The 122,426-nt window shown below is 45.4% G+C and overlaps 6 protein-coding genes across 11 annotated transcripts; 4 read left to right on the top strand and 2 right to left on the bottom strand.

The window, feature by feature from the left end:
• The first annotated feature begins 2,149 nt into the window (after positions 1-2,149).
• Positions 2,150-6,404, top strand: LOC100923048 (cytochrome c1, heme protein, mitochondrial). Its single transcript, XM_031947397.1, has 7 exons — positions 2,150-2,333; positions 4,135-4,331; positions 4,535-4,661; positions 4,891-5,048; positions 5,176-5,336; positions 5,819-5,919; positions 6,081-6,404. The coding sequence occupies exons 1-7, from the start codon at positions 2,220-2,222 to the stop codon at positions 6,183-6,185; spliced, it is 963 nt and encodes a 320-aa protein (XP_031803257.1). The 5' UTR covers positions 2,150-2,219; the 3' UTR covers positions 6,186-6,404.
• A 3,168-nt stretch (positions 6,405-9,572) lies between these two features.
• Positions 9,573-12,955, bottom strand: SHARPIN (SHANK associated RH domain interactor). The gene is made up of 9 exons (XM_012541961.3): positions 12,639-12,955; positions 12,328-12,508; positions 12,045-12,161; positions 11,620-11,761; positions 11,431-11,521; positions 11,171-11,339; positions 10,946-11,061; positions 9,934-10,062; positions 9,573-9,808 (listed from the first exon to the last, which is right to left on the bottom strand). The coding sequence occupies exons 1-9, from the start codon at positions 12,843-12,845 to the stop codon at positions 9,722-9,724; spliced, it is 1,239 nt and encodes a 412-aa protein (XP_012397415.3). The 5' UTR covers positions 12,846-12,955; the 3' UTR covers positions 9,573-9,721.
• A 10,644-nt stretch (positions 12,956-23,599) lies between these two features.
• MAF1 (MAF1 homolog, negative regulator of RNA polymerase III) lies at positions 23,600-32,232 on the top strand. Of its 3 annotated transcripts, none has more exons than XM_003760526.3 (8): positions 23,600-23,938; positions 25,027-25,173; positions 28,887-29,015; positions 29,153-29,318; positions 29,548-29,669; positions 30,976-31,095; positions 31,218-31,355; positions 31,622-32,232. In XM_003760526.3, the coding sequence occupies exons 2-8, from the start codon at positions 25,091-25,093 to the stop codon at positions 31,641-31,643; spliced, it is 780 nt and encodes a 259-aa protein (XP_003760574.1). In that variant the 5' UTR covers positions 23,600-23,938; positions 25,027-25,090; the 3' UTR covers positions 31,644-32,232. The 3 variants fall into 3 exon arrangements, with proteins under 3 accessions (XP_003760574.1, XP_023352411.1, XP_023352412.1); XM_023496643.2 differs by lacking the exon at positions 23,600-23,938 and adding an exon at positions 24,066-24,237; XM_023496644.2 differs by lacking the exon at positions 23,600-23,938 and adding an exon at positions 24,539-24,646.
• A 127-nt stretch (positions 32,233-32,359) lies between these two features.
• On the top strand, positions 32,360-92,184 carry WDR97 (WD repeat domain 97). 3 transcript variants are annotated; one of them, XM_031947394.1, is made up of 27 exons: positions 32,360-32,503; positions 33,409-33,604; positions 33,937-34,067; positions 34,320-34,942; positions 35,176-35,297; positions 35,630-36,380; positions 36,604-36,746; positions 37,679-37,921; positions 38,056-38,146; positions 38,313-38,445; positions 38,663-38,784; positions 39,737-39,800; positions 40,165-40,320; positions 41,307-41,375; positions 43,946-44,062; positions 44,192-44,290; positions 75,240-75,374; positions 76,734-76,877; positions 77,302-77,556; positions 78,513-78,635; positions 78,886-79,083; positions 79,760-79,881; positions 82,630-82,792; positions 83,857-83,901; positions 87,395-88,494; positions 91,681-91,751; positions 91,935-92,184. In XM_031947394.1, exons 2-27 carry the CDS (start codon positions 33,472-33,474, stop codon positions 92,135-92,137), a joined length of 5,556 nt encoding a protein of 1,851 aa, XP_031803254.1. In that variant the 5' UTR covers positions 32,360-32,503; positions 33,409-33,471; the 3' UTR covers positions 92,138-92,184. The 3 variants fall into 3 exon arrangements, with proteins under 3 accessions (XP_031803254.1, XP_031803255.1, XP_031803256.1); XM_031947395.1 differs by lacking the exons at positions 32,360-32,503; positions 78,513-78,635 and having other exon boundaries at positions 32,510-33,604; XM_031947396.1 differs by lacking the exons at positions 32,360-32,503; positions 33,409-33,604; positions 33,937-34,067 and having other exon boundaries at positions 34,570-34,707.
• Positions 92,185-108,796: 16,612 nt separating this feature from the next.
• On the top strand, positions 108,797-114,205 carry HGH1 (HGH1 homolog). The gene is made up of 6 exons (XM_031947393.1): positions 108,797-109,419; positions 109,611-109,711; positions 109,801-109,899; positions 110,370-110,461; positions 110,562-110,684; positions 113,223-114,205. Exons 1-6 carry the CDS (start codon positions 108,824-108,826, stop codon positions 113,367-113,369), a joined length of 1,158 nt encoding a protein of 385 aa, XP_031803253.1. The 5' UTR covers positions 108,797-108,823; the 3' UTR covers positions 113,370-114,205.
• A 488-nt stretch (positions 114,206-114,693) lies between these two features.
• On the bottom strand, positions 114,694-122,188 carry LOC100922017 (testis-specific serine/threonine-protein kinase 5-like). Of its 2 annotated transcripts, none has more exons than XM_003760527.3 (8): positions 121,318-122,188; positions 119,537-119,644; positions 119,063-119,265; positions 117,737-117,792; positions 116,998-117,130; positions 116,250-116,365; positions 115,725-115,898; positions 114,694-115,501 (listed from the first exon to the last, which is right to left on the bottom strand). In XM_003760527.3, exons 1-8 carry the CDS (start codon positions 121,519-121,521, stop codon positions 115,071-115,073), a joined length of 1,425 nt encoding a protein of 474 aa, XP_003760575.1. In that variant the 5' UTR covers positions 121,522-122,188; the 3' UTR covers positions 114,694-115,070. The 2 variants fall into 2 exon arrangements, with proteins under 2 accessions (XP_003760575.1, XP_031803252.1); XM_031947392.1 differs by having other exon boundaries at positions 115,740-115,898.
• Positions 122,189-122,426: the final 238 nt, after the last annotated feature.

Raw genomic sequence — 122,426 nt, 5'->3', positions numbered from 1 at the left:
TTAATCTGTGAAGATATTTAAGTGTCAGAGGAATTCATATTTATTTAACAATAAAGGAAGGGAGGTGATGTGATCAGATCTTCACTTCAGGAAAATTACTTTGGCAACTATATGAAAGATGAATTATGTTGAGAAGAGGCTTACAATAGGACCAAGTGAGAAGTGATGAAGGTATGAACTATGGTAGTGACTGTGCCAGTGGAGACAGAGGATCATTGATTTAGACAAGGAAGGAACTCGGGAAACCATTTAGTTCAGTCCCCTCTTTTTATAGATGTGGGAACTGAGACCTAGGAAAGTTAAATGACTTATGATTATGATCACATAGATAACAAGCATCAAAAGCAAGTTTCTGCCTCCAAAATCAAAGCTCTTTGCACTTTGAGAGAAGTTGTAAAGAAAAAAGCGCAATAATATGAATGTTATGGAATATTATTGTTCTGTAAGAAATGACCAGCAGGATGAATACAGAAAGGCTTGGAGAGACTTCCATGAACTGATGCTGAGTGAAATGAGCAGAACCAAGAGATCATTATATACATCAACAACCATACTGTATGAAGATGTAATCTGATGGAAGTGGATTTCTTTGACAAAGAGACCTAATTCAGTTTCAATTGATCAATGATGGACAGAAGCAGCTACACCCAAAGAAAAAAAACTGGGAAATGAATGTAAACTATTTGCATTTTGTTTTTCTTCCCGGGTTATTTTTACCTTCTGAATCCAATTCTCCCTGTGCAACAAGAGAACTGTTTGGTTCTGCACACATACATTGTATCTAGGATATACTATGACATATTTATATATAGGACTGCTTGCCATCTAGTGGAGGGGGTGGAGGGTGGGAGGGAAAAATCGGAACAGAAGTGAGTGCAAGGGATAATGTTGTAAAAAAAAAAATTACCCTGGCATGGGTTCTGTCAATAAAAAGTTATTATAATAAAAAAAAAAGAAAAAAAAAAGAAAACTGAGAGAGGAGAAAGTTCCAAGAGGATCATCAGTCTTGAAAGAAGCAAAGAAGCAAACAAAAGGAAGTCACTGGACTTAGAAATCAAAATGTAGCTTCTTAGTAAGCTCAAATAAAAGGGATCTGAGAAAAAGCCATTAGGTGGGACTTAGCAAATAGTAGAACAACTTTTGAGAGGGCAATTTCAGTAGAATGGTAGTTGGAAGCCAAAGAACAAAGGCTTAAAGTAGAAAAACACCAGACTTGTAGTCAACTAACTTGAGTTTGAATTTCTATCTGCCACCTGTGGAAAAAATTGCAGAACTGTGCTGGGTTCCAATTTTCTCACTGTTAAAATTAGCAGGGGTAGACCAACTTAGATCTGTGGCTCAATAATCTGTGGTTCTACAGTAAGGAAGCAGAAGCAGCTAGTATAGACTGTTCCTTCTAGGAAGTTTGCAGTAAATGGCAATAAAGAGAGCTCTATGTAAAAAAAAAAAAAAACCACAATATTTGGAAACTGATTCGGCATTTGGGATGAAGAAAAGTGAGGAATCACAGACTGCAGCAAGGTTTCAAACACAGGTGGCGCCCTTAACCGTAACAAAGGTGTAACATGTTGTTTGAGATATTCATGAGAAATCCAATTAATAGTAGGCAAATAGTGATGTGAGGCTGGCGCTCTGGAGGGACGGGAGATGAACAGATCTGGAAAACCGTCACAGAGATTGTGATGGGACTCAGGAACTGATGAGATCACCAGGTAAGGGTGTGATTCTATATTTTCTGCCTGCCTGAGAAAGGCAGCCACTATCACGTTCCCCTACTCTAAGGAGAGGATGCCTGTTTCTATGACAACAGAAAAGAGTCCATTAACTATCGCTATTTCCTTGCAAAGGGAACCAGGAGCGATGCTCCCTCCTGCATCTCCCCCTGGCGGTGGAGGAAGTTCGAGGTTCCATTGACTTGCAAAAGGTTTGAGGGCTTCTTCCTTGCGCAGGCGCACTTCTTCAGGACACTGCTTTTCCCCCGTCCCCGCCCGCTACCTTCAAGCTCTGTGACTTTGGGGTTGGGCAGTCCGGCCCCGGCCCTCCTCCCTGAAGCCCCGGCCCTCCTCCCTGAAGCCCCGGCCCTCCTCCCTGAAGCCCCGCCCCGTTGCGGCGGCCCTATCAGGGCGGCGCAGTTCTCGCGAGGCTTCCCTTCCTTGGCCGGAGCCGCGTGGGCTCACGGGACAGCAGTGGCGGCGGCGGCGGCGTTGAGGAGGCCCGACATGGCGGCGGCCGGGGCTGTGGGACGCTTCTCTGTGCTGGGGCTTCCGCGCTCCCATGGCCGGGCCCTCTTGGGCGGCACTAGGCCCGGCAGTTTCGTGCTGCGGCTGCCTCGGGTGAGCGCGCATCGGCCCCTTCTCTTGTTCCCCCCCGGCGGGCGCCCAGCCCGGCAGACCCCGCGCGGCCCCGCGGCCGCCTGAAGGTCACGGCGCCGGGCGCGCGGCCCGGCCTGGCAGCGGCCCGGAAGGCGCGCGGCGCGGCTCCGGCGCGGCTCCGAGGGGCCCGCGCTGCAGCTCGGGCAGCGTGTCCCGGTCCCCGCCCTGCAGCCCGGGCGCTCCGGGCGCTCCGGGCGCTGTATCCCCGCTCTGTAGCCCGGCCCCTGACCGGGCATCCCCGCCCTGCGGCGTCCGCCCGTTCCTCTCCCCTGTGGGTGCTTCTAGTTCTGGGACCTGTCGGGGGCTGTCCCGCTCGCTTCCCGAGCCCCATCATCCCCCTCCCCGGGCTCGCCCCCCTGCCCCTTGGGGTCCCCACCTCGCTCGCTCCCTCCTCCCAGGGGTCCCTTCCCTGCCTCAGCCTCACCTTAAATGCCCCTCCCCCCGAGGTCACTAGAAGAGCCGAGCTCGAGGGCAACCCCGCTTTTTGCACGCGTGACCCCCCATGACCTTTCTGCCCCCTGAGTCAGTGTGACCCCGCGTTGGCTTCCTCTGCGGCCCCGGGGATCCTCGGCTCGCGCTCACCTCTCCAGGGCCCTTTAGCCTTGGTTCGGAGCCTGAGGTGACCTTGGCTCCGGACTGTGGACTAGGGAGCGGCGCCGACTCCAAGCGCAGGCCTTGTAACTGCCTGCAGCCCTGAAGAGCACCTCTCTGGGACTGGGGGCCCTGCCCGGGGGTCCCTGTGTGAGTCTTGCTTCTAACCTGGACCCCGGGCTGGGGAAGTGTGCTGCTTGTGCCCTGTGCTTCCCTGGTCCACAGCGGGGGTCGTGGAGATCCTGAGGGCCCGTTGTGGTGGCTGGAGGTGGGGGGACTGGAAAGGAGGGGCGGTGCTTCTGTGGCTGCTGGTGTAGGGTGAAGGGATGTGTGGCAGCAGGGGAAGGGGTCCGACCACCAGTGCGACCGCTGGAGGCTTCTCACCCAGCGAGGCCTGGACTGACCCTTTAAAAAGGAGACACATCCCCTTCCTCAAACCTGGCTGGGACGCCCCCCCTCTCCCCCCAAGTCTGCTCTCCATATAGCTGTACTCTGCCCAGCACCCCTCCCCACTTGTGGTGTCCCTGCATGACCTCAGCTTGTGCTGATCTACCTTTGACCTTGAGCTTTATACCCAGGAGACCTACTGGATCCCTTCCTTTGTTTCCTTTTGTCTCTAAACCTCCTTTTAAAATTCATTCCCGACTAAGGGTGAGGGATGAAAGGGACTAGAAAGGAGCCTTAGGCCTTGTTGAGGAGGATAGTTGTCCCCTCCCCCCCAGGCAGGATAGGTAAAATAAGTCTTGGGTTTGTAAAGTACCTCAGTCATATAGGAATGAATGGTGTAGGATTTAGAGCTGGAAAAAGCAATTTAAGGGATCATCTTTTACTGGTAAGAAAGCTTGAGCACCAGAGCAGTTAATGAATGGCCTTGCTTAGTATATAGTCATAATGAATCAATAGCAAAGTCTAGATTAGAACTTAGACCTGGTTTTTTCCCCCACTGTTCCCTTGGGAGACAGGGTTGGGAGGAGGGCAGCAGTCCATCTGGTTGTACATAAATACGTGTTCTTTGGGGTGTCAGCTTTGAGCTAAGCAGGGCAGGGGAGGTGGGCTGTAAAGCAATTGGAACCTTGTGGACTTACAGAATGGGAAAGCAACTCTAGGCACTGAGCTGATAGAACCCTGAATGAGGGTGCCATGAGCTCTGAGCTGAGTGAGTACTTTGCAGGCTGCCACAATGTCATCATTCTCAAACCTCTCGAGGGGCCGAAAGGTGGTGCTCTCAGCTTTGGGCATGCTGGCAGCGGGAGGTGCAGGGCTTGCTGTGGCCCTGCACACTGCTGTAGGTGCCAGTGACTTGGAACTACACCCACCCAGCTACCCCTGGTCACACCGAGGCCTCCTCTCCTCCTTGGACCATGGCAGGTAGGGCTGGCATTTTGTTATCCTAAACCCGTGGAATTCAAATTAGGGGGTAGAACTCTGATAGGGGAGATGGTAGAATGGGGGACAAAGTGAGCTGGCTACTCTAGAGGAGTGTGTACATTTGGGGTGGAGGGTCACTTTGAGCCTTCCCTGAGTTCTCGTGTGTGAACCTTCCCTGAGTTCTCGTGTCTCTTTTGCTCCAGTATTCGCCGGGGCTTCCAGGTCTATAAGCAGGTGTGCTCTTCCTGCCACAGCATGGATTACCTGGCTTATCGCCATTTGGTGGGTGTGTGCTACACTGAATCAGAAGCCAAGGCTCTGGCAGAGGAGGTAAGGAAGATGTGACTATCAGAGCAGAGGTCTGGATCCTGAAAGACTGAGGTTGATCTACAGCATAGAAAAGGACTGGGGGCTCTTTGAAGGGGGGTGTATAGGAGATAGGGTCTGTGCCCGAGCTATCACCAAGGAGACTGAGAATTTGGAAAAGGAGAGTTGAGTGACTGGGGATACTCTGTACTTGAATAGCTCGGTGACTTAGAGACTGATGTCTGGGTTCTAGATAGAGGTTCAGGATGGTCCTAATGAAGAAGGAGAGATGTTCAAGAGGCCAGGGAAGCTTTCTGACTATTTCCCCAAGCCCTACCCCAACCCTGAGGCTGCTCGGGCTGCCAACAATGGGGCACTACCTCCCGACCTCAGCTACATCATCCGAGCCAGGTACTGCAACCCCTTTTTACTAGACACTGGGAGCTGAACTAGGTCCTAAACTTAAAAGGACCCCAGTGGGTGAGACCTGGGTGTGGGATTGGGAAGCTGTAATACTTATTACTATGTCCTGGACCAGGCACGGCGGTGAGGATTATGTCTTTTCCCTACTCACCGGGTACTGTGACCCACCTGCTGGAGTCTCCCTTCGAGAGGGCCTTCACTTCAATGCCTACTTCCCTGGCCAGGCCATTGCCATGGCTCCCCCTATCTACAATGAGATCCTCGAGTATGATGATGGTGAGCTCAAACCACCTTCCTCCATGTCTTCTTTTCTTTTCCCCTATTTACTATATCCATCTCCCAATGCCTTACTCCTTCCCATTCCCTAGAGTCCTGTCCCTCTTATCCCATACCTTGTTCCCTTTATTAGTTACTAGCTGTATGATCCTAGGAGATTCCCTTACCCTTCTGAGTTTATTTCCTCATGCATAAAACATGAAGGGGTTCAGCTATGGATTCCAAGGCCTCTTTTAGCTTTGAACTCCATGATCTTTCCCCCTTTCTCTCTATTTCTGTTATCAGGATTGAAATGGAAACTTGGGATATTTGCAAGAGGCTTTGCCTGACTAAAGTCCTGTTAGCCCATTATCTTACCATGGCAACCTATCCTCATAGTCCTAATGCTCTGAGCCCAGTCCCTTCAGCGGTCCGAGCTCTCTAGTAGCAAACCCTGTTAGTAGTGCTTTGCTTTCATCATGTCACTATTCTGGTCCCCACAGGTACACCAGCCACTATGTCACAGGTAGCAAAGGACGTGTGTACCTTTTTGCGTTGGGCTGCTGAACCAGAACATGATCATCGCAAACTCATGGGGCTCAAGGTGATAAAGGCCTGGGAGAAACTGGGGTGGGAGGATGTTTGGGGGGAAGGGAGGCAAGGAGAGGAAGAAAGGGAATGGTGGGGTGTTGGCAAGAAGCCCTCAGCCTGTTGACGGAGGCAAGGGGACTCCCTTCCTGAGCTCTTTGAGGTCTCTTTCCCCAGATGCTGCTAATGTTCAGCTTGCTGATCCCCCTTACCTACGCCATGAAGAGGCACAAGTGGTCAGTGCTGAAGAGTCGGAAGCTGGCATATCGACCCCCTAAGTGATCATGTGGACATCTTTCCCCAGTTTGGGTTTGATTCACCTCAGCCCTACCTGGCACATCCCAACCCACAGAAATGGTCAGCCTGGAAGTCAGATCCAGCTCAGTCTGATCACTCCTTGGATGGGCAAGGGTGGGGGTAGGGTGGAAGAACTGGCTTTGCCCCACCAGCACTGCCAGTCCCCTCCTCCTCTACCAGAAATAAATTAAGTTTCTCAATGTGGCTGTTTGAATGACTGAATAAGGACCAGCTCAAAATGGTTAGCTTGAAGTTAGGCTCATCAAAGGTCTGGGTGTTATTAGATTTTAAGTGCTCTCAAGAACGAGAAATAGGATATGCCTATACTCCTCTAAAAGCAGTTTAGATAGTTGTAAATTAGGGTTTGGGCAGGAGCTAATCTTTTCCCCCTTTAGTAGTAAGGACTTGATGCAAAGAAAGGGATCAAATAGGACCAGTCTCTACACTTTAGAATTGTTCATTTGCTCAAGGTCACACTGCTGGAAAGCATCAGAAGTAGGAATCAAGACTGCCTTGGAGAAGGGAACCCTCAATTCCTCCTTTCTTTCTACTTTCCTTGAGGATGATACTTAGTAGGAATGTGGAAGGACAGGACTTAAAGGTTGATGCTTCCTATAATTTGAACAAAAAGATGCCCTCATTGAGTTTTAGGTTTGGGTACCCTAGGATTGGGGAATTTTTGCCTGTCCTTCATCCCCCTGTGGACAGTGTTAGAAGTGGTACAAAAATTTATGCATATGCATACATCCACAATCTAGGAGTATTGCCATCTTCTAAACTATCCCAGACAAGGCAAGAAGAATAAGTGCCCTCTCTTGGAGAAGTAGGGAGACCATGGAATTCCTTCTTGTCTAGTGCAGTTATCATTATCATTGGTTCCTTTAATTCTTCCCCTTAAGATCTGAAAGGAAATTGTATTTTAATAAGTGGGATTTTTATTAGCAACTAATGATATTTCTATTCTCTTAGATGCTGAGGCTCACATCCTGTCATTTTCAATTCCATTCTCAATCACTCCAGGCTTTCTTCTCCCATTATTTCAAGGTCCTGTCAACTGTACCACCAGTGTCTCAGATCTGAATCTTCCTAACACCACTTCCCTGGTTTCAGTCATCTGCTTCCTTTAATCTTCCTTTCCTTATTCTCTGTTCTTATATCAGTTCTACTCAGAAATCTTTAGTGGTTCTCCACTGAATAAAAGCACAAATAATGGGAAATAGCATGCAAACCCTTCCAAAACTGGGTTCTAGTCTACTTTTTCAGCTTTAATCTTGCTATTATTGTTTAAATACTATGTTCAAGGTAAACTGTGATAACAAATATTTCTAATCTGTTCTTGCTTTCTTCTGCCCCAAATGCCTGGAATAGACTTTTTTGAGGGAGATAATTTTCTCTCAAGTTTTTCATAGAACATCTTTGAATGAGTGTTGTATTCCCTTAATGCTGTGTCATGAGATTCTTGAACACAGCAGTGCAGTGCCTTGTATACAGGTATGGTTGAGGAAGGCATGAAATCTCAGTTTCTAAATCCTTGTCTCCCCCACTGATCCTCAGTGCTTTTTTAGTGATATAAAAGAACCTCCACACACCTTTCTCAGTCTTTTTGACTCCTCTTAGCTTTTTTTATTTCCATGGTTATCCCTTTTTATTAAGGCCAGTCCTGCTATCCTCACTCTTCTCCTCTAGAACTTTATTCCACTATCCCATCCCCTCTATCTGTCTTCATTTCTCTTTTCCTTGGCTCCTGCAAACACATTTTCCTAAACCTAAAAAACATATTGAACACTTATTTCGCCTCCATTTTCAAAGCTAAACTTGAAAATAACTGGCAAAACACTTGACAAAATTTTATTCACACAACTACCCTGGGAGGTAGGTGCTGTTTTTAGCTCCATTTTCTAGATGAAACAAAAGATTTGATCTTCCTGACTCCAAAGCCAGCAGTCTAGTTCATTCAAGTGCCCCTGAGGAAATGCCTGATGATAACCCGTTGTTTCCTTAACATTTCTATTCTTCAATGTCTGTCTTGGCTTTCATCACAAATTTCTGCCAAAATTGCTCTGAGCTTGCTAACAACTTTGAATCATTCCAAAAACCTCTGTTTAGACCTTATTCTCCTTGGCTTCTCTACACCATTTTATAATACAGCCATGTTCTCCTACGTTGTCTATTGTTTCTTCTATGACATTTCTTAAAAGTGGCCATTCCCCAGGTATCTTTCCATGATCCTTTTCTCTACACTCTACATTTAGCAATTTTAATTATTTCCATCTGAATGATAACGCCAGATTGTAGAGTGGGTGGAGGGCAGGAATTGAAATCAAGAGGACCCTAGTTTAGATCCATCTTCAGTGACATAAGGCAAGTCACAACCCTATTTACTTCAGTTTCCTCATCTATAAAATGAGCCAGAAAAGGAAATGGCAAACCACTCCACTATCTTTGGCAAGAAAAACCTAAATGGGATCAGTGATGTTAAGTCATGACTATAAATGTCATTAATACTCCAAGCTATATTTCTAGTTCTAAACTTTCTTTTGGGTTCCAGCCAGAGTATCCTACCTTGAATGTCTCACCAGAATCTCAAATTCAACATCCCCAAAATGGGTTTATTTTTTCCGACTACAAAAAAAAAAGTATTCCTCCAATCTCCTGTCACCTTGGTTATCTTTTTTTCTTCATCCCTTGGTATCTAACCAGTTGCTTAGTCCTGTCAGTTCCTCAGTACCTCACACCCATGACTGAGTCCTGTTGCCTCCACATTGGCATGGGTTCCTGTTAATAACTATCTAGATCATTCAGTAACTTTTAAGTAGATCTGATTCTAAAACCATGCTACCCACTGAATCTTAAGAACTCATTACATCAGTCCTGCAAGTTCCAGTAGCTGTCTACAAATTTCCTGAAAAAAGCTAAAATTTTATATATTTGCTTCCCTGGCATTATTCTAACCAAACAATTCTCATACACAAACTACACATTCCCACCTTGGGGCTTTTGCTATCCCATAGACATCCCTGCATAGTGGATTTTTACCCATCCTATTTTAAAGCCCAAGTGTCTATTCCAGGAAACCTTATCCACTGGCCTCCCCTCCAAAAAAAAGTTACTTCTGACCCTTCTGACTTCATAGAACACCTTAGTTTTCATCTCTAATGAAGTCAGGTAATGTCTATTATGGTTCTCTCTTTTTACTTCCTGAATTCTCTGAAGAGCAAGGATTCTATGTAGACATGTGGAGATGATAATGACCACAGGACTCTGCCCAGCAGGTGTTTTTAATGCTGCTGAGCTGAAGCAATAGCTTCCTAGCACATCTCAGGTGAGATCTCAATCATAGGGGTCTTACGTCGATAATGGATATAAAAATGCTTTTACAGTCTTCTCCAAATATGATAGGTTATTTTTATTATTACAGTCCAATTTTCATCTTGTCCATCCAGGTTTAAGTGGGTTTAAGTTACTGTCAGACTTTACTCTCCTATAAATTAGTTCTAGTCCATTGGTTTGATCTTATTGGGTCAGGAGAATTCGTTCAACATGTGAAAGGAGGTATCTGGAGACCAGATGCTGGGGGGAATGGCCATGTCCTCTCCCCGCCTTGTAATCTGCGGAGGAAACAAGTGGAGGTTAGTTCTGGTCCTTCGCACAGTGCACTGCCTATAAAACATTTCATGTTTGCTGAACCCATGAATTAATGATTAATCCTTAGCACTTTCACCATCCTTTTTACCTTTGGGAGCTGTTGAGCAGGAGCCTCTGGCTGAGGGCTTTGGAAAGCTGGTTGTTCAGTGCTGCACATCTCACAGCCTGGTCGCCCAGGAACATTGATAAAGGTGCAAGAAGGGCAAGACCAGCCAATCTAGGAGAAGGACAAATAAGTACAAGGATCAACCATTCAACCATCCACAAGTCCTCGAGAGTTACTATGAAGGTACTTTATAGCAGCCCCACCTCCCATGGGTGGACCCATGGGTCCAGAATTCTGGACTAGAATATGAGTCAAGATTCTGGATTTTAAACTGGCAAGGGATGACAGTAGAAACAAATAAATTGTTTGGTCACATTGGACTTTGTGACTCCATTTGGGTTTTCTTGGCAAAGACAGTGAGTGATTTCCTTCTCCAGCTCATTTCACCAATAAGGAAACGGGAAAACAGGCTTAAGTGACTAGTAAGTGTCTGAGGCTGAATATGAATTCATGAAGATAATTCCTGATTCCAAGCCCAGTACTCTAACCACTTTGCCACTTAGCTGCCCTGGAATCAGGAAGACACCTTCAAATCCAACTTCAGATATTTAATTATCTCTGTAGCCTGGGCAAGTCCCTTAACCACTGTCTCCTTCAGTTGGCGCATCTAAAAATTGGAAATCCCAGTAGTATCAACTTCCCAGGGTAAATTGTAAGAATAAAATGACAACTTGGAAAGTGCTTTATAAACCTTGAAAGCACTATATAAACACTTTCTTATAGTCTGCTCTTCTGTACAATGAATCAGGAGATGAAACTAGATAATGCCTAAGTAAGGAACTTGTCAGCTGTCAGTTTGTATGGAGCACATAGTGGGTACTTAATAGAGTGACTAAATCGATGTTCATTGTGGCATCATACCCTGAGAGGTATGTGAGGATGAGGTAAAGATAAGGCAGAACAGAGATCAGTTAACCCCTTCAACATATGGGCAAACTGACTTCCTTAGATTTGAGCCCAGTCCCATTCTTCACCCACCCTTCACAATACTCACTTGCAGAGATCCAGAAGGGTTGGGGGCTGGACGGGAGGCTGGAGGAAGCCCTGGTTGCTGGGAGAGGAGGGAGCCAATCTCTCCATTTGACTTCTTGCCAACATCCAGTCCCCGGGCTGTGTAGTTGTGAGAGGGTTATGAGGCAGGAAAGTGTGCTCCATCCCCCACTGGCCTCCCCCTTCAGACCACTCGCCCCTACCCCTGACTACTAATGCTGTCACTGACCTGGAGGACGAGCACCGTGAGGCCCAGGGGGCCCAGAAAGGAGATAGAGGAAGGCAGGGTCTCCGTCTCTCTGCACCCCGTAGGACGCCAGGCTCCTTTCGGGCACACACAAACATCGGCCTATCACCCATCGTTGCACGCGGGGTGGAAAACCATATTCTTTGAACACCTATGGTTCCGAACAGCCCAAGTCATGAGGTCTCTTATTCTCCCTTTTCCTTTCCCCCAAGCCTCCTAAGTCCTACCACTGCCACTCTCACCTGTTCTTGTAGGGCTGCTATCGTACTGTGAGGATGAACCCGGAGGGAGATGTGGGCTGATGATGCTGCATCCTCCACTGTGACCTGCACCCTGGACCAACAGATGAACCGATGGATGGGCATGTGCCCCGGATCTCTGGGAAGTCTGACAATGATTCCCCACTAAGGCCAAAGGAAGAAGGCGCTCACCTGACAGGACCTGGAGGGAAGCAGCTCTCCTGGAGCAGGATGTTGAGAGGCACTTGCTTCTGTGCAAGGGCAGCTGCTGCTTGAGCTGCTCCCTGCTCATCACCCCCACAGATGGCCTGGGTCAGCCTGTTGGTCAGTGCCTCTGCCAGGAGCATCAAGAGAGAAGAGTGGTCAGCGGAGCCCAGCCCAGCCCCTTGCCGCATCTTACCCACCTTTCCTCGGTCTTCAGCCACTTGCTCTCTCCTTAACCTCATCCTCCCCTTTTGGACCCACACATCAAACCAGAATGATACTTTCTATTTGCATACGCCATTCTACGTTCTATTCCCAATAAACTAGGAGGCGTTCTTGCTTTACTAGCATCTATTCTAATTCTCCTAATCATCCCCCAAGTCTGTGGAAGCAAGAACCAGCTCCAAGCTCACCTTTCTCAGAAAAATCCTGGGGGTTCCACAGGGTCTCGGCTTCAGAAGCTGGAGGGGGTGTGGAGACAGTAGGAGGCAGAATGCCTGGGGCAGGGGCTGCAGCAGGGCTGGCAGCAGCTGAGAGAGACAAGCAATTGTCATCCAACTGACCCTGCCCTTAACCCCGGGACCCGTCTGAAGGTATCTGCTCCCCAGGCACTTCCCCGTTTCCTCGCCTTGGCGGTCCTGCCCCTGACCTCCAGAAACTGCGATGCTTTCCCAGGGTCTCGCCTTCTCAACAGACCTGTGCCCCCAAGGTCCCGGGCTTTCTCCAGCACTGCACTCCAGCGCTGGGCATCTTGAGGGTCGCGGAAGCACAGCGTCAGAACACCCGGCCCGGGCCCTTCCTGGGGCGGCTGTAGCTCCAACTCACGAGGGCCACGGCTGGTGCAAGCCACGGATTCCAGAGACCACTGAAAGCCCTCCTGGAAGGCCAACCACGGCAAGACGGGACTCAGGTCAGTGCCCTCCCCCGACTCCGGGCTCCTCCTCGCTCAGCTACTTCTCCCCAGCGCCCCCAGTCCTCTCTCTCTCCTGGCCCCGAGTTGCGCTCACCCCGGGAGGGCTCCCTGAGCCCTGGAGCACCAGGCGGAAGTGCCCCGGCCTTGAGGCCTCGGCGCTCAGCTGCAGCCGCCACAGTCCATCGGGACCGGGACCCGGCCCCGGCCCAGACTCGGGTCCCAGGCCCCGCACTTCCACCAGCACCGCCGTCTCTTCTAGCGATGCGCCCACCTCCTCGCCCCCGCCTGCAGGCGGCGCCATCGCCGCGGTCGGCGCCGGGGAGAGGTCCGGCTCCGTGCCGCGCGCCGGCCTAGGAGAGGGGGCGAAGGAAGGAGCGGTCAAAGCCACGGGCAGGGTCAGGACTGTACCAAGCCTGAGGCGGCGGGGGGGGGAAGCAGGGAGGATCCTACCACTGATCCGCAGGGGTGGGAGCTGGAGGACTCTACCAATTACGCTGATGGGGGGGCAGGGCAGGCTGTACCATTGAAAGGAGGCCTGAGACGCGAAGGACTGGGGGCCCGGGGCTGGGCGTGGATTCTGAGAGAGAGGGTGCAACTTTGCTGCCTCTAAATTTCCTAATGCTTGTGTGAAATGCTAACAACAACAACAACAACAACAAAATAAAGGCAATTTGTCTAGCGTCACCGAACTACGTATCTAAATCAGAATTTGCACTCAGGGCTTCTTGTTGCCTGATTCGGAAGCTCTATTCGTAGTGTCCCCTATGCCTAGTGGATCCCCGCCTCCCGACTCTGACCCTCACTCGTACGGCCTCGGGACTCGGTTATCTGCAGGCTAACTTCCGTCCCAGTTGTTTCTGGAATGTTCAGAAAACGACAAAGGAGTGCCCCGCCCCCGCCCCTCCTCCCTGGACGGCTCCTGCAAAGTGGGAGGAGGTCTTCCTGCTGACCCAGGATTCTGACCTAGGCCGTGGGCTGCTTCCTAGTTTTATCGTAGATGTGGACAAAGACAGGGATGGTCTCCTCATCAAATTTTCAGATGACCTAAAGCTGGGAGGAAAACTCACTTCGGGATTCAGGACTATCTTGGCGGGCTAGAGCACTGGCTAACTCTGTTAAGAATGCAATTCAGTAGGGCTAAATGTAAAGGTTCACAGCAAGGTTCAGAAATGAACATCACCAGTACGGAATTAGGGGAGGCCTACATTCATATGAATTGGCACTCAAGTATGGGGGCCTAGAAGGCGAATTTGGTCTTGGACTGCACTAAGGAAGGTATGGAGCCTCCAGAATTAAAGAGGTGAGACGCCTTTTGTACTCTGACCTACTCAGAGTCACTACAGCTGTAGTCTTGTATTCCGTTCTTGTGCTATTGCTTAAAAAGGATTTTTCTAAACTGGAATGTCTAAAGGAGAGACAACCAATGAGACCAAGAATCTTGAGTTCATGTAATATGAAGACAGATGATTGAAGAAATTAGGTTTGTACAGTGCCTGGCACATCAACAAGTGCTGAAGTCAATGATGCTTCTTGATCAGTTGATTGCTGATTGACTGATATATAGGCTGGAGACGAGAAGACTCAGCTAGGAGAAAGAGGGCAGAACTGGGAACAAAAGTTAAACAATTAGTTAAGTTAAATAAGTTAAGTAAAAGTTAAACAATTTGTTTGCCACTTGCATGTTATAGTACCTATTTTTCCACATATCTTCGACTAGATGGCTGCTGAAGTCCCAACGCTCAAATTCTAAAATTCTTTGACTTGCCTGAGGTCATGTAGATATTCCACTCTAAGATGGAGTTTTTTTAAATCGCCAGGCCTTTCAAAAATAATAATTTTTAAAAATGCTAAAGAAAGACACTGTAGGCCTGGGAGAGAAGATCCCAAAGTGACTCTTGACCACAAATCTTCTAGTGTTTTAGCCGTGAGGTCAGCAACTTCATCTATTTGGTAATTATAAGAAAATGGAAAGGCATGTTGTACCTTTGAACCAAAATGCTGTGTGCAATCTTTAAGCATACCTGCAGAAAACCTCACATAAGACTGACACCCACAAACACATACATTTTATATTTGTACATGTACATAGATGCACATACACATGTGTGTGAGCAAATAATCTTTTTCACACTACATATGAAAGTGATTCCATTGTCTTCAACAGCAGATTTCCCCTTCTAGCCTCCCTACTCTCTTACTTTTTTTCCATCTTTTCCTTTCTACTAGCTGCTACTGGACTGCCTACAAACATGCCCATGTCTCCCACATCCTCAAACAATTCTCACTTGATTCTGGGCGTCCTTTCTAGTGATTATTTCCTATCTCTCCAAGCTTGTAGGGCTAAATTGCACTGCTCTAGGCTTCTCCCTGACTGCTCCTTCTTAGCCTTCTTTGCTGCATCTTCAGCCGTGTCATTCCTGTTAACCATGGGTGGTTCATGGAAATTAAGTGCATGTCCATCAGTTGGGGGATGGCTGAATAAGTGATAGTATATGAAAGTTATAGAATAGTATTGTTCTATAAGAAACGATCAGTAGACTGATTTCAGCAAGGCCTGGAGAGACTTACACAAACTGATGCTGAGTGAAATGAGCCGAATCAGGAGAATATTGTACACAGTTGTGTGTGATGATCAGCTGTGAAAGACTTGACTCTTTTCAACTATGAGGTGATTTAAGGCAATTTCTATAGTCTTGCAATGGAAAGTGCCATTTGCATCTAGAGAGAGAGCTATGAACCTGAATGTGAATCAAAGCATAGTATTTTCACCTTTTGTTGTTGTTGATTTGCCTGCTTGATTTTTTTTCTTGTATTTTTTCCTTTTGATTTTTTTTTTTTTTTTTTTTTTGCACAGCATGATAAATAAGGAAATGGCTTTAGAAGAATTACATCTGTTTAATTTGTATTGCTTGCTGTCTTAAGGAGGGGAAAGGGGGAAGAGAAAAAAAGAAAAATTTTGAACACAAGGTTTTACAAAGATGAATGCTGAATACATCTTTGCATGTATTTGGAAAAATAAAATACTATTAAAAACAAGACAAAATAAAAAACATGGGTGTTCCATGGGTGACCATGCTTCTATATTATTTTTCTTGATCTCATCAAATCCCTTGGATTCAATTTTTTTTTCTGTGTTGATGATTCTTAGATGTAAATTCACTGACTTCTAGGTTGTCATCTCCAACTGCTGTCTCTCCGATTGCCATCATCAACTGGATGTCCCATAGACATCTTAAACTCAATTTGTCCAAAATTAAACTCATTCTTTTTTCCCCTCACTATAAGTTCCCTATTATTGGCTAGGGCAGGGTTTCTTAAACTTTTTCCACTTGCAATCTCATTTCACTCAAAAAAATTTTACACTACCCCACATATATAGGTATATAAAAAATAGTTATACAAAGCAAACATCTACTAATAATAAATTATAATTTTGCAAACCCCTCCCTTCCATTCAGTTACACTACCCCATATGACATTACAACTCACAATGTAAGTAGTTTTCATCTAGGGCACCAGTCATTATCCCTATTTTACAGATAAGAAAGCTGAGACAAAGAGAAAATAAGTGACTTGCCCAGGATCACACAAACTAGTAAGTGTCTGAGGCTGGATTTGTGTAATCAGTTTTTCCTGACTCCAGGTCTGGTACTTTTTCTACTCTTCCAGCTCAATAAACTGCACTGGCTCCCTATCACCTGCTCCATCAAATATAAACATCCTTAATAACCTTGTCTTCCTGCACATGCATCTGTCCAGTCTCCTTACATGTTATACCACTTTCCATCATGTGCCGTCGGATCTAGTGATACTGTTTTTTGAGCAAGATGACTCCATCTCCTAATTCAGGGTGTTTTCATTGCCAAGCTCCAATGGCAAGCTCTTATTTCCACTTCTTGGCTTCCACTTCTGGCTTCCATTAAGTTTTAGTCCTTCCTAACTCTAGTACCTTCACTGTTGGTTATTTCCAATTTAACTTATATACCATATATTTTGTTTGTCCATAGTTGTTTATATATGATCTCTCCTTGAGAGCAGGAAATTTTTAAAAAATCTTTCTATATATCACCAGTTCTTAGAGTAGACACTTAATAAATGTTTATTTGGCTAATCAACTGATTAGAATCCTCATCGTATAGGAGTCAAAACATGAGTATATTTATGAATTATTTAAGTTATTCATATCCCTAGATAGTTACTGGAAATGCTGAGGATGGTAAAAATTCGTATCTCATGTTTATATCAGGAGCAAGGTGGTATAACTCAAGCTTTGATCACTCTCTATTGGCTTCATCTAGATATAGCTAACCACCATGATACAAGTTTTTTCCACTGAAGTCATCCATGAGTGACCCTTCTTGCACAAGTCTGGGAGAATCTAGAGTACCTAGATCATAGGAAATAGGTCATTGAGAACCCCTAGAAAAGGTGTTTATAATAGCCAAAATTGCTTTACCAATAACAGATCATGCTCTGTGGGTGTGAAATATCACACACACACACACACACACACACACTCAAATTACTGGTTTTGCTGAACTATTATTTTTTCTTTTTTAATTGCTGGTTTAAAAGATGTCTCATTAAGGCAATATTCACATACACATGCACATAGATATGTATATGAATATATTTGTATGTGTTGAGCATATGTTGAGCTTTTGTATTATATACATATTTAGAAATGAACATTATATAAGAAACAAAGTAGTCAATAAAATGATTTTTAAAGAACAGCTTTTGTCAGAGTAACATTTTATTTTTTGAAAATAATTACTTATAGATCAGGAAAATGCTATAGCTTTAATTTAATCTAGATTATAGGAAACTATTTGATACAGTATCTCTTAATATTCTCTTATAGAAAATATGGAGAGATGTTTATTCATTGATAACACAATTAAATGGATTTGGCTCAAAGTAATTATTATTTTTTGTTAAGGCAGAGAAGGGAGCCAAGGGAAGTTGTCTCTTCCTTTGAAGGATATCGAGTGAGTGGCTTTTCCTGGCTCAGTGTCCAATCCAATTTGACCCATCACCTGGGGCAGGACAGGCATATCCCTTAGCAAGCTGCTAAGGTGTTGGGTGTAGGCTACTCCATTACACTATTTAATAATATATATAATACATGTGAAATGAAGACAAGGCAGCTCAGGATGGTGGGGTGATGGTGGAGGTAGTGGAACAACACAAGGAAGAGCACTTGATCAGGGAAAGCTTCATGTAGAAAATGGTGATTGAACTGAGTCTTAAAGAAAACCAGCAATTCCAACAATAAAGAGGGACTGAATTCTAAACATTGCTATTGGCTAACCAGTGCAAAGCATGAAGAATCAGGCCATGGAGCATCATGTGTCCTGAATATGGATCAGGCTAGGTCACAAGATGCGTTTGGGTTAGGGCAATGGGGATGGGAATTAATGTGTAAGAAGGAAGATTGAGAAGGGAAAAACTGATGAGGTTGTGAAGAGATTTAAATGTCAGAGAATTTTATATTCGATCCTAAGAGTAATAGAATCATTGAGCGTGGGTGTGATACCACATCTGTGTTTTAGGACAATCACTTTGAGTGTTATGTGGAAGATGAAGTGGAGTTGGGAAAGACATTTGAGCTAGAAAGACAACTAGCTACTGGAGTGCATAGAGCTTAGGTCTTGGAATCAGAAATACCCAATTCAAATTCAGCCTCTAATACTTAGTTGTGTAATCTTTGACAATTCATCTAACTATTGTCTATCTTTATCTGAAAAATGGGGATAAAAACAGCCTTTCCTTCCCAAGGTTTTTGTGAGGCTCAAATGAGATAATATTTGTAAAGTGCTGTATAAATGATAGGTATTATAATAATAATTAAAGATAGTCCCCCTCATTGGGAGGTCTTAAGAGGCTGTATGACCGTTTGTCAGCAATATTGTCGAAGGGACTGTTGATCAAGTACAGATCTCTCCCATGAGATCTTGTGAAAAGATCTGATCCCTTTCTTCATGAACTCCACAATATCACTGAGGGATGACACAAACCTAGACAATTATTATACAAAATTACTTTGCCTCTGCTTTTGACTTCCTTATTTCAGTCAATGACACTATCTTGTAGGCTTGTAGTTGCTCATATTGCCTCATGTAGGGAAGTAGTTGAAAATATGGAAATCATATAGAAAATATGGAAATCATCTTATAGAGAATTTTGATCACCAAGGTAAGGACTCAGTATTTTAACTTGTCAGTCAGTCATTCATGCCCTCCCATGGAGAACTTACCCATGGCAAGCATTCACAAGTTAGTCAGAAAAAGCAATACAAGGACTCTCTCGAGGTTTCTCTTAAGAACTTTAGAACTGATTGTAGGATAGGGAAGATACTGGCACAGGAACCCCAGAATGGTGTGCTCTCATCAGAGAAGGTGCTGTACTTTATGAACAAACCAGCATTGAATTAGCTCAGAAAAGATGGGAGATTTGCAAAGTTAGAGAGTCCGCCCCAAATGTTCCTAAGGACTATTTTTCCAACTTGTGGCAGAGCATTCCAAGCTTGTATTGGTCTGATCAGCCACAGTTGGACACTCTTGAACTCAACCCTACCATAATGATGTCATTTTGGTGCTTTTTGAGAATGAAGGACAGCAATGTTTTCCCAAATCACTGGGTGTAAATAAGAGAGAGGCTGAAACCACACTTCCCCATAGCCCATGGGAAAGGGATGAAGGAAAGGGATGTTCAGTCTTTTAGATTCATGTACTAGAAGCCAGGAAAGCAAGGTAGATGGTAAGAAAGATCAGTTTCCCAGCTCACCATCCCGAGAGAAGTTACAAGAACCAGTAGTCTCAGGAATTCTGGATCTTCTTTTCTCTGAGCTCACTCCTATTTCCCTAATGTAATTCCAGAAACTGAAGGCCAGTGGAAGGAAGCCACGAGGAAAATGGTATCCTTCAGCATACAGATTACCTTTCTCCCTTCCTAGCGTATGGCTTGTCCCCAAGGCCCCTATGTTGGCTTGTCCCCTCTCTTTCCTAGAAGCAATAAGGACAATCTCACTTCTGGGAGAGTATCTCACAGAGATTTCTCTGTTTGTCCGGTGGAAACCTCCGGAGTTCTAGAGTCTCCACAGAGATGAAAAGAGGAGAAATGCAAAAAGACTAATGACAGAAGTAGCTTGGGTGCAGGACTTAAGGGAAAACACATACATTTAATCTACTTGTCTGTAGAGCTATGAACTGGTCTAGCCCTGCTGGAAAGCAGTTTAGAACTATGAAAGTAAAACTTTGCATACCCTTCAGCCCCACAAAAGCACAACTAGCCTATATTCCAAAGATATTAAGGGGGGGAAAAAAGGAAAAAAGGAAAAAGACTCGTTATATTATCAACTGAGGGTGTACCATGCCTGAGGTGTCCACCAGGTGGTATTCTCTTCCAGTGACCAGCTAAGTGGACTTATTGGAGTTTCCCTTACATATGTCTGAGAAGTACAAGGTCAAGAAGGGTCTGATTAACTGAGCATTTTAAAGACCATATAGGCTGATTTTGGCATTGAAATGAATAGATATTATGCAAAGTTGATTGAGACCATTAAAAACAGGATACGTATGTCTACCATACTGTGTATCTCTGTCAAAATACCCCCACACTTACAGGACACAAATATTCAGCATGCTTAGGCCACATATTTAACACAGAAAAAAATTAAAGGAAAACAAATGGCTGAAGTTTCTACATAGAACCTGCTGTATAGCCGTCTTCCAAAATTCCTCCAAAATTCTATGACCTAGAAAGGTCATAGAAAGGGAATGAGAAGACTAGAAGTTGCAAGAATGGAGCCATCTTTCCTACTGTCTACATCATCAGCTACTTGCAAGAGCTGCCAGTCCCTGCTGCTTTGGATCTGCCTCTTATGTACTCATCTTTACCCTCTCACTTACTAACTGTGCTCTGAGTTATATTATTTTTCTAAGTCTTTTCTGTCTTAAAGTACTGTGGATTTGGGGAGCATTGGTTTACAGCCTTGGATCCTCCTCTCCTAGTCCTAGCCATTCATTTCTTATAGAAAAATAGTATTCCATCATAACATTCATATACCATAACTTATTCAGACATTCTCCAGTTGATGGGCATCCACTTAGTTTCCAGTTTCTGGCCACTATAAAAAGGGCTGCCACAAACATTTTTTCACAAGTGGGTCCCTTTCCCTCCTTTCTCTTTAGGATCCCTGTTTCTTTGGGATATAAACTCAGTAGAAATACTGCTGGATTAAAGAGTATGCACATTTCAATGGCCCTTTGGGCTTAGTTCCAAATTGCTCTCCAGAATAGTTGTAAGCTTTCACAATTCCATCAACAATGTATTAGTGTCCCAGTTTTCCCACATCCCCTCCAATATCTTTTCCCATCATTTTAGCCAATCTGAGAGGTGTGTATCGGTATATATATATATATTTATATATATATATATATATATTTTTAACATATATTGGATTACTTGGCATCTAGGGGAGATAAGGGGCGGGGAGGAAAATTTGGAACACAAAGTTTTCCAAGAATCAGTGTTGAAAAATTATCCATGCATGTTTTGAAAATAAAAAGCTTAAATTAAAAATTTTTTAAAAGGAATTTTTATTTTCCCCACTTTATCTTTCTCAGACTCATCATCATCAATCAGCACCAAGAACAACAAAATACCCCAGAGGGAAAATAATGATAATGCAAATAGATAACAAGAATTTACAGAGGTTAAGGGGTTTGAATTTTCTTTATTAGGCAATAGGTAGCTGCCTGAAATTTCTGAATTCAGGAAAGATCCATATATTTAAATATAAGGATGATACTTATATATATAAGAATATACATTCTTATATACTTAAGAATGTTCTCCCCAGAACAGAATACAAGGACTATAACACACACATTTTACAGATGGAGAAATTGAGGCTAAGAAAATTAGTTAGTGACAGATTAGGGGCTCAGATCTAGGTTTTTGGACTCAGGCTTCAGTGAACAGAAATTCCATATTATAATCAGAACTGGAATAAAAGAGGAATGAATGGGGGAAGATGACGGGTTTTGCAATATAAAGAAGCAGAAAGACCTCACTGCAAGAAATTTCTATTTTCTTAGTCAATAAGAGGTTCATGAGTGTTCAAGGACTAGCACCCCTAGTATGATCAGGGCTGTTCATCTGTAAAATAGGGAAAATAACATGCTGATGGCAAGGACTAGGGGAGGAAGAGCCAAGCCTGTAAAGTAATGCTCTCCAAATCTATAGCTCTTCAAGACAGATGGCAAAGATGAGCACAGGAGAGGCAGGTCCAAAGCAGCAGGGACTGGCAGCTATTGGAAGTAGCAGATGGTGTAGACAGAAGGAAAGATGGCTCCATTCTTGGCAGCTGGGCTAAACCAGGATGGCCATCAGGTCTCGAACCCATCTTCTTGACTTTTGTCTTGCCACTGCACTTCTATGACTTTGGAAAAGAGGTTGAGGCTGATGACTTCATGCAAATCTGTCTCATTTAAATCCTATGCATATATATGGTCAAAGTATCACCCTCTGAACTCAATGGTCCTCTTTGAAAAACAAAAGACAAACAACAAGCATTTATTAAGTGCTGCGCTTAGAAAAAGGGGCAAAAGTTAGTCCCTGTTTCAATGAGTTTATAATCTGATGAGGGAGACAACACACAAACATATATAAAGCAACATATATATGTATATACATATATATATAAAATAAAAAGTAATTATTAGAAAGAAGGTACTAGAATTAAGAGGGACTGGGAAAGGCTTCCTGCAGAAGGTGAGATTTTAATTGGGACTTAAAGGAAGAACATAGTAAGAAAAAGGAGGAGGGAGAACGTCCCAGGGAAAGGGAACAAAGAAAACGCTGGGTGGCAAGAGATGGAGTGTTTGGCTTGTCAAACAGCCCGGGGCCCGGTGTCACTGGATTGAAGAGGAGATTTCAGGAAGTAAGGCGTAAAGGAGATTGGAGACAGGAGAGGACGAGGTTATAAAGATTTCGGATGCTATGGGACCAGATGTCTGAAAGGCAGAAAGGAGCTTGCAGCTCAGAAGAGAGGCTGATTAGGCAGACTTGAGAATAATCAGCATAGGCACGGTAATCCAATTCTGAGTGAAGAATGAGGCAAGGTTCGTTTCTGACAAGAGGGAAATGTGGCACATCTCAGAGAAAAGCTGTGGACACCTGCTGCGGGGAGCGTGGTTGGAGTCCACCGGAGAGGAACACAGAGACCGATTGACTCGCAGCCGCGGAGCTCCGGCGGAGATCGGCATATAAATTCGGGGCGGCCCAGCTAGCTTGGGTGACCAAGTAGGGCTATAGGTTTCGCACTAGAAAGAACTTAGGGCCCCTCACTTTATAGGTGAGGGACCTCCTCCAGCTCAGTCCGGCAGCAGAGGCGTAAGAGTGGAAGGAGTTAATGACAGGGATGGTTCTGGTTTGGCCACAGAGTAGCGAGGACAAGGGTAAGGGGACGAGAGAGTCTGATGAGAGGTCCGGATGAAGCCAGAGCCGTGCTCCTGGTCACCAGGACGCAGCCTCCCAACACCAGCGGGCCGACTCCAGGGTGGGGGGAGGGGACGGGAGGGGAGGGTCTTTCTGAAGGCCGGGATAAGAGAGCGGCGAGACTAACATCCGCGGCAGCCAATGGTCATTCTGTTCCCCCTCGCATTCTTTGTCTCCTAGCGTCCAAGCCGCAGGCGCGACCGGCCCACTCCTTCCAATCCCGCCCCTTTCTAGTCCTTCCCCATCCTCGGAGAGGAGTCTGTACTTAGAGCACAAGGAGAAGGGGGAGGAGGGTAGACAAGGGGAAAAAGAATGGCAAGCGGAACCACCAATGAAAAACAAGACAGGGTCTGAAGACGCTGCAGGGAAACTACACCAATAGGAAAGCTCCCTTATAAAATAGACTAATTAGTGAAGCGGGCACATAGGCTGTAAAAAATGACGAGCAGGAATAATAGCCAATAATTATGAAGGACGTGATGAGTGGCGGGGATCTGTACCAATGGGAACAGGTTAGTCAGTCTAGGGAGGAAAAGAAGAGCCCAATCATCAAAGCGAGATCCGTGGTGGGGGCGGGGCCGGGCCTAGCGGGCGCTTGTTGTTCTCGGGGTTGAGGGAGGCGGAGGCGGCTTCCTCTGTGTGTCTGTCTCGAGCAGTGTTACCATTGTCGGGCGCTGAAGGCAGCCGGAGCCGGGTCGGCGGTGGGGCCATGTCGCGGAGGTCGCCCGCGCAGGCGGGCGGGACCCGGAGGAAAAGGCTGTCGTTGCGAAGTTTTCCTCGGATACAACGCGGCCCGAGCGGAGGCCGCAGCGTCGTAGCCCCCAGGAACTGAGGAGCCTCTCGGACCCCTGGATTTCCTGGTGCCCCGCAGCCGGACGTCCCAGCCAGGTCGGTGTAGCCTACGCCTCGGTAGCTGTCCCTGAACTACAGCTCCCAGAAGCCCCCACCCCCTCCCTCTCGCTTTCCAGCGCCGCACGGCCTCCTGGGAGTTGTAGTTCCGGTAGGCGGGGCTTGACCTGGGGGTGTGCCCGGCCTGGGTTCCGGGAGGAGTGAGCTGGGAGCGGGCTCCAGTGAGGCTCTGGTTCCATTAGATGCTAGCGTATGGAGTCTCCTCCTCCCTCTGGGGAGTCGAAACCGGTACGGTGGAGATCTCCAAGTGCTTTAAGCAACCTGGCGTACCCATCCAGGTAAAGGAGACTCGGCTCTACTCACTGGGGGTGGGGGGCTGGAGGAGAGGAGTGGGGCGGAATGGAGGCGGGTTGGGTTGGTCGGTGACGGACTCCCTCGGGTGTGGCTTTGGGTTGCTCTTTCTCCTCCCCTTGAGCAGCAGGTGTCCAGGCCCTCAGGCCCTGGCTGCCCCTTGTGCTGGGCCTCTCGGACAGCTTCCTACGCGGGCCCCTCCCCCACGGTCTCCAGGCTGAGCCGCGTCCTAGGGTGATAGTCGTAGCTGTATGCACGTATCCGTACACACCGTATATGTGCACGTTCGTATCTATATATGCACATGCACACACACACAGAGCCAGGGAGGAATGGCTGTCAGATGGTGAAGCTTCAGGAGATTGCTTGGGAGAGAAAAAGACACTCTCCTCCAGGGTAAGGGGATCCTCCCTCTGTGACACTAGAGCCCTCCAGTAGGGGAGGAACTGGGGTTCTGGTGTCTTAAAGTTTAGAGAGGGGAAAGGAGGTATATTTGCCCCAGGTTGGCACTTGGTCCTCCTGCCTGCTGTTCTCTCCACAAGTTCTGGGCCAGGGCCAGGGTTCTGCTTGTTTACGGTTTCTCCACTTACGAGGCAGGGAGAGAGAAGTGCCAGACTGGGAGCAGGGATGAAAGACAAGAAATCCTTTTTTTTCTGGGACCTGAGGCTTTGTCATAGTAGGGGTAGGCAGTTGTGAAATTTTAACATGACCTTCCTTACTCCTTTCTTAAGCAAGACAACTCAGAACCATAGTGACATATCCCATTTTCCCAACAGGTACATCTTCTTTGCTGTCCTGACCCCAGGCCCTTGACTTCCCTGTCCCTGGTCCCTGCAGAAGATGAAGCTCTTAGAAAACTCCAGTTTTGAGGCGATCAACTCCCAATTAACTGTGGAGACAGGTGATGCTCACATCATTGGCAGGTGAGATCCTCAGGGTTCCTCTGCCCTAAGGGAAGGCACTTGATTTGAAAAGGGCCCTAAGGTTCCTTTCCCTGTAAAGGTAAAGGGAAGGCAGTGTGGTTAGTGACTCCACCCACCCGTTTCCTTCCTCTCTTTTACCACCCCCCTCCCTACCATTTCACTTACTTCAGCTTTTAAGTCTTGTTTGTAAGGCCAGGTACTTTTGACTCCCTAAAATATGTTAAAGGATTGAAGATTCTACAAGTATTAGCCTTAGAATCCAGTTAAGCTAAACATAGTGGAAGGGAATGGTGAATAGTATCAAAACAATAGGCTTTCTGGGAGCCACATGTTGACTTAGTTTTAAAATGTAGCATTGTCTCTCTTTTAGTATTTTTCTATTTTATGAAATATTTCCCAGTTACATTTTAATCTGATTTGGATTACATTTGGAAAAACTTCAAACTATCATGTATTTGACACCTCTGGTTTAGTAGAGTACTAGTCTTGGAATCTGAAGCAACTGGGTTCAAATCTAGTTTTTGACAATAGGTGATACACTCTAGGTGTTTTGGTTTTGTCATCCATCAAAGGAGGGCCTTGTACTAGATGGGCCCCAAAAATCTCTTCCAGCTCTACCTATGATCCCTTAAAACCCTATATTTGATTGACATCTATCCCCTGTGTATGTGTCCATGCAGTTATCTATCTTTTATATGTAACTAGCCTCCTTGTTTGTGTCCAGATTTATAACTTTTTCTCTATTACTGTTTATTCTCATTTTCTATCCTCTTGAATGTGCTCACGCCTTTCAGATTCCTCAGTTACATCAGCTCACAAAATGTTAGTGTTAGAAAGGTACCTTGGAGACCATTGAGTTCAACCTCACTCCTTTCTTCCTTTCCCTTCTGCTTCCCTCTATCTCTTCTCCCTCCCTTATCCTCTTGGCCCCTTCCTTCCCCTCCCCGAACTTTATAGCTTGAACAGTTGAGGAAGCTAAACTTCAATTCATCAAAGTTTTATTAAACCTTTTTTTTTTTTACACAACGTTTTTGCTAGGTGCCGAGGGAAGACATAAAATAGATAATTTAGTTAACTAACATTTGTCAAGTGCTAGGAATTAAAAGATAAAATCAGAATAGTCCAACAGAGAGTCTGTAGTCTGTGGAGAAAATAATGTGTCTAAATTAGTAAATATGAAGTAATTTGAATAGGACTTGGGGAATTAAAACCCAACTTAAAAGAGGAGGTAACATTTGAGTTTAAAGGAATCCAAGGAATAAGAAAGCTACCATTTTAATGGTAAGGGTTGGTTTGTTCAAGTACTTGAAGGCAGGAGGTAGAATGCCAACTTTCTGGAAAACTTGTAATCCATTTTGATTGGAATGTAGCATGAATGGGGAATAATGAGCTAGGAAGTTAATATGGTTAGGGAGCCCTTGAAGACTTTTGAAAAAGGGAATGATATGGTCAGGACAAAATAATCCTAGAAAGATTATTTTGACATTTCTTGGAGGATTAGATAGAGGAAAAATCAGAAGTAGAGAGATCAATTAGAAGGCTTTTAACAGTTCAGGCAAAAGGTAATGAGACCTAACTGTGGTAATGGCCCATGTAAGTGAAGAATACTGACTAGATGTTACGGAGGTAGATTTGGCCCCTGGTTGGTTGTAGGATAGGGAAAGATCAAAGATGATTCTGAGATTGCAAACTTGGGAGATGGTAGTATCCTTCACTGAGATAGGGAAGTTAGGGGAAAGTTTGGGGCATTCAGAGTTTGAGATGTTTATGGAATGTGAAAAAAGCTGTTCAGCAGATAATTCAGTGTTGCATTTGGAAGTGGAAGAAACAGATAAATTGGGGATATGTAGATTTTGGAGTTATCTGTCTGCTTATGATAATTGAACTCATGGAAACTGATAAGTCACTAAGGAAGAGAGTACAGAAAGAAAGGAATATCTGTGACTGCCTTGGAGGACACACTCATGGTTAAAGGATGGGAGACTGAAGATGAATAAGCAAAGATGTAGTCAGGTGGGAAATAAACCTTGAAAGATTGGAGAGGCCAAGGAAGGAAGGGAAAGATGGTCAACAGTGAGTTGCAGGAGGTCAAAGAAATAACCATCGCATTTGAAGTAGACAGCATAGCAATGAGAGAAAGGCAAGACAATAGTATGAGGAGATCGCAGAGTCAAGTTTAGGTTTTTAAGGATTGGTGGTGCTTGAGCATTTTTTTAGGTAGCAAATAAGAAACTTGTAGAGATAAGGAGATTGAAGACAAAAGGTAAGAAATGATTGGATTTTACTCCTGGAGGCCAGGTGAAGGACAGAAGCAGAAAGCTTTGCCTTGACAAACAGGGCCATTTCTTCTTCAGAGACTCAAAGTAGTAACAGAAAATGAAGATATATAATAGTAGTTTTGAGAGATGGAGAATTGATAGTAGTCTTAATTTTCTCAGTAAAAAAGTCAGTGAGGGGATTTGATGAGAGGAGGGAGATATAAAGTAGGAAATAAAAGGAAATTGAGAAGAGTTGCTCTAGAGAATGTGGTAAAAGGATCACCATGCAGTAGTGACCGGGTCCCACTTGAGACCATTCTCAGGTCCTTATCATTTGGCTTCCCAAGTTTTTTGGCTCTTCCTCTCTCCTTCCTCCAAAACATCCTTAGAATCTGAAGTAATTTTCTTTACACGTTAATATGTTCATGTTACTCCTATGTTCAAAAATCTTAATTGATGCCCTCAAATCAAAATCAGACTCTCCATCCTGTTCTATAGAACCCTTCATAACCTGCTTTCATTTTGCTTTTCCAGTCTTAATTTTATGTTATTCCTATGTATGCCATCTATACTCCCACAAAACTGAACTCTTTTCTAAACATACCCTATACCAGAGTCCTTTTTTATTTTGCCTTTATTCAGACAGTTTCCTCTGCTCCTCTTTTCCACTCTTTATCAGTGGAATTCCTGGCTCTTCTTTCCACCTCAACTCAAATGGCATCTCTGGTGGATCATAGATTTAGGGCTGCAAAGAAGATTAAAATCTATTGCTGGTATTTTGTTTTATAATTCCAGAAGGTGCTTTTATTATTGTAAATTGTAAAATACAAATATTGTATTGTAATATCATTTTTGTAAATTGTTATCTCCATTTGTGTTTTATCTTTCTGCTTGACTCAAGCTCCTGGAGGATAGGAACCAGTTTTGTATCTTTTTCATTGCCCAATTGTTCGTTGAATAAATGAATGGAGAATTTGGAGAATTGAATTTAGGGGAATGGGGGATACATCCTGGAAGAAGTGGAAGCCATTTGAATTGGGCTTTAAGAAAGGGATTAATAGGGATCACTCCAAGGAAAAATATGAACCAAAAGCAGGAAACTGATATTTGTATAGGACGCGGTGAGTTGTTCACAGGCTCACCATGTTAATTAGTAGCAGATTTCAGACCTGCTCTCGAATTAGGGGAAAATATTTTGGACTGGAGATTAGAAGGATTTGGGTTCAAACTCTGACAGTTACTAGTTGTATAACTAGTCCTGGTCAAGTCACTTAACTTCCCTGTACCTCAGTTTCCTTTTTGTCCCTATATGATCTATTTCTTAGGACTTTGGGAAGAAAAACTTTGCAAACTTCAAAACTCTAGAAATATGGGTGGTTATGATGTTTCCTGTCTTCTAGTCCTGTGCTCTTTACATTCTCCACCCTCATCTGTGGATCTAACCCTTCCCCTCAGGATCGAGAGTTACTCCTGTAAGATGGCAGGGGACGACAAGCACATGTTCAAGCAATTCTGCCAGGAGGGCCGGCCCCATGTACTAGAGGCACTGTCGCCCCCCCAGACCTCTGGCCTCAGCCCCAGCAGGTATGGTCTGTCCTGTAGGAAAGATGGGTTCTCCAAGTCCCAGGGGAAAGGTACCCAGGGATTCTGAATGTGGGGGGTAGCAGGTGGGAGATGTCACAAGTGGGGTAGGAAGGATAACAGGGCCATTTCCCTGGCAGGCTGAGCAAGAGCCAGGGAGGAGAAGAAGAAGGGCCACTGAGTGATAAGTGCAGCCGAAAGACCCTCTTCTATCTGATTGCCACTCTCAATGAGTCCTTCAGGCCTGATTATGACTTCAGTACTGCTAAGAGCCACGAGTTCAGCCGAGAGCCAAGCCTCAACTGGGTGAGAGAGGAGGCATGAGGGAATGGGGTAGAGTGGGGCTAGTCCTTTTCTTAGCTGGGGCAGAGCCTATGTGTTGGGGGAAGTTGTGACCTTAATGATGGGTAGACAGCTAGAACTGGCCCCTCTCTCACATTTTTGTCCTCTGGCCATGAGATGTCCTCTGGCCAGTTTATGTTGGGGATGAACAAAATATTCTTGTTATTATTCCTCCCTCTCCATGCCTGTCTAGGTGGTGAATTCAGTAAATTGCAGCCTGTTCTCTGCAGTTCGTGAGGACTTTACTGCCCTGAAGCCCCAGCTCTGGAATGCTGTGGATGAAGAGATTTGCCTGTCTGAATGTGATATCTACAGGTGGGGATCCAAGAGGGATTTGAAAGTCAATCAGAGTATGTACAGAGAACTGGTAGGGCAGTTTGTGCTCCTGGCTACACCTTAGAAGCCTTTGCTTACATCATAATTCAGGTCTGGCTCATTCTGTACTAGACCATCTTCTCTTTTTTATATGTTTGTGGTATCCTGGATCCTTTGACAGTCTGGTGAAGTCTGTGGACCTCTTCTAATGTTTTTGAATGTACAAAATAAAAATTCATGAGATTACAAAAGAAACCAATTATGTTGAAGTATAGTTATCAAAATATTTTTAAAAAACAAATACAAGTATCAAGTTAAGATCCCTTGTTCTGAATACTTGGCATCTTACCAACTTATCAACTCAGTATTTCCAAAATGGTACTAATAGTCTTTTTCTCAAAACCACCCTTCCTTTTTATAAGTTTTCTCTGTCTACCAAGGCCACTCTTGTCTTTCCAGTCATCTGGGTTCATCACCTCATAGTCATCGTCAATTTGTCCTTTTCCTTCATTTCTCATGTTCAATCAGTTGCCAACTCTTCCAATTTTCCTCCTCTTGTAACAATATCCAACCCCATATTTCTATTTATATAGTCCCCACTTCTGTCGTGATGGCTTAGGCCTTCATCTCTGATTATGGCAGTAGCTTTCTAATTGGTCTGCATGCATCCTGTTCTTCCCTCTCTACAATTACAGAGTTGATATTTTTAAGACACCAATCTGACTGTTCATTCCCTACCCAGGAAGACCCGGTGTTTTCCTGTTACCTCTCAGATAAAATAAAAACTGTTTAACGTTTTAAACTCTTCTTCATTAAGATCCCAGTCCATCTTTTCAGACTGGCTTCCCATCGCCCTCACAATGAGCCTTCTCTCTTCCATCTTCAGTTTGGGTGCCTTCCTATGGACTGACTGACACCCCCCTCCTTCCCATTCCCACCTCTTCTAGTCTCTAGGACAAGACTTTCTTCAGGGCTCAAATTTCAGGGGGCATTTGCTGTGCAAGCAGAGCCTTTGATTGTTGGGTAGTTTGTTGGTATTTTCATCACCTAGAAATGACTTGTATTTGTATTGAGTGTTTATTTAATGTTGTACATATTTCCCCAATAAGCTCTCTGACATCGTTTGTGTGCTCACTACCCAATATGCCTGGTTTGGAGCAGACACTTAATGAATTGAAGCCAGATGGTCTTCATTCTTCCCTCTTGTTTGGGGCTCTCTCAGCCCAAATAATATTCATGGGGAGTGGGAGGTGTTCAGGTACCCATGGGGCTCTCTAACCTTGTCCCACCCCACACACCCCCCCAGCTACAATCCTGACCTGGATTCTGACCCCTTTGGTGAAGATGGCAGCCTCTGGTCCTTCAACTACTTTTTCTACAACAAGCGACTCAAGCGCATTGTTTTCTTCAGCTGCCGATCGATCAGGTCTGCACCAGTATCCCTGCCCTCAGCTCTCCTGGGGCCACTTGGACTGTGTATGTATGGGGAAGGGGGTCTCAGGGCTGGAAGGGGCTCCTAAGGCCATGTCTCCCCTGCTCCTCCCACAGTGGCTCCACTTACACTCGATCAGAGGCTGGCCATGAATTGGACATGGACTTGGGAGAGGAGGAAGAGGAAGAGGAGGAAGAAAGAGGGGGTAGCAGCAGCGAGGGGGCAACAGAGGAGCCCAGCACCATGGAGGACAGGTTTGCCTTCAGGATTGGGGCCACTTTGCAATCCCTTTTCTCTTGCCCTGGCTCATCTGTGAGGGGGAGAAGTTCTCAATAACCTGACTTTTCTCTCCTCGGTTCCCATCCCTTGATACCTGTCCTCCTTGTCCCAGACATCAAGAGCTCACACCTGTCTTTGGTGATGCTGCTCCTATCTCAGCTTTTAGGGCTTTGACCAGCTCAATTCCTTCCTCCCCCCCTTGTTGGTCTCCTGCTAATGTCCTTATGTCCTCTCTTCTCAGGCTCCAGGTGATCTGCATGTGAGAGGTACAGGAACCACTCATCTTCACTGCTCTTGGGCAGGGACTTTTCCGTCTGCTCCACCCCCTTGGGCCCCCCAGTTGGCCATCCCTTTGCAACCAGCTGGGCTTAGCCCTCCTTGCACTTTGGCTCCAGACTGTGAGCAACTGACTCTCCCCGAACTTTTCCCACTCCTCCAGAACCAGCACCAGAGCCCCTGCCTTCTCCCTCATGCTGCCTAGCCCTGGACTCTTGGGGAAAGGATCGAGTCCCACTGACTGTCCTTGGAGGTGTCAGGGCAAGCTTTGACCTGCACCCTCTGGCTCCCAGATTGTATTTTTATATTTTGTACAGGGGCGCTAGCCCCTATTTGCCCCACCACACTCCACCCCACATCCCTGGGGACAGGTGGGGGGCTGTCCTCTGGGCCTGCTGATAGCTGGTCTGAACTCTGGGTGCAGCCTTCACCTAGTGGTGCCGGGGCAGGGCAGGACGGGACCCAGGCCCCAGGCCCCTCCTACCTCGGCCCAGCCCTGAGGGGCAGCCCAGTGTGCACTGAGGGGTCACTTTGCTGCAGCTCTGTGTTTGTCTCCAATAAAGTTTCTGTGACTAAGCTCTGAGTGCCTGGGCTGGGGGGAGAGGGGGATAAAACAGCTAGATGCAACTGGGATGGAGATGGCAAGGGAGAGGGATGAGACCACGAGCCAGCGGCAGAGGCCCAGCTCGATTGGCTGCAGTGTCCTTGGTGCCCGGCCGGAGGCTTCCTCACCAACTCGAGCACAAGTCTCACTTAGAGGGGGGAGGGGTCTTGCTCATCGGGTCTCCTAGCAGCCAGCCAAAGAAGGGTGGAACGGTAGGAGTGACCGGTACTGGACTCGCCGTAGGTGAATTCTAGTGGAATGGGATCAAGCCTAAAAACAAAGAGGCATTTGCTTAAGCAAGAGTATTGGTCCAGGGGAGTATATAAGCGGTTCGCCACTATAACGAAAAACGCTGTCTTGAGGAGTACGGGGTTACGGTCACATATGACCCCCGTCTGCCCCGGGATTGGATCCCGCTAAGGGAGGAGTTTGGGAGAAGGGTGGGGCTGCGCCGGGCGCAGGCCTGCGGTGGCGCTTTGGAGGGGCTCTGAGAGGGTATCGGAAAACGGAGTGGGGCCGGGCGGCGGGATTCGGCGCGGCAATACGGGGAATAGCTCGGCAGGGGAGTGACCTGTCGGGGGAAGAGACGCGCCGGATAAAATATAGTGGGTCTGAAAGGGGGTGGAGTGCTGTTAGGAGAGGAATTCTGGAAGGAATGAAGAGGGGCTCCCGAGGGAGGTAGTTTGGAAGACCATTTCAAGGTGGGACACTGCTGTGGGAGAGGCACTACCCGGGGACGTGTTTAAGGGTGTAGGGCCAGGTACCGGACTTAAGACCAGAAGCAGGGATGAGAAAGATGTGATGAGGAAAGATCGGGCCCGTTATGGAAAGTTTGCTTTTAGAGGAATCGGGGAGTGGGACACGCTACTCTGTGGAGTACTAACTGCCGAGAGATGTAATTAAGGAATCTGTTCTGGGGAGGGGCATTCCTATGGAGGGGGAGGGAGGAATACTGAGGTGGCGCTACCATGGAGACGAAGTAATGAGGGATTGACAACAAGCTAGAAAACACTAAGAGTGACTGAACCGTGGGATGCAGTTATGCGGAAGGGTGGGATCGGCTCTGTTACATGAAGGAGCATCAATAGGGGGGCACTGTCCCCTTAGGAATACAGAAGAGGGACTCTGCCCCCTCTGCACGTTGATAGGGCGAGAGGGAGCTGTACCTGGGGTAAGGAGAGGCAGCCCCCAACCCAGGTCCCAGAGCCGCAATGGAGCCGAAAAAGTCTAAGACAAACTTGGCGCAGAGTCAAAGGGACTACAAAACGGATAATCTCGAAATGGGGGAAGAGCCTCCGCAAATGTTGGAAATTGAAAGTCAGGGCACTGGCCCAGCCCAGTCAGGTGAGCCTCGAAATGTATACGAGTCCGAAAAAGATTTTAGAATGGGAAAGTACTAAGTTGCCTCCACCAGATTCCGCTCTCTAATCCTACCTTCCGGTACTTGGGAACCCCTCGCCCCAGCCTTTCCCGCCCTCTTCCCACTTACATACTCCTCACCCCGTCATTGTGTACTAATCTCGAGGCACTCCAGAATTGAGAGCAGAGGAAGCAGGCTCCCCGCTAATCCCAGGGCCCCAGCTTTTAGATTCCGGTGTGTCGTAGGGACGGGAGAATGGGGACAGGGAGGATCTTGGGTTACCCCTGCCATGGACTCTGGTATTCGTGTCCAAAAGCCGAGGACGTGACCACAACGACGACGGGCTCCTTCTCCTCGAACGAGCTGTGGTGGAGCATCTTGCCTTACTCCCGGGCCCGCCGACTCTGGCTCGTGTTGCGCTCCGGCTTGTACCGTTTAGTGGAAAAGGTAGGGAGCCGGCCCCCATCCTGCCTTCGCCAGGGTCCATCTGTGATGCCGCCTGGCGGTCCCCTCCCTGTGACTCCCCCGCGGGGCTTCCCCCTAGGTTCCCCTATTGGGGGATCTCCCCAGGACATCCTCCCTTGGGCGGTCCTTGCACTCCTTTTCCCAACACGATGCTCTCTCCCCGGGTTGGCCCCAACCCAAGCGCCCGGGGAGCCGGCGACGCTCCCCCCACCACAAGTCTCGCGGTCTCCCCAGATGAAGCGCGCCGAGTTGCGGGTGATGCACTTGACCCACGGCTTGGAGTCCCTGCGGCGCTTGGAGATTCCCGCAGGGCTGCTGGCGGTGGCGCTAGACGCGGAAAGCACGCGCCTGGTGCTCCTGGATAAGTCAGGCCAACTGCACCTGCACGCAGAAGATGGCTGGGCCCGTGGCCACGCCCAGGTGCCGATAGAACTGACAGGACTGGTGGCCCTCGTGGGTTTTCAGCACATGGGCCAGCGTCCAGGCCGCTTTATAGGTTGGGGCCCCGAAGGAATAGTGGTGCTGAGCAAAGACCTGGAACTGATGTCCCGCAACTTCTTGGAGCCGTCCCAGCTACCCACATGCTGTGGTTTGATGCCTGGAAAAGCGATGGTGGTCATTGGTGAGCAGGGAGGTGGACTGTCCTTGTGGGAATTTCGAGGTGGTGGCCGACGACTGGTGTTGGCAGCTACGCTCCCGACTCTCTCAAAACGAGGACGATCTTTCAGCCGCCTGGCTGTAGACGTGGCCCCCCGGGGGGTCTTCCCCCGTTGCTTCGCCGTCTGTGGGACTGACTTGCTCACCTACGACCTGGCTAACCGCAAGATCGTGGATGTGCGCCGGAAGCTGCACAAAACGTGAGAGCGGTGGGAGGGGCCGACTGAGAAGGAGAGGAGGGAAGGAAGGGGCTCCGAGATTCCCTGAGGACCGAGCAGGGCGAAGGGGCAGAGGACTGGCAGGCCGGGGCTCACCGGGAGGGCGGTGGAGGAAGCCGAAAGTCTGGGACGGAGCTCATACAGCCGCTTTGTGGCGCACACGGCGCGTTTTGCGGAGGCGTCTCAGACTAGCCCCCCCTCCGCTCCCTCCCTAGCCTGATCTCGGACTTGCTGTACTGTGAGATTCTAGATGTGGTGGTGACGGCCTCCCGAGACAGCACAGTGAAGGTGTGGGATCCCGACTGGCAGATCCGCAGCGTCTTCGTGGGCCACAGAGGTAAGGAAGGCACCGTCCCCAGACGTCGTGCCCCGGGCCCTTAGGATTCCTCCCTGCTAGGGAGCCGAGGCTGCTGGCGATCCCTTCCATTCGCCCCCGCATATCTGGCTCCACGCTGTTCTTGCCCCGGGCGCTGCCCTGGGACGCGGCGCCTTCCGCCGCCCTGCCGCTCACTCCGCGTCCGGGCTTTCCCTTTCTCCCCCCTCCCCCGTGCCGCGCAAGGCGCCCCCTTCCCAGAGGAGGCCCCGGGCTGCGTCTCCCGCCCCCCGCCGGCGAGGCTGCGTTCCCCGGTCCTGTGACGACGCCTGTCGCGTCCCGGCCCCGCCGTCCAGGTCCCGTGACAGCGTTGGCCTTGTTGCCCAACTCGATGCTGGTGCTGTCGGCGTCCCAGGACATGACTCTGCGCACCTGGAACTTGGAGACGGCGCAGCAAATGGGCGAGGTGTCCCTCCGCAGCCCTTGGGACGGGATACCCGGGAAGGAAGAGATCATCTCGTACCCCTCCCCTAGCAACTGCTTCGAGACGGTGTGCCGCCTGTGGCCTCCGGTGCGGCCGGGGGCGCCCCTGCTGGCCCAGGGCGCCACCTACCTGGAGCTGTGGATCGTGCGCCAGCTGCACCAGCCCCTGGCGACGCTCAACGCCGGCGTGCAGGGCCTGGAGCTGGCGCCGCCGCTGCCGCAGGCCGACCGGCACCTGCTGCCGCAGCGCGTGGTGAGCCGCTGCGCCGACGGCACGGTGCGCGTCTTCTCGGCCGTCTCCGGGCAGATGATCTCCACGCTGCTGCTGGAGCCCGGGGAGCTGGCGGCCGCCACGGCCTACTGCCTGCCGCGCGAGGTGCTGCTGGTGCTGAGCGCCGAGGGCGCCCTGCTGCGCGCCAACGCCACGCGCTGCCCCATGCTGGTGGTGCGGCGCCTGCCGCCGCCGCCGCCGCCGCGGGCGGCGCCCCAGCCCTGCTGCCTGCACCTGGTCAGCCACGTGGTGGACCAGCCCCGCGCCTACAACTGCTGGGAAGGCGTGCACAGCCGCGGCGGCGAGCTCCGCAGGAAGAGCTGGCACGGCACCAAGTGGGAAGACAACAACAGGTGCGCCGCGGCCGGGGCGGGGGGGGGGGGGGGGGGGGGGGGGGGGGGGGGGGGGGGGGGGGGGGGGGGGGGGGGGGGGGGCGGGAGGGGGGGGGGGGGGGGGGGGGGGGGGGGGGGGGGGGGGGGGGGGGCGGGGGGGGGGGGGGGGGGGGGGGGGGGGGGGGGGGGGGGGGGGGGGCGGGGCCGCGGCGGTGACGGGGGCCCGCCCTCCTCCGCCCCGCAGGTTCCTGCCGGTGCTGGGCTACACTGACGGCTCCATCGCGGTCCTGGACTGGGGCTCGCTCCGGACGCTGTCTCACATAAAGGCGCACAGCCCGGGCTCCACGACCAACATCGCTTCGTGTCAGCAGAACCTGGTGACGGCCGGTCAGCGAGCCCCCGCCCTCCGCTCCCGGCCAGCCTTCCGCTCCCTCCCCGACCAGCTCTGGCCCCTTCCTCCCCCCGCCGCCCACCGAACCCTCCGCCCCCTCCCTCCCTGACCTCGCCGCCCTCGCTCGGTTCTGGCGCCCCATGCACCGCTCCTTCGGCGCCCAGGCTCTTTCCCCGTGGCCCGGCCTCCCGCATCTCTCTGAAACAGCCATTTCTTTTCCCTTTAAATGTGTTGGTTTCTTTTTTAGTCACAGGGTCAGTCTGATCACCTAATGCCTTTGTCCGCAACCATTCCTTCAAAGAACTGGAAAAGAGAACTTTAAAGGGCAGCAAAATTAACCGGCATCCACGGAGCAAGTGTGACCTGATATGCTCTCCACCCAGAGGGTCTCACTTTTCTAGAGCAAGATGGGGGCTGATTGTCAGATTTCTCCTTTGGAGACAAGCTTGATGGTTATAATTGGATGGAACCCTCGGGTTCTGTCGTTTCCTCCCCCACGCATTTTGGCGTTGGATCCATTTTCCTGGTTCTGTTTGTTTCCCTTTGCATCAGAGCTTACGGGCCTTCCCATGCTCTGCCTTCTAAGAATGCAGTGACACTTCATTACCTTTGTGTTGGCTGAGCCGTTTTGTAATTGATGGGCATCTATTCCATGCCCCTTTTTTGAGAAAAGAGAGTCCTTCTATACACATTTATTTCCTGTATTAGACCTCTCTGTTTTTGATCTCCTTGGAGTCTGTGTTTAGTGGTGGGACCTTTGGATCAGCCTCACTTTCTTAGCATAATCCCAGATAAAAATGGCTACCCCAAACCCCAAGCTCCAAAAGCCTTCCTTGGCCCATAGCAAAACCTGCCAAGCCCTTCCTCCCGGAGCCCTGTCCCTCGGGCGAGCTCCCTCATGGCTCCTTCCCTTCCTCCTGGCGGCTAGGCACGGATAAGACTGTGAAGATGTGGCAGGTATTTCCCTACGCGGAAGACAGCCTGACCTTGCTGCGGACATTTTTCTGCTACCAGTCGACGGTGGCGGTTTGCCCCCTGGGCTGTCGGGTCACCGTGGCCTTTGAGGACCCCTGCAGTGCCACTTACACCCTGGTGCAGTACGGAACGGCGGAATGCGAGGAGGATCGCCACGACCATGGCCCCCAGGAGGACCCCACAGACCACATCACAGGTCGGCGCACCCCCATCCCTGCAGAGCTTTAGACCAGACTGGCTCTCCCGGTTCTCCTAGTGAGCTTCCTTCACCAGAGTGAGAAGGCCATCCCGGTTCTAGCCTCCCTTTCTTGTCTCTTCCCCAACTCCCAGGCTTGTGCTGTTGCCCTTACTTGAAGCTTTACGCCTCCTCAAGTCTGGATTGCACTTTAAGAATCTGGACGGAGGACAATAAATTGCTCAGGTACGTGGTCGGTGTAGAGTATCTGTAGCCGGAGCCCAGTGGACCTGTGGAGCCTGCAAACTGTCCTTGGGCCTCCCATTCCCTACCTGCAGAAGGAGGGGCTTAGAGGGGTGGTCTGGGGGAGAAAGAATGAAACTGTGTACTCTCCCTTGCCCTTATTCTCCAGGATAATGCATCTGAACATGCCTCCACAGGCCATCACCTTCTGCAATGACATGGGGGATCTGATCCTTGCCCTTGGCTCACAGCTGTGCTTGCTCTCCCACAAACTCTACCTGCCCACAATATATCTGGTCAAGGTACCTCCCGGCACTGGATCGGGATTCAGAGACTGTTGCTTGGAAAACCTGGCTCTACCTGGGTGATTCTGGACAAATTGGGCTGTGGCTCAGACTCCTGGTAACCCACGTATTACTCCCCCCACCAAAAGGGAGCCACGGAGACCTGTTGGAGGGGGCTTGTTTGGCAGGCTCCCAGATCTAGTATGAGGACTGTTCTCTCCTCCAAAACCTACAGGTGCTGTGTCGGAAACTGCCTCACCCTAAAGAGGACCAACCCTTGTCGATGTCAGATCTGGAGCTGCTGACTCCCGAAGAGTTGAAAAGGCTGAATGGATGGCAGGCTCTCCCTAGAGTCCGGTCAGAGCAAGCCCCTTCCCCTCCTCCCTCAATACCCAGCCTTCTTTTCTCTGTTCCCCCCTAACCTTTGACTTTGACAGACCCCATCATGGGAGCAGTCCTCAGACCCTAACAGCAGTTCACTGGCTTTGCCAGCTCCACAGACCTCCCCCTCACCCCCCCGCCCCCCCGACTCAGGGACCACAGCAATCCAAGGACTCCATAGTCATGTCGTACCATTAATCCCTGCAGACCTCTCACTTGTCATACTTGTAGCTTTAGATCCCCTGGCTGCCATGGATCCTAATACCCCCACATCCAACCCCGCCCCCCCCAGACCCTCCAGTTCATCAACTTGTCCCATCAATTTCTTCTTCCTCACTCTCTCAACTTCCAGACCACTCCCACCCCATTCTCTCAGTGCAGCTCTCTGCAGACCTGTCGTCACAGGCCCTGTGACAAAAGAAAAGTTCTGGTGTCTGAGCAGGACTCTTCTTGTAATATAGCTAACAAGTGGGCTAGTTTTAGGGAATCCACAGCCAGCTCCCTTTTTATAGGATCTGATTATTGGGATGCCCCTCTCCACCTTCTAGTTCTGCCTTCTATGGTCCAAGTCTAAACCTGGTATTTATTTCTTCAAGCAAGGTTGCACATATTCAATGCTTTGTATGCTATTGTTTATTGATTTAGTCCCCTGGCAACTCTTGAGATGCCTGAAGAAAACAGTTCTGTCATCCCTAAGCCTTCTCTTTAACATCCAATTCTTTCAGATTCTTGTATGGGTGGAGGGGATGGGATTCCTCCCTTCTCCCCAGAGGCTGCTCTGATCTCTCCCTCTTCCAAGGGTCCCAACCCTCCTTGCTCTTCCCTCCCTCTCTCCCTCCCTCTCCATGTGATTGTGCTTAGCAGTCCATGGGTGTCCCACAAAGGGCTGGGTCCCATGTTTTATTTTTGTTCTGTTTGTCATGTGCAGGATGAAGCACAGTGTAAAGCAGGAGTATATCGATGCAGAGAAGAAAGAACTGGAGATCAAGGAGGTGTGTAAGGGAGAGGAGGAACAGAAGAAGGGGATGGGAGTGGGGCTTCACCTCCCCGGCCTAACTCCCTACCTAGCAGCCTCCCAATCCATGTCTATTCCCTGGAAAGGTCTGTTTTTTCCCTTTCTTTGTCCTTGCATTTCTTCCCATTTCTGGCTATCGCCGTGTATGAGTCTGTCTTCATTTCTAGTTCTGTGATTCAAGAATGAATCTCCCTGGTTTTTTCCCTCTCTTTGCCTCTATGTCAGCACGCATCCTTATCCCTTTGCCTCCCCTGGGCATGCCATTGGGCAGTACTGGGTGAGGGCTGTCTTGGAGCTGCTGCTTGGAGAGCAGGTTGAGAGGTTTCTTTTAATTCTGTTAGGCCTGTGCCAAATTGGCCCTCAGGGATCAGGAGCTTCAGGACCTGGCCTTGGGACAGGTGGAGCCCTTGGCCCAAATCCTCATCACTCCCCAGCTTCGTCTGGAGGCCTTCCACAACTACCTACAGGTCATCTACGGCTCTCGGCTGGATAGTGTGGTGAGTACCCCTTCCTGCAGTTCAGAGATAGCTCTTGGGCCCACAGTTCCTACCCACGTTCTTCTCAGGCTCACATGTGGGCGCTCCAGTCTCAGCCTGAGTGTTCTTTCCAGCTCAAATTATCACTCACATTTCCCCCCAAGAAGCTAAGTTCCCTTTTTAGATCTTGGGGATTCCTTGGGCTGAAAAAGGCGAGAACAAATGAATCAAAGTTGTAACTGCAATTTTGTGAGAATGCCATGGGATTGGGCATGATTGCAGTGTGGGGTCTGGGTGGGGTGCCCAAAGGTAGAGGGAGAGATTTGGGCATGGAATCCACCTATAGGAGGTGGCTAGATGCTGGGGCTTGTGGCACAAAGCAGTCCCATTCTGGGGAGCCCTGATAGCAGGTCTGGTCAGCTTGCTTAGGACTGAAGGACACAGTTCTGAGCCCTCTCTGTTTTCCACATGGAAAATAGTATAAATAAGGAGCTGTACGAGGTGATAATAGTGGGACTGACAGAATATTACAGGTGGGTCTGTAACATACCCAAGTTCACATTTCTTTCCTTCTCAGATTTATTCCACCCATATATATACTCCTACTTTCAGCCCCTCCGCCCCCTTAGATTCTTCCCCCAACTCCTTCCAAGTTTAGATTTTTTCTCTCTCTAGATTCATGTTTTACCCTAAGATTTCCCTCCCCCACCCCAGGCTCACATTTCTCTCCCCTCTTCAATTCCAACTGAGTTCAAGTTTCTCTCCCCTGCCCCCCCAAATTAAATCCCATTTCTTCTTTCCCCAGGCTCAGTTTCCCTTGTTCCTGTCCCTGGGGCTCAGATTTCTTTCTCCCATCTTTCACCAGGCTTAGATTTCTCCCTGCCCCCTGTTTTATTTCTGTACAGGGTCACCAGCTAAATTCTTGAGCTTTCAAAAATCCTCCAAGTCCAAGCTAGAACTTTCAGCCTCTTGACTTCCCTTTATCTTTTCCTTTCCCAATGGCAAAGAGCAAAGAGGAAGATGAGGCACTACAAGAAGAAGCTTTAGGCTCCACGGACAGACGGCCTTTGACCTCGGTAAGAAAACCCTAGACTGTCCTGAGACACCCTCCCCCAGTCTTTCCCTAAGACTGTACTATCCCTTCTTGACCTTCACTATGATCTTGGACTTTGTCCCATCATCCCCTTGGGCCTTTACCCAATATTTCCCTAAACCTTCCCTCCCATTGCGTTTTGCATTTATCCCTCCCGCTAGTATCCTTGTGGGGATCCTAAATAACCTTGTGTGACTCTCTATTAAAATACTTTCAAGACTCTTGCTATCCTGAAACACTGCCTCCTCCCCCCACCTAGTATATCTATAGGAGATTCTCTCATTATACATGAAGGACACTAATCAATATCCCTTCTGGATCCCCTGCCCATCTCCCTTAATTCCCTCTTAGATGGTTTTTCATTATACCCCCAAGACTTAATCTCTCCAGATTCCCTCCCAAGAAAGTCTGAATAGGACTTTTCCCCAGTATGTCTTCCTCTCCTACTTCTGCAAAAGGACCATTCCCTATTGTTCCTCTGGGAGAACCCTACCCTATATGACTAGGTCTCTTCCCCACATCTCATCTATTTTCAGCATCCTCTCCTAATATCACTAGGGACCCTTCCCTAATACCCTTGTTAGTCCAGCTCCTCCCCGCTATTAATTGCAGAATACATACCTGGCATCTTTGTCCAACATTTCTCTAGGACTCTTTCTACAGTATACCTGTAGGATGCTTGCTCCAAAACTGAGTCCTCCACCCTTCCTCTTCTGCAATATGTCCTGGGACCTTCCTCCAATATCTGCCTTCTCCTAGTATTTTCCTCCTGCTTCTCATTTCCCAAGATCTTGTAGATAAGCTCTGGGAACCCGATCTTAATTTTCTTGGGTGAAGGAGAGAAGGACATACTCAGTGGCCTCCTGAAAGCTTTTCTCCCTACTGTTCATCTTGGGAGTTTTCCCTTGATATTTCTCCAGAACTCTTCTCAAATATCCTTTTAGGTACCTCCCTTTGTATATGTATATGTGTGGGTGTATCTGTGTGTCTCGCTGTTTCTACTCACTCTAACAATATCCAGAGAACCCTTTCCATATATCCCCCTATGACTAGTTCCATTATACTCCCAACATTTTCCTGGGACCTAACCTCCATTTTTCCTTGGACCTAACCTCCATCTTTCCTTGGAATGCTCTTCCAATATACCTAGGGCTTTCTCCTCCTATATCTGCAGAACACAACTGGGATCTTACCTCTCTCTAATAATCCTAAGAACCTTTTCACAATATTAGTTCTCCAATGTGCCCTACAGAAAATCATCTGCCACTTCTCCTTGGGGACCCTACCCCCAAATATTTTCTTTATATCTACCCAGAACACCCAAGAACCTTCTAGCCAGTTACCTATGCAAGACTGACGCTGTATCATTCTGGGACTCTACCCAACCCAATCTATTTGGAACTCCCTCCTAATGTTTCTTCCCACAGTCTCTGCTGCACTCGGCACCTTTCCCTAATATCCCCCCAAGATCTTCTCTAACATCCTTCTGTGACCGGTACCTAACATAACAAGAAAAATATTTATTCAACATTCTGGGTCTTTCTCTTAACATCTTTCCTAAGGACCTTTCCTCCCAATTTTTCTCTTGGGGCATTTCTCCACTATCCCTTCAAGATTACTCCTCAAATCTCTTTCTCAATATCCCTAACCTTAACCCTATCCCTGTGGACCCTGAATCCTTCCCCCAACATTCTCCTGTTCCTTTGGGGAAAAGTTCCCTTAGCAAAAATCTTTTTCTGATGATTCACTCATCAGTATCCCTTAAGGACCCTCTACTAATAGGCCTATTGGGACCACTCTTTCCTCAAACCCCTTTCCAGTATTTTTATGTGACCCACCTTACCTGAAATCCTTTCTGGGATCCTCCCTCATTATCTTCTGGGATCTTCTACCACTACATCTTGGGACCCTCTCTTTGTATTCCTTAGGTCTTTCCCCAAATATCTTTTCCCATTTCTTCTCTGCCCTTACCCCCAGGTACCATATATCCCTAGCATCCTCTCCTAATATTTTTGGGTAGCCCTTTCCCAATGTAGTGCAGGATATATACCCAGCACTTTTCTTGGACCTTCCTCCTCTCCCTAGGATGTGCCCTCAATATTCTTGCAAGATGGTTATGTAAAACTTCTCTGGGATTCTCCTTTAATATCTCTCCTGTACTCTTCTCCGATATTCCTCCTTTGCACTTTAAACTAATGTCCCCTAGCACCTGTGACTCTCTTCCTAACTCTTCCTAGGTTCTTCTTCCAGTACTTCTTCCCATTATTGGACTTCTCCAATATTCTAGAGCACCCTTTCCTAATGTCTCCTAATATCTTTGTGTGACTCTCCTGTAACAATCTTTAACGCCACCCCCCCCCCCCCCCCATATTTCTCTAGGTTCCTTTTTGGGAACCTTTTCTAATCTCCTCCATGGTCCCTTCAACAGTATCCTGCAGGACCTTCCCTCAGCATCCCCCTGGGGGGGACTTTCTGCCAACATCTTCCCAGGGGACCCTTCGCCAGCACCTCCCAGGAATCCTTTCCCACTATCCCTTTGGGACTCTTCCTCAGATAGTGTCCCAGAGCTCCTTATGTCAGAAGTGGGGAATGAGCTTAGACGTCATGTTCATGCAAGGAGCCACCTCTACGAAGAGTTCCACAGTGGAGAAGATTCTGAAGATGTCTCAAGTGAGGGTCATAAAGGATCAGGGATTTGGGACAAGGATCTGAGGTCCTGGTGGGAGAGGGCTCGGGTGGGCGGGGGAGGTCATCTTGCCTAAGGACTGTCCGCAAGCTTTCAGTGCCTGCCTTCTCTAGATCCCATTGAGCCAAAGGACTCTGCAGCCCTGTTCAGATTTCAGTGGCTTCTTCCCCTCCTCCAGAACTCTGCCTGGACTCCCTTCCACCATAAGCAAGGTGAGGAGTGAGTCCCTACAGAGGTGGGCAGAGACTTGGGGTCCAGAGATGCAGACACAGAATAAATCTAGAGATTTCTATCCAGAAATTATCCCCCAGCACTCCTCCCAACCCAACTACCATATGAAAAACAGGTGAAGGAGCCCCTTTTCCCCCGAAGAACAAGTTTGAGGATATGATTTCCCTCAGATTATCACCCCTCGCCCTCCAAAAGTGTCCCTTCAGGATGGCACACACTCACTTCCAGTGACTTCTGTAAAAGAAACCAGAAGTACCCTAAAGTCTTAGGACCCCACAGAGACACCCCTTTGTACCTTTCCTGTGTAGAATCAGTCAACCCTAGAGCTACCTTAGGCCAGGAAAAGTGGAGAGGGTCTTCTCCAAAATAATCCCCCAGGGAGATCCCCCCTTCTGCAGAAACTGCCTCCAAGAGATGTCCCAGAATCCCTTCCCCATCCTGGCCTAAACCTCTCTAGGAGAACCACCTCAAACTCTCCATCCCCAAAGTCCCCCAGGATCCTCTTCTCTGTCACCATGGGTGCTGACTCACTGCCTCCCCCCCTTTCTGGTCTCGTCCACCTGGGGGGCAGATTTTGGTGCTAACATTATCAAGGGTCGGGACACTGGAAGGAGAGGAAGTTGGTGACTTAGAGGGTGTAGTCGGAGCTTGTCTCCGGTGTCCACCAGACCTGAGATAGCCCAGCTTTCCCCAGCCCCGCCCTCTCCCCACAGATAGTCCTTGGTGTCTGGTTCCTCCTTCCTATTGTAAGGACCCTCCCCCTTTCTCTTTTCCTTAGGTGAGGAACCTCGGGTCCTAATTCGAAGGACTTTTCCAGGATTTGTCTCTTGTTGTTACTGTCCGCGCCAAGTGTTATCTCCTTAGAGTGTTCTGGGTGGGCCTGGGGTGGCCAGACATCACACGGTCATAGATTTGCTGTAGATACATTGGAAAGAAGCATTGAAATCAGCTTGGGTCACCACCTGTTTTTACAAATGAGGAAACTTGGGTGGAAAAGTGACCTGCTCAAAGTCACACAAGGAGCTGAAGCTAGTCATTTACTAGAAATTCCAGGTTCTCAACACCATCCAATCCCACTGCATTTGGGGTTAAATCATTAGATCAAAGGAGGCCCTGGGCTGAGAATCTGTCCACTGTGGCCCTATGAGCAAGAGCCCACCTTGGAAAAGAAGGTAGACCAATGGGGGAAGGGGTGGGAAGAATCATAGAATGTCAGAATTGTAAAGGACCTTAAGAAGGAATTTAGCCCAATTCCCTTTATTTTCCAAATAAGGGAACCAATGGCTAAGGGCAAACAGAAAGGGGGGCTGAAATTGGCCTTTGAGGGAAGGAACCCACAGGAAAAAATGACCCTCACTTTCAAGAAAGAATCACCACTAAGGAGATTGATGGAGAAACTTAAGCTACACTCAGATGAGAAACCCAGCCCTAACCCCACTAACTGGTAAATGGGTTTTGGGGACTGACCTGGACAAGTTAAAGGCAGAGTAGGGTGGTGGATTCAGTCCAAGTCAACATGGCAGCCAAAGAAAGGCTAAAACTCTTGTAGGCTAAAACTGTATTAGGAGGCGGAGGAAGGACTAATGTTTCTTGTATTCTGCTCCAGGCAGACTACCTGGAATAGTGTGCTTAATTGGGGGTATCACCTTTTTAGGAGTATGTGGATTGACTGCAAAATGTCTGGTGGAGGGTACTCCAGAACTCTGCCAAAGGAACCAAAAATAGCCAGAAAGAGAAAACTTTTAAGGAAGGATATGATGGTGAGCAGTCTTTGATGGACTGTCTTTTTAAAGAATGATTATTTTGCTTGACCTTATGAGGAGCAGTGGAATATGGCACAGAGGCAGATTTCAGCTCAAAGCACGGAAAAACTTCCTAATTACAGCTTCCAGAAAATGGACTTCTTAGGGCATTGAGTTCTCTGTCACTAAGGACATTTGAGAATACAGAAGGGAACGCTTGTAGGAAAGATTGTAGAGGGGTTTTTGTTTAATGTTTTTTGTTTTGTTTTGGTACTGACTGGATTAGCTGCCCTTGAAGATTCTGTGATAAGCTCTGGGGGCTCTGGGACGGGGAAAGCAAGGTGAGGACAGGCTGAAAGGTAGACAATGTTTGGGGCCCAGCAGGGAAAGGTTTTTTTGGTATGGAATTGACCTAAGGCAAAAGGCCAACCTGGCTGTCAGGTTCTGTTTGTGAGACGAGCCCTTGGATCTGATACACTGATGCTCCCTCGCTTTGCTGCTGAGCACTCTTCGCAGACTCTATTTTCTATTCTCCTCAGGATCCCCCTCTGCCCTGCTCTGGATGTGTCTTCCAGTAAAGGGTACAAGAGATGTGGTTAGACAAGTTTATTTAAAAAACAAAAGTCGTGGGATTTTGGTAGATCACAAGCTCAGCCAGTAAACACTCTATGAGAGCATGCTATGAATGAGAGTAGGTGGTCTACTGCTCCGATGGGAGGGGGTAAGGGATTGATGGGTCGTTCTGCTGGAGCAGTTTTGGAGGCTGTGTTTTAGGTAAAACACTGACAAAATGGAAACAGGGTCAAAGAAGAGTTTTGTGTTGTGAGAAACAGCAGCAGGCCAGCTATAAATGATTGTCCTCCCTCTCAGAGACCAGAAGGGACCACAAGATAACTTATGCCCAGAAGCAGTAAGATGGAAAGTGGGAGCCAAAGAGGTAAGCTGGTAAATGGGTTTCAATTTGAACCCTTCTTCCAAGTGGCAGCTGGGGGATATTTTCATTAGAACTCAAGACATTGCTAATTACCATTCATAAACGAAAAAGGTTGGCATGGTGAACTGACTCTGCATGAGAATTAGTCCATGGAGCTACCAAAAAAATTAGGAAGATTGAGGGTCTTGCTTACCATGTACTGAGAAGGTAAAAGGAATTTTCCATGACCAATGTCCAAAATGCACCATTTATTTCTGCAAAGTGATCTCCCTCAGATGTTTTTCTGCTTCCTGGCTTACCTCTCATTCTTTGAAAGAATGGGGAAAAGTGCTTTGAAGAGAAAAGCAATCTGGAGAGACAACAGGGAATCAACTTGTCATGAGCTTAGAGGTGGGGAGAGGTATATTAGAAGAATCTGATCCAGAAGAGAACTACTGAACATTTGAAGCTATTTAGATCAGTTTATCACCATTTTTATTTATTTTGTGATCTGGACTCCCTGACAGTCTGGCAATGCTTAGAAGCCCCTTCTAGGAATGTCATTTGTAAGTTCATAAAATGAAATACATAAGATTACAAAAGGAAACCAGTAATATTGAAAATAGTTTAAAACATTTTGGGAAAAATTCACAGCCCCCTAAATTAAAAATCTATATTATAAAGATTGAAACTGTACCCTTTGAGGAGGAAGCAATCTCTTGTTCGTCAAGGAATGATGTGGACCCATAAGAGCCTGCCACGAAGTGTCAACTGGCCAAGGGAATGATGACTTTCTGAGTTATCTCCCCAAATTTGACAACCACCACTCAGGTCTTAATGATATACCTGAGGACAAATGGTAACTGCCAGAAAGAAGCTAGAAAATGATTAAAAAGTCTTGGCAAGGTGGTGGTTTCATTACTGCTGCCAGGTAAATGTATGGACTAAAAAAGGCAAATTTGTGGAGTGAATATGCTAATTAGGAAGATGGGGATTTTGGATTTCTGGACTATGCCTTAGAAAATAAGCATGATAAATTCTTGTCCTGAGGACACCTTTCAAGGACTGGTAAGAGTGTGATGGCCTTGAGCGTTATGAATCCCATCAAGATGATTTTAACTTGAAACTGGAGCAGTAAGGCGAAAACTGCCCACATATCAATTTGCCAAGGCAAGCGCCACAGAAGGGAGCAGGCACAATTAGGAAGAAGAGCAGTATCGAGGACCCAAAATTTACAGAAGACTTAGCAAGGAAACACATGGCCCCAGATGCCAATGCACAAAAGTACAAAGTAGAAGAAAGCTACAGCCATCCGAGGCTGGCCTGAGGGGCAAGGTCTCGGGCGAAAGGCCACAGGTTCCACTGGCCTCTGTCCAGTGGTTTAGCACAGTGCCTGGTACATAGAAAGTGCTCAATATGAAGGAAAATTAGAAACAGAGAGGGGGTTATTTGACTTACTTTTATCCCTTCCTTTCTTTAAACTGAGGAAGGCTAAAACAAAACCCAGGATAAATTGGTGATAGAACCTACTCGTCCTTAATTGCTCATCGCAAGGGTACTGAAAAAATGGATGGGGATGACTACTTATCACTGATCCTGAAATTGTAAAGATTGCGGAGGATGGGAGAGATGCAGGATTGGAGAAATGCGTCCCGATTTCCTAAGAGACGAAGGTGGAGTCTCTGCATTCCTTAGAAAGTGAAGCCAAACTTCACCACTGGGCGACATCACAGATTGATATGATGCTCACAGAAAATCCCATGCTCAACCCTGGGGTGTCCTGCCCTGCCAAGTGGAAGTCCTAATTGCAGGGCGCTCGTCGGCTCTTGTCTCCTTGCACTGGACCCGGCCAAACCTCACCCGCTTCAACTAGATTTCAACGATTGGTAATACGCTGCTGGAAGAACGGCATCGGATCTGGACAAAAAGACAGTTGGATATTGTGTGCAGTGTTTGTTCTTGGCATAGGAATAACAAAAGCAAATACTGCCAAGGAAAATATTAGAGAAGAGAAAAAGCTATCCAGTGGCTGCGTGCCTGGGCTGCATCTGAAGTCCCCAGATGCAAGACGGCCTGGGAGCCGGGGGCTCAAACCCAGAAACGATAGTTGTTTCCTGTGCTGCTAGCAGGGGAAGGGTCCACTTGATGCTTGAGTTACTTCCCATAAGATTCAAAGAAGTTTGAAGGCAGAATTTTAATGCAGTTTGATTTAGGAAGTAGATTTTCCTTGGTCTCAGTTACTGACAGTCCTTGGCAGTGATAGCCGATTCTGGCCTACAGGTAACCCCTCACAGCAGCCCAGGAGCACCATTGATCTGTCTTGTCCTCTCGGCCATGGGGTTCCTGAGCGTGACTCCTTAGCCTGTGGTTTCCTTGGGCCATTTCCTACAATTTTCTTGCCCTCCTGATCTTGACCCGACCATTCTACATCAGGAGAGATTAAAGGGGGACAGTGTGAAAGGGAAGGCCACCATATTACTAGGGATGGTTTATGAATTTTTAGAAAAGGAAATAGCTAAAAGCATTACTTTATTGGAAACAGGTCCTAGGTCTGGAGGAGAACGTAGAAATATTAAATCTAGATTTCATCAAAGTATTCAGCAAATGGAGAAGGGATGTGTGTGTGTGTGTGTGTGTGTGTGTGTAGGATGGGTTTGAGGATAGGGTAAACTCAGCACCCTTGGACATATGAATGGAATTATGTCATCTCTGGAGGTTGGTGAAACAGTGACCTGGCTGGCTTTGTTGGATATTTGTTGTCAGTGCCTTGGATGGCCGTTTTACAGATGACATAGTCTAAGGATGGTTAACTGGTTGGACAGGCCAGAATTCAGAGATGTCACTTTTACAGGATGACCTGAAGCTAAAAAGACGGGGATAAATGTAAAGAGTGACAGCTGGATCTAAGGGGATGGAGGGATGCCTAGTTCATAGTTTTAGGGGTCTGTAGATGGCAGGGGTAGTCTTGAGCTGCCTTAAGAGCAGTGTGGTGTCCAGAACTAGGGAGCTAGTCTTGCTGCACTGTTGTGAATGGCACAACACAAATGGGTCATTTATTGAGAGAATTCATGCTTTTATACCTTAAAACCATAGATTATTATTTGAAGCATTGTTCTGTGACCAATCCTGGTCCCTGTTTTTCTCAGGTCTTAGTTCCTGAAACATATTGTGATTTTCTGGAGACTCAATCTTGTGTAAAGTTCATAGTGCCCCAGTAAAGGTGCCAGGACCTTATGTTTTCTCATGATTTCAAGCTTAAATGCACCCTTGATTTATCTTAGGAGGAGGGGAATATCCCAGTTATCAAAGTCTCTAGCTTCCTGGGAGTTCTCTACACTGCACTCTATCAGATCACAAATTGTTTATTGACTACTAGGATGGGTCAACTAGGATGAGGAACTGGTGACTTGTGAAGGCTCAGCTAAAGGAACTGGGGGTATTTCATCTGAAAAGATGGCATTATGAGGGTACAAGATGGCAGTCTTCAAGTATTTGAAGACTTGTCTGAATTAGGAGTAAAAGGGGAAAACCCTAGACTTGTACAGTTGTATTGAGGGAGGAGATTAGATTCCTGTTCAGGTATGGGTCAGACTAAATGAACTTTCTGGTCCTTCATTCTGACAATTTATGATTCTCTATAGGCCCCATCTGTTCTTTCCCTAATTTAGCAGACACTGCCCTCCCCAGCTTTTGTCTGGGAAGATGGTTTCTGGTCTTAATCTCTCTGGACCAGTAATCCAGAACAGTCCCACCAAACCACCTTTAAAGAATGGTCAGTCCTTGCCCTGCCGTGTCCAGGAGCCTCAGAATAGCTCGCTTCCCCTCTCCACATTTCTACGCAAGGTCCAGCTTCTCTCTATGGAGTCTCCTGGGATCCCTAAATATTTAAACTTCTATCAAGTCAGCCACCCCTGCAGACTCAGACTTAAGTTTGGGGGCTCCTTTGGACTGCTTGAAAGAGTTTCCCCTTTATGTGGTTATTAGTCTGTCAGACTGGGCAATCAGTGCTTGAGTTTGAATTGCAAGATGCTGAAAGTGTGTCTTATGTTTAGAAGGCTAGAGACACTTGACTGAACACAGAGGATCAGGTAGGAATTAGCAGTCCCATGGTCCAAACCCAACAGCCATTAAATGGTGACCCACCTTGGCTGCATTCTGGTGAGGGGAGGGGTGTTGCCTCAATACCCAGTGTTCAGGTGCCATTCCTTTGTAGGGGTTGTGTCCCCTAAGGAGGGCTGAATGGGAAAGTCCTTATTCTGCCCTTGTGGCCCTGGGTGAGTTTTTTTGGGAAATTATGATACCTGAGATAGCCACGGCATCCCAGGGTAGAGAGATTACATGGAAGCTTTAAGACATGAGGGCTGTGAGATGTTGTCTAGGAGGGAGCTAGAGGAAGCCAGGATGAAGGATCCATGCTTGTAGTCATGGAGTTAGTAGCCCCTCATGTGGTTATCTGGATGATTGCTGGGTCTCCCCCTTTGTACCTGGTATCAGAACCAGGCTGGGTTCTGTGGGAGCCAAGCCTCTGTGGGCAGGCTCTCAGCCCTCTTAGGATGAGGACACTGGGCTCTGGAAATAACTTGTTAATTTTAAGCAGTTGGAAAGTCTTGAAAAACCAAGATGAACCCAAGAGGGCCAGGAATGACTTGGCAGGCTCAGGAGATGTGGGATCTTTAGGTGACTGACCTCCGAGACCCGGCATCTGTGCCAGCCAGCCTAACTTCGCTTGCCACATTAGGGTAAATGCCCACCATTACATGCCTGGGCCTTTGGAGCCTGGGATGCTCAGGGGGTCTGGGATGAGGGCAAAGGGAGAGCAGGCATCCTTGGTCTATCTTGGCCCTAAAAGTTCACAGGGCCAAGTCAGCCTGGCTAGAATGTATTTCCCAAGGCTTGGGGAATCTCAAAAGCCTGTTTCTGCCCCACTCCACAATCCCTTTGGACCTTTGTCATTCCCTTAATATGCTCAGTCTTCTGGAGTGTCCCCTGACTAGTTTGTCCAACGTCCCTCCTGGGAAGCCAAACTCCAATCTGTGAGCTCTCCTGTTCGTAGGAAAGTCTCTCAGGTTGCAAAGGGACAGGTTGCCATTCGCCAGCTGCTATATTTTGTAGGACACAGAGAAAATTGGGTGCCATGTATGCATTCAGCACATACTGGGTAGCAGCAACTCTGTGCAGGGCTTTCCTGGGGGGAGAGGGTCCTACTGCCCAGAAGCTCCTAATGCAGCTGGGGGTCCCTGGACATGGCTCGGTCAGGAAACGTGGGCCCCACCTTGAGGAGCTGACCACCAAAGTTCATTGTGTCGCACTCTAGTTAGAAGTAGCTCTGGGTTTGAGCAAAAGTTCCAGGACAAGCTGGGTCACAGACTGACAGCCAAGTGCCAGGAGGCCTAGTGTTGGCTGAAGTCAAGAGCAACTCTCAAACCAAATGAGGGGTTTGCTGCATTGGGGAGGAACTGCTGCCCCAGCATATCGGACCTAGGAAGGAGGGGGATCCTAGTGTCAGAGAAGGAGCTGGGAACGCGCTCTCTGAAGAGACTTGGGAGAAGATGGCGGTGGGAGAGCATGTCTTACCAAAAGGGATTCAGGCTTGCTCTTTGCTTCTCCCCCAACACAAAATTGGGAGCAAAGGAAACTTTTAGGGCTTGGGAAATAGGATCAGTTGGATTTAGTCCAACTACTTTTCATCTTAATAAAATCATGTCCAATCAGCTGGACACCTACTCATTCTATGGAGGATGTTTAAGTCTGGGGGGGGGGGGGAAACTTGTAGAACTGGGATGTCGTATTTAAGCTTAGGTTTTCTGACTTCCCCATCTACAAAATATGGTTTCCATTACAGCACAGTCCAGCCAGACTCAAAAATTTGTCAAGAGAGTTTAGAGCTGGAAGAGGTCATTAGCTGAACTCGTTGTACAGATAAAAGAAACTGAGGCTCAGATTTTAACTGACTAGCCCAAGGCGCCGGGTTTAAAGTGGGAGAACTGGGATTTGAATCAACCCAGTGCTTTTCCAAATGCAACATGCTCTTCCCAACCCTGTCATGAGAGTTTTGTTCTAGGCTGTCTTCTTTCTTGCCTATTCTAGCCATATATAATTGTGGAGAGACAGGGGCTTTTACTTGCATTTCAGTGTCCAAGATGGGCCTGCTTGGGTGTTCTCATCCTCTGGGGTCACCCATCTGGTCATCACCTCAGATATGTTTCAGACACATCCCAAGACATCCATCCTTGGGCAATAGAATCTTTCCCAAGCTTCCCCTCACCCATTTTAAGGGGTACTATCCCTGTTAATCACCCCATGCCCCATTGCCTTTGGGGCCATTTGGTCTCCTTTCCCCTAAATTCCTCTTGGGAAGGCAAATTCTGAAAATGGAACCATGAGAGAGAGACTGACTAGGAAGGAAAGGGGAGAAGGAAAGTTTTCTGAATCTCCTGGGGAAAAAAGTGCTACAGTTCTTTCATTCTACAAATACTGAGCACCAACTTCCCTATTCCCTATGAAGGCGAGAGAGAACCATCATGTTCAGTTCTGAGCTCCACACTTTCTGGAAGAATTCTGACATCCAGAGGAGGGTGGCCAGGAAGGTGATGCAAGTGGAGACCTGGGCATTTGAGAAGTGAAGAAACTGGGAGATAAGAAATGGAGGTGGGGGAAGAGGCAGAATATTCCCTTTTTGTCACAGAGCTAGAAGTAGGGAATATATTTGGAGGAAGGTACATTTGGGGGCCATGAAAGGAAAACATTAAAGCTGACTGAAAATTTAATGGGCTCTCCCAAGATGTTTTGTTTTGACAAAAGGTAGGTTTATTTAGGGAAGAGGTTATAGACAAAATGATGGGATACGTTAGACACCAGAAATGGTAATTATGGAGTAGATTGGAACTCTCACCCAGTAGAAAGGGAGCACTCCATGAGGTTAGGGATGCCCTTAGCTATTAGGCTAAGTCCTGAAAGGTTCTTTGCACCTCAGAAGTGTAATAGATTTAGGGGAGATATTGAGGGACATAGAGGAGTAAAACACCCCACAAGGCAGAGTGCCAGTGGCAGACTGACCCACAGGAAAGCAGTAGCAAAGCCATAGCCCAAAAGCTGTTTTATAAGAGAATTTAGCCTCAGGAACTTGACAAAACTTGGATTTGACTGAATTACCTCTAGAGGATGGGATCACAGAATTAAACTGATCTCCATTATCTTCCTGCCTGCCCCAGGAAATTATTTCAGTTTCTGCCCACCATACCCACCAATCAGGACCTCATTTCCCCACTTTTTAAAACTTTGGAGAAGTGGGTTGGGGACCAAGAACTGTTACTGTATATTCAAGTGGAAGCTGGATGACATTTGAGAATATTGTAGGGGTAATTGCGGTCCTGCTCAGGTACTAGTCAAACTAGATGAATAGTGATGTTTATAGAACACTTAAGTTCATAAGGCCTTATATGTAATCTCTCTTGATCCTCACAACAATCCTATCGTTGTAGGTGCTGTTATCCTGCTTTTGCAGAGGAGGAAACTGAGGCTGAGATAGATTGACTTGCCCATGATCATACAGCTAATGAGGCAGGATTGATTTCAAGTCTTCCTGACTCTTAAGACCAGCACTCCTAATTGTCTCAGGTCACCTTTGAGATCCCTCCTAACCCCTAGGTTCTGTGGTTCAGTTTCTGCCTAAAGGGAGTCCTTTCCCCAATGGGTATCAAAAGGATGCTGTGGCCATCTGACCAAGGCTAAAGAAAGGGAATACGCATTTACATAGCAACTACTCTGTAAGAGGGATTGTGCACAACCCTAGGAAGTAGATGCTATTACCTCACTTTAGACTTGAGGAAACAGAGGCAAAAAGATGACTTGCCCAGGGTCTGTCTGAGCTGTCTCCCAGAGCAGCACTCATTCTGCACCACCAGCTGCCTCAGCAGCTGGAGTTCTGTATACAGTCTTGTATAAGACCAGAATGGCCACTTAAAACCCACCGTGCCATTCAAGGAGCAGAGGAAGTAGGGGGGATCGTTAGCCTTGAGAGGTCAGCATAGGATGTTTACTATGGGCCAGACACTGTGCTAAGTGCTGGGGATACAAAGAAAAAGCCCTTACCCTTGAGGAGGACAAGGAGTAATGGGGAAGACAAATATGCAAACAAGTGTGTAAAAATTACATATTTGAGGCAAGTTGGGAATGATTTCAGAGGGGAGCTACTAGTAAAACCAGGAAGGGCTTCTTGTAGCATCTGGGCTGAGGCTTGAAGCCAGGAGGAAGAAATGAGAAGGGAGAGTATTCCAGTGATGGTGGAGCAGCCTATCAAAAGGGATAGAATATTGGAAAGGGCCAGGTTCTGAATGGCCTTAAAACCCAAACCCCAGCCACTGAGCTTGAGGGAAGTGACTTGTTTAGGCTTGCACTTTTGAAGGTCACTTGGGAAACTGGGTAAGGAGGGTGGCCTGAGTAGGGAGACCAATCAGAAGTGAAAAAAGTGTTTTCTAAGGTAAAATTGACAGGATTTGGCTATAGCTTAGGGGGAGTTGAGAGAGATGACAATTGGGAAAATAGTGGTACCCCTACAGTAACAGGGAAATTGAGGAGAGGGGAAGATTTGGAAGGAAAGACTTGCATTTGCTTTTGGATGTGGTTATGGTTTGTAATATCCAATAGGAAGTTAAGTGATTTGAGTTTAGAGATTAGGGCTGAAGAATCAGATGTACAGAACCATATCCATGGAAGTCAGTCAAGAAGCATTAAGCACCTATGCATCAGTGTGCTAAGGGCTAGGGATATAAAAAGAGGTAAAAGACCCTGCTTCCATGTTCAGGCATTTGTCATACCTATGACTCCATTTGAGATGTATAGTTTTCCTTCTCCAGCTCATTTTACAGATGAGGAAACTACAAGGTTAAGTGGCTTAACTAGTGTCTTGAGTCTGGATTCAAACTCTGGTCTTCCTGACTCCAGGCCTGGCCACCTAGCTGCCCCTTGGACCTCACAAGTACTATGTGCAAAGGGGATATTTACAGGACTTTTAAATAAGGATTGGAAAAGTTAGTTGGCACTTTAAAGGAAGTCGGAAAAGCCAGTAGATGAAGCAGAGGAGGAAGTGTGTTCCAGGCATGGAGGAAATGGCAGAGAAAATAACCAGCCAAGAGAAAGGCTTGTGGAACAGCCAGGAAGTTCGTGTCAGGGAGAACAATATAAGAGGCAGGGAAGGACTTTGAATACCGAACAGGATTTTGTATCTGATCCTGAAGATGGTAGAATATCACTGGAACTGAGTAAAGGTGTGACATAGTGGAAACTGTGCTTTAGGAAAGAAACTTTGTCGGCTGAATGGAGGACAGATGGGAGAGGGGAGATCCTGGAGGCAGGCAGAGGAAAGAATGTGAGAAATGTTGCAAAGATAAAAAGACAGTTCTTGGCAATACTGGAGATGAGAGGAGTAAAAAATGCCCAAATTGGCAGCCTGGAGGAACTGTAAGGATGGCAATCCCCTTAATAGGAAAGTTGAGGGAAAAAATGAGTTCCATTTTTGATGTGTTGAGTTTAAGATGTCTACTAGACATTCAGTTTAAGATAATCTGAAATGTGATTAAAGATGATAAGCCTGAAGATCAGGTTAGGAAAGCTTTGAGAATCATCACAGAGATGGTAATTCAATCCATGGGAGCAGATAAGGCACCGAATGAAATATTGAGAAGGTACCCTAGGACATGCTATGGGACAACTATTGTTAGAGGCATCTTATTTTATCTTAACGAGGATCCAGCAAAGGAGACCGAAGATAGAACCAGGAAAAAGTGTCCCAGAAACCTGAAGAATATCCAGGAGAAGGTGATCGATCAACAGTGTTAAAGGCTGAAGTGAGAGCAAGAAAAAAGAGAAAAAGCCAGTTTGGCAGTTAAAAGGTAATCGTTAACTCTGGAGAGAGCAACTTGAGTGGAATGAAGTTGAAAGCCAAATTATAAAGGATTCAGAAAATGGGAGAAAAAATGGAGGCACCCGTTGTAGACAGCCTGCTGGAGGTTAAGCACCTAAGGGAAGTCATGGGACACTAGTGGAGAGGGAAGGATCGAGTGAGGGACTTTTTGGGAATGGAGACGCAGACATGGTTGTAGATGGTAGAGAAGGAATCAGATTGTGGGGCAATGTGTTTCAGCCAGGATGGAATTGGGAAAGCTTATGGAGCGAGACGTGAGAAGGAGACAGTGGCAGAAGACATTTGAAGGGTCTGAAGAGGGAGCTCCTGGTGAATGACCTTAATTTCTATAAAACAGAAGGCGGGGTTTGGGGAGGATGGAGAAAAAGATTTAGAAAAACAGTGGGATACAATGAATTGGTGAGGAGTTTAGAAGAATTGCGCAGTGAGGGGTATAGGGTGTGTTCAGGGAAGATCAGGATCTCTGCTGTGAGGTTTTTTTCAGGGCTGCTTATCCACTTTGGGGTCCATCTGATTCACCCAGTTCTCACCCCAAGAAGCCATAGTAGGGGGGCAGCTGTACCCTGTAAGACCACCTCAGCAGATGGGCTAAATTAGGTGTAACGGGATTCATGAGTGAGCTAGGGGAGGGCCTTCCCCAAGACTTCACCCAGTGGAATGGGCAGGTGAGAAAAGTTTGTTTCAGTGGCCATGGAAGTGAAACGTGCTGTGGGGAGCTCAGAACCTGGTCAGACATTAACAATGTTGTGGTGGACCATGGCCAGTTGTCCTGACGCTGGGCTGAGAGAATGAAGAGTAGGACTCTTCCTTACTTAAGTCTGATTTACACATGAATCAACAAACCATTTTTATCATTTCTACCTCAAAAGCCCTGTGCTGATAGGCAAGTGATGAAGCAGCAGGTACAGATAGCTTGGGACCTGGAGGGTCAGCCCTGCATACAGACAGCCCAGGCCATGGGGGGGATCTTCTCCCTGGATGAAGCAGCAGGCCACTGGATCTCTGAGCAGCCTTGTTAAAGGAACTCATTGCTCCCTACAAGGAAGGGGCGAGAAAAGATGCCCTAAGATTTTTCTGCTTTGCCCAATATTTTGCTTTATTGCAGTAGGCAGGGACCCCTTCTACTAGTAAACGGCACGCTAAAGGCTACTGTTACCGACTCGACTCTTGGGAATACTCCTCAGTAGCCATAGCTGCAATGTTTCAGGATACGTCAGAATCAGAAAAAACAAATTAGACCTAAAAGTGTCTTCCAAGCTAACAGTAGCCTCACCTAAGCCTCTGCTTGCTACAAGAATGTCTACCATAAACAGGTTTAGAAGCAAAAGAAAACTCAAAAATAACAAAATAACTTCATGATTTTAGTATGGATTTAAACCATAATCTATGGTATGAAAAACCATTGTTCAACTGCAAAAACTAATGGCCAATCTATGTAAAACCCACCCACTAATAAAAAATCATCAATCACACCTTTATCCACCTTCCAGCATCCTTCAACATCTCTACTTGATGGTTACAACTCCCTAGGAGGAGTCTGCCTCATTATCCAAATCCCAACTGACTTATTTTTAGTTATACACTACACTTAGATCTTATCAAGTAGCCCTTATCTGTCATGATGTTAATAGCAGATTAATCTGCAACTCCATGTAAACAGGGCTTCAATATTTTTCATAAGCTTATTGCCACACGTAGGCCGAAGAATTTACTATGCCTCCTACTTACATAAAGAAACTGTAATAACCACTTTCATAGGCTATGTCCTTCCTGAGGTCAAATATTTTGAGGGCCATCCCTTATACTGGCACAATCCTAGTAGAATGAATCTGAGGGGGTTTCAGTAGATAAAGGCATTCTTAACCCAATTTTTCACCTTTTACTCATAACATTAGCCATCTTGTACCTACTTTTCCTACATGAAATAGGCTTAGACAACCTCTCCAGCATCAACCCTGACTCAGACAAAATCCTTTTCACCCCGACTATATCATCAAAGAGCATTAGGATTAGCGTTTCTACCACCAGCCTTTCACCAGACCAACTAGGTGACCCAATTTCATCTCCCAGTCCCTTGAACATCCCCACATATTAAACTAGAATGGTATTTTCTATTTGCATATGCAATTCTATGTTCAATTCCCAATAAGTTTTAGCCTCCATCCTAGTAATTATCCCACTCCTCACATCCGGGCAACAAAGCCCTATATTCCCACCAGAGCCTCACTATTCTGAATCCTAACAGCAAGCAAGCTATTCGTACTTACCTGAACAGAGGTCAACCAGTAGAACAGCCATATGTCATTGGCTAAGTAGCCTCAATCATATACTACTTCCTAATTCTTATTCCAATACAGGATTATTTGAAAACTATATGCTAAAACCTAAGTGAAGAATCCAAGTAATTTTAAATATTGGCCTTGTAAGCCAACAATGAAGGAAAATTATTTCCTAGAACACATCAAGGAGGCTTTACATATTACCAACACCTAAAGCTGATATTCTCATTAAACTACTTCCTGACACAAACCTGCTCGATCAATAATCAATAATAAAATAATAATAAAACACAAGATAAATTTCAATTTATATACTATTCCAGAATTTAAAATTTTTATATTAGACAAATGTGTTACATTAAATCTGATTATCACATATTTATGTAGAGCATGCATGTATATTCCCTTAATATATAAGTATACAGACATAAATATGACATTTATGTATATAGAACATAGCTATTCCACTAGCAAATGAGAATATATATTATATCCACTAATTACATAACAAAATAGTATTTATATCAGATTTAATTTATGCATATCTTTTTTCCCTAATAGCTTTTTTCAGAATACATGCAAAAACAGTTTTCAACATTCACTTTTGCAAAACCTTGTGTTCCAAATTTTTCTCTTCCCCCACCCCACTTCCCTAAACATGAAGCAATTCAACATCATGTTAAACATGTGTACTTTTATACATGTTACCATATTAATCATGCTGCACAAGAAAAATCAAAAAGGAAACGAGAAAAAAAAGTGAAATATTGTGATCCATCCTTAGTCCCCCTAATTCTCTCTGGGTGCTGATGGCTCTATCATAAGTCCATTGGAACTGGCCTGAATCACTTCATACATGCATATCTTCCTAACAATAAATACATATTATAGTACATAAGATATCAAATAGACATTACATCAGTGAAGATCATAAACTTTATATTAGCAGATTTCAACCCTTAGGGAAAGTTACAGGAAAATTGCATTGCCTGGAAAAGTTCATCAATATTTAACATCAGCTTCATGATGGTCTGCTTGCCTGGATTCTGGATGATGGACAATGTTCACACTTTCCCAGTCAGCAGTGGAGTGAAGCAGGGTTGTGTGCTTGTTCCCATGCTTTTTAGCATGTTTCAGCAATATCAGAAACCTTCAATGAAAACAAAAATAGCATTCAAGATCAACTATACCACACAGAGTAAAATACCTTGCAAAGGCTGTAAGCTAAGACTAAAGTGGAGGGAGAATTGGTGCATGACTTTTTGTTCACAGATGATTATATTCTCATGCAGACTCTGAGACCAAGATACAACAAAGTATGGATCAATTCTCTTGCTGCTTGTGCTAATTTTGGCCTACACCTGCAAGGAAACACAGGTTCTCCACCAAACAGGACCACATGGTTCATACGTGGAAGCCTAAGAAGAACTACAGTAAGCAGGGAAATTTATGCTGTGGATACGGTCTGACCTCAACAATGTACTTTTGAAGGATATGCACATGGATGAGATCGGCAGCGTTGCTAGAGCTAGCTCAGTGTGTCGGGAGAAGGAAAGTGACAGTCAGACTGAAGGTCTACAGATCCATTGTGCTGACTTCATGGTTGTGAAACCTAGAAAGTATCAAGACTCTGAGCCAAGAAACTGAATTGTTTGCGTTTGAATTGTCTTAGGAAGATTCTGAAGATCACCTGGCAGGATCAGGGACCAGACACCGAGGTTCTTAAACTAAACTGAGAAGTGCAACTGCATTGGGCTAGCCACACCAAATATACGATTGCCTAAAACTGCAAGTGCTCACAAGGTCGGAAGAAAAAAAGGACACTCTCAAGGTGTCTCTGAAGAACTTTGGGGAGCCACCGGCGCGGGACCATCCAGCACGTGATTGGGCTGAATGGAGGGATTTAAGATGTTTTTAGGGAAAGCCAGTTTGTATATAGAGAGTCCCTTAGTATGAGGGCAGGAGTTGGGGAGGAAGTAAAAACTGTGAACCAGGTACCAAACTTGCTGAGAAAGGAAAGGGAGTGACAATAATTACCAGGATTTTGGTTGTGTGATCTATATTAATTTCAAAGCTGGAGAGGTTAGTGAATGATAGAGGGAGGGAGATTGAAACATTTTTTAGGTACCCACTAAAGCGCTAAATGCTGCAAATGCAAAAATGGACAAAGTTTCTGCCTTAATGATCTTACAATTTAATGGAGATAGGCAAACAAATAGATACAATGGGAGCTATGTACAGGATAAATAGGTAATAATGAACGGGGGAGGTACTAGCTTGGGAAAGGTTCCTACTGGAATTCTGGTTGGAATTTAAGGATAACTAGGGAGGTCAGTAGTCAGAGTGGAGGAAAGTAAGACAGTCAAGGAAAATGCCCAGAGCCAGAGGACTGAGTATTTTGTTCATAGAACAGCCAGGAGGCCAGGATTGAGTAGTGAAGTAAGGAATGAGGAGACTAAAAAGGCAGGAGGGGACTAGGTTAGGAAGGGCTTTGAATGGGAAACAACGTTTTTTTTTTTTTGTTTTTTTTTTTCTATTCTAGAGGCAATAAGAAACCATTAAGAGTTTATTGAGTAGAAATGGTGAGATGATATACCCGCACTTTAGGAAAAGCACTTTAATAGCTAGCTGAATGGAGGATGGATTGAAATAATTAGGAGGCAGAGAGACACAACAGGTTGTTATATAATACTCCAGAAGTGAGATGTGAGAGCCTGTATCAGGGTGGTAACAGGGTCAAAGGAAAGAAAGGGGTATATTTGAGAGATATGCAAAGATGGAAAAGACAAGCTTAGCAACAGCTTGGAGTGAGGAATCCAGGATGACCACTGGATATGAGGGACTGGGAGGATGGCTCTGCCCTCTATAGTAATAAGGAGGTTAAGAAGGAAGAAGGTTTGAGGAGGGAGGAAAGTAAGTTTTGTTTTGGACATACTGAGTTTAAGATGTCTATTTGGACATTCAGTTTTAGATATGGAATTAGAAGTCAATGTGAGGCAGGAAAAATAGATTTGAGAATCATCAGCATAGGAATGGGAGTTAAATCCATAGAGACTGATGAGATCACCAAGTGAAACAGTGTAGAAGAGAAAAGGGCTCAAGCCAGAACCTTGAGGGCACCTTTATGGTTAGAGGGCATAATCTGGATGAGGATCTAGTAAAGGAGACAGTCAGTTTGGAGGAGAGCCAAGAGAGTATTCCAAAAACCTATTTTAGGGAAGAGGAGAAAAACAATTGGGAATCAAAATCAAAATCAAAAGTGAATGTTGAAAATATGTAATTGGAAAAATAAAATAATGAATTAAAAAAACTAGAAGACTATCAAGGAGGAAAGAGATAATGAGGATTGAGCAAAAGTCATTAGATTTGGCAATTAAGAGATCATTAGTAGCTTTGGAGAAAGTCGTTTTGGTGGAAAAATAAGATCAAAAGCCAGATTGTAAGGAGTAAGAAAATGGAAGCAGCTATCATGGATGACCTTTTCAAGGAGTATAGCTTCAAAGGGCTGAAGAAATCTAGAATAATAGGTAGTGAGGCTGGAAGGACCAACTGAAGACTTTTTCAGGATAGGGGAGACATGGTCAGGTTGGTAAACAGTGGGGAATTTCAGCAGACAGGAAAAGATGGAAAATAAAAGAATAGGAATGAGTGAGGGGGCAATCTGTTGGAAAAAATGGGATGATGGGCTAATTTATATGGGTAAATGTTAGTCATGGTAAGGTAACACCTCTTCATTAGGGATGAAGGAACCTGAGTTAATAGCTTAGGGGGGAAAGGAGCTCATAGCAAATGGTTTGAATCTTTTCTATAAAATATAAGTTATTAGTTGAGAGGGTCAGGTGCAGGGAGGAGGAGCTATGAGAAGTTGGAGAAGGGTTGAGAAGATTTGGAAGAGCCTCTGTGGAAAATGGGATTTAAGGAGTTGAAGGTGGCAGTGAGAGCCCAGTAACACAAAATCTTAGTAGACCCACCTCAATCCCTAGACTACAGAGTTTTCTCCAGCACATCTCCCCTGCACTCTCCACTTTTGTTACACGTGTAGGAATAATTGGTGAAGAGAATAATTGGTGGAAATAATCCAAGGCTGAGGCGTAGCTAAGTATAATTGGTGATAGGATAAAGAGGCCAGGGATTCCAGAGAGGAGGATAATGGACTTGAATTGGTTCACCAAGAGCTCAAGAGAATGAGAGTGGCTACTTCAGGGAAGATGGGCGGGACAGAAGTGAGTAGGCAAGGGGCTGGAAGCCATGGTGCAGATGAAAGAAGGAAGCAAGGTGAGATTGCTACTGGTTGTGTTTCATTTTCATTCTCAAGATCAATGGCATCAGGAGACTAGCAAGTGAATTTAAGTGCAGGGATGTGCAAAATATCAGTCAATGCAAACTAAGGAAGAGATATTTTTTTTTTGGGGGGGGGGGCTGCAATGAATCACTGTTGGCCCATGTTAATCTTTAGTTCATTAACCTAAATCCTAATCTTTGTCACCCAGATGTTTTCTAGCAAAATCTTTTCCATCCTATATTTGTGAAGTTATTTTTTAAAATTTAAGCACAAAACTTCATATTTCTTTATGCAAAGGCAGATAAAGTACTTGTGCCCAATACAAGGGCAGCATGTGATTTGAATGGTCTCCCTCCAAAGGAATATGATGAGATACTCTTGGAGTGGAGATATCAAACATGCAGGGCCCATGAAACTCTAGAATGTAATTGGAAAATATTTTATGAAATAAAAAATACAATAAAAATAGATAATAATACATCTTAAAACTTAAGTCAACTTGTAGCCCTCAAAAGATGGAGTAATAGTGCTGTTTCTATTTAAATTTGATTCCCCTCCTTTAGAGTACAATATTTCTGTAAGCCAGCAGGTGGTGCTCTTAGCTCACTTTATTTTTTATAGATATATTTCAATTTTATCCAATTAACATGTAAAATTTTTCAACCTTCATTTTTTACAATTTTGAGTTCCAAATTCTCTCCAACTCTCCCTCCCCTTTCCCTTTATAGAGAAAGCAAGCTATTTGGTAAAGGTTATACATGTACAGCCAGTAAAACATTTAGTCGTGTGAAAAAACAAACAGCCCAAACAGAACCCAAGAAATATAAATTTAAAAAAATATGGTGTGATCTGCATTCATATTTCATCAGTTCTTTCTCTGGAGGTGAATAACATTTTTCATGATGGTTTCTTCAGAATTCTTGGATCTTTGCATTGCTGAGAATAGTTGTCATTCACAATTGATACAATATTGTTTTTGTTTTGGTTTGGTTTTTTTAACTATGTACAATGTTCTCCTGATTCTGTTCATTTCACTTTGCATTAGTTCATGTAAATCTTTCCAGGTTTTTTGGAAAGCACTCTGCTCATTGTTTTTTATAGCACAGAAGTATTCCATTACATTCCTATACAACAACTTGTCTGGCCATTCCCCAATTCTTCAAATTCCAAATCTTGGACATCACTAAAAGACCTGCTGTCAATATTTTTATACATATAGTCCCTTTTCCTTTTAAAAAAAATCTCTTTTGAGATTCATATCTAATAGTAGGATTGCTGGATCTTTCTGTCCCTTTTGGCATAGTCCCAAATTGTTCTCCGGAGTTGGTTGGATAAGTTCACAACGATGCCTTGGTGCCCCGGTTTTTCTACATCCCCTCGAAACATTTATTCCTTTTCTGCCATATTAGCCAGTCAGATGGGGTTGCTGCTGCCGGCTTTTAAGAGCTCTTGGCATGTGAGCCTTCTGATTTCAGAGGCAAGATGAATGGGGCTGCTAGAGACTCAGAGTGTGAAAAGAGCTCCAGTATGCAGCCTTGTTGATATACATTTTTGCAGCATGATCAGTGTGTGGACCATAGGCAATCCCCAGTCGTATGCCTGGTGTCTGCCAACGGGAGGAGAGCCAGCTCAAGTAGCCACCGGCCGTGACCCTCGGCTTACACCCGCTCCCACCATCACAGATTACTGCTCCTTGCTCAACAAGGTCGTTTCTGCAATGTGGCAGAAAAGTTACTGTGCATCGGGGTCCAGGCGGCCTCTGTGCTCCCTCTCAGCAGAACCCATAACTTAGCAATTCCCCCTTTTCATCTTTTAGACAAGAAGTCTTTGCTTGAGCTGTTACCTCTGAAAGGATGGTGACGAGAGATCCGTAAAAGCATCCAAGGCAACAACAAAGCAGTAACAACATGACACAGGGCAATCCATGATAACACCATGAGAAGGGGTTATCAAACCAGTGCTGTGTTTTTTCGGCAGTTTTGTCTGGATTCACATTGTATTTGGGCCTGGAGTTTCAGTAACTACTTGGGCTCCTATTTCTGACAACACTTCTCTTTTTTCTAAAGGGACTGAGGTCTGTTTATTGCTATGTGTGCTCTAGTGGTCACAAATACAGGCTGATTTTCCATTTCAGTATCTAATGTTTCTTTGGTAACAGAGTCTCCCCACATGAAGCATATTTCCCTAGAGGGTCTCTCCCATCCTTCAGGACCTTTCTTCATTACTATGGTCTTGTTCTTTGGGGGCCTTTATAGTGAAGGTGGGGTGTTATCTTTGAGTGATTCTCTGTTCACCAGAGAGCATTTCATAGCTGGACGTAAGTCATTTGATCAAATTTTAATTTATTGTGCACACTGCTTTATATCTTTCTGAGTAACCCTCCATCTTCCTCTTTATTTTTTGATAAAGCTCTTGAGGATCTGATTAGTCCTTTCTACAATGGCTTGTCCTGTAGGATTGTAAGGAATCCCACAAATATGATGCATGGAGAATTCCTGTAAGAACTGTTTTAATATTTTTGAGGTGTATGAGGGTCCATTATCAGTCTGAATAGTGTGTGGGACACCCACAGAGGCAGAAGAGTGAAACAGGTGATTTATTGCATGTGGAGCAGCTTTCCCTCCCTCACTGAGAGGATGTAGAGACAAAGCCTGACTAAGTAACATGGATGCAGGTTTTCCCCATGTGGGTAGCATCCATTTGCCATATATCATTTGGCCTGCCACCTCTGGGGTTAGCCACAGCCCTGCAGGTCTTTGATAGTGGGTAATGAGCCACACATCTTTGTACTAGGCTGCTGCTGCTTGCCGGATGCCCCGTCCAATCTCCGAGAGATCCGGCAGACAGATGCAGATGTTCATGAGCCCTTACTGCTGGTTCTGGAGAGCACAGAGGAATGCCTTGTGTAAGCAGCCCGTGCACTATTTTGTTCCCTTTGAATATAGGTCCCAGCCCATCTGGGTGAGAGCAGATGTGCATTATACAAAAAGGGTGAACTCTCATTAAAGTCACCTCTTGACCTCCAAAAGAGTGAGAAGATCGGTCCTGTTTGCGCCTTTACATAGGCTGTCTCTACTCTCTGGGTCGCCCCAACTACAAGCTGACTCTGGAATGACCTTGGTGGGTCGGTCTGTTTTCAGTGCTTGCATAAGGCATCCAGCTCATTTTGCTGCATTAGAGATGCCCGATTGTGGGGACTGTGTGGCCGCTTTGTTCTGCTGGGGGCCATCAGTGAACACATTAGGGCCTTTAAGTGCATGTGGGACACATCCATTGTCTACTGTTCATAGAAGGGTAACTGGGTCACGGTTTTTCCGGCTCTTACTCTCCTTCCTAACCCTAACAAAATGGTCCAAGCTTCCTGAGCAGCTATTAAGCAACCCAACCTATCCTTGTCTAGGTTAATCCATATAATTCCTGTTTCTCCTGTTAATTGGATAATTCTGAGCAACATTTTTCTTGCTATTTCAGCTGTCATATCTTTATAATAAATACAGGAGAGTTCCACGGGTTATTTGTTTCCTCAATAGGTCCTAATTCTAATTGTTGTACTAATTGATGTAGAGCAGTGGAAGCCATAGCATCAATAACCCAACTAAAATTCTGTGGTGATTTTCATCCCTAATTGATGTAATATATCCCTATCCATAAGTTAATATGTTAGCCATCTATTATTATAGGGAAAATGCTTCCTGTCTTTCCATCTTTTTGCCAATTTACCAGTTCAGTGAAAATCAAAGCCTCCTTACTTCCTCCTACCTTTGCCAAGGGGGCCATTGAGAAGCAGCCACCACAGATCTGTCAGCTCCTTCAAACTGTTGGTTATTAAAAGTAAGGTCAGATCTGGCCCAGTGAGTGTGATAGGTTTGTAAACAGCCTCCGATTTGGACCCGTTGGTGGGGCTCATTCACCATTATTATCTTCTGTTTTAACTGTAAGTTCAGATGGAATGACTATTCCTTGAGCTCTACATTGTCCCTTGTTAAGATATGTTTCAGTACGGTCAGGGTTAATTATAGTTAACAGGCCTTCCTCACACCTTTGTAGACTGGGATATCTAATGAATACCCAGGTAGTGGAGGATTTATAACAAGGATTTTTAGTTGATTTCCTCTTTGATACTGTTGAATGGGCAAGTTCACAAACAGCATGAGGGGGGAGGCGGTAATAATTATTGCTCCTGGGTTTTATTACCGTGAGTGCCCCTTGCCATCTAAAGCTGCATTTCTGTTCCTCTGTTCCTGATTTATATCTGTACTGACTTGAGCTGTCATTCCCCAGGTTGGTTTTGGGGCCTCTTTTCAACATCTGCTTAAGGGCAATTCCAATAGTCTTGTGATAGAGTCATCTGCATCCAGAGAGAGGAATGAAAACAATGTGGATCACAATGTAGTATTTTCACCTTTGATTGCTTGTTTTTTTCTTACTGTTTTTCCCTTTTTTGATCTGATTTTTCTTATGCAGCTTGATAACTGTGGAAATATGTTTAGAAGAATTGCACATGTTTAACCTATATTGGATGATTTGCTGTCTAGGGGAGGGAATGCGGGGAGGAGAAAAATTTGGAACACAAGGTTTTGCAAGGTGAATGTTGAAAACTATATTTGTATAAATTTTGAAAAAGAAAAAAACTATTATAAAAAAAGAAAAAATAATCTAACTTTAAAAAATATCCATATCTAGAAGAGAGTATATTTTGTATGGCAAAAACAAAATCAGGAAAAGTGTTTGAGTTTTTGGAACAGTGGAGCTACTCCTAGGGCAGAGTCTGAAATGTCACTTGCCTCTCTGCAGATTTTTTTTTTTTAACAGAAGAGCAATTTTGGGAGGGTTAATTTATTTTCTTAATAATAGCATTATTTTCAAAATATATGCAAAAATAAATTTCAACATTCACTCCTGCAAAACCTTCCATTCCAAATTTTTCTCTCTCTCTTCCCCTCACTCCCTCCCCTAGAGGCAAGTATGTTAAGCATGTGCACTTCTTCCATATGTATTTCCACAGTTATCATGCTGTACAAGAAAAATCAGATCAAAAAGGGGAAAAAAATGAGAAAAAAAAATCAAGCAAACAAAAAAAAAAAAAAATGAAAATGCTATGTTGTGAGCCACACTCTGTTCCCACAGTCCTTTCTCTGGATGCAGATGGCACTCTCCATCACAGCACTTCAAGTCTTTAAAAAGGCTTCATTTAAAAGCATTAGAGCTAAAGTTGGTCATAAAACAGCTGCACACACACATTGTGAGGAGAGCTACCCCTTCAGCTACCTTGTGAGCCAGGCCATGGTCCAGGGCATTGAGTGAGTGAATGTGTGTATAATGATCATTGTCTCTGCAGATTTCTTTTCCACCATCCTATCTCTCCCAGAGCCTTTTGGTCTCAAAAGTAAAAGGTACGAGCTGCTCTATGACTACTCGTGTAATGACCAATGCTCTTTTGAGGTTCTTTATTTTTCTAGCCATCTTCTCTTAATTTCACCACCATGAGGGAGAAGGAAATAAGCATTTATTAAGTGTTTTCTATGTACCCAGTTACTTTATAATTATTATTTTATTTGTTCCTCTACAAAAGCCTTAGGAAATAGATGCTATTATCACCCCCAATTTATGTTTGAGGAACTGAACCAAACAGTGTGACTTGTTCAGGATCACGTAGCTAATAAATATCTAAGGATGGGTTTGAACTGAGATATTCTTGACTCCAGAACTAGCATTCTCCACTATGTTACCCCGAGTAGGGTGGAGGGGAACAAGGAGGAGAAGGTGTGTGCTTCAGCTCACCATCTCTTTGCTGGCTCCTTGCTGCTCTCATGCCTTTTTAAAAAGTTGACCACTTTACCTTAAAAGCCAAACACCCCCTTCACCTCCCTTCCACACAATTCATCACTCTCCAGAAAGACATGAGAACACAGATTCTTAATCAGGGATCCATGGATAGATTTTCAAGGAATCCAAGGAACTTGAGTAGGAAAAAAAAAGATCCTTATTTCAGTATTAATAGATTTCCTTTGCAATCCTAGATATTTTATTTAAACATTTAAAATTATCCTAAGAGATCCATAGGTTTGACCATACTGCCACAGGATCTAGAACACAAAAAGAAGGTCAGGATTAGAAGGATGTCAGACAATCTATTTGCAAGTCTTGGCCCTAGACTGTTCAGTTCTGAATTTTCTGGATTTTCTACCAACTAAAAGACCTAGAAGGAGGAGAGAGAAATTGTTCTCTGGTTCTACTTACTTCACTTGTCACTTACTTCACAAGTCTTCCCAGTTTTCTCTAAAACATTTACCTTTTATCATTTCTTATAGCACAATAGTATTCCATTATGTTCACATACCGTGATTTCTTTAATCTTTCCCCAAGTTATAGGATCCTCTTATTTTCTAATTCTTAAGTCATTTTTAGTCTTGTCTGACTCTTTGTGACCCCATTTGAGGTTTTCTTGGTAAAAATACTGAAGTAGTTTACTTCTCTAGCCCATTTTACAGATGAGGAAACTAAAGTAAACAGGATTAAGTAACTTGTTCAGGAGCAGGCCAGATTTGAACTCAAGAAAATAAGTTTTCCTGACTCCATATGCCAGCGTTCTATCCCCTGCTACACCTAATCTGCGCTTTTCCAGTTTTTTGCAGTTATAAAATGATCTTTAAGTATTTTTTGGTACATATAGAACCTTTTCCTCTTTGATCTCCTGGATTATAGATATAGTATCACTGAATCAAAGAGCATACATGGTTAACTTCTTGTATATAGTTCCAAATTGCTTTCCAGAATCAGTGTCCCAATTCATAGCTTCACCAAAATTGTATTAATGTGCTTGTTTCTCCAAAGCCCTAACAAATTTGTTTTCCTTTTTTTTTGTCCACTCTGCCGATCCGATAAGTATGAGGTAAAAATTTTAAGAGTTGTTTTAATTTGTGCATTTCTCTTGTTATTAGTGATTTGAAATATTTTTCCATATTGCTATTGATAGCTTGTATTTTCTCCTTTCAAAATTGCCTTTTCAAATGTCTTTGACCATTTATGCATTGGGGAATGGCCCTTATTCTTATAAATCTGAATCACTGCCTTGAAAATGTGATCTTTATTAGAGAAATTTGCTTCAAAGAGTTTTGTTTTTTTTTTTTTTGTTTTTTTTTTTACCAATTAGCTTTTCCCCTTCTAATCTTAGCTGCATTGTATTTATATAAAAACTTTCATATTTTATGTAGGCAACTCCTTTTTTTTTTTTTTTAAATAGCCTTTTATTTACAGGATATATGCATGGGTAACTTTACAGCATTAACAATTGCCAAACCTCTTGTTCCAATTTTTCACCTCTTACCCCCCTACCCCCTCCCCTAGATGGCAGGATGACCAGTAGATGTTAAATATATTAAAATATAAATTAGATACACAATAACTATACATGACCAAAACGTTATTTTGCTGTACAAAAAGAATCAGACTCTGAAATATTGTACAATTAGCTTGTGAAGGAAATGAAAAATGCAGGTGTGCATAAATATAGGGATTGGGAATTCAATGTAATGGTTTTTAGTCATCTCCCAGAGTTCTTTTTCTGGGCATAGCTGGTTCAGTTCATTACTGCTCCATTAGAAATGATTTGGTTGATCTCGTTGCTGAGGATGGCCTGGTCCATCAGAGCTGGTCATCATATAGTATTGTTGTTGAAGTATATAATGATCTCCTGGTCCTGCTCATTTCACTCAGCATCAGTTCGTGTAAGTCTCTCCAGGCCTTTCTGAAATCATCCTGTTGGTCATTTCTTACAGAACAGTAATATTCCATAATATTCATATACCATAATTTATTCAGCCATTCTCCAACTGATGGACATCCATTCAGTTTCCAGTTTTTAGTGTAGGCAACTCTTTTCAATCTGGTTTACAACCTTATTACTTCCTTTGAAACTGTTCTCACAAAAATTACCAATAATCACTTAAATGCCAAATCCAAGGACTTGTCATTTGTCCTTCCTTGAGCATTGTAGACCAGCCACTTGCATATTGACCTTAAAAAAACCCATCATTTGGAATTGTGAACTAGCCCATTTTATAAAACATTTTGGAACTATGCCCAAAGAGCCCTAAAACTGTGCATACCTCTTGATAAAATAATATAAGTAGTAGATCTGTGTACCAAAGAGATATAAAAAAAACAAAAGGGATAGGACCTATTTGCCTAAAAACATTTATAGCAGCTCTTTTTGTGATGGCAAAGAGTTAAGACATTGAGGAAACGTCTTATCAATTGGGGAATGATTGAATAAGTTTTAGTATATGATTGTGATGGATTTCTACTGTGCTATAAGAAATAAGTAGGATGATTTCAGAAGAACCTGGGAAGAGTTATATGAACTTGTACCTAGTAACAGCACCATTAGTGACGATTAACTGAAAAATGTAGCTATTCTGATCCAAGACAATTCTGAAGGATTCATGATGAAAAATGCTATCTACTTTCAAAGAGAGAACTGATGAACTCAAGTATAGATTGAAACATATCTTTTAATCTTTATTTTTCTTGTTTTATTTTTCTTTTATTTTGCAGCATGGGTAATATGGAAATGTATGATTTGCAAAATAGATATAAAATTGTCTGCTTTCTCAGAGAGGTGGGGCAGGAAAAAGGGAGAGAATTTGGAACTCAAAATTTTTTAAATGATTACTAAAAAATGTTTTACAAGTAATTGGGAAATATTTGATAAAATAAAAATATATTTTTAAAAAGAAAGTCATTATTTAACATCATTAACTATGTTGTGTTGTATTTTTGTTTATTTTGCTAAATATTACCCAATTATATTTTAATCTGGTCCTGGCTACACTGCAATTTTACAGCAGATTTTGACCCTTCTGTTGCAGACTATTCTCTCTTCTTGGATACTATCTCGTTTCTGGGTTTTCACGGCACTTTTCTTAGTTCTTTTTCCCATTTAACTGATCACTACTATTAATGGAACATTGTCCATTTGGAAGCCTGTCTCCCAATATGGTTGTAACCTAAGGCTGTGAGTCCTTTTATCTTTCTATGCTTTTTCTCCTTGATCACATCGGTATTTGTGATTTTGATTATCTCTATTGCAGATATCTTACAGGCCCATATATCCAACCCTTCTAGCCCGCATCTCAGAACTTTAGGCTTGCATTACTTGTCTAAGGGACATTTAGAACTAAGTATCCGGTAGGTATCTCAAACTTAACATGCCCAAAACAGACCCAGTTGCTTTTCTTCTAAACTTCCCTGTTTCTGGTGAGAGTCTCACCATCCTTCTTGGATGGTGCAACCTTGTAATCAACCTCAGTACCTTACTATTGCCCATCCAATGAATCCAACAGGTAGTTGATTGACAAGTCTTTTTTTGTTTCTGTGTTTGTTTTTCACTTAATAGTAATTTTTCCCAATTATATGTAAAGATAATTTTCAACATTCATTTTCGTGAGATTTTGAGTTCCAAAATTTTCTCCTTCTCTTCCTTCCTAACAAACATTGATTGTTAATTCTTGTCACTTCTTCCACATCTATACCCCTCCCTTAGATTCTTCTCCTGAGTTCAGCCCTTTATCACATGTCATTTGGACTATTATAAAGCTTCCCTCCTTCAAGCTTTTCTTATCCTCAGTCCATCTTCCCCTCAGTACCAAAGTGTTTCTCCCAAAGCACAGGTCTGACCATCAGACCTTTTTGCAGTAAAGATTAAAGATGAATTCCTCTATTTGGCATTTAAAAGCTGCCATAACCTACTTCTAGGCTACCTTTCCAGCTTTATTATTACCTTTCATGCATTCTGTAGTTTTCCTATAATGTCCTTATGTCCATAACAATCCATCTCTGATCCCTGGGTCTTTCAGGGTCCAACCTGTTCCCTTTTCCTGAAATGTGTTCTCTCCTAATCTCTGCTTCTTAGAATCCCTGGTTCCTTTTAGAGCTCAATCCAAGTGATGTCTCAATTTATCATAAGCTCCTTTTCAGCAGGAAATGTTTCATTTGTGTTATGTCCTTAGCACTTAGCATACTACCTGTCACATAGGTGCACGTTGACCAGTTGAGCACTGAGGTATCAGGAGGACCTAGGCTCAATCAAATCCTACCTCTGACACTCACTCCCTTTGTGATTATGAGCAAATAATTTAATTTTCCTGAGTCTCAGTTTTCTCATCTGTAAAATGGAGATAATATCTCAGAAGTTTTGTGAGACTCACATAAGATAATATTTTTGATGTTGTAACTTTTCAGTCATATCCAATTCTTTGTGACCCTTTTTTGGGGTCAGTAGAGTGGTTTGCCATTTCCTTAAAGCTATTTGCAAACTTTCAAATATAAACGTCAGTTTCTATTAACACAACATATATTGAGTACCTGCTGTGTATAATGGGTAGACAGCCACTGTAGTCATGAATGACAAAACCGGGGGAAGCTCCCTCACACTAACTCTAAAGGGGACTTCTCTATCTACTCATTCCTTCCTTCATTCACAGACATTTATTAAATAGCTTTTACATGCAAAATGTCCTGTTCTGGACTACAGTGTAAGGAAACAAGACGTGAAGAAGATAATCCTGTCTTTACTTTTTCTCTAGGGAATTGGAATTTATTCCCATTGTGCTATCTCTCCCTGACTTCTCCCACATTTCAGTTACCCAAATTCTGCCCATTCATTGCACAGCGTACCAGCAGGAGATTACCTCTGGCTATTTCCTGGTCACTGTCTATGGTGACTCCAGAATGGCTCAATCTGGGCTCTGAATCAGCATTTCTGTTTGGCAACTCTCCATCATTATGCTTCCTGAGCATAGTTCAGCTTAATCTCCCTGGCAAAGTAATATACAAGGTTAATAAAAATAGGGGGAAACCAGAATGGGGAATATTGGTGGGCACTTGACAGGTTTCCATATGGACAAGATTTTAGACATGCCTTAGAGGGCAGAAATAGGGGCAATGTTGGGAAATGGGGGAGGAGTTCTAAAAAAGGCAGATTTGGGGTTCATATAAGGAAAAACTTCATTATTAGCACTAGCCATGAGGGCAGCAGGCTGCCTCTGGAAATGGTATGTTTCCCATTCCAGGAGGCATTAAAGGCATAAGATTTAGAACTAGAAGAAGACTTAGAGGTAATAGAAGTCCCCAAAGTCCCCCAAAATCACTAGATCACTTGTAGAAGATCCAGAATTCAAAACTAGGTTCTCTTTCCATTATACGTTGGTGCAATAGAAGTTAAGATGAACCTTTGCTGGGACTACGGCAGAAGGATTCCTATTCAGGTGTGAACTTTGATGAAATGACCATTGCATTTTCTTTGAGCTCTCAGGGTGGGGAGAGGGCTAAAGTTTCTGCTGCTCTGCGATTCCTCTGTAGCGGGTGAAGATCCTCCTTTATCCAGGTTAGCCACTGACTTGCCTTTCCATCCGGAAGGTCATCCTGCAGCTGCAGGGGGTATGACCCTTTTCTAGTTACTCTGAGCTCATCCTGGAGTTCAAGATCCCCAGAGGCAGCCATGCAGTCCAGAGGGAGCAGTAGCCTGTCCTTACAGATGTTTTAAAATCAGTTTGACCACAATGCAGTCTGTGCCTCCAGCAAGGCCTGGACAGACAGACCGAAGGGTGTCCAAGAGCAAAGGTAAGTAGAGTCTGTCTCTCCCAAGAGGTTCTTTGAAGACCAGATCTCCTTCTCCTCCTCTCTCAGAACATCACAGCAGGGCTAAGTGGAAAAGTCAGCCCCTGTTTTCCTTTTCTTCCAAACCCCATGCCCTCCTGGTTCCCTGATGCTGTGCTTTTTTTTCTCTCTAGTACATCTCTCCATTGGTCCAATTTCCGGGTTATATCCCCAACTCAGTGGCAATACAGCAACTATGGCAAAAGTCAGATTTGAAAGGGGTCGGGGAAGTTACACACCTGAAGACAGAGAGCTTTGAAATCTTGGAGGTATGGAGACAGATGATCCTTAACTGTGAACCCCAACCTGGGAAAACATTTCCATGACTTCCATCCCTGTCATCACCTCAGCTGTGAGACTGTCCAGTCCCCTAAAATTAGGGGGCTCCAACTCTCTGACACCATCCCTGTGACCTTTCTGTGTCCCTCGTTCTTTGATCCCCGGCTCAATAACCTATATCCATTACCTCCCATCCCTTGTACTCCGGTGGCCACATTTTCTGTGCCTTCCATTCCTGTATCCCTCATTCCTCAAACCTCTATCCAAATGGAGCGAATCAGATTTGGAGATGGCACCAGGCTAGAAGGAATAGCTGACACCTTGGGAAATAGGTGAGGTGCAGAAAGAACTGAACTGAGTCAAATAAAATGAAATCCACTTGGGTTAAGTTTAGTCTTACATTTGAAAAAAAATCACCTTTGCAAACCAAAGCTACAGGAAGCACAGACAGCAATTTGTGTGGAAAAGATCTTCGTTTTGGTGGGCTACAAGCTCAGTATAAAGCACACATATTGATGTGACTGACCAAAAACCACACAAAAACACAGTGATCTTGGGTTTATTCAATAGAGGCAGAGCTTAAGGAGGACTAGTCTCACTGTGAGCTTTGGGGTTTAGCTTTGGGGTTGTTGGGCCGTGAGTTATAACCTTATTGGTTCCAGAGCGCAGAACTTGAGGCAATGTATAGACGTCGTAGAGGTAAATAGAGGCTTGATATGAGAAACAAAAAACAATTCCCTCACATTTAGAGCTGACCAAAATGGAATGGCTTTCCTCTAAGAGTGATAGGTTCTCCTATACTTAGAGAGGTTTCTTTAGACTGGTTTATCAGATATGTTATGATGTGGATTCCTTTTGGTAGGAGTTGGACTAGATGGCCCCTCAAGTTCCTTCAGAATCTCATATTTTGGAATCATTTGATGCTTATTTGTTGTGTTCCTTTCCCTCTCTTCCTCTCAGTTAGAATGTAAACTCCTTGAAAGCAGGGACTTTTTCATTTTCTTCCCCCCCCCCCCCCTCAGCACCTAGCTTTATACACTGGAGACAGATCATTGGATGGGATCCACCATCCCCATGACGCTCAATTCCCTTTCCAACTCCTATCTTTGTTATCTTTCTCATCCCTTTCAATTCTGAAACTCCTTATTGCCTTGCTCCTGATCTTCTGGGACCATCCCCAGCACCCGGATTCTTCTAAAGTCCATTTGTGTGCTTTTCCTGTTTCCATGACCTCCTCCTATACATGTGTGTTCTTGTGACTCTCCTTCCCCTTTTCTCATGATCTCTCCATTCCTGAACCTATCTCTTCCTTATGACCGACCCATCTGTTTTCTCCTGTCTATGATCAGAATGAAATGGACTTAATGTGGCTTCCATGGGGCACAAATAAGAAGAAAGAGAAAGTCTGGATGAATAAAGCCTTGGGCTTGGTGCCCACTAAGGAAAATGAGCAAATATCTGTACCTGTAAGCCATGAACAAGAGGAACACTTTGTGAGTATTTTTCAGTTTAGTCAGGCCTTGCTCTCTGCCCTACCCCTTTGGAACCCTCAGGACCCTCTCCCCAAGTTCCTGGATATTGCTGGACAGCTCCTGGAACCCTCAGGCTCTCCCTCTGGCCCTTATGGGATCCTTAGGCGCTGGGACCGCCTCCAAACCTCCTTCCAGGAAGTCCTATCCCTGAGAATTCCAGGCTTAGTCCCAAGACTCCCAGAAGATACTACATACTGTGTTTCCTACACCCAACCTTGTTTCCTCCCTCTAAGAAGTCCTAGCCATCTTCTGATATATTCCCACTCCTTGTCTGCTTGGAGTCCCCCATACTAGAGGAGATCCTGTGGGGGAGAACCCAGTCATCACTTTGGGGTCTTTCATGGTGAATGGAAACTAGACCAGACAATCTTCCCTGTGATCCTAGGAGACTGCTCTGCCTAAAAGGATTTTTCACATAGATTGGTTGGAAGAGACGTCGATGCATCAAGGTTTTATGGTTCTGAACTTGCGTCTCCTATTATTAGAGTTCTTGAGCAACCAGGCTCAGGCTGCTCCCAAGACATGGGACCCTGCCTCAACCTATGCTCCCTCTGAGGTCTCTCATGAAGTCCCCAAAATTGTCATCGCTTTATTGAAGGAAGACTGGTTCCAGAAATACTTTCCTGACTTCAACTTCAAGGTACATGACAGGGGGTGGTATATGAAGGAGGGGAGAAAAGTGTTGTTAAAAATTGTCCTTCCTCCTTTCCCAAGTCTTGTGGTAGTTTTTGGAATCTTAAACTTTGTGGTATAACTAGGGACCCTCTAAATCTTTCCAACCACATGGTACACCCCTCCCCAATTCTAGTACTCTCTAATGGATGCAGACAGTGCAGACAGTGCACACAGATCCCCACACTTACTAACCTTGTGGCACAGTCCCAAGAAAGTGAAATATCCTTTAGCCTCATGACATGGCATTGGTACCCCTTGCTCCATTGTCTCTAATCTCCTGGTATGGTTTCTCCCAATCTTGTAGTATGGTTGAGGGTCCTGATATAACCTGTAATCACTTGGAACCTCAGGACACCTAATGAGCTTTAAATTCACCCCTTGTCCTCTTTCTGTTCCCATATCCCCTTTATCCAGTGCACAAAGAACCTTGAAATTAGTATATTGCTCCCTTTTTCCTATAGACTCCCAAGCTAGACCCTGTCTACTTTCCTTAGCCATCCCAATTCAGTCTCTTCCCCAAATTTCTCCCCTTCCAGGGACCTGGGGAAACAGGATAAATGTTCCCAGTATGTTTCCTCCAAATGTTGCCACGTTACCTTCTGTGCTTAAGGGCTTCTAAGCGAAGCATGTGGAAGGATGGAAAGACCCTGGGCCTAGAATCAGGAGACCCCTTGGTTAGAATTCTGGCTCCAGTGCTTTACTTTCAAGCCATTTATTTGACCCTAGCCAAGACACTTCCCCTCTCAGAATTCAGTTTCCACCTTCCAGAAAATGAGTGTAATCAATAATATGTACACTGCTCATCTCAAAGAGTTGCTATGAGAAGACAGAACACACTGGGGGTTTTAGTGTTTGTAAGATAGAAGATAAGAGCGTTTCCAAGAATCGGCTACTACCAGACTGCCCTTCCTGTGATCCTAGGAAGGGCTTATTGCTGAACTGATTAGTGAGGAGCCCCCCAAGAAAGTATATGAGGAGCTTAGCGATGAGGAACTTGAGGAGGAACTTGAGAAGAAACGGCAGAAGGAGAAGTTGATATATAAGGTTACTATGACCCCGGAATTCCTTCCCCCTGCCTCTTTAGCTCCCCAGTGATGGTGGATCCTCCCGGGTGCCTTGTCTCCTGCCTTGAGTCTGGGAGCTGAGCCCGGCAGGAAGTGGGACTGAGCCCCCAGAAGCCCCGGTGCTGGGGTTTAGGGACCCAAAGGCCTGAGGTGGAGCTTGGGGTTCTGGTCCTGGCTCTCCCCGGCCCCAGTTCTTGCTCAGAATCTGTTCTCTTGCTGCTATTTCAAAGACATACCCAGAATTCTTCACAGTGGAAGGTATAGCCACAATGCTCATGAAGGTCCTGGAGCAAGCCAACTGGGAAGACGGCACCCAGGTCATGCTGCTGCTCATGGAGATGGTACCATGGCTGGGAATAGAATTCCGAAAGAAGCTACATCGGTTGCTGTTGAAACTTCTCAACAAAGACCCTCCCCCAAACCTTGTGGTACGGCCCCAGACCCCACTCCACCTTATCAAGCTCCAGACTTTATATTGTAGCTAGTGAAGTCTTCCTTAGGAGTCCTTAGTGACCCCCAGCCCCCCTGTACCTCCAGCCTTGGGCCCTCCTCAGTGACCCCTAGCTTCCTGTACCTCCAGCCTTGGGCCCTCAGTGACCCCCAGCCCACCTACCGACCTCATGGTGTGGCTTCTCATTGTTCATTGTTTAGCCATTTTCAATCATGTCCGACTCTTCATAACCCCATTTGGGGTTTTCTTGATGAAGATGCTGGGCCAGTTTGCCTTTTCTTTCTCAAGCTCATCTGATAGATGAGGAAAATGAGGCAGACAGGATTAAGTGATGAAGATCCCGTAGCTAGTGAGAGGCTGAGGCCATATTGGAACTCAGAACCTCCTGACTGGGCCCAGCACACTCCCCGCTGTGTTGTCCGCTGGCTCCATGATATGGCCTTCAGGGTTTCTCTCTCCTACCCCCTTGACTTCTTGCAACCTCACCATCCTGAAACCTGCTCCCCTTTGCCTTCAAACTTAAAATTCCAGAGCCTTGGTGAGTCCCCATCACAAACCTTAGCACCTGCAGACCCTAGGACAGCCCAAGGCTGATGTCCCCAGGGCCCCCTCAAGTATGGACACTGACCCAGCCCCAATCTTGGAATCCCCAGGATAAGGTAGAGAAGAAATTTGTGATGACGGCCCTGCAGATGCTCCTGGTCGGCGTTCTGGGATCCCGGGACCTGGTCCTGGAACTCATGTCCTACTTCCTCTACTCACCCCCTCGCTGCAGGTGAGATGCTCCCACCTATCCCCCCACAGAGGTGGGACCACCCCTGGGATAACAGTGAGGGCCACCCCCTCCCCAAATACACAAGGTGTAATCTCTCCTGAGATATGAGAAACAGGGGAGAGCTACATAGCCACCAGTAAGACACAAAAAGGTGAGAACTCCCCACACAAGTGAGCAAGGTAACCCCTCCCTCCAAGTGAGACCCATCCTCCCCTTCCCAGCCTGAGTGAAATCACATGTAAGTGAGCATCCCCCCTCCTCAGGAGATACCCCACCCCTCTCTAGTGAATGGGATTCCCACACAAGTGAGACACAAAGGTAAGTCCCTATGTAGTTGAGTAAGCATTTATTTAGTGCCTATTGTGGGCTAAGTGCTGGATATGCAAAGGCAAGAATGACAAAATGTCCCTGCCTTCAAGCAGCTTACATCCTACTGGGGATACAGCAGGTAATCAGATAACTATGCACAAGATAATTAGGAGGAGGAAGGTGAGAACACAACTGGGGAATAAGAGATTTCCTAAAGGAATAAATAAAAATAAATTATTTATTCCTAAATTTGTGGTTCATTAAGCTTGTGGATATTAGGGGACAAGCTATGGACATTATTGTAATGGCAGATAATTATGTTGCACATAACAATGTACAATTGTTGTACGATAATGGACAAGCTTGGCTCCAAAGAAGAGCTATCATGGAAGAGACTTTGGAGAAGTGGGAGTATATTGCACATAAGAGCAAACTTTTTTCCATGTGTTGATTGGTTTTGCTGGACTGTGGTATTTTTTCCTATTTTTTTTTTTAACCTTTTGTTATAAGGAATGGCTCTCTAGGACAGAAGGGAGGAAAAACATCAAATGTAGGCGATATTAAAATGAAAATATATCAATAAAATGATAAAAACAAAAATAATAAAATTAGTATCAGGAGTACAAAAGCTCAGAATGAGCAAGTGATGGTAAGGGAAACTTAAGGATGAGCTATAAAATGAAGGCATTTTCAAATAGTTATGTTATGTTGGTAAGGAGAGGTAGTTCGAAAAAGAAATAAGAACGCAGTTTTTCAAGGATATCATAGTGATACCTGAAACAGAGACAAGGCAGAGCTAACCAATGTACATATTCTGTTCTTTCTAGCAAAGAAAGTAATCTTTTGACTTAAAAAGAAAGAACAAATATGGAGATTAGGAAATTGATACCCAAGAACAGTAAGGAGAGATAGCAAAAGAACCCATAGAATCCCCTGATATCTTCAAGTCACTGGATCCAAATGAACTAAATACAAGAATACATTGAAAGAACTGCCAAGAGTGATTCTGCTGTTGTCAGTGGTCTCTGAAAGATCAGGCAGAATGGAAAAGATACCTTCAGATTAATGAAATGTCCTGATTTTCAAGAAAAAGGGAGATAATGGGATCCGCAAATTAGGGAACAGTGAGCTTCACTTGAATTTCTAGTCAGAATTTGAGGATGTATTATTAAAGGGATGAATCTCTGAAAAAGAAGCAATGATCAAAAAAAGGTAGCCTCAGAACATTTCATTCCAGGCGAAGGTCATTTTCCTTTTTTGGCAGGATTACTCAGATATCAGGGGATGGATATAGATAGAGCATTTTTTTATTTTAGATTTTAATAAGCATTGATTAAGCACCTATTACATGCCAGGTGATTTTAAAATATGATCTCATTTGATTTTTACAGCATTATTTCCATTTTTACAGTCAAGTAAACTGAAACAAACAGAAGACTTTCTCAGGGTCACACAACTATTAAGGGTTGGAGGGCAGCTTTGATCCCAGCTCTCCCTGACTCCAGACCCGGAGTCTATCCCTGGCCACCTTCTTGCCTCATTAAGAGGCCTGGAAGCTGGAGCTGGGTTAACACTATATTCTTTTTCAGGTCTGAGTTGGACTAGATCCCTTCCAACTTGGAAATTCTCTTAATTTTGTGTGAGACACAGGTAATACCTACACACATATTTAAATTCATACACACAGGTAAGGTCTCCTCACATAGTAGAAAAGACATCCTTATACACAGAGATAAGATTGTACAGGTAAGTCACCACCCCCCCCTCCAGGCAAGTCCCCACCTTCAGGTAAACCCCCCCCCCCCCCCCCACACACAGGTGGACTAAACATGTACACACACTGGCCCAACCCTACAGCCTTGGGCAAAACTCCTGTATACAGGTAATAGTCACATACTCATTACATAAATGAGACCACGTACACCTGGGTCAGACCAGGTACATACAGGTGAGACCATATACACTTATATGAGATCATATACATACAGGCTAGACCGCATACACTTAGGTCAGACCACGTACACTTAGTAAGTATATGAGACCATATACATACAGGTCAGACCATATATTTACAGGTCAGACCAGGTACATACAGGGCAGACCATATACACCTAGGTCAGACCATATGCATAAAGGTCAGACCATATATACCTAGGGCAGACCATGTACATACAGGGCAGGCCATATATACTTATATGAGATCATATACATACAGGTCAGACTATATATACTTAGGTTAGACCACATACTCTTAGGTGAGACCAGATACATAGAAGTCAGACCATGTACACTTATAGGAGACTCCACACTCATGTGAGAATACACTCCCTCCTCCACACACACACAAACACACCCTCACGCATGGATGAGACATGCTCTTGTACACTCTTGCATGTAACAGTTCCTCTCCTTCAGCTCTGTTCTTCCCCTTGTTCCTAGACCCGCGCTAAAGAGGCTGTTGGAAGATTTGGGCCTGAAGGACCCCCATAATTTCCTGTTTAAGGAAATGGTGACCTGGGCAGAAGGGAAAGATTTAACCAGCAAGGCGGCCTTGAGAGGGCGTTGTGGACAGAAGCTGGAACTTATGATTAAGAACCTTCGGGTTAGTCGTCAAGGGAGGGAGAGAGGGAAGGAGCAGAGGTGCTGGGGGAGGAAGAAAGTGGTGGGAGTTGGGTGATTTTTTTGAATTTTGATATTTTATTTTTTCTAATTACATGTAAAAACAATTTTTAACCTTTAAACTTTTTTCAAACGATTCTGAGTTCCAAATTCTCTCCCATTCTCCCTTCCCTCCCCCATCATTGAGAAGGTTGATAAAAGTTAAACGTATATAACATGTTAATCATGTGAAAAAAGACAAAAAACCCTCAAAAATAAAGTAAATAAAGTAAAATAAAAAAAAAAAACACCCAACGTGCTTCAATTTGCATTCAGATTCCATTAGTTCTTTCTCTTAAGGTATTTAGAATTTTTTATCATCAGAACTTCAGAACTGTCTTGCGTCTTTGTATTACTTGGAATAGCTAAATTCATTAACAGCTGATTATACAATAGTGCTGTTACTGTGTACATTGTTCTCTTGGTTCTGTTCACTTCCTTTTGCATCAGTTTGTGTAAGTCTTTCCAGGTTTTTTGGAAAACTATTCTTTTAAAAGGAATACAAAAGTATTCTATCACAATCATATACCACATGTGATAGAAAGAGTCATCTATACCCAGAGAAGACTGAGTGTGGATCACAACATAGTATTTTCAACTGTTTTGTTGTTTGCTTACAATTTTTTCTTTCTCATTTTTTCCCTTTGTGATCTGATTTTTCTTGTGTAGCAAGATAATTGTATAAATATGTATAGAAGAATTGCACATCTTAACATATATTGGATTACTTGTCATTTAGGGAAGAGGGTGGAAGAAGGGAGGAAGAAAAATTTGGAACACAAGGTTTGGATGTTGAAAGGGGGAATGTTGAAAGCTATCTATGCATGTGTTTTGAAAACAAAAAGCTTTATATATATATATATGCATATATACATACATATATGTAAAATCATACCACAATCTGTTCAGTCATTTTTCAAATGATGGCTATGAAGGGTACTTTTTGGAGAGGGGTAGGGAAGATTTGTGAGTAGTTTTAGTCCTTCTAACCTGTCATCCTCTCTTTAGAACTACCTGAAAAAGAACTTCCTAGGAGTTACTTGGCAGGAGAGGGTAAGGAAAAAGAAGCGTGTGTGTATCACCCTCTCCTCAACCTCCTGCCCTTCCTTCCAAGAGACATACTGCACTCTGGCTCAATTCCTCCTCATCTCCCTTCCTCTTTCTCCATCACCTTTGTTCCTATTCTCTGTAAAGTCTTTACTTTCTTGCTTTAAGTCCTAATTCTCCATCTTCTTGTCCCTCTCCCTCCAATCCATTCTTCTCCCTTCATGTAACTATCTTCTTGTGACCCCAACTCCATAGTTCCCTAATTCTCCCTCCCTGTCCCCCAAAATCCCCCCAATCTTCCCATCTCTCTATCTTTGTGCACCAATTCCTCAGCTTCCTTCTCCATTGCTTCTAGTCCATTCCCTGAACCCAAACTGCCAGGTAATTATTCTCCTCGCTATCCTGTCTTCATGTTCCCTGGTCTGTCATCATCTCACATCCCTCTTCCTAGGCGTTACATCCTTGATCTCGCTGTCCCTGTATCCCCTTTCCTCATTCCTCCAACTCTACGTTCCCCCAGTGTCTACATTATTTCTTGCCTCTGAATCCCCAAGGCCCCATCCTCCTGCCCCATTGTTCCAGTTACCCTCTCCCCTGCTTCCACACCTCCCAAACCTCCAACTCTCCATCTCTGTGACCCGGTACCCCTGATCTCTTAATTCCTAGACCAAATCCCAATATGCTATTCTCTTCCGCCATTCCCCAAACTTTACATTTCCTTATCCTACTATTTCCACCTCATCCATTGCTCTCTGCTACTATATTCTCAATCCCTGACTCCTACCCCCCATACTCCTAATGACAACTCTTCTTGTCCCAGGGCCCCTAATAACCCAGGGTTCTTACTGCTTACCCCAGTGGTACCTAGTGGTACCTCTTGGTACTTTCCCCCAGTTCCACATCTCCCCTCCTCTCTTCCCCATCCATTGACTTTATATTCCCCCTCCCAATACCCCCACCTTTTATCTCTGGTCACCTGATACTAAGATTCATCCCCTCATCTTCTTTCCTCTTCACTTCCAAATCCCTACTCCAAAGCTCCCAATGTTCCCATCCTTTTGCTTCTTTGTTCCCATTACTGCCTCTCCTGCTTCTCTTCCTCCGAACCTCCATCTCCTTGACCTTGTACCTTTAACCTATGATTTCCAGGTCCTATATCCCGAATCCCCCATTGTAATGGGCTGAGGTTTGAGCTGATGCACTGAGGTCCCAAGTACATGAGGCTAGATAGTAATTGGGCTATACTCTTATTAATATACATGATTGGATTAAGAATGGTCCCTGCCCACTCTCCTTGCAAGTCCTGATGTGTTGTATAGGAAATGACGATTTTGGTGGGTGGAGGCAGAGAGAGAGGGAGCAAGACAAGTGGGGAGAGATTGGGCTGGGTTCGAGACTCCGAGCTGCTGGTTGTGTGGCTGCCGGTCGAGCTAGCTTCTTGACTCAGTTGCACACATTGCTATCGCCGATTCTCTTCCACCTCCGATCCTTCTTCACTGAGAATAAAGACTGACGATTTTCCCCTAACCTGAATTCCTGTCTCGTGCTGATCTTAAAATACACGATCTTAACACCCCATTCATTTATCTCCAGTATGCTGTACCTTTTCTCTCATTTCCCCAGTTCCTCTTTTCCCTTCCCATTTCTCAACTGTCCCCAGTCCCTCAGTATCGCTACAATGTCCCCTATATTCCCATTCCATTCATATCCCTGTCCTTGTACCACTAAGGTCGCTAATCCTTGTTCCTAGGTCCCCCTATGAAATTTTCCTTCCCGTAAGCCCTCATTTTTCTATACCCCCCAGTCTTCCATACCCCTGACCCTTTATGCATTATCTCTTCTCCTACTTCTATATTCTTCCCTCCCTGTCTTTGTGTCTTTAATCCTTATACTCTAGCTTCTTTCCCTCCATTCTCCATTCCCCTGTTCCTATATTACCACTTGACCATGTTCCTTGCCCCCAACTCCCAATTTCCTTGTTCCCATACCCCAATCTCCTCATATTCCTACCCTTAATGCCTTCACTCCCCAACTCCCAGTTCCTATATTCTGAAAGCACCCATGCCCCTCTGCCCCCAACATGCCCCTACATCCCTAACTTCCACTGACCTTAATCTTTTGCTCCCCAACCCGACACCCCTGCCTTCTTGCCCTTGTGTCCCACATGATGCCATTTTCTTTCCCTATGTATCTAATGTGGAACTTACCACTTCCTGATCCCCCAACAATCCTCTCTCCCAGCCTTGTGTTTCTACTGTCCCCAATCCCCTGCATCTCTGTTGCTACCAGCCCCTAAACCTCCCAAGTCTCTGTCCCTTGTGTATCAAGGATCTTTCCTCATCTCGCCCTTCCTCTGCCTGTCTCCATTATTCCCGATCCCCTTAGAACCACTCCATCATACCCCAAATCTCTCTATCCCTTGTCCCCTGGCCACCACATCCAATGTCCTTGTCCCTGAGCGCCCAATGCTATTTTCCCCCTCCCTCCATCTCCCTAATTTTTCCTATCCCTGTCTTAGCCTCTGTATCTGAAATTCCCTGTGTCCCTCTCCTCAGCCGGTCCCCCAGCTCCTATGTTCCTAATTCCTCATCTCCCCCTCTCTCTGCCCGTGTCTCTACTTGTCTCCATTCCTCCAGTGTTTTTAACTGCCTATAACCCTCAGCATCCCTATTATCAATGGGAAATGATCATTTATTTAGACATATTATTGTCTCCCTAATCATTGCTCTCAGTCCTCAGTGTTCAAGTTGTAGCCTCCTCAGCCCTCTTCCACACCCTTGCATTCACAATATGCCATCCCCCTACTTCCACTGCAGTTCACAGTTCTTTGTGGAGCTCTCTCCCCGGCTTCCTTTGGATTCATTTCTTTTAGCCAGCCCCCTCTCCCACAAAGGACGGTGTCTGGACCCCACTGGCACCACACCTTGGAAAGGAAATTGTTCGCCTCTCTCACGCCTGGCTGACTGAATTTCTAGATTACAAATGCACCTTTGCTGGTGAATCTACTCTGTCCCCATTTCCCTGCTTCTATGCTCCTCCAAATCTCCTTTTCCCTTGCCCCCCACCCCAATTCTCAATTCCCCACTTGTCCCCAGGCCACCGATTTTGAACTACTTTTGTTTCTTCAGGATCACTGTCTCTGTTCCTCAATCTGTTTCCACTTTCCCAGTTCCCTAATCCTCCCTGTCCCAGTCTCTGCAATCCCGGCCCCATGCCCTTTCCCCGTGTCCTCATGTTCCTCCCCTGCCCAGGTCCCCGTTACCCTGACTCCATACTCCCAGCATCCCCTGGCCCTGCCTCTGTAGTTTCCCCTTAGCCTTGTATCCCCAAGTTCTCCACGGCCCATTTCTCATTCTCTGTGTTCCTGATTCTCCGGCCTTGCCATCTTTCTGCCTTCTCTGTCCTCCCAGGCTCTCCCTCCTTTCTCCCTCCCTGTCCCTCTCCGTTTCTCTCTCTATGCGCTCCCCTCCACTTGCTGTGCTTGCCGTTTCTCCCACAGATTCCTATCCGTACCCAGAAGCCTCCAAGTCAGGAAAGCCTCTCTGCGCTCCTGTCTACAATCGTGCCTGAAGCTCCCTCTGGAAAGCGGAAGTCCATTTACGCAATGAGAGCCTCCAAGCCTTCCCTCAAGGTTTCCCCCAGGCCTTCCGAAGCAGAGCTTTCCAGCAAGATTTCCTTTGAGCATCCCCCCAAGCATTCCCCCAAGCATTCCACTGAGGTTTCCCCTAAGCATTCCCCTAGGCTTTCCCCTGAGCCTGACCGTAAGCCTTCCTTGGAGGTTTCCCCCAAGATTTCTCCCAAGGCTCCCTCCAGGCTTACTCCCATGCCTTCCCAAAAGGTTTCCCCCAAGTTTTCCCCCAAGTTTCCCTACAGGCTTTTCCCCAAGCCTCCCTCCCAGGTTTCTTCCAAGCCTTCCCCCCAACCTTCCCCCGAACCTTCCCCCGAACCTTTCTCTGAACCTTCCCTGGAACCTTCTCCCAAGCCTTTGCCCCAGGTTTCCGAGCTTTCTCCCAAGTCTTCCCTTGAGGCTTCTCTCAAGTCTTTGCTCCAGCCTTCTCTCAAGCCTTCCCTGAAGTTTTCTTCCAGGCCTTCCACCAGGCTTTTGGGTTTTCGCGCCGGTCTATCCCCCTTCCTCTCTCCTCATTTCTTGGGCAGTCCCAGCGAGGCTTTCCCCGGCTCGGTTTTCGCCAGCTCTGGCATCCCGACACCCCCAGATTCTAGGGCTATCTCCCCGGCTTCCTTCAGATTCATTTCTATTAGCCAGCCCCCGATCCTGCAAAGGGCGGTGTCGGAACTCCAGTGGCCGCAAACCTTTGAGGGGAAGCTGGTCGCCCGCCACTCGGCTCCTGCCTCCCTCATGCCGGGATGGCTGCCGTTTGCCGAATACAAATACCCGTTCCTGGACACCGCCATCTCCCGGGCTCCGCTCCCCGAGGAGGAGTTTGAGATCGAAATCACCCCGATCCATCCTTTCAGCTTCTTCCGTGAGCAGCGGCTCCTGGCGCAGAAGGAAAGGCTGAAGATGCGGGCAGCCATGCGCCACGTCAAGCCCAACACCATTGTCATGCAGCCTCGGGACGTCCTGCTCCCTGGCTACGGGTGAGCGAGCCCCCCGCCCTCGGAGCGGGAGATCGGGTGCTGAGAGCCGGCGGGGAGGGGTCTGAGCAATCGTCCCTCCCCTTGGGTGACAAGGACCCCTTCGGAAGCAGGCCCTTAACCTTGGGGAAGGGCACCTAGCACTGGTTAAGCACCTACTGTGTGCCATCTCTGGGCTAAATGTTTGACAGGTAACTTATCTCATTTGATCCTCAACACAAGCCTGGGAGGTAGGTGCAATGATTGTCTCCGTTTTTCAACTGAGGAAACCGACAGCTTAAACTGGATTGCCCAACTGAGGAGGATTTGATTGCTGATTTCTGGCCCTATCTGCACCATCTAGGTGTAGGGAGCCAATTAATTGGATCAGGAAGCTTTTCTTGACATCCATCTGAAATTTGATTTCCTTTAACTTCCACCCATTGCTATTAGTTCTACTCTCTGGGGTCAAGAAAAAAGCACTTTCCACCCAACAACCTTTCAAATACTTAGAGAGATTACATACCAGCCAGGTGTTCCCTTCTGCAAGGTAAAAGAAGCTGCTTCTCCTCTATCCAGGGACAGTCTTAAGGCCCCCTGGGACGATGTTTATACTAGGTTAATGGATCAAGTGACTTCTCCTCAGACTTGAGTCAATCAGTTAGAATTTGCCATTTATTATGTTCCAGAGACTGTGCTAAGTGTTTCAGATATAAATAACTGCTAATGATCATAGCATTTATGATCGCCCTGTAAGGTTTATAAAGCATTTTTACAAATATCTCATTTTAATTCTCACAACTCTGCAAGTTAGGTGCTTTTAGTACCCCCTCTCCTTTTTACAATTGAGAAAACTGAAGCAGACAGAGGTTAAGTGTCTTGCCCATTCAGAGTCACACAGCTAGTAGGTATTTGAAGATGGATTTGAACTCAGATCTCTCTGCCTCCAGGTGTAGAGCCATTGCAATGCTTGGCAGCCTAAAGAAAAATAAATGTAATCCTTGCCTCCTAAAGAAAAGTAGTCCTTGCCTTCAAGAAACTTGAATTCTAATTGAAGGACAAACATGTAAATGACTAGATATATACAGGTTATATAAAGAAAGGATGGAAGGTAATCTGAGAAGGGAAGGTACCAACAGCTAGAGGGGATGCAGAAAGTGAGATTTGAACTGAGTATTAAAAGAAGCTAAGAGAAACTATGGGGCAGAGCCTTAAGGCACAGAACATGGCCAACCTAAAAGCTATAGAGGAAAGAAAGATGGAGAGAGAGGAGAAGAGAGACAGAGAGACAGAGACAGACAGAGAGAATGAGAGAGATAAGAGAGACAGAGACAGAGAGGAGAGAGAGGAGAGAGAGAGACAGACAGACATTAAGCAATCCAATGTAGCTGGATGGTAGAGTGTAGGAAGGTGAGGTGAGTAAACTATAACTAAAGGGACAAGAGTGAGCTCTACCCCATTGACCATTATGTTCTACATCACTATATTTTCTGCCTTTTTCAGTCTGGTTTGAGAGCAGCAGTTCTCTCTCTGAGGGCTTCTTTGTCTGCTCCATAATAGTGAACAATAACCATGGGAACAAATGTGTTTCTTCCTTTGGATTAGTTTTGATTTCTCCCTCTGACAAAATTCAGGACATGAGATCCTTTGAGTACTTGGAAGATTTATTTCCTTGACTACTAAGTTTCCTTCATAGTACTTCTCCAGGAATCCTGCTACCTCTTTCCAAACCTTGGGGATCCCCAATTGCCTTCCAGAGTGAGAGAATCACAAACCACATCCCAATAGACATCAATTGTGAGATCATGAGTGAGGTACTAAGAAGAAATATACACACTCAAAGGATCCTAAGTGAGTTGATTGTTCACAGATAGGCAAGCCTGTAGGTCCTCACACCTCCTGGGTCATGAATAAGTACAGGCCCAATTTAGGGCATATGGTAGAATATGTACCCTGATCTAGGTTTCAGATCTCTGGGTCTCTGGATATCTGATTGTTGTTGCTGGGCAGACTCACAGGGACCAAGGGGGAGAGGAATCTTAGAGGCAGTGATTGGACATTCTGAACGTTGACTTTATTGATCACAAAGGTATTGTGATTAGAAAAGTTTGCTAACCTCTAATACATGGATTAGATGTTTTCCAAACTAATTATGATCAGTAGAGCCTTACATTCTTTGCCTAAATGTAGCTGACTGAACTAGCATTGAGAAGATAGAAATTTCCCAGTCAAATACAAAGTCTCTTCTGTGTCCATTCTCTATATAACCTGCCAGGAGGAATACATTCAAGCATGCCTTTAAGGACTTGATTTTCCTTGATCAGTCTTTTCTCTGTACAATATCGTCCCTTTAGCAGCTATATTCTGAGCACTGATGTGCAGACATAAATCCTAATTAGTTACTCTGATGAGAGAATTCACTTTTCTTCCCATGACACTGAGAGGAAATTTTCAGAGTCCTGGATTTGAAGTCATTGAACCTGGATTGGAATCCTGGTCTTACCATTGTTTGATCATGGGTAAAACACTTCCTCTCTCTGCGCTTCAGTCTTTTCAAGAAGAAAATCAGGGGATTGGACTAAATGAGTTCCAAAAGTGAATTTTTATGGATAGCTTTTGTTGGCCTTCCCCACTTCCAGTCACACTTTATAATAAAAATTTTTTTTAAATTGAAGAAGAAATTTAAAAAAAAATTAACATATCATAAAACACTGAAAAAAACCAAAACAAACAAAACCAAATTGACAATCTGGTACAGGCGGAGGTGCAAAAGGTTCCATATCCATGTCCTCTCTATATTAAGGAATAGGATGTATCTTCATCTCTTCTTTGAGGCGGTTCTTTGCGATTCTGCCATACTCATTTTTATCGTTTTGGGGGAGGTTCTCTCCATCTGCCTTATACTAAGTGAATCTTCCCCAGTGTAAAATTCTAAACCCAGCGTGCCTAATCTTCAGAGCAGTACAATCCTCACCTTTAAATTCGTTTTCCCTCCCTCGGGGATCAAAAAACAATCAACGTTTAAAAGGGGCTGGAGACTAGAGGGGACAAAACTATAGGAGGTGGTTCCAGGGCAAAGAGGGGGGTCCAGAGGAGAAAAGGGGTTGGGCTTGCCCAGAGGACAGAACGGTGGGGAAGCCTCTGAGAGAGAAGGCCCTTTGGGAGGTGCGAGGGCCGGAGCAGATTCGCCTGTGCTTCCATTTCCGCCAGGACCACTAGAGGCCGAAAGATCCTCCGGCTCCAGGAGCGCGGAGACCCCCAGGCACTGCTAACTCCGCTGGGTGAGTAGGGGGCGCCCGGGAGGGGCTCCCTTGCCTGTCCTTTGTCTCCCACCCTGACAAAGAACCCCGACCCTGGTAACCGCCCCAGCATGCTCCCCCTTGCCGCCTTCTCCTGCCGCGACCCCACAATTTGAATCCCCTATTCCCCTGGGCCTCCAAAATCCCATTTGGCTTCTTCCCTAGTCGAGGCGAAAAATTACCAGAAGATCCGCCGGCGCACGGGCACCATTTCTCGTTCGCTGAAGCTCCCTCTGCCGCGAGTGGAACCGATTCCCTTCCCCCCAACCTGGCCCCCTGCGTCCCGCCCGCTGCCCCCCTTGATCCTGGAGGACTCCTTGCAGCGCTATTTCCTACCCAAACTCACCCGACCGGAGAATTATCGATGAGCCCCATCCGGGCTTCTGACTGCCCCCCCCCCCGCCCCTCCCCCAACCCAGGCCCAGCGCGGCCTGGGCCACTCCGAGGGCCCGAGGGCCGATAGATCTGGCCACAGCGGGCCCGCGGCGGGGCCTCCTCCGCCGCAGCCCCCTCGGGGTCCGAGGCCCCCCCCAGGGAGCGGCAAACGGGACCGCCGATGAATAAAGAGAGTGTTTCACCCGGGCGGACCCCTGCGACCCTGAATCTCCTAGGCCGCGGCCGGAGCGGGGCGGCCGCCTCAAGGCTGGGCCCACTCCCATTTACCGGGTCCCCACGTGGGAACCTCGGGCGCAAGGGAGGTGCTGGACGGGGTCGTGGGCCAGGAGCCGGAAGGGTCTCCGGCGCTCTGCATTCATTCTCACGGGACAAGGCTGCGTCGCCCCTTCCGGGTTCCAGAACCCCCCATTCTGTTGTTCCCCCTCCCCATCCACCCGCAGAGCTCCAGACGTACAAACATTTCTTCCCCGACCACCGGAGGGATGCACTCTCCCCTATGGCATCTCAGTTCTTAGAGCAGGAGCGGGGAGCCTTTTTTCTTCCAAGGCCCATTTGGATATAACGTCATTCTCGGGCCATATGAAATGTCAACTTGGAGAAATCAAACATGGGAGATTGTTGGACATAGCTTTCAGCTCGTTGCCTTAGCAGGGCTTAAGAGAAGGGGGTTTAAAAACGCAGTTCCTACTTAACATTTGCTCGATCAAATTTATGTCCGAATGTGGAGGAGCAGTTAAAATCTCAGCTATCTCTGGTGGGTCCCTAAAGGCCTGCCCAAATACTGGATTGGCTGGCCAAAAAAATCCGCCATGGCCTCCATTCCCAGATCGCCAGGTAACGCTTTCTCCTAACCTTTGGAGACTTACAAGGTGGTAAAAGTTTAAGCAAAGCCATTAGTTCCCAGGCCATATTGCAGCTTGGTGGGGATATAAAGGCCCATGGCTTCTCTTCCCACAAGAACATGTCTTTGCCTTTTTACTTGAGCACTTTAGATAGGAAAAAGCCAGACCAAATAAACAGGCTTTGGCTGATAATCCCAGTCCTAGCTAAGCAGCTAATAAAAGGAGGGAAAGTCTCTTCATTATGGTCTTGTCTAGCAGGCTACAATTATTTACAGAATGAGAATGCTTCAAATTGGGGAACGAGATACTTCTATTATGCCTAGCGACAACAAAATGGGATATCCTGATTGCCCTCCTCTTAACCTTCATCATGGTATCATAACCAACCAATTTCTTCCTAGCACACAATTCCTCAATGAAGTATTTAACTTTTTTTTTTTGGAGTTTTCATTTGGTGCTATGTTGCAACCTGCTGACACACACCATATATATATATATATATTTGCTTTTAAAGTTCATTACCTGCACCTTTTTTGCCTTTCCAGTCTTTTTTAATTTACAAAACACAGGCATGGGTAATTTTTCCAACACTGACCCTTGCAAAACCACCTGTTCCAAAATTTCCCCTCCTAACCCCCATCCCCTCCCCTAGATGGCAGGTAGTCCAATATATGTTAAATATGTTAAAATATATGTTAAATCCAATATATTTATACAGTTATCTTGCTGCACAAGAAACATCAGATCAAGAAGGAAAAGAAAAACTGAGAAAACACAATGCAAGCAAATAAAAACAGTGAGAATGCTATGTTGTGGTCCACACTCAGTTCCCATAGTTCTCTCTCTGCTGTAGATGACTCTCTCCATCACTGAACAAGTGGCACTGGTTTAGATCATCTCATTGATGAAGAGAGCCACATCTATCAGAATACATCCTCATAAAGTCTTGTTGTTGCCGTGTATAATAATTTCCTGTTCTGCTCATTTCATTCAGTATTAGGTCATGTAAATCTCTCTGAAATCATCCTGCTGGTCGTTTCTTACAGAACAATAATATTCCGTAACATTCATATACCACAATTTACTCAGCCATTCTCCAATTGATGGGCATCCTCTCAGTTTCCAGTTTCTTGCCACTACAAACAGGGCTGCCACAAACATTCTTGCACATATGGATCCCTTTCTCATTAAGATCTCTTTGGGATACATACCCAGTAGTAACACTGCTGGATCATAGGGCATGCACAGCTTGATAACCCTTTGGGCATAGTTCTAAATTGCTTTCCAGAATGACTGGATCATTTCACAACAATACAGTAAGTCCCAATTTTCCCACATTCCCTCCAACATTATCTTTTCCTGCCATCTTAGCCAATTTGAGATGTGAGGTAGTACCTCAGAGTTTTAATTTGCATTTCTTTAATAGTGATTTAGAGCATTTTTTTCATATGACTTAATTTCTTCATTTGAAAATCATTCATATCCTTTGACCATTTATCAATTGAGGAATGACTTTTATTCTTATAAATTTGACGCATTTCTATATTTTAGAAATGAGGCCTTTATTAGAAACACTGACTGTAAAAATATTTCCCAGCTTTGTGCTTCCCCTTTGTGTTGGTTGGTTTGTGTAAAACCGTTTTAATTTTATGCACTCAAAATTGTCCATTTGTATTTCGTAATGTTCTCTCCTTTTTCTTTGGTCACAAATTCCTCCTTTTCCAAAGATCTGATAGGTAAAATATCCCTTGCTCTCCCAATTTGAAAAGCAGTATTTTTCAAATAGTTTACATATCTGATCCTGAGCATTTTTCTTAAGGGCATTCATTTATAGTTTATTAAATTTCTTTTTCTAAAGGTTATTTAACTATTCAATTTCCTCTTCTCTTAATCTGGGCAATTTATATTGTAAATATTCATCCTTTTCACTTAGATTGTCAGTTTTACTGCCATATAATTGTGCATAATAACTTCTAATTCCTTTAACTTCATCTTCATTTGGCAGTACATTTGCTCATTTCACTTTTGAGACTGGTAATTTGATTTTCTTCTTTCAAATAAAATAAATTAACCAATTGTTTTTCCCCTAAACCAGCTTCTAGTCTTATATATTAGTTCTCTCTCTCTCTCTCTCTCTCTCTCTCTCTCTCTCTCTCTCTTTCTCTTTCTCTGTGTGTGTGTGTGTTTTAATTTTATTAATCCTTGATTTTCAGAATTTTCATTATGGATGTTTTAAAATGTATTCTTTTTCTAGCTTTTTTTGTTGTTGTTGCATGTCTAATTCATTGATCTACTCTTTCATTTAGAAATAAACATTTTCCTCTAAGTAACTTTATTTGGTATGTTGTCTCATTGTTATTCTTTTTTAACAATATTATTGATTGTTTCTATGATTTATTCTTTGATTCATTCATTCTTTTAGATTAGATTACTTAGTTTTCAATTAATTTTTATCTATTTTTCCATAGCCCTTTATTGATTATAATAGCATTATAGTCTGGAAAAGGTGCTTTTAATATGTTTTTATGCATTTTGTTTTGAAGTTTTTAATGCCTTAATTTGTAGTCAATTTTTTGTGAAGGGTGACACATACAGCTGAGAAAAAGATCTGCTTCATTCTCTTTCCATTTGAATTTCTCCAGACATCTATCATAGCTAACTTTTAAAAAATTTCATTCCTCTCCTTAACTTCTTGTTTTTATCATTAGATTTATCTAGCTTTGAGAGGAAAAAAATTAGGTCCCTCACTAGTACAGGGTTTACTGTCTCTCTCTTCCTATAATTCATTTAACTATTCCTTTATGATTTGCTAGCTTTGTCATTTGATGCAAATATGTTTACTATTGATATTACTTCATTGCCTATGGTGCCTTTTAGCAAGATATCCTCATCTCTTTTTGTTTTATCTTTGTCCAAGAATCATGATTGCTACTCTTGCCTTTTGCACTTCAGCTTACGCAAAATAGATTCTACTCCAACCCTTTATTTTAGCTGTGTGTATCTCTTTTTCAAGTCTTAAAAACAATATATTGCTGATTTCTGTTTTCTAATCCATTCTGCTGTTTATTGCCATTTGATGCATGAGTTCATCCTATTCACATTCACAGTTATGATGACTGTGTACTTCCTTTCATCTTCTGTTAATCCTCCTCCTCCTCTATTTACTTTGTCTCTCCTCTAAAGTCTATACTGTTTCTAATGACTACTTTTTTTTTTTTAATATACCTTCCACTTCTTCTTATCCCCTTTCTCTCCACTTCTTTGTTGGGTAAGATAGATTTCTGTAATCACTTGAGTGTGCATATATTTTTCCTCTTTGAATCAACTTAAATTAATGTGAGATTCAAGCATTGCCCATCCTTTGTATTTTTCCTTCCACTATTAAAAACTCTGGCATGCCTTTTTTTACGTGAAATAGTTTCCCATTCTTCCTCTCCATTTCTCCTTCTCCCAGGACATTCCTCTTTCTCACCCATCCATTATTTTTCACATCACCCAAAATAATTATCTCCCTCTATGTAGAATCGTTTTAATAATCCTAATAATGATAGTTCTTAGAAGTCAACATCATTTTCCCACAATTTACCCTTATTGAATCTCTCTTAAATTTACCTAAATTTAATTCTTATTGGAAATGGACAAAAGAAAGTAGAAAACAACAAATAGATATAGATAGATTTATATATCAATGATATGGTATAATATATCTCAAAACTCAAAGAGGGAGGTAGGGAGTGGGTTAAGGGATAGAGTCAACAAAAGGTCAAGGTGAGACATTTAATCAACCCAAGACATGTTAGGATGTTGGCAGCAGCAGCAGCAGCAGCAGCAGCTTTAGGCTCTCTGAGCCTCAGAAGGATAAGGGAGGAGACAACTGGTCAAAAAGAGACTTATGGGACCCTGATGACATTGGGCGCTGATCTGGCACTCTCTGGCAGCACGCTTAGTTACAGTTAGAGTTTTAAAAATCAAGTAAGAGAAGCAGAGGAAAAATGATGCAAGAAAATCCTGGAGAAAAAAAAGAGGCAATACTTTGGATGGAAAATGCTATCCACATCCAGAAAGAAAATTATAGAAACTGAATATGGATCAAAACATACTATTTTCACTTTTTTTCTATCTTGTGGTTTGTTCCTTTTGTTCTGATTTTTATCTCCCAACATGAGTCATATGAAAATATGGAAAAAATGGATGTACATGTATAATCTAAAAAGAAAATGCGTTTTAAAAAGAGAAAAAAGAGAACAGTTTGGTAAAGAAAGTACAATATGGGGGAAAATAACATCTTAAAGAATAGGCTAAATGGTAAAAGTTATAAAAATTCACTGAAAAAAAGACTCCTTAAAAGAATTGGCCAAAGGGAAAAGGAGGTGCAAAATCTCATTAAAGAAAATTTCTTAAAAATGAGAATTGGATAAGTGAAAGTTAATGACTCAATGAAACAAAAAACAAATCAAAAGAATGAAAAAATAGAAGAAAATATGAAATATCCAATCCAACTGACTGGAAAATAGGTAGAGGAGAGATCATATATGAATTATAAAGCTCCCAGGCATAGTATAGTCAAATTCCAGAGTTCTCAGGTTTTCTCATTGATAATGGCTCAGAAAGGGAATAACATACATAATATGTATAGATATATACACATATAGATGTATGTGTGTTTACACACATACATACATAATTGGGCATAGAAATCTATATCCAAGAGAGAATTAGGAAAGATTAAATTAAGGAAAGTGTGCAGAAGTAAAACAGACTTTTGAGGAAGGACAGAGTAGAGGGAAAATGATGAAAGGAAATGAATAGTAATTATAATGTGAGTATAAATGGGATGAGTTTACCCATAAAATGGAATGGAGAACAGAACTGATTAGAAACCAAAATTCAACTATCTGTTGTTTACAAGAGACACACTTGAAACAGAAAGACACATAGAGGTAAAATAAGGGGCTAGAACAATTTTTTTGTTTCTGCTGAAATAAAAGACATGTATAGCAATCATGATTTTAGACAAAGCAAAAACAAGAATAGACAAAGGATAATCAGGGAAATTACATTTTGCTAAAGACAATTTTTTTTTTAAATTACATCTAACTTTTCTGATAAAGGCCTCATTTCCCAAATATATAAGAAAATTAGTCAACTTTATAAAAATAAACTATTTCCCAGCTGATAAATGATCAAAGGATATGAGCAAACAATTTTTAGAAAAAGAAATCAAAGCTATCAATTATCACATCAAAAAATGCTCTAAATTACTATTGATTAGGAAATGCAAATTAAGACAATTCTGAAATAGCAATTTATACTTATGTTAGCTAACACGACAGTAAAGGAAAATGAGAAATGTTGGAGGTGATAGGAAAAAACACTAATGTACTTTGAGTGGGGTTTTCAACTGTCCAATTTGGACAATTTGGAGCTATAGCCAAAGAGCTGTCAAACTGCAAATCCTTTGCCCTAGTAACACTACTACTAGGTATGTATCTCAAAGAGAAGAAAAAAAGAAAAGGATCTATATATACAAAAATATTTATAGAAGCCCTTTTTGTGGTGGCAAAGAAATGAAAACTGTGGGGATATCCATCCACTGGGAAATGGCCGAACATCATGTATTAAATGACTATGATGGAATATTATTGTTATATAAGAAACAATAAGCAGGGTGGTTTCAGAAAAACTTGGGAAAACCTATATGAACTGATGCAGAATAACTTGAGAAGAATCAGGACACAAAAGTAATATTTTTAAAATGATCAGCTGTGAAATACTTAGCTACTGGGACTAATACAATAATCCAAGACAATTCTGAATATTCATGATTAAAAAAATGCTACCCATTTCCAGAGAAAATACTGATGAACTCTGAGTGCAAATTAAAGTATATTTTTTCATTATACATTTCTTTGGGGTTTTTGTTACATGGCTAATATGGAAATATGTTTTACATGATATAACATATATAATGGATATCACAATTTCCTTCTCAATTTGTTTAGGAGAGAGTGAGGGAAAGGAAAGAATTAGGAAATAAAAAAATTTCCTCCCCACTTAATAGTTGTTATGGGCCAGAACTTTGAACTTGAAACAAGGATGCTTACAAGGTACTAAGTGGAATTGAGGAGACAATGATTATCTAATTTAGCATGGCTCAGTAGGATTGATTTAATCTTACAACAAATAATGGTTTCCTAGTGATATTATGATTGGTTTATACTCAGTGTAGAGCATATAAGCTAGGAGCCTCAGTCAAGATTCATTCAGAGAGATTCAGAAGGCTGAGAAGACAGGTATGTGTTGGAACGCAAAATTTTTCAAGGGTAAATGTTGAAAACTATCTTTGCATGTATCTTGAAAAAGTAAAAGCTAGTAATATAAAAAAAAATCTTGTGATTTGTAAAACAAGTATTTAATAGATTTTTAATTTATAAAGTTTTTATTAAAGCTTTTTTATTTTCAAAACATATGCATGGATAATGTCTCAACATTAACCCTTGCAAAACCTTGTGTTCCAATTTTTCCCCCTTTTCCCCCACCTCTAGGTGGCAAGTAATCCAATATATGTTAAACATGGTAAAAAATATTAAAAACTTTTTATAACAAAAGTTGTTATAACAATATTTAAAAATATTGTTATAAATTAATATTAAAATTTTTAAAAAGCTTTCTGATTCAAAAAGATAAAAGGAGGCAGGTGATAAGAAAAAAACTAGACTCTAATGGGATTCCTTGGACTTCCTCTTAGATGATTGGGAAAAGGCTGAATAAATCACAGTATTTGAAAGTAATGGGATATTACTGTACCATAAGAAATGACAAAAAATATTTTCATAAAACCTCAAGCTGTATGCATTGACAAAAGATGAAATAAGCAGAAATGGCAGAAACAAGAATAACATTGCCAAGAAAAAACAACACAACTTTGAAGATCTAAGAACTCTAATCAAAGCAATGACCAACTATGACTCCAGAAACGTGATGGGCACAAAATACAAAAAAGCTGTTTAATTTTGAATATATCCGACCTTTGAATGAGCAGCTAAGAGACACAGTGGGTAGAGGGTTGGACCTGGAGTCAGGAAGACTCATCTTTCTGAGTTCAAATCTAGCCTCAGACACTTCCTAGCTGTATGACTCTGGGCAAGTGACTTAATCTTATTTGCCTCAGTTTCCTCATCTGTAAAATGAGTGGGAGAAAGAAATGACAAACTATCATGGTATCTTATGAACCCAAATTGGTTCTTGAAGAATCATCTGAACAGCAATTTGTGAATTCATTTTGCATGACTATGTTTATTTGTTATAAGAATTTGTTTTTTTTCCTTTTCATTTATTTCTCTTGGTAAACTGGATGGGGTGGGGGAGGGATAGAGAAAAATTAGCAGTGATGCTGAAAAAAGACCCATTGAAACCCATTGAAACCTTGCACAGAGTAGAAGCATAGAGAAGCAGAGCAATTTTTAAAGTAATACATTGCATTTATTATGTTTTAAAAAGCAATTATGAAGTATCTAGCTAGCTAACTAGTATTTCTATAGTATGTGACAGGCATTGTGTTAAATATTTTTTTTACAAATATCATTTCATTTGATCCTCACAACAACAAACACTATTATTTTTATGGCTATTTTACAGATGAGGAAACTGAAGTAAACTGAGGTTTAAGTGCCTTGTCCAGGATCACACAGCTAGTATCTGAGAGTAGATTTGAATTAAGGTCTTCTTGATTCCAAACCCAACACTCTATTTCCTGTGTCATTTAGTTGTCTAGGTTTCTTAAAATTCAGGTTTCATGTAGAATCCTCTTTTGTATTCTATGCTTTGTATGGAATTTTTTTTTTTGTATTTCAGTTTGGAATATAAAATAAAATTATAATTTTTTAGAATTTAAAAAAGTAAAATTTTTTAAATGACAATAAATAAATAAGTTAAATACAAGATATTTTAGAAGTTGAGCGGGATCAAGATGATCATTCTTCTAGAGAAGGTGTTTGAGCTGCTTCCTGAAGGAAGAAAGGGCTTCTGTGATGTGGAAGGGAAGAAATAGTGCATTCCAGCATGGGATCTGGCCAGGGCAATGACACGAAAGGTGGAGTGTTGTATTTGACAAATAGAGAAGACTAGTTTGGCTGGATGGATCACAGAGCATGAGGAATAGTGTCTAATGAAGCTGGAAAAGTTCATCAAGGTTTTATAGAAAAATCAGCCATGATTGATTAAGACAGACAAAAGCTAAGGAAAAATAAGTAAACATTCAAAAGGAAAACAACTATTCCAAGATATAAGTATTTTGCTGTGTGGATCAAATGGGGATATTTTTTAAGTGCTTAATAAATGCTTGTGTAATCCTTGGCCCAAAGGACCAGTCACTGGGACTGTTCTTTTCGGTGGAGATTGCTTGTTTCTTCTCACCTGCCTGAGGAACCCCAATTTGGTGAGGGCTGGAGAGAAGAAAGATCCCGGTCATTGAGCCTCGGCTTTGAGGGATGTCCCATATTTCTAGATTCTTTTCAAGTTCCTTGAAGGGAAAACATACTATGGGAAGAAGCTGATTTGTAGAAAAGCAGATCCTCTGATCATGTCCTTATTCTCAACTTACTACAGGCAAAACGTTGGGAAATTCCTGTCGGTGAGATGTAGGGCTCTCTTATGCTGAGTTATCTCATTCCTATTGGGAAAGCTCTTTCAATCTGAGTAATGTTTGGTATATGTTTTAGTATGTATACTTTCCCTAATTTCTGTTTATCTGTTTGGATAAGTAGGGTTGTTTGTTATTTGCTATTTGTGTTCATTGTCAAACTGATATTTGATGGAAGGGAGTCGAATCTTTGATGGACACTTCAGGTCACTCCTTCTCCATTAAGTGATCAGGAATGCATCTTGAACCTAAAAATTACTTAACCTAAACTAACAATATTTAAGGGGACAAATAAAATAAAAATATGACATATAAAATCATATATGTGTTTCTATATTTCATATTGATCAATTCACATGTGTATATATACATACATGCATATATACATATATTATTCTAGCTTTATACTACTTTCTTTCTGGCCCCAACTTTCTTCTTCCTCTTCTGAAAGGAACCTAAGACTCTTGAAAAGAGAGGGAGATGTTAAAGGGGTCTATTCTTACCTCCCTGTAAACCACATACCACCCTTATATTTATTTCCTTCCTTTTTTCCTTAAAAAAAGGAAAATGAGTCAAAATCTTCTGAGAATAATTAAAATTCTTCCTTGACCATTTATTCTCACAATAATCCATAAAATAACAAGGGTTTATGCAGTGCTTACTCTCTGCTATGCAAAGAAAATATGGTCCTTACTGGCAAGGAGATGACCTTTTAATGGGGGAGGCAATGTGCAAACAATTACATGATCAAGATACATGGAGTGTAAATGGAGTAATACCAGATGGAAGGCACTAGCCATGGCTGGGACAGGGAAGTCCTGTTGCAAAAAACAAATCAGTTACTAAATCTTGCCAAATCTACCCCATAATAGCTATGATGAATGTTTTCTTTTTTCCCCTCAAATAGCCATAGTCCCTCATCACATCTCACCTGACTATTGAAATCGCCTCCTAATTATTCCTATTTTACCAAGATGTCAAAGTGATCTGAAGCAACAAATTTGGCCATGTCACTCCCTTAGTAATTAAACTCCACTGGCTCCCTACTGCAACAAGAGAACTCCTTTGTGGGGCATTTACCACCTAGCTTCGACTTACCTTCTTGATTTTATTGACCATTACTGCTCTGTAGTTTCTGTGATCTATATCCCTCTTATTTTCCTTCATACACAGTATTCCATCTCCCTTCTTCATGGACTGGCTCTCCCCCTATTTAGGAGGTACTTCCTCATCAACTCTGCTCTTTCAAATCCCTTCAAGTTTCCTTCTAGGCTCAGCTTAAGTACTCCCTTCTCCAAGGCACTAACAGTTGGGAGAATCAGGAAATTCTCCAAGAGGATTTCCTGATTCTCCCAACTGTTAGTGCCTTCCTCCCCAAACTAACTTGTATTTATTTTGCATATATCTATATAGATACATATTGTCTCCCCAAACAGAATGTAAGCTCCTTGAGAGCAAAGCAAAAACTGTATTGCCATATAGTGTATAAGCTCTTGATAGACTTTTGCAAGCCCTTGGAAAGATAATAGAGCAATTCAAGAATCTCCAGAATGGTTCAGATGTTTAATCAAAGATCTGAGAATATCAAAGAATTAGGACAAAAATGATGTCTTCCCTAAATAAATTCTTATTCAAGACTGGAGAAAGGCAGAGACATTTGCCATATCAATAAATTCTCTGAAAACAAAGCAAAGGATCCACATTACTTTGCAAAATGCCTGACCTAAATAAGAGAAATATAGAAAGGTAAAATAACAGAAAACAATTTTTAAAAACAGATTGTGCAGATTATACAAAGCAATAATTGTATTGAACTTGATAGCATATGAAGCGATAATTCATAGATTACAGGTATTCTAGGAAAATGCCACAAAAAAAGAAAACTTCCTTGACTTACTTTAAGAAATGCACAGTAAAATCGCACAAAAATATTGAAAAATAATTGACATAGATGCAGCTAGGTGGCAGTGGAAACACCACTGGGCCTAGTTCAAATCTGGCCTCAAACATTTCCTAGCTCTGTAATTCTGGGTAAATCACTTAATCCTGTTAGACTCAATTTCCTCATCTGTAAAATGAGCTGGACAAGGAAATGGCAAACCACTCCAGTATCTTTGCCAAGAAAACTTCAAAAGAGGTCATGAAGAATTGGACATGACTGAAAATAACTAAAAAAGAACAACAAATAAAGAGACTCCATAGTACGCTAGAAAGAAATGCAAGGGTTGGATCCATTCTCCTTTTGCTGGGCATCCATTTAAGATTTAGAAATTCTTCTTGCTGTTCATCACTTCTTGTGGTGTTCTTTTTCCAAAACACAGCCAGGTGATAAAAGTTCAGATCTTTTATTGTTTTCTCAATATAGCCCGGTTAGCTCAGGCCTATCTCTCTGCTTGGTTCCAAGAGATCTTGCAGCTTTGTCCTTGGCTTCTGTCTCTGCTTTCTTCAGCCTCCAGCCAGCACCAAGTTGGAAGATGCAATGAATCTCTTGCCTCGAAGATAGGGCTTGTGCGCTTCCTCCCAGAGTGCTCCTCTCCAACCCCAGTCAATGTTCCCAAGAAAAACTCCCCAGTTTCCAAGAAAACTCTATCAAGCTCTAAGAGATTCCTGTATATATATGATCTCCCAAAGGTTAACTCCTCCTTCTGGAGAGAGAGAGATTCTGGGTTATCTCCCAGAGTGCTCTCTGGCCCTAAGGGAGGTGAGAATTCGGATATCTCATACTAAGCCAAACTAAGCCCTGAAATCTCCCAAATGTGTGAACTCCATTGAGTACTTAGATACTTATGAGCTCTCTAAAGGTGTGAACACAAGCATTGTTTCTATCAATTGTACTTAGTACCTTGTTTCAAGTTCTGGCCCAAAATATGTCCTTCTAAGATCAAATCAATCATATTGAGCCATGCTAAATTAGATAACTACTGTCTCTATCAACTCCAATGGCTTAACAGTTTTTAAAGATTCCAACAACTTCTGACTGAAGTACCCAGGAGATCTGATTTCTTAAAACTTTTAAGGCTGTCTCCAATGATAGATATGTCCCTCTTCAGGATCATCTAGGACAAGGAATAAAACACAAAACAGAAAATATATACAGAAGCCCAAAGCCTAGATTGAAGGATCTAGTAGCTCCTACCTTTTGGAAAAAGTTTTTAACATTTTATTTTTTTCCAATTACATTTTTATAACAATAGTTTTTTTTTATTTTTCAAAATACACGTAAAGATAGTTTTCAGCATTCACCCTTGCAAAATCTTGTTTTTCAAATTTTTCTCCCTCCCTTTCCCCTACCCACCTGGAGAGACCTACATGAACTGATGCTGAGTGAAGTGAGCAGAATCAGGATATCATTGTACATGGCAACAAGATTATGTGATAATCAATTCTGATAGACTTGGCGCTTTTCAACAATGAGATGATTCAGGCCAGTTCCTGTTAATGGGCCAGAACTCTGAACTTCTTACAAGGTACTGAGTAAGTGGAATTGATGAGACAATGGTGATCTAGTTTAGCATGGTGCTTAATAGTTCTCTAAATTCAGTATGATTGATTTAATCTTACAACAAATAATGGTTTCCTAATGATAAAATGATTGGTTTATACTCAGTGTAGAGCATATAAGCTGGGACTCAGAAAGCCCTCAGAGGCAGAGGCAGAGAAGACAAGAGAACTGGGGGTGGGAGCTCAAGCTCTCAGAACCAAGGAGAGCAATTCATTCAATCTTCGATTTTCCTGGTGGCTGGTCTGGCCTCCTGCATTTCTCCGCTGAGACCAAGGCCGGTCTGAAAGGCTGTCCAGAAAGCTTCCCAGCCCCAGGAAGGAGATAATAAAGAATCTGGACTTTATCACCTGGCGGCTCTTGTGGTGATTACTGAACTGAAAAGAAGGCTGCTCCCAGAAACCACCAGAAAACCGAAAAAAGAACATTACAAGTTCCAATAGATTTGTGATGTATCATATGCATCCAGAGGGAGAACTATGGAGTCTGAATATGGATCAAAGCACAGTATTTTCATCTTTTTGTTGTTATTGTTTTTGCTTTTTTCTAATTTTTTCTCTTTCACCTTTTGATCTGTAGGTTTTACAGATGCCCGTTTGCAGGTGGCTTGATATCAATTATTGTCAATTCTGGAACAGTATATAATGGGTCTCCTTCAATGAGATCCAGACCACTCAAAAGAGAGTCAGTCTATTTACTTTCACAGAGACAACTAAACAGATGAAAAGCATGATGTAGTATGATGTCATGGAAAGAGTGCTAGATTTGGTGCCATAAAAGACTAGGAGTCAAACAAATTCTGACACCTCAGTGGCTCAGCAAATAGACTGCTGAGTCTGAAGTCTAAAACATCTGGTTCAAATCCAGTCTCAGACACTAGCTGTGTAACCCTGGGCCATTCCCTTCAGCTCTACCTGCCTCAGTTTCCTTAACTGTAAATTGGGGGTAATAATAGTACCTACTTCACAGGATTGTTATGAGGATCAAATGAGATTATATTTGTAAAGTTATTGGTATACAGTAGGCATTTAATGCATGCTTATTTCTTTCCTTCTTTTAACATTTAATTCCTGTATGATTATGCTGAGCAATTAATTGGTAACTCATTAAGTTAGATATATCTTGGACAGACACCTTCAATGTATTTGAAAAAGGAAAGTGGTCTGGATAATATCAGGAAAACTACATGATTGTGACTGTGTCCAGTTGCTACATGCTGCCCAAACACCATTTTTAAAAAATACCCACATTCTTCTAGTAATGCATACAGAAGAGTGCATTGTGAGGTCCAGGAGCAATGCAGAGATGCACAGCGGATTGCAACCTAGTAATGCACACAGAAGAGTGCATCGGGAGGTCCAGGAGCAATGCAGAGATGCACAGGAGATTAAAACTAGTAATGCACACAGAAGAGTGCATCGGGAGGTCCAGGAGCAATGCAGAGATGCACAGCGGATTGCAACCTAGTAATGCACACAGAAGAGTGCATCGGGAGGTCCAGGAGCAATGCAGAGATGCACAGGAGATTAAAACTAGTAATGCACACAGAAGAGTGCATCGGGAGGTCCAGGAGCAATGCAGAGATGCACAGGAGATTAAAACTAGTACTGCACACAGAAGAGTGCATCGGGAGGTCCAGGAGCAATGCAGAGATGCACAGGAGATTAAAACTAGTAATGCACACAGAAGAGTGCATCGGGAGGTCCAGGAGCAATGCAGAGATGCACAGGAGATTAAAACTAGTAATGCACACAGAAGAGTGCATCGGAGGTCCAGGAGCAATGCAGAGATGCACAGGAGATTAAAACTAGTAATGCACACAGAAGAGTGCATCGGGAGGTCCAGGAGCAATGCAGAGATGCACAGGAGATTAAAACTAGTAATGCACACAGAAGAGTGCATCGGGAGGTCCAGGAGCAATGCAGAGATGCACAGGAGATTAAAACTAGTAATGCACACAGAAGAGTGCATCGGGAGGTCCAGGAGCAATGCAGAGATGCACAGGAGATTAAAACTAGTAATGCACACAGAAGAGTGCATCGGGAGGTCCAGGAGCAATGCAGAGATGCACAGGAGATTAAAACTAGTAATGCACACAGAAGAGTGCATCGGGAGGTCCAGGAGCAATGCAGAGATGCACAGGAGATTAAAACTAGTAATGCACACAGAAGAGTGCATCGGGAGGTCCAGGAGCAATGCAGAGATGCACAGGAGATTAAAACTAGTAATGCACACAGAAGAGTGCATCGGGAGGTCCAGGAGCAATGCAGAGATGCACAGGAGATTAAAACTAGTAATGCACACAGAAGAGTGCATCGGGAGGTCCAGGAGCAATGCAGAGATGCACAGGAGATTAAAACTAGTAATGCACACAGAAGAGTGCATCGGGAGGTCCAGGAGCAATGCAGAGATGCACAGGAGATTAAAACTAGTAATGCACACAGAAGAGTGCATCGGGAGGTCCAGGAGCAATGCAGAGATGCACAGGAGATTAAAACTAGTAATGCACACAGAAGAGTGCATCGGGAGGTCCAGGAGCAATGCAGAGATGCACAGCGGATTGCAACCTTACCGAAAGGGACTTTTCCTGCATCATGACCTGGCAGTGATGGGTGCGCAAGGGGAAGAAAGCCAGTGACAGCGCGGCAACCACAAAGTACCCAGGCTGAAGGGAACACCGGGCAAGTGACGGAGGCGGGGCCTCGCAGCTCTGACTGTGTGATGCTCTATTACACAAAAACACACATAAGGATGAGAACCCGGATCCCTGGCAATAACGTTACCGTCCCGCTGCACGTGAGGCAGCCTAGCATGCAGGAAGACCATTGCCTTTAAGAAATTTACTAGCAGGGTGACTCCGGGCAATCAGTCTCTCCAATTACAGGATCGAAGAAGGCATCGTATATGTCAGTGGAAATATTTAGAACAGATAAGGAGGTAAGAGTAGATGTTGTTTACCTCTCAGAAAAACTCCGAGATCCGCCAGCCTACTGTCTCCCTGGGTATCGGGAGTTTTCTGAGAGCGAGCTCTGCCTTGGGGATAACGTTCTGCCACATACTCGCTTGTTCTCCATAGACTGCAGCCCCCATAATGCATCTCACGAACTTTGGCCCTGGTGGGTCACGCTGATTGGCCGCCTCCTTCAGACTGCCCCGCCCCTTCCTCCAGGCGCGGCCCCCTCCCATTGGCTGTGCTTAGATGCACGTGGTGGGGAGGCAGTAGCTGCAGCCGCTGCCTAGAGGTAAAGCTTGGGTTGGGGGCGCCCCTATGTACCCCTGGTCTTCGGCCACCCCAGGTAGTTTCGACCCCCTGGAGCCCGGGAGGAGGAGGAGCACACCTCGCTCTTTGCGGGGGCTTTAGGGGCGGAGGGAGGGGAAGGGACCCTCCTGAGGGCTCGTGGGGTACGGGAGAGAGCTTTAGGTGAGCGATCCGGGCCCCGGCTGCCTAATGGAAGAGTCTGGGAGAGCTGAAGCCCCAGGTCCCTTCCAGCGGCTGTGAGTGAGGGTCTGCAGACTGCTGGGGTATCCTTTTAATTTGTCTCCTGATTTATGAGGAACTATATTGAATTTGAGTATATCAGAATTCTCCAGGTGTGTGACATTTGAAAAGTCACTGACAGCTTGTGGTTTGCACTTTCATCCCCCCCCCCCCCCCCCCCCCCCCCCCCCCGCCCAGATGAGCCGCATGGATTCCACCGAGGAGGTAGCGGACGTGGCGAGGGAGCTCGTGACCTTTCTGACCCAAACCGCCCGGCCAGACGTCCAGGCAGAGGCAGCGCGCCACGTCCTGGGACTGACGGGGTCCGAGACCGGCCGCTCCCTGCTGGTGGCGCAGGCGGGGCTGCTGCAGGCCTTGGTGAAGCTCATGGACGCCCCCCCTGCGGCGGGGGCCGGGTCAGTGGGGGACGCCTGGCGGGCCATGGTGAACCTGTGCGCAGAGCCCAACGTCCACATCTCCATGCTGGCCGAGCTGCCCCAGCTCCCTGTGCAGCTGCTGGGCCGGGCGCTAGCCCCAAACTGGCCCTGGGCCGGAGAGGCTGCAGCCGCGCTGGCCAATCTGAGCCGGGAGTCGGAGCCCATCAGGGAGCTGCTGGGCAAGAGGCTGGAGTGCAGCAGTGACAAGGCAAGTCAGGAGCCCAGCCTGGCCCTAATTGTGACTGCCTTGACCACGCCCGGCTATAACCCCCATTCCCCTCTCCACTACCTGGCCTCCCTGCTCTCCAACCTCAGCCACCTCCCGCGAGTCCGAGCCTTCTTGCTGGACCCTAACAGGTAGGGGGAGAGGAGGACCCTGGGAGCTGTTGGGAGGGCCGGGCCCCTGCGGGTGGGTGCCAGAAGCCCCCGCCACTGCTCCGGTGCTGGGGTCAGGCCTGGGTCCCGCGCAGCCCCTCTCCTCGGCCCTGCTGACGGTGGGGCGGCGGTGGGGGGAGGTTACCGGTCCCTCTCACGTTCCGCCCTCCCAGGCGTCTGATCCAGCGGCTCCTGCCTCTCATCCACTGGCCAGACTCTGCTGTCCCCAGGATAGGGGTGGTGGGCACGCTGAGGAACTGCTGCTTTGAGCACGGTGAGTAGCCCAGAGCTGTGAGGGCAGCGCCAGCAGGAGAAGGGGAGCGGGGGGTGGCGGGGTCCCTCGCTGACTCCCCCTTCCTCTAGGTTCCCATGAGTGGCTCCTGGGTCCCCAAGTGGAGCTGCTTACCTTCCTGCTGATGCCGCTGGCTGGCCCTGAGGAACTCACGGAGGAGGAGATGGATCGTGAGCTGGGCTGGTGGGCCCAGGGGATGGGGAAGGGGTGGCCCAGGGGCTTTTTTAGAGCCCCGAGGATCCTACAGTGTTAGAACAATATTGAATAGTCCCCACAGAGGTCTAAAGCAGGTAGGCAGTACAATGGATAGACTCTGGGTTTGAGTTCGAATTCGCCTCACAGGCCTCTAACCTGTTTGTGTCAGTTTGCTCATCTGTAAAATGGAGATAGTATCTGCCTCACAGGGTTGTTAAGGTGATCAAATGATGTACTTAGCAGTGTCTGGCACATAACAGCCAGTTAATAAATGCTGGTTACTATGGTCTTCTACCTCCCGCTTATCCCCTAAAAGAGAGAAACTAAGACAGAGAGAGGATAAGGGACTGGAACCTGGGTCTTCTAGCTATTGGCTGGGCCCTTTGGGTCCTTGACATGGGAAACTTGGGATATATCCAGGAAGTCAGATCCATGGTCTCCCCAGGATTGCCAATGGACCTGCAGTACCTGCCCCCAGACAAGGAGCGTGAGCCAGATGCTGAAATCCGAAAGATGCTCATTGAGACCATTATGTTGGTGAGCTAGACAAGTCCTGGGGGCCCAGGGATCTGCTTGTACCCTTCCTCCTTTTCCTGCCTGGTGCAGCCAGATCCCCTGATCTTCCATCTCCCTGTAGCTCACAGCCACAGCTCCCGGACGGAAACTAGTGAAGGATCAAGGGGCTTATCTGGTGCTGAGGGAGCTGCATACCTGGGAACCGAATCCTGAGGTCCGGCTGGCCTGTGAGAAACTCATTCAGGTAAGTGGGAAGGACAGGGATGGTCCAAGAGTGTTTCCTTACTTTCCCTTACTCTGTGCCCTCAGTTCGGTAAGGTTTGAGTGTGGCACTCCATGGCCGATGCTTTCTCCCTTCCACATTCTGTAGTTAGATCTGAACCCTTTAGAGCAATCAGTCAATAAGTATTTATTAGGCTCCTCCTGTAGGTTTGGCACTGTGCTAAGTTCAAAGTGTTCAGCAATTAGAATGAGATGATCCTTGTTTACAAGGCGCTTATAAGTCCAATGGGAAAGATAACAAAGTCACAAATAAATATAAAATGAATGAATATGCGTAGATGCAAAGTTGAAGATAGTTTTGGAAGTAGGCCACAAATAGTTCTGGGAATCAGAAAAGGCTTCAAGCAGGAGGGAATGCTGAAACTTTAATTTGGCAGAAGGAAGGAGTTCTTTGCAGTTGTGGGAAAGACAACTAGTGAAAAAGCACATTGGAAGATAGAATGGAGGGGCAAAGATGGGATCAAAGAGTATGAGAGGGAATCTCCAATGAGAGTAGGAAGATGGATGGGGACCAGGGTATGAAGAGTTTCAAAAGCTACCCAGAGGTCCTAAAAGTAATAGGGAGCTATTGGGGTTCATTGAGCAGGAGAGTGACATGATCAGTTTTGTACTTAAGGGAAATGACTTCAGCAACTTTTTGTAGGATATGCTGGAGTGGTAAGAGATTGGAAGCCAGAAGACTAAATAGGAGGGTGTTGCAATAATCAGGGAGATTTGATGAGAGTCTGAACATAAATGATAGCTTTGTGAATGGAGAAAGGGGATATGATGTAAAACAATGTAACAGTAGAAATGGCAAAATTTCGCATCTCATTCAATCAATATGTAGGGTGAATACGAATGAGGGGGAACAGCTAAGTGGTGCAGTAGAAAGAGCACTGGCCCTGGTGTCAGTAGGGCTTGAGTTCAAATGAGGCCTCAGGTACTAGTCACTGTGTGATCCTGAGCAAGTCACTTATCCATGATTGCTGCAACCAAAAAAAAAAAAAAAATCAGAGTCAAGGAGGCTAACCTTGGCACCTAGAAAGATGGTGGTGCCTTTTTGAGAAATAATAGTGAAGTCTGAAGGAAGGAAAGGTTTTGGAGGAAAGGTAATGAATTCAGTTTGGGGTATATCTCTGGGTCCTCCATATGGAATGAAGTTCAGGGGAGAGATGAGGCTGGCTGTGGAGGTAGAAGTGCTGGATTTATAGATCCGTGGGTCATCTTCATAGAGATGAAGCACTTGGGAGCTCCTCATGTTCCCAAGGAAGCAAGGGTGGAAAGGACCACCTCGGGGAACGTTCACAGTTAGGGGCCATGAGAAGGAAAGGCTAGACAGGAAAGTAATATCACGAAAATCCAGGGAGGAGTGTGTTTAGGAGAGTGTGATCAGCAATATCAAATGCAGCAGAGGTCAGGATAGGGAATAGGAATAGAGGAAGAGGAAGAGATGATCAGATTTGTCAATGAAGAGGTTGTGGACAACTTTACTTGAGTGATGAGCTTGGAAGCCAGATTGCAAAGTGTTGAGTGAAATGAGAGGAGGGGAAGCAACTGTAGACAGTTTTTTCTAGGATAGTTGACAAAAGGAGGAGAGACATGTGACAGTAATCTGAGGGGATGATAGGGTCCAGTGAAGGATTATTTTTTTTTTTTTTGGGGAGAAGAAAATCGGGTATCTTTGAGAAACCAGGAGGTAAGGGGAGGGAGGAAGGGAGAGAGGGAGGAAGGAAAAGAGAGAGAGATAGAGACAGACAGACAGACAGACAAGAAATCTGAATAACAAGGGGATGAAAATAGAACCAAAGGCACAGGGAGAAGAGTTGATCTTGACAAGAAGAGTCACATCATTGACAGAGACTTGGGGAATGGAAGATAAGAGTGGGGAAAGACAATTGCTTTTGAACAAAAGGTAAAAGAGACCATTTATATGAAATGGTCTCAGATTTTCTCAGTAAAACAAGAGGGGAAGATTGCAGCTCAGAGAAGAGAAAGGGGAATTGTGGGAAGAGGTTTGGAATAACTGTGAGAAGATAGGGAATCAATGAAGAATAAAAATGCTGCCTTGCTACAATGTGGGCCCAGCCAAGTTTGGATAACATGATTTATAATGTATCTTGTCAGCATCATTGTGTGACTTCTCTAGTTCTATTCAGTGGAGGTTGTTAGGGATTAATATAGGACTGGGGTGGCAAGAGATGAGTGGTGATAAGATGTGGGGGGGCCCTGTGCCCCTCCTATGCCAGCCTCTGAGCTACCAGCCTGTGCCCAGGGCTTCCTCTTCAGATTATCTGATCCCAAGCCCTCTCCCATAAGGAGTCTCTCTTCTCCGTGACACTCCTCTGAATGCTAGAAGACAGCCTTTATATCTAGGCCTTTTCCTCCCTTTGCCTCCACGTTGCTGAGTCTTCTCTCATGGGCAGCAGAAAACTCCTGAGTCCTATAGCTTGGTGGGAGCCCCAACCTGCACATGTCCTTAGGCCTGAACTCATGATTCCCCTTCCCCATGCCTGAGCAGGTGCTGATTGGGGATGAACCAGAGGCAGGCATGGAAAACCTTCTAGAAGTGACTGTCCCCCCAGATGTAGAGCAGAGGTTGCAGCAGCTGGACCAGCAGGAGCAGCAACAGCTTCAGCAGGAACGAGAAGAGGCTGGCCAGCCCTAGAGCAGGCCCCATAACCTGGGATCTTGCTGATGGGGCCCTGTACCCCTCCCCATGCCTTTTTGCCCTCTGACCAGAGGGCTCTTGTGACCGCTAGCCCCGCTGGAGGTTGTGCCCAGGCTGCTGGGCTCGAGGAACCAGCCTTCTTTCCCTTGTCTTTCTGTGGGTGGGCGAAGCCTGGCTCCCATCAGTCTCTGTACTTAATCTGCCTCCCACTTCAGCTTGTTAAGAATCTGCCCTAGGCCAGGGGTGAGGAGTGGGCAACAAACACCGCTGGGGTGCTGGATGTGTCCCCAGAATGACTGTGGGCCAGGCCCGTTGCCAGGCCCTCCCTTCCCTTGGAGAGCTCTGGAATTTGTGTCTGTACTTCTCACTGAGCCTAATACCTACTGTTGTGGTCAAGCGGGGCAAGTCTCTGTGACAGCCCTCCACATTGGAAGACAGCTGTCATTGTCTTCCTCCTCCCCACCTAGTTTCTTTCACCAGTTCCTATTGTCATGATCTCCAAACCTTTCACTATTCTGTGGGACCTCCTCTTCACAGGTCTCAATGCATTAATGTCCTTCGTAAAATGTGGTGCTCAAATCCAAACACCAAAGGTGATCAAAGTAGAGGAGTGGACAAGAGGGCCATCACCTCCCTAATCCGGGACTCTGTGCCTTTATCAAAACAGCATTCTATGTCATACTATTGCTTTATATTCCCGGAATATATTTTTACACACACTGTTGACTTAAATCCATTCCTCTTCCTCCTCCCTCCTCCCTCCTCTGTGTGGTTGATTTTTTTGAGCCCGAAACTAGGAGTTTACATTTATTCCTATTAAATGTCATGTTGATTCAGTTCATTCTTCCAGCCTTTTCAAATCCCTCTCAGCCACATCATCATCATCATCATCATCATCATCATCATCATCATCTCTAAGTCGGATCGACATTGCTTCTATGACTTCATCTAGATCATTGGTTAAAAATGTAGAACAGCATAAGACCGAGAACACAAGTTTTCCCACAGTGACCATAATCTTATTCGTCACTGAGCTTGGTCTGAATGTTCTACTGATTTCAATCTCCCTACCTGTACTGTTGTCCACCTCGGATTTGTCCACAAAGGTAATGTGTTTGCAAACAAATTTTCCTGGCACCTAGGCATAATTCAGGAGGTACCAGAAGTTTTCATGCAGTCCTAAACTTAGTGCATACAGACTTGAGCTTGAAACTGCATGAAGATTTTTGGGATCCCCTGTACTATGTCTTATCTTTTCCTGACTTACCAGTTCAGTAACCTCATTTCCAAGTGTCCTATATAATCTTTTTTGGATAAACCCACTCTGCTCGCTACCTCTCAAGTACCTACAAAAGGAGCTTCTATTAGAATAACAGAAAATCACTTCTGAGAACTTTGTGGAAGACTTCATGAGAGGGAGGGCTGTTGTGGTTTGAGGTGGTCTGGGTGACCCTTGGTGTTCATTTCTATTCTCCGATTTTCTGAGGAGGTTGCACGTGAATGGGGCCTATGTCTGATTAGAGGCTTCTCTAGGTTAGAGGGAGACTGCCTTTCCTTTCCCTGTCGGCATACCCCCAATTCCTAGTCCAAGTCCCCCCATCCCTCCCCCAGAGACATCTCCAGCAGCTCTGACAGAATAAATACTTTATCTGGCCCCTGTCCCCACTCCCCTTACCCAATCCAACCCCTTCCCATCCCTCAGTTGACCAGGCGGTGCAGCGGGGCTTTCCGAATCACAGACATAGAGTAGAGGGACAGAATCTGCCGGGAAGCGCTGGGCCCGGCTAGGCTGCCCCCTGAAGGGCTCTGGGGCCCTATTCCTGCCCATGATGGCAAGCTCCCAGTCTTGTGGAAATTAGGCTTCAGGCTGGCCAGTATGCTGGGCCGACCTATTGATGGAGGGCGAGTGGGTGGGGATGCAGGGCCGGGACCCGGACCCAACGGCTGTGCCAGCTGGGTAGATGGCAGCTGGAGGAGGGAACTGGGAGGCCGAAGCAGGGTCGTTGCCGACAGCTCGCTTGTTGGGGCCTGCTCAGAGCTGGTCTCGGGGGGCCCCTCAAGCATCCTTATGGTTGCAGGGATCAGGGCTCCTGCTTCCTGGTCCTGTGGTTCAGATCCCTCCAATTCTTCTATAACACAGAGTGGGAGTGAAGGGGCCCCTGGGTGACAGGGCCAGGGTTCAGGAAAAGAGGGGCTGAGGAAAGAAGGATTTGGTTTCTGGGAGGGGGATCCCCAGGAGAAGCTCCACAGATCACCTCAGGAGCTTCTGGCTTGGAGGGGAAGAAGGGTTCTGCCATGGGCGGAAGGAGTTTTGGCTCTGGGCTCAGGGCGTGAGGGTGCGGGAGAAGTTACCTGATGCCAGCTCACCCGTCAGGGCTTTCTCCTCAGTCCCTGGCGTAGCACTGAGCACATTGTGGAACAGGGCATGGGACGCAGGCAGCATCCAGCAGTGGGAAGCCACCTGCTGCAGGCCCAGCCGGGCTCTCGGCCGCAGCTGGAGCAGACCCTGGATCAGGTCCTGGCACTCTGGGTGGGGATGAGGGGGAAATGTCAGGGAGGGGGGCACACTCTTGGCAGGACTGGCTCACTTTCTCCCCGGCCTCCCTACTCCCAACGCCGCCTTCATCTCTGTGACTAGTCTTGGAGTTGAGACTCCCCACACATTGCTGTGCAGCTCCCTGCCTCCAACCTGGTGGTTAAGGGAGGCCTGCAGAGCTAAAAGGGATGTGAGAACTTTCTTTAATCCAATCAACTCCACTTATTTTACTGAGGAGGAAAAGATCTGGTAGAGTGTCTTTCCCCAAGTCATGCTACCAGGGGGCAGAGACAGGATCTGAACCAGATTCTCTAACTCTGGATCCATTAAAACTAAATTACCTTGGGACAGGCTGGGCCGGAAGGCCAGGCTCTGGCGCATGAGGTGCAGCATTTTGTGGGGTTGTCTCTCCTTGAAGGGCAGTTTCCCTGTCACCATGGCATAAAGGATCACGCCACTGCATAAGGGACAGACCTGTCATCACCATCGCACCAAGCCCCCTATTTTTACAAAGAGCTTTCCTCAAAACAACCCTGTGAGGTGGGTAGTCCGAGCAGTACTGCCCCTATTTACAGAGGGGAAGAGTGAAACTGGGGAAAGCCGGGGAGAGCTGATGCTAAGGGGCACAGACCTAGCTGGTGAGCCACAGAGCTTCCATCGCCAGGCCCACTTAGTCCTGTACGAAGGGTTTTCCTCAGGCTATTTTACCAAGGTGCCAAGGTCAGTCACTTGCCCAAGGTCTCACCATTAGGGTCAGAGCCAAGATCTGAATGCCTGAGTGGGCCAGAGGAGGAGCTCTGAGGTCCACTCCGGGCCTGAGTCTAAGGGCCCCCTCAGCCCCTTCAGTCCTTGCCGTGGGACTTCTCTAGGCCCTCTGTGGTGAGCCCTTGCCCCTTACACAGTTCCCACTAAGTTCCTTGTCATGTTTATGTTGTTCCCCTGGAGCTCCGGGGCTCCCAGTCCTTCCTGTGTGGGGCTTGCTCCCTGTCTGCTTCCCAGGGCACCCCTGCCCCTGCCCCCTGCCTCCTCCTCTAGAGATCCCTGTATGTTCAGGGCTCTCCTCTGGGCCCCCACGGCCCGCTCACTCACAGACTCCACAGGTCAGCCTGTTCCCCATTATACTTCTTGCTCATGAGGATCTCAGGGGCTGTATAGGCCACAGAGCCACAGAATGTGCTCAGCAGAGAATTCTTCACTGCGGTCCGATTGGCAAAGCCAAAATCTGAGGGGGGCGGAGGAGGATTTGGTGAGGATAAGGTGCAGAAGAAGGGCTGCTTCAAGGGGAGACAAATCTTCCTTGAATTTCAGTATTTGTCAGAGGTCCTTCACTCTGTTAGAATTTGTTTTTAAATTTACAAAATACAGAAGAAACCATATCAAAGTAGTTTTCAAAATATTTCAGAAGCCCCGTTCATGAGCCCCAGGTCTGTGCTAAGGATAAGCTCAAAAAATATCAGTGACATTACTACTAATCATTAATGATACTTGAAGACATGAGAATTTTAACGTCTATAAGAGACATTGTCACAGAATTTAACCTGGATGGGACCTCCCAGGCCATCTTAGCTCAGCCCTCTTTCTGAAGGACAATTCCCTCCCCAACAACTGATCATCCAGCTTTTGCTTGAAGACATTCAGGAGAGAGCAATCTCCAGAGGCTGCCCATTCCATTTTGGTCAGTTTGTGCTTTATTTTGTGACAAAATCCAAAGAGGAAAAGATAGCTCCACAGGGAAGAGGGGAGAGATTCTGACACACTAATAGAAGAGCTTGGGTGAGAAGAAGGGCTTCAGTCTTTTGAAAAGGGTGGGACAGGGGTAGGGTCTTACCAGTCAGCTTCACAAACCCTCGATCATCCAGCAGGATGTTCTCACACTTTAAATCCCTGTTAAGAAAGAGAGGAAAGGTAAGGACAGGAGTTGGTTCTGGCTGAGAGTCAGAGGCCAGGGGCAATCATGGGGGGAGGTCTGAGGCCAGGTGTTAGGTCTGATGGAGGGTAGAGAGGTGGCACAGTGGATGGAGTGCCAGGCCTGGAGTCAGGAAGCTCATCTTCCTGAGTTCAAAGCCAGCTTCAGACACTTTTTAGCTGTGGGACTCTGGGCAAGTCAATCCTGTTTGCCTCAGTTTACTCATCTATAAAATGAGCTGGAGAAGGAAAAGGCAAACCCCTCCAGTATCTTTGCCAAGGAAACTCCAAATGGGGTCACAAAGTGTTGGATGTGACCGAACACCAACAAAGAGTGGTATTGGGGCTGAGCTTCTGAGGTCAGGACGTTCTACTTCTGTGTCCTGGTCTGTCCTTTGACTTCCTCCCTGGGGACTTGGCCCTACCAATTAATCCCTCTCTTTCATCTTCCATTTTCCCCTGAAGAATGTCTTCCTTTATATGTTGCCAGTTGTAATCCTCCCATAATGCTGCTGCCCCAAACCTTCCACTATTCCCTCACCTCATTTAGCAGCTGCCCTCTGATCGTTGTGAGGATCACACCCAGTGAGTAGCAGGCACGTGCTGAGCGCTCCACAGTTATCTCATTTGATCTTCACAACAACCCTGGGAGGCAGGTGCTATTATCATCCCCGTTTTACAGATGAGAAAATTGAGGCAATCTGAGGTTAAGTCGCTTGCCATATACAGCTATTAAATGTGAAAGGCCAGATTTGAGTCCCCCCCTCCCCATTTAGAGTCTTGCTCTAACTGGGCTTTTTATGTCACGAGCCTTGTCCTCTGCTCTGTGTTCCCGGCAGAAGAGGCCTCCAGCTTAACATCCCATCAGACTTCACCCAGGCCCATCTCAGAGGCTGGCTCCTCCTTCCCCCTCCCTATCTCACCCACCCACATGGGTTCGTGCTCCTGGATCCCTTATCGAAGGAGGACCCCCACCCAGGATGGTATAAGATCCTTGACCCCAGAGAGGATTTCGTTTCCATCTTTGGAGTTCTCAGCGCCTAGCAGAGTGTCTGGCCCCCAGGTGAGCTTCTGTATGTTTGTGGAGCGGAAGGCTGTGGCAGTCTGGGATTAAGGCAAAACTGACTCTGGGGCAAAGCCCACCCCGGTGACAGGCTCCTCTTGGGCCGGAGAGAAGCTGGAGGCAGGACTGCCAGGCCTGGGATGGAGTCTCAGGACCGCGTGGGGCAGGTTTCCAGCCCCCCCTCACCGGTGAACAATGCCCACGTTGTGGCAGTGGGCCACAGCACTGACAAGCTGTCGGAAGAGCCTTCTGGCCTCTTCCTCCTCCAACCCAGGGCAGCAGCGCCGGTCCGACGTGGCGTTGATGTGCTCCAGCAAGTCTCCGCGCGAGGCAAGCTCCAGAACAAGGTAGGAGCGCTGGCTGTTCCGGTACGTCTCGTAAAGCTGAATCTGTTCCCCAGGGGACAGCCATCCTCAGGCCTCACCGGGGTGTGCTTCAAGGAGGCAGGGCAGGGCAGACAGAGAGATGGAGAGGGGCTGCCCCAAACCCCAACTGTTAGAGGAGCTGCCGGGTCAGGGGGAGGAGGTGGCTGAGCGGGGCACTTTAGGGGCTCTAGTGGGGAGGGGGCTTCACAAGGGCCAGCCTCTGCAAGATGGGAAACCAGTGGAAAAGGGATCATAGTCCCTCCTCCTTCCCTCCCTGGTCCCATCCTTAGCTCACCACATTCAGGTGCTTGTAGGTGGCATTGAGGGAGTAGATCTCTCGGGGAAGGAACTTCCTCGAGTATTCTAAGGGGGCTTCAGCTGTAGATATTATCTTAATGGCTACCTGTGGGGGGAGGGAAGTGGAATAAAGGAAAAGGCCTAGAACAGGCCCCCCGGGATCTTGGGATGGGGTCCGCCCTGCCATGCTGAGATCAGCAAGCTGTCAGGGAAGGACATTCCTCAGTCCTTATTGCTGCTCCTGGCCCATACTAAGCGTTCACTGACTGACTGACCGATAATGGGGAGAGACAAGGCCTGCCCTTATGGAACTCTGTAACTTCCATGCTTTTCCTAGTTTGCTCTCAGGAGCTGCCTGGAACAGGTAGAATCCCCTTTCCTTCGGACAATTTTCAGATGTTTGAAGGTGGCTGTCGTGACTCGTAAGTCTTCTCTTTCCCTTATTAAACACTCCCCAGGCCATAGGATTAAGAGGCAAAAGGAACTTTAGAGATTGAAATGCATCCTTTTACAGATCAAAAAAAGAAAATTTAGAGGGGCCTTTTGGCAGGGGGGGTGGGGGGAGGTTGCTCAAAGAGACACAAAAACAGTTATAAACATGGTCCTTATCACTCCAAGTCCAGGGTTCTTTCCACTATAGCCTGATAACATTCCTCTCTTAGGCAAGTGAGCGATGCAGCTGGATAGGGAGCTGGACCTGGAGTCAGGAAGGCCAGGGTTTAAGTCCATCCTCAAATACTTATTAAGTGCCTCATCAGTAAAATGGGGATAATAGCATTTCCCCTCCCAGAGGTATCATGAGGATAAAATGAGATCTTTGTAAAATGCTTTGTAGGCCCTAAAATGTTACATACACACTAGCTACTGCTTGTTTTAACACTCCCTCAGGAAAGCCTTCACATGTTTTAAGATACTGATCCACTTCTCTCCTAAGCCCTCCTGTCACTGTAGTTCCTGTGGCTAATCCACCTAGGCCATAGTGACCATTTGCCCCCCCAGTGACCAGTGTGGTCACTCAGTTCTGGACTCTCTTTAGATAATGTGGTTTTCACAATCAGCCATGATGCCTCAGACAGGACCTGACCAAACAGCGAGATTTACCTTAAGAGAGCTTAGTTTTCACTTCTAAATACTCAGTGTTATCATCACCTATTAGCCCAGTTCTAGGGATCTGGTAGCTCCCCAAGAAGGTAATGGTTAAATGGACTTGAGCAGAATATAGGGAAGGGAGCTGGGTGGCCCAGTGGAGAGAGAGCACCAGGCCTGGAGCCAGGAAAACTCCTTTTTCCTGAGTTCAGATCCTGCCCCAGATGCTCATTAGCTTGTGATTCTGGGCAAGTCATTTCACTCTGTTTGCCTGTTTCTTCATCTATAAAATGAGCCACTCCAGCATCTTTGCCAAGAAAACCCCAGACAGGGTCACTGAGAGTCGGGGACAACTGAAATGACGGAGGAACAAGAAGAACACAGGGACATTATTACTGCCTTTAAATGTCTGAAGGTCTGTCCTCCAGAAGAGGGATCAGTGGGTCTGCTGGGTCTAAGGAAGATTGAAGTGCGAGAAATGAATGGATAAAAATTGCAGAGAGGCAGATAAAAGCACTCAGATTGTGGGCCCTGCTCGGGAGGAGCAGGCTGGCCTGGGAGGGGGATCTCTGTTCTTTAGGTTATAGCCGGGGCTGGCCCTGGGGAAACCCTGGCTGGGGACCCAGGTGGGGGACTCCCCCCCCCCCCGGCCATCCCTCCATTCTGTCATTCCGCCCTGTCCCAGGCGCTCACCATAGTGTGGCGCTTGGCTCTCAGATCCGAGGACAGCTTGTAGTTTTGGCGCATCCTCTCGTGGGTAGCGTATCCCAGGTAGACTTTGGAGAAAGCTCCCGAACCGATCTTCTTGGAGGAGAGCAGATAGCCATTGTCTCGGCACTCCCGCACCTGATCCATGAACGCGCGCCGGTTCGAGTCTCTTTTGCTGCTGCTCTTCATGATGTGGCTGGGGATCCAGGGGAGGTGGGGCAGCTGGCAAGCTCACCTGGTCGTAGAGGGAAACAGGGGGCTGGGCAGCTCGACCTCCTCCAGAGAGACTGATCAGGGCCAGCGCTTGTGCAGGAGACCGGGGTGAGGGCAGGGGAGGTGTCCCAAAAGGAGGCGCCACCCCAGACTCCCCACTCTGCTCAGGAGCAAGGACTAGGCATTTGCAAGGACTGAGTTCTCTTGTTGGGCAGGACGTGCTACTGCGGCTTTGGACTGGGTATGGAAGTGATTCTAGAATAGAAGCTCACTTGGTAGTTCTGGAACCTGGACCTGCATTGTCCTTTCCAGGCTGCTGTCCTCTGCTTGGGCTCCCGTCCCTGCCACACGAGATGGTCCCGAAGCCATTCTTTCCCTGCCGGGCAATTGCTCTCAGCAGTGACCCGGCCACCCAGAATCAGAGCCTCGGAGGAGACCCAGTCCATGCTTCGCAGGGATCTCTGAGAAGTGGTTACCCTGGCTGCCTCTGCTTGAAGACCTCCCGGGATGGGGAGCCCATCCCCCTTGGAGGCTGGCTCTAATGATCAAGAAGCTGCTGCTTTTATGAGCCTCTCTGCAACTTTCCCTCTTCTCTCTTTCAATCAATCACTCAACAAACACTTATTAAGCACCTACTGTGTGCCAATCACAATGCTAACCCTGGGAATAAAAAGGCAAAAGTGAAACAATCCTCCTCAAGAAGGCACTAAGTATGCAGCATAGATTTGGAGCTGGAAGGAATCTTAGAAAGTAGAGTCACTCCTCATTTTACAGATGAGGAAACTGAGGCATGGAGAAGTTAAGTGACTTGTCCCAAGTCATACAGCTAATAAATGTTCAAAGTGGGATTTAAATTCAGTTCTTCCTGACTCCAGATAAGA

The sequence above is a fragment of the Sarcophilus harrisii genome, chromosome 1, assembly GCF_902635505.1.
Source record: "Sarcophilus harrisii chromosome 1, mSarHar1.11, whole genome shotgun sequence".
Lineage (NCBI taxonomy): Eukaryota > Metazoa > Chordata > Mammalia > Dasyuromorphia > Dasyuridae > Sarcophilus > Sarcophilus harrisii.
This window is presented reverse-complemented; position numbering and strand designations above follow the sequence as displayed.

What these genes read in the sequence shown, in the direction of transcription:
- LOC100923048 (XM_031947397.1), top strand. Translation starts at nt 2,220, where the DNA reads ATGGCGGCGGCCGGGGCTGTGGGACGCTTCTCTGTGCTGGGGCTTCCG. An exon ending in TCGTGCTGCGGCTGCCTCGG is followed by an intron (nt 2,334 to 4,134) that starts GTGAGCGCGCAT and finishes AGTACTTTGCAG; the next exon opens with GCTGCCACAATGTCATCATT. An exon ending in TCCTCCTTGGACCATGGCAG is followed by an intron (nt 4,332 to 4,534) that starts GTAGGGCTGGCA and finishes CTTTTGCTCCAG; the next exon opens with TATTCGCCGGGGCTTCCAGG.
- SHARPIN (XM_012541961.3), bottom strand. Translation starts at nt 12,845, where the DNA reads ATGGCGCCGCCTGCAGGCGGGGGCGAGGAGGTGGGCGCATCGCTAGAA. An exon ending in CCGGGACCTTGGGGGCACAG is followed by an intron (nt 12,162 to 12,327) that starts GTCTGTTGAGAA and finishes TGTCTCTCTCAG; the next exon opens with CTGCTGCCAGCCCTGCTGCA. An exon ending in TCACGGTGCTCGTCCTCCAG is followed by an intron (nt 11,062 to 11,170) that starts GTCAGTGACAGC and finishes ACAACTACACAG; the next exon opens with CCCGGGGACTGGATGTTGGC.
- MAF1 (XM_003760526.3), top strand. Translation starts at nt 25,091, where the DNA reads ATGAAGCTCTTAGAAAACTCCAGTTTTGAGGCGATCAACTCCCAATTA. An exon ending in TCTGAATGTGATATCTACAG is followed by an intron (nt 29,670 to 30,975) that starts GTGGGGATCCAA and finishes ACACCCCCCCAG; the next exon opens with CTACAATCCTGACCTGGATT. An exon ending in TTCAGCTGCCGATCGATCAG is followed by an intron (nt 31,096 to 31,217) that starts GTCTGCACCAGT and finishes CTCCTCCCACAG; the next exon opens with TGGCTCCACTTACACTCGAT.
- WDR97 (XM_031947394.1), top strand. Translation starts at nt 33,472, where the DNA reads ATGGAGCCGAAAAAGTCTAAGACAAACTTGGCGCAGAGTCAAAGGGAC. An exon ending in AAGAACTGGAGATCAAGGAG is followed by an intron (nt 39,801 to 40,164) that starts GTGTGTAAGGGA and finishes TAATTCTGTTAG; the next exon opens with GCCTGTGCCAAATTGGCCCT. An exon ending in TTATGATTAAGAACCTTCGG is followed by an intron (nt 82,793 to 83,856) that starts GTTAGTCGTCAA and finishes TCCTCTCTTTAG; the next exon opens with AACTACCTGAAAAAGAACTT.
- HGH1 (XM_031947393.1), top strand. Translation starts at nt 108,824, where the DNA reads ATGAGCCGCATGGATTCCACCGAGGAGGTAGCGGACGTGGCGAGGGAG. An exon ending in TCATTGAGACCATTATGTTG is followed by an intron (nt 110,462 to 110,561) that starts GTGAGCTAGACA and finishes ATCTCCCTGTAG; the next exon opens with CTCACAGCCACAGCTCCCGG. An exon ending in CCTGTGAGAAACTCATTCAG is followed by an intron (nt 110,685 to 113,222) that starts GTAAGTGGGAAG and finishes ATGCCTGAGCAG; the next exon opens with GTGCTGATTGGGGATGAACC.
- LOC100922017 (XM_003760527.3), bottom strand. Translation starts at nt 121,521, where the DNA reads ATGAAGAGCAGCAGCAAAAGAGACTCGAACCGGCGCGCGTTCATGGAT. An exon ending in GAGCCAAGCGCCACACTATG is followed by an intron (nt 119,645 to 121,317) that starts GTGAGCGCCTGG and finishes CTCCCCCCACAG; the next exon opens with GTAGCCATTAAGATAATATC. An exon ending in AGGGTTTGTGAAGCTGACTG is followed by an intron (nt 117,131 to 117,736) that starts GTAAGACCCTAC and finishes CGCCCCCCTCAG; the next exon opens with ATTTTGGCTTTGCCAATCGG.